The sequence below is a fragment of the Delphinus delphis genome, chromosome 10 (assembly GCF_949987515.2).
Source record: "Delphinus delphis chromosome 10, mDelDel1.2, whole genome shotgun sequence".
NCBI classification, from domain to species: Eukaryota; Metazoa; Chordata; class Mammalia; order Artiodactyla; family Delphinidae; genus Delphinus; species Delphinus delphis.
Genome location: NC_082692.2, coordinates 16,883,929 through 17,028,107, shown reverse-complemented (window position 1 = coordinate 17,028,107; position 144,179 = coordinate 16,883,929). Strand labels below are relative to the sequence as shown.

At 41.0% G+C, this 144,179-nt stretch overlaps 1 long non-coding RNA gene and 1 pseudogene across 1 annotated transcript; one reads left to right on the top strand and one right to left on the bottom strand.

Moving 5' to 3' along the window:
* The first annotated feature begins 34,154 nt into the window (after positions 1 to 34,154).
* LOC132432792 (uncharacterized) lies at positions 34,155 to 115,363 on the top strand. The gene is made up of 3 exons (XR_009520981.1): positions 34,155 to 34,938; positions 113,996 to 114,108; positions 114,857 to 115,363. It is a non-coding gene; the product is annotated as an uncharacterized lncRNA (long non-coding RNA).
* Positions 115,364 to 131,755: 16,392 nt separating this feature from the next.
* Positions 131,756 to 132,598, bottom strand: LOC132432961 (large ribosomal subunit protein uL18-like; annotated as a pseudogene).
* Between the last annotated feature and the right edge of the window lie 11,581 nt (positions 132,599 to 144,179).

Here is a 144,179-nt window from a genome sequence, read left to right as displayed (position 1 = left end):
TCCAGAGTTGGGTCAAATGGAATGATGGATGTGGTAAGCAGGTATGAGCTGAGAGTTGATGAGATAAAGGATTTCTGGAGAGACTCTTATACATGGCAGAGTATTTAACTCCTGAATGGTTTTTGGAAGAAAGTGAGCACTTAGCCTAACACTGAAATCTGAAGGGTTTTGTTTTAACGTCAAATATGGTAACCTTGGAGGACATTTTCATTTTCAAGCTCTCTTTCCATTTTAAAGTTGATAATAAAAATACATAACAGATTAATGAGTATAGAGAGTCTCCTTGGGCTGATGAAGCTATTCTGGAAATGGATGGTGGTGATGGTTGTACAAGTTTGTGGGTGTACTTCACGCCACAGAACTATACACTGAAAAATAGTTAAAATGGTAAAATTTATGTTATATATATTTTACCACATAAGAAAACAATATTTACCAAAGGTTGTGAGCTAGCATCCCATTGGCTAAATCTGCTCCCAGACATGTTTGGTTTGGCTTCAAACTGTTTTGGACATCATTGTGTGTATAAAAAAAAAAGACAAGGGGAGGGGAGGGGAGGGGAGGGAAGGTATTAAAATCTGACATTTAGAAATCTGGAGATTTTGTATTAAATCCCTTTAAAAATTGGTCTGTTGGGCTTGCCTGGTGGCGCAGTGGTTAAGAATCCACCTGTCAATGCAGGGGACATGGGTTCGAGCCCTGGTCCGGGAAGATCCCCCATGCCGCGGAGCAACTAAGCCCGTGCGCCACAACTACTGAGCCTGCATGCCAAGAGCCCATGAACCACAACTACTGAAGCCCGTGCTCCTAGAGCCCGTGCTCCACGACAAGAGAAGCCACCGCAGTGAGAAGCCCACGCACTGCAACGAAGAGTAGCCCCCGCTCACCACAACTAGAGAAAGCCCACGCGCAGCAACGAAGACCCAACGCAGCCAAAAATAAATAAATATTTATTTATTTATTAAAAAAACAAACAAACAACAAAAAAAAACTGCCCTGTCTACTAACTGGGCACACAGTCCTACTTGGGAAGGACCAGCTGGAGCCCAGGGAGACCTGCTCTCCTCACATGGAGCCTGAGCTTCCTCACTGTCTTCTTTTCACCACCGAGGCCTCAGCCCTCCAGCCAGTCAGCCTGATGCTTGCCCTGTTGCTTCTCTTTACAGAATTCATAGAATGGTGAAATAATTTTATAGCCGAGCCTCTGCAAAAATGAAAAAATGAAAGGTAGACTGAGCAGGGCCTTGTGTTTCAGGAAAAGTGGGAGAAAACACATTTGTGGGTGGAAGTAAAGCTGCGTGTTTAATGTGTAAACAGAGTATGTCCCGAGAATACAATCAGGTCAACTTCAGTTATTTTTATTACCTGCCCAACTCCTGAGGGTGGTTGTGTTTGCCTCCCTGATTTATATAAACTGTTTATAACTTGAAGTTTTAAATAATTCATGTAAAGCTGAAAACCTAGCAACATTTGAAGGCCATAGAAAATCTTGAATTTTCATCTAGTTTTTGGCTAATAAAAGTATCCTGAAATAAATTTATAAAAGAAAAACAAGGGACTTCCCTGGTGGCGCAGTGGTTAAGAATCCGCCTGCCAATGCAGGGGACGTGGGTTCGAGCCCTGGTCCGGGAAGATCCCACATGCTGCAGAGCAACTAAGTCCATGCGCCACAACTACTGAGCCTGCGTTCTAGAGCCCGCGAGCCACAACTACTGAAGCCCGTGCGCCTAGAGCCCATGTTCTGCAATAAGAGAAGCCACCGCAATGAGAAGCCCGTGCACTGCAACGAAGAGTAGCCCTTGCTCGCCACAACTAGAGTAAGCCCGCGTGCAGCAATGAAGACCCAATGCAGCCAAAAGTAAATAAATAAATATTAAAAAAAAAAAAAAGCATCCTGACTTTGAGCCTTTGGGGAACAATCCATGGGGTATTAATTAATTAATTCATGAATTAAATTATTCTCAATATTTGCTTATATGAAAAATACTGATATATTTTCTGTTTTATATGTGTCTGTGTGTGCAAGTTAGTAAGAGAGGAAAAAAAGAGAGAGAAAAGGGTCACGTAGATCTGTTCTTATTCATTGGCACAGAAATGCATTGTCTGTGCCAAATCAATCAGTAGAAATGGGAACATTAAATCGTGTGTCAATATTGCTGTGAAAAAAAAAGTTCTAGTACACAAAATGGGCATGTACTGTCACCAGAAAAAGTGCACTGACTTCCTTTTGAAAGTAAAAAATACAGTAAACACCAGATATTCTGGTACTATGACTGACTCTAGCCTAAAATATCCTAACACTTCTAAATTTACGTAGAAGTCATTTTGCCTTTCTTTTTAGTTCTCTTCCTACTGGATGAACTTAACCTTCGGACATCTTTGCTTGGGAATAACAGTACATTGAATTACTGTATCACCGGAAGAGAGTTGAAAACAACACTTAATAAGAACGAAAAGGTCCAGTTTCTACTTAGAAATGGAGAATTGCCCCAGTATCTGTTGACCACAGTCTGACTTCTGTCGGTGCCCTGTGACATTACGAAATATACCCATGACCCAGGCTAAGTCATATATAAGCATAGAGGGTGTATTAGTTTCCTAGGGCCACTGTAACAAGATATTGCAATTAACTTGTCCTTAAACAACAAAAATATATTCTCTCACAGTTCTGGATGCTAGAAGTCTGATATCTGGGTGTCAGCAGGGCCATGCTTTCTCTAAGGGCCCTAGGGAAGAATCTGTTCCATGCCCTTCTCTTAGCTTCTGGTGTTGCCACCAATACTTGTTGTCCCTTGGCTTATAAACACATCACTCCAGTCTCTGCCTCTGTTGTCACATGGTGTTCTCCCTGTGTGTCTTTATCTGTGTCTCTCTGCCTCTTCTTATAAGTCATATTGGCTTAGGGGCCACTGAATCTTGACTACATCTGCAAAGACCCTATTTCCAAAGAAGGTCACATTCACAGGAACCAGGAGTTAGGTCTTCAACGTATCTTTTTGGAGAAGACAATTCAACTCATAATAGAGAGACAGAACAATGGCCATAACACCATTGAATTAGCTCTTTAGTTAGACACTGGCCCAGCCATTTCTTTCTTTCTTTTTTTTTTTTTTTTAATAATTAATTTTCATTGGAGTACTCAGTGCTCTGTGGTGACCTGAATGGGAAGGAAATCCAGCCATTTCTCATCTCAGCCATGGCAGCCTTGTTTCCTTCCTCACTTGTTTCTGAGCCATCTCCTGCTTTATCCCTCTACCATGACAAACTAGTCAATGCTGGTCAACTTTCGTCAATTTACAACAGGTTCCTGTTTGTAACTAGTCTCCCTCCTAGTGTGCTCTCTCCTTACCCCAAACCCTGGAAATAGAATCCCTTGATCAGAACCTGGAACGCCATTCCCATGAATTGCTTCTGTCCATCCTTTCCTCCTATCTTTAATTCTTCCCTGTTTGTTTCGATTTTCTATTGTCATCACTTCAGCCACCTTGCAACTATCTTGCCCTGTCATCCCTCTCTTCCACTCACTTGTTGAAGCCCAATCTTGAAAAAGTCCAACTATTTGGTCTCTGGGCTCACACCTGAGCACTGTGAGAGGAAATCACACAGCTGTTTTCCTCATCAGCTTTCTCTCAGTTCCCTGCAGAGGCATTTCATTCTAGCCATAAGCTCCTTAATCCTGTGACATCACTGATTCCCCCTCATTCACACCTTGCTCTTCAACTCTTGGTTCATGGAGAAAATACACAGGTACCTTCTTAACTTCATGCCACCAAATCTACAAATTAGCCTTGATCTGCACCCAGCACTTTTCTTCTTGCCAGTTGCAACAAAGGAAACAAAGTCCATGTGAGGTCTTCCCCGCCCTTGTCTCTGGACTCAGTCCCCTTTCTGTCTTCTAGTGAACTCCATGGCTTTGAATCATTTCTCCTGTAGCTTCACTCTCCATCCCCTTCGTTGGCTCTTTCTCATCAAAATTTTGTCTCTTTCATTTTCTATAAACAAACAATCCTTCTGTCACCAACAACTCTTCCCCTTAACCTGATGGTCACCAGGTTAAGGGAAGAGTTGTTGGTGACAGAAGGATTGTGCTTCATTTTACAGTATTTTACAGGTACTAAACCTTCAATCTCTGTTTTCTCCAGCTCCTCGCATTCTCAGGTAAACTTCCTGAGTTATCTATCTTTGCTGTTTACAATGACTCACACACATGCATCCTTCGATGTAATAGAATCTCTTAACCAACCACTCCAAGATCGTTGAAGACTTGCTTGTTGCTGAATCTAATAACATTGTTTTGTCTTTCATTATTCTTGCTTTTTCAACAGCAGGTGACACATATTTACTTTCTACTTGTTAAATTTCTCTTCTTAGCTTCTAGATACCCAGTACTTCTGGTTTTTCTTATAACTCTCTGATGTGTCTTATTCTTTGCAGAGTTCTCCTCCTTTCACTGTCCCTTAAATATTAGTGATCTTTGGTTCCTGCCCATGCCCATCATTGTTCCTTACTCTATACAATTTCCCATGGGATTTCATGGATTTACATGCTGTTAGTTTCCAAATCTGTAACTGTAGATCATATTGCTCTCCAAAGACTCATATTCACATATCCAGCTGTCTCCTAAACACCTTCACTTAGATGTCCCATGAGCACCTCAAATGAACCATGCCAAAAATGAAACTCAGTCTCTATTCCCCACTACCCTTCTGTCTTGCTTTAAGCCCTGGGTTCCCCATCTCAGTTAATCCTTACCCTACTGACCCACACCAGAGACTGAGTGTCATCTGTAGCAAATATTCTTTGGGCCTCACCATTCCCTGTGGTCCTGCCCATTTCCGAAGGCCTGTATCTATGTCTTTTTTGCCTGAGGGCCTTTAAAGAAGCAACAGAAAGCTGCTCTGTCTGTGCAGAACAGGCTGGAAATGCTGGGGTATTAAACCTATCAGTCAGTGACTCATGGCAATTGGTTTATAAATTCCCCAGCTCCTCAACCTCTTGGGTGGGAGAACTCTGAGACATTTGTTTTATAGCATTTCCCAGGATTTCTCCGTGACATTAATAGCATAGTTGGCTTGATAAAGCACTCTTTCTTGGCTATATTTCCTCCTTGATATCAAGTCCTCATTTTCCTACCCATATTCCCTGTTCTTCTCAAATGAAGTACTTGCCCTTGAACCTTTTCCTTGAGATCTGTTTCTGGGGAAAACCAAAGTAAGATATCATCCTTCTTTCCAATCTCTTCCTTTCTTCTTCCAGTTAATTACCAAATTCTATTAATTCTACTTCATCATCATCTTGAGAATCTAGCCACTTCTCTCCAGCCAGGCTGCCATTTCCCTGGTACCCACTGCCATCCTCTCTAGCCAGGATCACTGCAGAAGTCTCCTACTGCCCTTCACTATTGTCCCCCTTCAGTCTTTTCTCTTCCCTGCAAGCAGTGATCTTTCAAGTATGCCAATTTGATAATATCACCACCACAGTAAACTTTTCAGGTCTCCATTCAGAATTGAGAAGCTTTCCTTAACCTTTCATTTATGGGGACCTATTAAAAAGAGCACCCTCTGCAGCCACTATGGAAAACAGTATGGACGTTCCTCAGAAAACTAAAAATAGAATGACAGTATGATCCAGCAATCCCACTCCTGGCATATACCCGGACAAAACTATAATTCAAAAAGATGCATGCACCCCTATGTTCATAGCAGCACTATTCACAATAGACAAAACATAGAAACAACCTAAATGTCTATCGTTGACAGATGAATGGATAGAAAAGATGTGGTACATATATACTAGTCAGCCATAAAAAAATGAAATAATGCCATTTGTAGCAACATGGATGCAACTAGACATTATCATACTAAGTGAAGTTAAGTCAGAAAGAGAAAGACAAATACCATATGATATCACTTATACGTGGAATCTAAGATATGCCACAAATGAACCTATCTACAAAACAGGAACAGACTCATAGACATAGAGATCAGACTTGTGGTTGCCAAGCGGGTGGTGGGGGAGGGAGAGGGATGGACTGGGAGTTGGAGGTTGGTAGATGCAAACTGTTACATTTAGAATGGATAAACAGCAAGGTCCTACTGTACAGCACAGGGAACTATATCCAACATCCTGGGATAAACCATAATGGAAAATAATTTTTTTAAAAAAGAATGTCTGTATGTGTATAACTGAGTCACTTTGCTGTACAGCAGAGATTGACACAACATTGTAAATCAACTCTACTTCAGTTAAAGAAAAAAAGCACCCTGTTATTTCCCTATTAAAGCACTTCTAACACTATACACGAATTGCCTATTCACTCAGCTGTATTCCTCACTATACTGTAAGCTCTAAGAATAGGAACATTGTTTTTTGTCTTTCTTTTCTTTTTCTTTCCTTTTTTTTTCTTTGTTGTTGGACTCCTAGGTTGTAGCTCAATATAGGGTATAGAGTAGAAACTCAGTGAGTATTTGCTGAATAAATGAATGCTTAATGGGTCATTCCTGTCTTGCCCATCTTAAAGCTAGGGAACACATTTGCAATTTGTACCTGTGTTTACTCTTCTGTTCTAAGAATTTTTTCTATAAATAATGACAGGTGATCTCATTAGGGGATGAATTCATCAGAGGATGGTGTCAGGCATAGGACTGATTTTGTTGAAACCTTAATAGATGATCATTCCTGTTATTTGGTATAAAAAGAGGTATGGACAAGATGGTAGCTTGGAACTTCCAAATCCTTTACATTTGGGGACTTTCCTTAATTCTTTACATTTATTCTTTCATAAGAATTTATTTCATAAGAATGTATTTCAAATTTATTCTTTCAAAGAATAAATTCTTTCATTGAGAATAAATTCATGCCAATTCATTCATGATAATTATCATTTGAATTCTGTAAATTGAATTTCCACTAAGATAGGCATGTTTGTATTTAAAAAGAAAAAAGCTACCATTATAATTCCTACCCAATTCTATAAAATTCAAACTTCAAAACTTTTGATTCTTATCCATGCCTCTTATTTAGAGTTTTCTTCTCCCATTTAAAAGTATTCTAACATTTCATTATTTATTCTAATTACATTGATAAAAACAGGTAGCCTGGATTCTAAATCATATTATTTGTAATATGGAATTTCAGCTACAGGACAAAAACCACTTTATTTTCCTCTTTCCTTTTTTTGTTAGTAGAGGGTACTTGTTAAAGGCACAAGTTTTCAAATGCAGTGGACAGGCTGGAGTCCTCATTCTGCCAATTATTAAGATGTGCGAGCAGAGGTACTTTGCTTCATCTCTCCAGGCCTCAGTTTCCTCCTCTTTTTAAAGAATAAAGTGATATCTACTTCTTAGACTTGCTATGAAACAAATGAGACAACAGATGTAAAGGGATTAGCACATAATAAGCACTCAATAAATGATGTCATCATCATTATTTATTAGCTGTTAGTTGGAGAGTATGTCCTTTTATTATCTTATTTAGTCCTCATAACAATACTATGATGTGACCAATGCTATCATCCCTATCTTACAAATACAGAAACTGAGGCCCAGAGAATTTAAGGAAACTTGCCTAATAATTATAAAATAATAATAATAGAAAAAAATTATAAAGTGTTTGCTATGTACGAGGCACCATTCTAAATTGTTTACATGTGAATTCATTTCCTCAATCCTAATAGGTATATCTTATCTTTATCCCCAATTTGCAGAACGAGACTGAGATCCAGAGCTATGAAGTAACTTGTTCAAGGTCACCCAGCTCTTAAGTGGTAAAACTAGGCTTCAAATCCGGGAAATCTGGTTTCAGAGAATGTGTGCTTAACCATATGTATACGCCTCTCTTGTGCTACTCTGGGGTGCTGTGCCTTGATAAAACAATGAATGAATACAGAATTGAAAGCTTGAGGAAAACACAAAAGCATATTTTGATTTTAAATATAGGAACAACAGGTAAATTCCTATCTATATTCTGGTACAATTCAGGGCATACAAAACAAAAGAAAACATTTAGCTGACCTACCTTCTTCTGGGTTCTCTGCAGTGCATTTTAGGATTTTTTCCCCCAGCTTTATTGAAATATAGTTGAGAAATAAAATTGCTTATATTTAAAGTATACCACCTGATGATTTGACATGCATATAGTTTGTGAAATGATTACCACAATCAGGTTAATTAACACATCCATCACCTCATCTTTGTGTGTGTGTGTGTGTGTGTGTGTGTGTGTGTGTGTGTGTGTGTGGTGAGAATGCTTAAGGTCTACTCTCTTAGCAAATTTCCAGTACACAGCACAGTATTATTAACTATTGCCATAATTCTGTACATTAGATCCCCAGAGCTGAAGGCTTGGATCCTTTGATCAGCATCTCCCCATTTTCCCTCTCCTGCTAGCCCCTAGTAACGACCACTCTACTCTCTGTTTCCACGTTTGGCTTTTTGTTGTGTGTTTTTAGATTCCACATGTAAGAAAGATCATACAGTATTTGCCTTTTCTTTTTTTTATTTTATTAAAAAATTTTTTTTGGCTGTGTTGGGTCTTTGTTGCAGCGTGTAGGCTTTTCTCTAGTTGTGGTGAGCGGGGGGCTACTCTTTGTCGCAGTGCATGGGCTTCTCATTGCGGAAGAAGTGGAGAACCGGCTCTAGGCACGCGGGCTTCAGTAGTTGTGGCACGCAGGCTCAGTAGTTGTGGCTCGCGGGCTCTAGAGCATAGGCTCAGTAGTTGTGGCACATGGGCTTAGTTGCTCTGAGGCACGTGGGATCTTCCTGGACCAGGGCTCGAACCCATGTCCCCTGTGTTGGCAGGCAGATTCTTAACCACTGCACCACCAGGGAAGTCCCTATTTGCCTTTTCTCTCTGGCTAATTTCACTTACCATAATGTCCACCAAATTCATCCATGTTGTTACAAATTACAGGATTTCTTTCTTGCTTATTTCAGCTTTGCTATTGAGTTGTATAGATTCCTTATATACTTTGGATATTAACCCCTTCTTATCAGATATATGATTTACAGATCTTTTTTTTTTACTATTCTGTAGGTTGCCTTTTCATTTTATTGATGATTTCCTTTGCACACAGAGCTTATTAGTTTGATGTAGTCCCATTTGCTTATTTTTGCTTTTGTTATACGTGCTTTTGGTGTCATATCCAAAAAATCATTGCCAAAACCGATGTCAAGAAGCTTTCCCCCTATGTTTTCTTATAGGAGTTTTATGGTTTCAGGGCTTACATTTTAGTCTTTATACCATTTCAGGTTAATTTTTGTCAGTGGTGTAGGGTAGGGGGTCCAATTTCATTCTTTTGCATGTGATTATCCAGTTTTCCCAATAGCATTTACTGAAGAGACCATCTTTTCCCCATTGTGTGTTCTTGTGCCCTTGTCAAAGATTAGTTGACCATATTTGTGTGGGTTTGTATCTGGGCTCTCTATTCTGTTGCATTGGTCTATGTGTCTGTTTTGTGCCAGTCCCATAATGTTTGATTACTATAGCTTTGTAATAGAGTTTGAAATCGGGAAGTATGATGCCTCCAGATTTGTTCTTCCTTTCCAAAATTGGTTTGGCTCTTCACGGTCTTTTGTGGATCCATATGAATTTTAGGATTGTGTTTTTCTATTCCTGTGGAAAATGCCAATGGAATTTTGATAGGGATTGCACTGAATCTGTAGATCTCTTTGGATCATCCTCAGTTTATTTCATCAATGTCTTGTAGTTTTCAGTGTATAGGTCTTTCACCTCCTTGGTTAAATTCATTCTTAAGTAATTGTTTTTAATGCTACTGTAAATAGGATTGTTTTCTTTTTTTTTTTTTTTTTTTTTTTTTGGTTTTGGGTTTTTTTGCGGTACGCGGGCCTCTCACCGCTGTGGCCTCTCCCGTTGCGGAGCACAGGCTCCGGACACGCAGGCTCTGTGGCCATGGCTCACGAGCCCAGCCGCTCCGCGGCATGTGGGATCCTCCCGGACCGGGGCACGAACCCGCGTCCCCTGCAAAGGCAGGCGGACTCTCAACCACTGCGCCACCAGGGAAGCCCAGGATTGTTTTCTTAATTTCTTTTTCCAATAATTTGTTGTTAATAGAAGTGCAACTGATTTTTCTATATTGCAACTTTACTGAATTTGTTATTTCTAACAGGTTTTTGGTGGCGTCTTTGGCTTTTCTACGTATAACGTTATGTCATCTACAAATAGAGAAAAATTTACTACTTTATTTCCAATTTGGATGACATTTATTTCTTTTCCTTGTCTAATTGCACTGGATAGGACTTCTGGTACTATGTTGAATAGAAGTGGTGAGAGTGAACACCCTTATCTTGTTCCTGATCTTAGAGGAAAAGCTTTCACTTTTTCACCATTGAGTACAATGTTAGCTTTGGGCTTGTCATATATGGCCTTTATTATGTTAAGATATATTTCTTATGTATCTAATTTGTTAAGAGTTTTTATTATGAAAGGATGGGATATTGAATTTTGTCGATTTCTTTTTTTCTACATCTATTGAAATTATTGTGTTTTTATCGTGTTTTCATTCTGTTAATGTGGTGAGTCATATTTATTGATTTTTGTATGTTGAACCATCCTTGTACCCCAAGGATAAATCCAACTTGATCATGGTATGTGATCCTTTTACAGTGCTGTTCAATTCTGCTTGCTAGTATTTTGTTGTGGATTTTTGTATCTATATTCATCAAGGATATTGGTCTGTAGTTTTCTTTTCTTGTAGTGTCCTTGTCTGACTTCAGTATCAGGGTAATACTGGCCTTGTAAAATGAATATGTAAGTACTCAAATTTTTTAGTAGAGTTTGAGAAGGATTGGTATTAATTCTTCTTTAAATGTTTGGTAGAATTCACCAGTAAAACCATCAGCTCCTGGACTTTTCTTTATTGGGAGATTTTCAATTACTGATTCAATCTCCTTACTCATTATTAGTCTGTGCAGTTTTCTGTGTCTTCATGATTCAGACTTGGTAGGCTGTGTATTTCTAGGAATTTGTCCATTTCTTCTAGATTGTCCAATTTGTTGGCATACAATTGTTCATAGTTGTGTCTTATGATCCTTTGTATTTCTGTGGTATTAGTTTTAATGTTTCCTCTTTCATTTCTGATTTTATTTATTTGAGTCTTCTCTTTTTTTATAGTTAGTCTAGTTAAAGGTTTGTCAGTTTTGTAAAAAAACAGCTCTCAGTTTCATTGATCTTTTCTATTATTTTTCTGGTCTTTATTTCATTTCTTTCTGTCTGATCTTTGTATTTCCTTCCTTCTGCTAACTTTTGGGCTTCATTTGTTTGAATTTTTCTAGTTCCTTGAGGTGTAATGTTAGGTTGTTTGAGATCTTTCTTTTTTCTTAATGTAGGCATTTATTGCTATAAACATCCCTCTTTGAACTGTGTTGCTGCATTTCATTAGTTTTGATATGTTGTGTTTCCATTTTCATTTGTTTCAGGGTATTTTTTATTTTCCTTTTGATTTCTTCTCTGATCCATTGGTTGTTTAATTTCCACATATTCGTGAATTTTCAATTTTTCCTCCTGTTACTGATTTCTATTTTCATGCCATTGTGGTCAGAAAAGATACTTGGTATGATTTCAGTCTTCTTAAGTTTGCTGAACTTGTTTTGTTGCCTAACATATTATCTATCCTAGACAATGTTCCTTGTGGGCTTGAGAAGAATGTGTATTCTGCTGCTGTTAGAATGTTCTATAAATGCCTGTTAGGTCCTTTGGTCTAAAGTATAGTTCAAGTGTAATGTTTCCTATTGATTTTCTGCATGGATGATCTATTCAGCATTGAAAATGGGGTACTGAATTCCCCTAATATTATTGTTTTGTTTATTTTTCTCTTCAAATCATTTAGCATATACTTTATATATTTAGGTGCTCTAATGTTGGGTGCATATATACTTCAATTGTTATGTCTTTTTGATGAATTGACTCCTTTATCATTGTATAATGACCTTCTTTGTCTTTTGTTAAACTTTTTGACTTAAAGTCTATCTTGTCTGATACAAATATAGCTACCCCTTTTCTCTTTAGGATTCCATTTGCATGGAATTTCTTTTTCCATTCCTTCACTTTGAACATATGTGTGTCCTTAAAACTGAATTGAGTCTCTTGTAGGCAGCAGATAGTTGGGTCTTCTTGTTTTATCCATTCAGCCACTCCTTGTCTTTTGATTGGAGAATTTAATCCATTTACATTTAAAGTAATTATCAATAGGTAAAGACTTACCATCTTGTTAATTGTTTTTTGGTTGTTCTCTAGTTTCTTTGTTCCTTTCTCTCTTGCTGATTTGCTTTGTGAATTGATGATTTTCCATAATGGTATGTTTTGATTGATTCATTCCTCTTTAATCTTTGTGTGTCTATTGTAAATTTTTGCTTTGTGGTTACTATGAAATTTACATAGAACATCTTATAGCTATAGCAGTCTATTTCAAGCTGATAACTTAACTTTGATCACATACAAAAACTCTGCCCTTCCCCCCCATTTCATGTTTTTGATGTCACAATTTGCATCTTTTTATATTGTATATCCATTAACAAATAATTGTAGCTATAGTTATTTGTAATGCTTTTGTCCTTTAGCCTTTATACTGGAGTTGATTAACACAATACCATATTACAGTATTAGAGTATTCTGCATTTGACTATACAGTTACCTTGATCAGTATATCTTATATTTTTTTATCTACTTATGTTACTAATTAGTGTCCTTTCATTTAAACTTGAAGAATTCCTTTACTATTTCTTGTAAGGCAGGTCTAGTGATGATGAACTCCATCAGCTTTTGATTGTCTGGGAAAGTCTTTATCTCTCCTTCATTTTTGAAGGATAGCCTTACTGGGTAAAGTCTTCCTGGTTGGCAGTTTTTTTTTTTCTTTCAGTGCTTTGAATATATTATCCCACTCTCTCCTGACCTGCAAGGCTTATGCTGAGAAATCTGCTAATAGCCTTATGGGGTCCTCTTGTATGCGAGGTTTTTTCTTTCTCTCTGTTGGTTTTAAAATTCTTTGTCTTTGACTTTAGCTCATTTTATTATAATCTGCTTGGAGAAGATCTTTTTGAGTTGACTCCTTTTGAGGACCCATGAGCTTCATGAACTTGGATGTCCGTATTTCTCCCCAGCTTTGCAAAGTTCTCAGCCACCATTTCTTTAATTTTTCTATCTGTTTCTCCCTCTATTCTCCTTCTGGTACTCCATTAATTCATAGATTGTTTTTCTTGATGGTATCCCATAATTCACATAGGCTTTCTTCACTCTTTTTCATTCTCTTTTCTTTGTTCTCCTCTGTCTGGATAATTTCAAATGACCTGAATTGACTTCCCAGCTTCTTTCTTCTGCTTGATCAAGTCTGCTGTTCATCCTCTATATTGCATTTTTCCTTTCATTCATTGTATTTTTCAGCTCCAGACTTTCTGTTTGGTTCTTTTTTATGATTTCTATATCTCTGTTAAAATTCTCACTTTGTTTCTGTATTGTTTTCCTGATTTCTTTGAACTGTATTTCTTTTTATCACTGAGCTTCCTGAAGACAACTATTTTCAATTCTTTTATCGGGCAAATTGCAGATTTCTTTATAGTTGGTTATTGGAAAAATATTGTGTTTATTTGGTAGTGTCATGTTTCCCTGTTTTTTCATGTTCCTTGAAGTCTTGTTTTGCTGTATTTGCATTTGAAGAAGCAGTCACTTCCTGCAGTCTCCACTGACTGTCTTCAGGAGACAAATACCTTCTGCCAGCCCTGCTAAGTATTCTGAGGTTCTCTCAGAATTTTTCTATAGATATACATGCTCCACACTTCTTGTTTCCTCTTGGGGGAGGGAAATTCTTAATGATGGTATTCTTTCTCTTGACCCTGCAAAGGCTGGCTGAATGCTGCCAGCGTCCCATTTGCCTTCCCCAGGGCAGAGCTGAATGCTCAAGTTCTTATGCTTTCTCCCAATCCCGGAGAGTTGAGCCAGCTCTCTGCACATACTCACTAACTGTCTGCAAAGACTCGCACTTGTTGCCCTTGGGGGCACGAGCAGGGAGCTGGCCACGTAGACATGGTGGTGGTGGTGTGTGTGTGTGAGCTGTGCAGAGTGTTGAGGGTGTCTGTGGGCCAGTTGGGAGGATCCTCAAAAGAGGCATCCCCAGTGACTTGTGGCTGAGCTTCCTGATGGAGTCTGCATGGCGTTTAGTAGGATCCGCATCCCTTTCTGACCTCTAAGAGCTCTGGCTACTGTTTTTTTAGCCCCTCCCCTCCTCTCAGTTGTGCAGCACATCTCAGTATTCTGGATGAGGCATGAAGAGGACCAATGAGGTGGGCCTCTTTGGCTGCATCCTGTACAGCTGGAAAAGCCAGGCACTCACTCATGTGCTCTCACTGACATAGAAGGTCTCTCTTAGCACTGAGCTGTACCGCCTTGGGGCAGGGGGTTGACTTGGGTAAAGTGAAATTCTTCGTCTTACCTTCTTCAATGTGTCCAATCTCGGATTTTTTTTTTTCTCCAACAGTGTGTTGGAACTTCTCTGTTGAGCTCCTGAAAGTCCACAAAGGCACTCTCATTTGTGGGTGATTGTCAAAATCGGTGTTCCTTGGGAGGAAGACAGTCAAATTCCTCCATTTTGTTGTCACCACTCCCTGCATTTTATGTTTTGCAATGCAAATGGCACAAATATCTAAGCTTTGGGGAAGAAAATAATTTTACTGTCAATGCAATGGACAACTATGGATTCTGTGTGGTTTTGTTCGGCATAGACTGAGGTTTAAGAACCTTTGCTCCTTGGAATTACACTTGGAACTCTGCTGGAAAATGTTACTCTTCTCTTTTCTCTATAATATTGATATACCTGTCACATTCAAGTAAGACCCGTGATTAATCTTAATGTGCAGGTGCTCCTAACTGAGGCTGGAGGTTTGAATTTGCTTCATTCTATGCAGTCTGTTTTAATTTTGATTAATTGCCATCAGGAATAATAACTCCTCAGGGCAGATCATTAGGAAGCTACAGAATCGATTATATTTAGCTACAGAATATGTAAAACTAGTCACCACCACTGAAATGATCATGGATACCCTTGATGTTGCATTCACAAGGAATACTTAGGTCATTCCAACCGGATTTCAGAAACAAATTAAAATGGAATTGGAAATGCTTTTTCATAAATAAGTTAGCTTTCAAATTTGCCTTTTTTTTCCTCAATAGGTTTCCTTAATTCTGACATGAAAATTAGTAACCTCAGCTGGTAGTCATGGTTGGTAGGAATAATATGCTCCAGCTCCTACCTTTGCACATGGCTCTCACTATCCCTGGAACACTGTTAACCCCCTTTTCCATCTACCTATCTCTATTCATACTTAGGACTTCTCTGAAATGCCACCTACTCCAGGAAGCTTTGTTTGTTGCATCACTCCCTCCAGGTGGCTCTTCTATGTGTCCCATTGCACCTTGGACCGTTTCTACATAACTGCTGTCATATCTATTGTCACTAAGTGTCCGTCTCCTCTGTCAGAGGAAAATTTGTCTTGTGTCTCTACAGCCCAGGTTCAGTGGGTCCTAACCCTTTTGGCCTCACACACACCTTTGAGAACCTGATGAAATCTATAAACTTCCTCTCTAGACAAAGTAATCTAAATTCTGCAAATAATTTCAAGGGGTTCTGGGATACTCTAAATCCATCTGTGGGCCCTAGGAGTTCATGGACTCCAGGCTAAGAATCCCTGCACTAGCTCCTGGATACATCAAAATAGTTATAACTTAACAGATGCTTGTCACTGTTCAGAGAACTTCACGTGATCTGCCCCATTTATTCCTTACAACAACCCTATGAGGTAACTACTATAATTATCCCCAATTTACAGATGAGAAAACTGAGGAACAGCACATAATTTGACCGAGGCTGTTCCTGCGTCTTCTCTTAACCAGGCTGCTCTGTTAACCATGGCACTGCACCACCTCTCTGCCTCACTATGGTCCTGTTCATAAAAGGTACTGCGTGAATGTCTATTGAGTGACATCCTTCAGAGGATAAAGGAAAGTAATAGCGTTATACACCACAAACCATGAATAAGGTTAAAATCATGCAGAAAATAAGGAGGCTTAGCAATCAAATGGTTTGTACATGCTATGATCTTTTTCAGTGGAGTAAATAGCATAGGAGATAAGCTACATCTAACCTTCAGTTAACTTTAAGGATAAGAGGTAGAAAGGCAAAGAACTTGCACTGAATACTTAATACATGCCTGACATTGAGTTTGTACTTCCTAAACAGACTACATTATATAATAGTGCTACTAGACCTGGGAATATAGTTGAATTTTGAGTACAGTATTGACTCTGGGGAAGGACTGAATGGGAAAATATAAAGTGCTGTGCTCTTTAAGGCAAGCATTTAGAAAGCACAGTTTGTAAAAGCCTAACTGTTGACTCCCTGTGGCATTAAGGAATGGAAGTTTTACTGCTAGAGTGGAGAAGGGTTAAGGAGGCAGGGGTGGGGTCAGTTTTTTCTTTCTTTTAAAAAAGATAAGCCTTGCAAGTCTTTTGCGATAAGAAGAAGTTTTACAATTACAGGTAGATGTGAACCGGACCTTCACTCAAGTGTGCACACACACACACTTCTGCTCTGGTTTCAGAAAGGCAAGGAGGGAAGGTAGGAAAGGGAGGAAGAGAGATCAATATGTCATTATCATGTGCTAGTAATTACATTAAATGATTCCAAATAGACACTCTCAGCTGATCTAGCCTCTAGCTCCTACGATGGCCAATGGTTCAGTGGTCAGATGTCAGGTACTTGGTTGCAGAGGGGGCCTGGCAGGAGAGGCAGCAGCAGGGAGACTTTTTTTTTTTTGCGGTACGCGGGCTTCTCACTGTTGTGGCCTCTCCTGTTGCGGAGCGCAGGCTCCGGACGCGCAGGCTCAGCGGCCATGGCTCACGGGCCCAGCCGCTCCGCGGCATGTGGGATCTTCCCGGACCGGGGCGCGAACCCGTGTCCCCTGCATCGGCAGGCGGACTCCCAACCACTGCGCCACCAGGGAAGCCCCAGGGAGACTTTTCATGCTCCAAGAAACTTGCAGTCTCCTCTGGAATCTTATGAGAATACTACACTAACAACTGTAATCATGGCCCGTGAATAATTTTAACCATACTCGAGAAAATGCCCTTGGTGTCATTCATTCCCCACCGTTACGGAAGTTGATCTTACTGTGTTCTGCATATCTGAGTCAGGAGATCCATCTCCAGGTATCCCTTGAACCACTTCTAGCCTGTGTGTGGAGGTGGCTCAGGTCCCCGCAGGGCCCATGTCTACCATGAAGCTCTCAGGGCTGTGAATCTACATGTCTGGTGGGGAGGCACGCCCCAGATCAACCCCAGAGATCAAGGGCGTATGACATCGGTCATTGTTCAGATTTCTGTCCTCTCTGTGGAGCGCCTCAAAAGTCAAAGTACTTACAACTCCATTTCACAAATTGTGGGTGTGGTGATACTTTTCCTATCAGTCGTTTTTATTGGCCTCACATTTATCCACATCACTGACTCGAGGTGTCTTGGTTTCTCAGTGTCGATATATTTGGGTGAAGGAGAATGATATAAAGAACAAACTAAGGCTGGACTTTTGGGAACTAAATTTGGGGAAATTTTCATTTTTTATAATACAAAAAAATACTGTCTTTAAATGTTTTAGCAAGCAATTTAAAAATATTGAGTTGGAAATGTTTTAAAATTTTTCTAATACTAGCTTGAATATTCTTTATAACTTAGCTGTCTTAAACTACAACCAATATGGAACTCTTACTTTGAAATATAGCCATTTTCTCTAACAAATCATCGGAAGAGGGCTAAATCAAGCCAGCTTTCCACTGAGTTACAATTGGAGACTCTAATTATCCAGTCTGCATCTCAAGTTGTGTCATAATTCATTAAAATACTTTTTGCCCCTTTTCACTTAGTTGCATTTCAGCATTCTAAATTCTAGTCGCTTCCTGTTTCAAGAAAATGTAGATAGTTAATAAAGTATATTTGTATTTCATTTGTTTGTTAATTTGATTTTGTAATGATCTCTTTGTCCCTTCATTTCTATAACCCATGGCTGTGCCTATATTACCAGTCAAAATGCAGATTTTCTTAGAGTCCAGCCGCAACACTCCTTAGCAAAAGAATTTTGATCTTGCAAAATGATTTGCATTTGGATGAAGGATGCCCACCACATGTATGAATTTGCACCTGGATGCAAATCCAGGGAGAGGGGGCTCAGTGGTGGCCTATGGGAGAGGGAGTTGAATTCTTTGGGGTGAAGGAAGGTATTACATTATGTGAGGGATGCAGCCTCATGCTACAGAACAGGAATGAGATTGAAGCCTTTGAGTTTTGCCCTTTGGGAAGTTCTGCAAAGGTGTGTAGCTATACGATGTTGGCAGGTTAACTGCATGTTGTCGGGGCAGTTGAGTGTATGTCAGTGTTCCACGCTTTGGCTTTCAAAGATCTTTCTGGGCAGCCCAACTAGGAGAGGTTATCTGGTCCCCTGCCTGCTTGGTGGGGACCACTATTTAACTTGTATAAACTTTGCATGGGAATGTGTATCTTTCCTCACCACGGATCATATCATTTTTGTAACTAGGCACCCAGGGAAGTCTGGAAGTATCCCTCCTAGGGGTGCATAGCCTTGGAGCTGCCCAAGTGAAGTTTATCTTTGTTTGTTCTAATGTTTGCTATCTGGAGAGGATTATCCAGGGAATAGTTTGGCTTAGGTGTGAGGCTGATCTTTTCATGTCTTCTCCCCCAGTGAAAACATCAGGGCTTTAGATTGCAAACCAAATGTAATTCCATCAGGAAGACTGGACTCTCAGGAGAAAATAAGAAGAGTCGAGGATTACTGAAAAATAGGACACAATGTGTTTTTCTCCACAATTTTTACAGAAGAAAGGCCTATGATTTATACTGGAGTTCTGCTTTGTGTTTTCAGATGTGAATCAGAGAATCTTTTAGAAACCATTGCTTGCCCCAAGTCAAGAGGGGAAAACGGGGCTTCCCTGGTGGCACAGTGGTTGAGAGTCCTCCTGCCGATGCAGGGGACACGGGTTCGTGCCCCGGTCCGGGAAGATCCCACATGCCGCGGAGCGGCTGGGCCCGCGAGCCACGGCTGCTGAGCCTGCGCGTCCGGAGCCTGTGCTCCGCGACGGGAGAGGCCACAACAGTGAGAGACCCGCGTACCGCAAAAAAAAAAAGAGGGGAAAACGAAGCTAGAAATAACTTTTAATACATATCCAATTACCTGAATATTATTTTACAGGTCTGAATAAAGAGAGAGAAGATGATTTTATATATAGTAGTTCAATATTTATTAATAATCTCATAAAAATTAAATCAGATTGTGTATCATGTACTCTATATTTTACTTAATGTAGTTTTAATAAATAGGGATTTTCAAGCACAGTTCACTATTGCTAATCACGGTGAGTATACCGGTTAAGGGTTACACAGTATAAGAAGATGAAAATATTTGAGCTGATTTAGGAATTTTGTCTAATTACACTGGTCCATTAAAAAAATATATAGTATTTGCTAGATGGCAAAATCATAACACCTAAATTTATTGCTGGAAATTCAAATGCTATCTTCTTAGCTTTCTCTTCTTTTATCCTGTGGAACATGGTGTACAAAAGATCTTATTCTGCAAGTTTTTGCAAGATGATTTTAACAGCCCTCCCTCTAAATTCCTTCTGCAAGAGTCATTCCTTTTTTCAAAGAGTAACTATATTTATAATTGGGGCCTTGAACCCCTGGGAACACTTGCAGTTACTTTAAGGAGTCCTGGAATCTATATTTATACCAAGTACTATCAAGGATGGAATAAATAATGCATTGGAATATATACACTACTATTTTTCATGTGTAAGTTGCTGTTGTAATGACTAATAATACAAAATATGCTGCTTTCATGGTAGCTTTTGGTATCCTCAATCTACAGGAACTAAAACAAAACTATCTTTAGGTCAAACATGGGCTCCCGTACTTGAAAAGATGGGAAACTACTAGAAAAAAGGAGTGGAAAGTGCCACGAATATGGCACATTTCCATTTGAATTGAAGTTCCTTGTGTGCCTCTGAACTGCACATGGTCAAAGAGTCATTCAAGTCTAAGAACGAATCATGCTTATATAACACACTGGTAACAGAAGTGTAGAGTATTAGGATTTGTGGGGGGAAAAAGGAGCACATTCAAATGATCTAATATGAAGCCTTTTTTTTTTTTTTTCCCCATAATGCTCTCAAATTACCATATTGTGGCTAAGTAGATGACAGCTGGCTGTAGAGGTCTATAAACTCATTTTAATCGTGCTTCCTGCCAGCCAGCATCCACTGAATCAAATTAAGGAGAGGACTCCACGAAATGCACCCAACTCCACCCCCTTTTCCAAGCTGAGCTCCACTTCTCCCCACTTAGGGTTGATGCTGAGTGATGGGGGCAGAGTCCAGCTGGAGGCAGATGTACCAGAAAGTACCAAGGCCAAATTGCAAAGAGAAAACGTCCTACTTGTTGAAGGATAGAATCTCGAACTAGCAGAGGGAGCACACAATCAGTGTTGAGTTCACTCCTACCCTCTGATGGAAACAAAACCTATAGTCTAATGTTTGAACGTAAAGGACTAAGCAAGGAGGAGCACAGCACCAAGGTTGTCAACTACCCGGAAAACGTCTGCTTCTCCTCTGAGCAGGCAGATAAATCCATTCACTTTATACACTCTACAGAAGTTTTTATTGTTTATAAATAACTACAGCTCTCTTTCATGTTTCCACATTCTGGGTCTGAGAAGGGAATTGGGCCTGTTAACCTTCATGTGCAACTAAGAAACAGTTTATGGCTGGCCAGGTGCAAATGCCCTATCTAATCTCTCCCTGTGTCTGTCCTGGAGCAGCTGCAGCAGTTGGAGGGAGTTAGGGAGTTATGAAATATCAAGGAAATGTTTGTGCCAACATTGTCCCAGTTAGGGAGGTAAGAGAAATTTACAAGTTGTTTTCCATTTAGAAAGAGTGACAGTCATCACTGGGGAAAAGCTATTTTTACTGAGATCTCAACAATGGGGGTGAGGACCAAGTCCAAATGGAAATTTGAGACCTTTTATCAGTCTGTTTCCTTTTAGGAACCATGGCCCCTTATAGTTGCAAAAGCCTTTACCGTGAACTTTTCTTATTGCCACAGGTTCTCTGTGATCATGGACAGGATACTCAGGTCTCAGAGCTAAAGTATATTTACCTAGAAAACAAAAATTTTCTTTAATTCCTCGTGAATGCCCAAGGGTTATTTAAAAGGTTAATAATATAATTCTGGGTTCAGTAAAATGAGATATTGAAGAGAGAGAGTATAAGACAAAAGGAAGTTTTGTATGAATTATTCAAATGGGGTGGTGCAATGCAATGAACACTGGCTGAGAATCTAGAGTGAGCACAGGCTGTAGGACTTGCCGGAAGCCTGAGTTGGGACAAGGCTTCTGAGCCCCAGTTCCCTTATCTGTACCATGAGAAGGTGATCTTTGCAAGACTCCTTTCGTTTTACAAATCTATACTGAATGCGTACCACTCATCCGGGAGAGGGCTAGGCACTGTGTCAAATGTAAAAGAAATAAGACATAATCCATATGCTCTCATAGTGCTCATAATGTAGACAGCACTAGCACAGACGAAACAGTGACCTGTTGACGTGAACTTTTTACAAAGATATTAACGTGAGAACAATCTCTCTCTCTCTCTCTCTCTGTATGTGTGTGTATATATATATGTAAAATCAAATCACCATGTTGTACACCTTAAACTTACAGTGTTATATGTCAATTATATCTCAGTAAATCTGGGAAAAAACCAATCAAGCTGGAGGATGGTTTGTAGTGATATGCCATAGGTCTATCTTTAGCTCTGTTCTGTTTCAGTATCTTTTATTTCCCCCAAATATTTCGATGAGACTACAGATGGCATCTGGAGCCCATAGAAATTGCATTTGCTAAATGCAACAGCACCCTGACGACACAGGCTTAACCAAAGAGGGGTTGTTTTTGTCACAAGACAGAGACTCTGGGGATGCCTAGTGAAGGGCCTGTGCAGCTGCTATACAATGGCATCATGCCCCAGGCTACTTTTCTTTCCTCTCCATCTTTCTTAGAATCCGGTTTTCATCCTCATGGATCTGGCCTCTTTAATAAGCTGGCCTGGAAGTCTTCCCAGTGACTTTTGCTTTTATGTCACTGGCCAGAACTGTATCACATGACCACCCCTAGCTGCAAGTGATGCTGGGACGTAGAGTTCGGTTGACTCTTGAACAGTTGAAACTCCCTGTGTATAACCTTATAGTCTGCCCTCCATATCTGGGCTTCCATATCCTCGGATTCAACCAAGCACATGTAGTACGATAGTATTTACTATGGAAAAAAATCTGCGTATAAGTTGACCCGCACAGTTCACTCCTATGTTGTTAGGGGTCAAGTGTACTTTAATTGAACACATTGCTACAATTTAATGCAATCAAGCATTTGTTAGTAAAGAAGATGAAAAATGGATATTGGGTATGTAGTAGCAGTGGGTGTCACAGGCTTCTCCTGAGATTCACAGATCACACAGTCTGGGGAGGACAATAAATACGTTGAGGAAGTCAGAACACAGAAGGATCTTAGGAGAACGGAATAAAAAAGTGAATCTAACATGCAAAACTCAGTAGAGTTAAAGTCTTACCCCTGAGTCTAAAAGAACCAACTGTATACAGATAGAATGGGAAAATGTTTCTTAACAGCACCCTATAAAAATCTCTATTAATTTAAATTTACCACAAGTAGTAACAGCAATCAAAATAATATTTTACATTTCTTGAATGTTTACTATTAGTTATCTCATTTAATTCTCATAGTAATCCTCTGAGGTAGAGTTATTATTATTACAATCCCTATTTTATTTTTGAGAGAACAGAGAATTATAAGGAACTTTACTAAAGTCCTATAGCTAGTAAGTGGCTAAGCCAGGATTTGAACCTAAGGCCAGGGCTCTTATTAATTACCTCTATAGTATACTGTTTCCTAAGGAAAAGTGATCTGTCTAAAGTTAATTCGGTTGTGGACTACATTCGTAGTTTCACAATATCTATGTCTAGGAAGATAATAGTCTGTCTTTTCTGATCAGAACGTGTTTGCAGTGTTGCTCTTAATTCTGGAAACCACAATCAGACAGACAGGAACCAGTAGCTCCCTCGTACACCCATACCATCTTTGCTTCAATTTCAGAGGATAAGAAGGACACTCAAGGCCAGCTCCTCCTCCGAGGACGTTCTTGGCCTCATCCTGTATCTCTCTGGAACTCCATCATTTAACCATTCTATCTTCCATATCTCCAACTTACCACTTTTTACTAATTATTTTTCCTCAGCCAATAACTTTATTTTTAAAGTTTCTATCCTAAATAATTACCCCCACAAATCTCATGTGTAGAAATATGTACCTTTTAAACTACTCCTTCTAATGGGTCTTTGTTAACCATAGTTCTTAAAAGAATATCTAACGTATGCTTTCTCTACCTCTTTGCCTCCCATTCACACCTTCCTCAGTTTCCAACTATATTGAACGTCACCAGCCATTGCACATACAACTGGCAGCCGTCTTTGTAAGTCAGAGGAGTTGACAAACCGGATGCTTGTTGGATGCTTGTACGTTAAGGGCTGCTCATTTATCTGATTTGCATCCAGAAAGCATTCATAAATCTGTTACGAAGTCTAGTTTTCACAAATGTGTTCTCCTACTAAATCAGGATGACTTTTAATTCGCTTTGAAACTGAACCTAAACACTGCATGATTTTATTGGCTCGCTATTGGTTTTCTTATTATATTATTCTTAACATAACAAGGCTGACTACTGCAGCTCTTTCATACTTAGGAAATAATTTTTATGGCTGTAACACTAACTTATTATGGAAATGGTGGTATGTTGAGTGATACAGTAAGTGAAAACTGGCTGGTTCCATTTTGAATGATCAATGCCATAAGCATTAGTGACGTGAAGGATCTGAGAAAAGAAAATGTATTGTCTGCATCTACCCTGGGATTGGCATTGCCCAGCACCACGTCCTCTGAGAATGGAAGAGACATGAGTCCCTTTGGCAAAATGCTTTGTAAGCAGATAATTTCACGATGGCATAGAAAACCTTAGGTTTTAATTGCAAGCATATAATATAATCATATTTCTAAACTTCCACCATCTAGAATATATCAGGAATACTGGTGGTGTTCAGAAGTTCTATTTCTTACCAATTTTAACTCTTAGACTCTGTTTTCAGTGGATTGTAGCAAGCAATATCCTTCAAGGAAAAAAATCCTAAAATTTCCTAAAGGTAGAAGGAAAAGAGTAATTAACTTAATATCCTGCTAAGATACAAAGAACAAGTTTTCTACAAGATTTGGCTTTTTGCAGCTTTTTGTTTTTGACCATTTGCAAAGCATGATTAGAGCAAGACATTGCCAAAGACAGGATGGAATGAGAGGCAGGGTCTAGGAGCAGCGCGGGGTGGGGAGAGCGAGCAGTGGTATACAACCAGATCATGTGCGATTACAGAATTTACTCAAAAATTTAAAGAATACTGTTACATTAGTGCCTGTATTTTAAAGTAGCTCTTGCAACTTTTTTTTTTTTTTTTTTTTTTGCGGTACGCGGGCTTCTCACTGTTGTGGCCCCTCCCGTTGTGGAGCACAGGCTCCGGACGCGCAGGTCCAGCGGCCATGGCCCACAGGCCCAGCCGCCCCGCGGCATGTGGGATCCTCCCGGACCGGGGCACGAACCCGCGTCCCCTGCATCGGCAGGCGGACTCTCAACCACCGTGCCACCAGGGAAACCCAGCACTTCCAACTTTTTAAAGCACATTCACATGCGTTATACATTTGTGTGCATTACTCACAAATATATTCATTCTCAGCTTAAAATTAATAAGCCTGAGATGGAGAAGGTAAGTGATTGCCCAATGTCTTCTAGCTCCTCGCTCAAAAACCTCTCCCCCCATGCCACAGGCATGCACTTATTTACTTTTATCTCATCTCTTTTAGCTTCCATTCCTGAAATGAGAAAGGAGACAGAGGGAGAGAGAAATACAGCCAGACTTGTTATTAGAATAAAATGGAATAAGAAGGTAGTGATACTTGGGGAGCATTCTGCAAGCACGTCTAGATGCTAGAAAGACTCCTACATTAATAGACAAACAAGAAGCTTGCACGGCTATGTATTTTTCCAAAACAGACTGCATTTACGATCAACTTTTAAAAGCTAATAACCTTTACTCTACATAATGTAAGAAAAAGAAATCATTTTGTATTGAGTTCTAACCTATACTTAGAGCCTACACTCTAGTATATTTTACCAGACAACATTGTTCAAAAGAGTTATGGCTTAGCATTAAACAGAACCAAGGGAAAAACAGAATAACTTTAAAGTGTTCCACAGGTACAAGAAAGAGTTTAGGGGAATCTTCTATTAAACCATGTTTTCAAATAGCAATGCAGTTATTTAGTAACTACCTGTCAGCCCCTTCCTGTAGCCCCTTGCTCATTTGGTTATATGTGCTTTACAAATTAGTGCCCCCAAAGATCTAAAAAAAATATTACACAGAACATGGTGATTATCCTTCGAGTTACTTGGTTTCTCAAAGGGTAATTGCAAGTTAATTTACTAGGTCTGAATTCGTATCCTGACCTTATGGTATTCACGTACTTACAGAGTGACTTTGCATGGCTGTTGGAGCCTCAAAGTATTGGGCACTGGCTAAAGTATGGGAACGCACTTGGGAACAGGTGCGAATCCGAAATGGTGAGTGCAGTGTGTTTGTACGTGCTCCTGGCTATACAGGGCTTGCAATAAATATTATTGAATGCATGTGTGCGAGGGAGCACATGCAAACATACACCTGCAGGCTCCTTTGTTCTCGCAAAGGCTGACCAATTCTCAGAGTGAGCAACGTTTTACCCAATCAAGGGTCACTCCCACTTAATAAACTACACACATTTGTTATGTTTATTAGATAGTCAAGGGAAGAGAAATACAAATGTCTCAACTTCCTTTAAAATCAAGAATAACAAAAGTGAAAACATCTTTCATTAAATACAAGAAGTACAGGCACACAGTTTGGGAGGGAGAACAAGAAAGATACAGGAGACTATCTAAGACCTTGAAGCAGCAGAGAGCTGGGGTTTAATCAGAGAGATGAAGACTGTCCTGAAAGTAGAGGCATTATAAAATGATATGGCTTTTGGAGGCTTCAAAGGAATCCGCTGCTTGAGCCCAAACTGTGGTGTGCTGAGGGCTACTCCTGTTAGCTTGCTAGAACCAATTGTTAAATATTCAGAAATCTTGGGAACAGGTTGTTACTGTTGAAATCTTGAAACTGGCCACAGTGGGAGTATTTACACCATGCAAATTGGCAAACACTGCAAGCCAGGGCTCCCAGCCCCGACCCAAGCCAATTTATTAGCATGCCACTGAGTTCAAATATCGTTAAAGGAACACTATAATGAGAAGCCCAGTTTTCTAATAATTTGTATGGGACAGGGTCTCCCTACTCATCAACTCTCAGACTTTAAGCCTTCCCTTGAGTGACTCCAAGTCTCGCTTCCCTTCCTTCCTTCTCTCTCTAGCTCTTCCAACCCTCAAGAGACTATCACAACTGAACACCAATTTGTAAGAAGCCTGTATTTGAATATGAATAGGTAAGAGCATAGATTTGAATTTGAACCCAGGTCAGACAACCTGGGTTGGAATCCACAAGCCTGTATTCACCGGATGTGTGATTTGAATAACACCTCGTCAAGCTTTGGGTTGTAAAAGGGACGTAATAGCTCCCCACCTAATGGAGTGGTTGTAGGAATAATAATATCTTTCTTAAAGTGCTGCTGGAGGTATTAAATGAGTTGTTATATGTAAAACATTTGGAACTCTGGCCATAGAAGGCCCCGTATGTGTCTCTGTTATTGTACTTACGATTGGGAAGATGGTCATGGGCACAGGGCACACTGTAGACACTCAGTAAATGGGAATTGCTTTTATTCTTCTTGTTGCAGTTCCATTATTAGACAGAATTGGCATTTGGGTTAAAACACCTTTTGCTTTAGCAGCTGGTAGGCTGACGTCTCTTGGGCCATAGCCTGGCTCTTTGGAGAGTGTCTGTTGTCACATCGGATGCCATTTTCTGGGAGTGGAACTTCAGCTTTAAAAATGAACAAGCACTCAGTGGGTGGGCTAGGAGACCCACAACCCGTGGAAGCAGGCAGAGCAGGGAGCACCTGGTGACCTGTCCTTTCTCTGAATTGACAGAACTTACTACCTGTAATAGTCTGTAAGAACTGCCCAAATTTGTTCTGTATTCCCTTGGGATTTTATTAGCGCTTAGGGTACCATGGTGATAACTTTATCCCCTTTTTGCTCTTTTGTGGTTGGGCTGGGATGGGTGGAAGTAAGCAGGGTTCTGCCCCCACCTCTTCTCAACTGCTTCTCCACCCTCTCCCTATAATAGTGGTCCTGTGTTCAGTGACACTGACTGCAGAGAGGCCCAAGGATGGGACAGACCTGTGACACCCATTCCAAGGACCTGCCAATGCCAACACGGGGAGAGTGGGGAGAGGAGTGTCTCCCTGGCTTGTAACACTCTGGATAGAGCTGACTTGACGTTCCAACTCCTGGGCCTCTGAGAACTAAGTCTTCCCTGGCCTCCAGGCAAAGGGTCTTCCCTCAAAGCTCAGTCTCGTTAACAGAGGAGTTCTTCATTCTGAAAAATACGGTATGTTTCAGCAGGTGTGCAAATTGGCCATTAGACTCTACAAGTGAAAATGCATTCATGAGGGTATAGGACTATAGGTGCAAGAGGCCTGATTGATTGCATGTGTTGTGTACAGTGATCCCTAATACAGCATATAGTTTTAATTTGTCTTCTCTAAAATCTCTAAATCACGCTGAAACTACATCCATCAATAATTTCTCTGTTGAATTGTCATACTTTCTTAGATTCTACAATTGATGCAAAAATAACACCAGCCCTTCAAACCTCTATTACCCACAAGAGTCAGGAACTACAGGGGAACCCTCCATTCTCCAGAATCCTAAGTTGGTTGTATATGGTTTTTTTGGTTTTGTTTTCTGCCTGTAATCCCTTAAAAATCTCATCAGTTATTTCAGGGCAAACAATGTCAATCTGCCATGATGATCAATTGAATAAGAAAAAGTAGGAGGAGGAAGAAGGGGAAAATATTCATGGCTAACAGCCACTGGGAGCTTAGCCTGTGTGAGAATCCATGCTAAGCGGCTTATATGCACCACTCTATGCATATACAAAACAACCTGTGAGGCACACAATATTATGAGCCCTGTTTTTTTTTTTTGGTTGTTGTTGTTGTTTTTTGTGGTATGCGGGCCTCTCAGTGTTGTGGCCTCTCTCGTTGCGGAGCACAGGCTCCGGACGTGCAGGCTCAGCGGCCATGGCTCATGGGCCCAGCCGCTCCGCGGCACGTGGGATCTTCCCGGACCGGGGCACAAACCCATGTCCCCTGCATCGGCAGGCGGACTCTCAACCACTGCGCCACCAGGGAAGCCCTGAGCCCTGTTTTATAGAAGAGGAAGTTGAGTTTCAGGGGAGTGAACTTGCCCAAGGTCCCACAGATAATAAGTGGTACAGGATTCAAAGGTAGGCCGTCTAACCTGAGAGCTTCATGCTTAACCATTGTGGTTTATATTCTTAAGCATTTGGATTCTGGGGTTGAAATAAAGGAACATATGATTACAAGTTGGCATTATTAAATATATTGCAGCATGTCAACCAGCTCTCCAGAAAAAAGCAACAACCCTAAATTTTTAGTATTTGTCCGTTTCCATGGTGTAAATATTCCCAGTGTGGCTAATTTCAAGTACCCAGTTTTTAAAATCCTGCACATCACTGACTAAATATCAGTATGTAATAGGAGAGCGTTTGCTGTAGGTTTAGGAGAGTTGGGGCCTGGGCTGTCTTCCCTCTTTACTTACGTGCTGCTGTAGCAAGACTCAATCTTTTCTGAACTTCAGTGCCCTCCCTCATCTATAAAACAAAACATAGAATCCACTGCCTTCACTTTTTTTTTAAGCCTCAGGAAGGGTCTCTATAATGGGACTTGACAGTTTGGAAAGTATAGTCTTTTTTTAATGTGAAAATGAGGAATATGCTAGTCACTGAAAAGGTCACTTTTGAGAAGAAATTCAGTTTCAAGTTTCATGAAATTTAATAAATACAATCATCTGTTTCCCTCCCTCCACCTTTATCTTGTCTAGGCTCTTTTTTTTTTTTTTTTGGCTGCACCGAACAGCTTGTGGGATCTTAGTTCCCCGACCAGGGATCAAACCCGTGCCCCCTGCAAAGGAAGCACAGAGTCCTAACCACTGGACCGCTAAGGAATTCCCATTGTCTAGGCTCTTCTTGATCTTTGCTTTCTTATTGGGTGATTGTTGGAGGAAAGACAATCAAAGTCACTTTGCAATTTTACCTTGGAAGTATTTTGATTTTCTAAGGCAAAAGTTCTTCAGTTAGGATACTTAGGACAATTAGTTTTCTTTGTAATCCCATTTATTATATTGTATATGCATATAAAAGCATCCTTGAGAAATGATCCATAAACTTTACAAGACTACTGGAGAGTGCATGGCAGCAAAAAAAAAAAAAAAAAAAAAGCACATATCCAAATGGAGAGTTCCAGAGGGCTTAGGAACAGAATTTTTTTCCTCGTCTGTGCTGGGAGAGGGCAGATTTCTAGCAAAGGCATGAGGAGCCACGACTTCACTGGCCTCACTCTCCAAAATGAAAAGGAAAATAAAATATGTGCCTTACTTTTCTGAATATCTAAATTGAACTGAAATTTATTAGCCATTAAATACTAAGGGGATTTTGATTGACTTTCATAAAGCGTGTCATCCATTTTTCCACACACACCGCCCCCACCCCCCCTTTTTTAATCTTTCCTCAAAGCCAACTATAAATATTGGCTTTGAGTCAATATTTATAGTTGAGAATGAACATTCTTTCAGTCATTGGGAAGCACGTTCTTTCAGGATAATCTACAGTGAAGGAAAAGCTTGATCTTCTTGTGTTGGAAACTTGGGTATCGCTGAACTATCTTCTCTAACAGGAAGACATCCTTTAGCATTCCCTCATTCCTTTCACAAATATTGAGGACATACCACTTGCCAGGCAGAGTGAAGGCACTGGGGCCATTAAGACAAATGTCCCCTGCCTCTGCCGTTGAAGAGCTAAGTCCACGGAGGAAGACACTAGGTGAGCAAAAAATCACAGTGCAAGGTGCTGAAAGAGAGGAAGGAACAAGCTGCTGTGGGAGGGTGTGACCTCCACAGGTGGCCAGACAATTACAGAGGACCTATGGGTATATCGCAGCTGCGTAGAGGTCCTCGATTAAAGTTATTTTCTATTGATTTGTACAGAATTTTAACAGTAAAGATAGACACATTTAAGGACTCATTTTTATTGGGTAATTCTCATATTCAACTAAAATATATATTGCGTATTTGAATTTCCAAACAAATTTCACATGTGCATAAAGGAATACATTGCATTATTTAATCAGTAGTTCTCCATGTTGGATACACAGTAGAATTAATGACCTGATGGCAGGGGTGGCGGGGAGCTTTTTAAAAATACAAATGCATGGGCCACTTTTCCTTGGTGGGCAAGGACCTGAGAGAGATCACAAGGAATGATGGGATGCCCTTGAGCGGGGAGAGGTGTTGCCCGCGTGTCTCCTGCCCCCATGACCCACACTGACCATACATTCAGGGCTCACGCTGGGTTTAGTGGGTTCCAGACCAAGCCTTCCCTGCTCCACTGGCACCACAGGCACAGACCTGCCATATGATGGAGATGCAGACTCCCTGGCAGGCCTCCTTGCCCCACAGAAATGATTTCCCACCTGGAGCGTTGGTGCTTGAAATCCCATTAGATAGCCATGGCTTTTCTAGAAGTCTTGCATTCTTCAAAGACATAAGTGCCTCTGAGGAATTACACGAAAACTTATTGGTTATCTGTACCATCCGGGGGCTCATTTCCTGAGAGCAGGTTTTGAAAGAAGGCAGCAAGGTGAATTTATGAGATTTGGATTCTTGACTGAGAGCTGAAAAAGCGTACAGGAAGAGAAAGCGTCTGTTTGGTTCTCTCCAGGTGGCATCCCTCAGCATGGGCCTGCACCCACCGACCGCCTCAAAGTAGAATCGCTGCTTTACTTAAATGTCACTTACGACTCTTAGTAGTTCCCTAACGACCTGAGGATCCTCTTCCATCCAGTTTTGACCTTTCTGTTGGCTATGGAAAAACTTCCTCTTTCAAGTGGGATTCATGTCAAGAGAACCAAATAAGAAGCGAATAGAAAAATAAAATTCATAAGGCGCACGTGGGGAGAAAAATCACCGAATCCTTACAAAACAACTGGCATTGGTCAAGGTGGTGCTTCTCTCTATGCCACCTGCATGATACATCGATACATGTGTCCTTCTGGCTCAGAGCAAGAAGCACCTCTGCCCAGAGAGGCTGGGCATGGCTTGCTCTGTAGAGCACTGAGCACATTGTGAGGGATGTCGCCTCAGAGGAAGGTGCCGTGCCGATACTAGTATTGTTATGCTTTTAGCACAGATTTATAATTGACTTCCTGTTCAACATTGCAACAAAAATTAATTCTGTATGATTACAGTCATTAAACAAATGCCTGGTAATGAATGCTTTCTTATTAGCATTCCTCAGATCACTGGGGTGATACCATAGAAGGCTCTTGCTCCATTGTCAGATTAATTGGGATGCACAACCTGCCTTTTGCAGTAGAGCCTGCACACAGCTTTAGAGCAGCCGGACCATGATTTAAGGCTACTGCTGGACTCATTTATCTTCGAGTTTTTTCCGATCGCTCTTGCCATTCCGTTAGGTACGATTTACAAGTTAATTACAGCATACAAGTAGCTTAAGGCAATTTCTACCTGCTAAAAGAAAGCAGTGTGTTTTTTAAAACCAAAATGCAGGCGAGAGCTCTCCCACCAGTTCTTCTTTTGATGCCGAAACTAACCCAGACAATAAGGACGGTGAAGGTTTTCACCTGTTTTTGCATGGGGACGGTCACGCCAAGAATCACCTGCCTTCTTAGCAAGCAGGACAGAAATAGTTAAGTCCCGAAGGCTGTGAGTTAACAACTCTGCCTGAGAGACACTTAATGTGAGGTGTCCCTGCCAGGTGTGGGGTAGCACTGCCAGGTGTGGACAGAGAAAGGCTGCCCTCCTGCAACTCCGCTTCACAGTCAAGGTCGTCTGGCTGGTGCCACCTTAGAAACTGGCCCGGTTCTGTAGAGGACATGGAACGATCACACCCTGCGAGTCAGCTGACTGCTGTGTCATCGCTGCTGCTTTCTGCATCATCGCACTGCCCCAGCCCTGGTTCCTGCCGTCTCCTCATCACAAAGCATACAGCTAGGCTAAAAGCGACAGTTTGAAAGTGTTCTTTTCCTGCTGCTACCTAGCATTTCTTCCGTGAGGAGTATTTCCCTCTGTGTAGCCAGGAGCAGAGAAGCAGTCTGAATGCACACAATGGCTTCACACTTGGCAGCGTGCATTTCCAGCAGAGCAGGTACTGCCTGGAGCCTGGTGGCCAGACTGCCCCTGGTGGAGCGCGGCTGGGTCCCCAGCACTTGTGGGAATAGCGTGCGGGCTTCTCGCGCCGCGCCGCTCTACCTGCAGGAGTAAAGGCTAGGACAAAGGAGATGCTGATGCCGTTTGCCTGGCTGGGGCCTGGGCAGGCAGACTCCACCGAACTGATGCTGTGTGACTCTCCCAGCTCCCAGTTCGGGCTGGTCACGGGGGCTGGCGCAGATCCCCGCTCCTCAGTTAGAACACGGTTGAAAGGAGAAACCAGGCTCACTGACCTAAATCCAGCCCGGTCCTCTCTGGATGCGGGGACAGCTGTCGACTAGCAGTGACACAGCCAGCCATCAAGTGGAGAATCGTTGCGACTGCAGTCTGGGTGCAGGTGGAGCCTGGGAGATTGACAGTTTAATTGCGGTCCTCCGATGGCTTCTTCTCATTTTCCTAAATAATCGTGCGCGCTAAGTGTACAGTTGTCTGGATTAGTCTGCTTTCCACAGTCTTCGTCTGCGCTGGTTGGAAATCAGGGTGCCAGGCAAGACTGTTTAGTGCTGGCTCCTTCCTGCGTGATGTTATTCAACTAGGATGGGTCACACTGACAACAAAGAAGGAAGCAGAAGGCATCACTTTATCTTCTCTTGTGATGTTAGCGGAACATAACCGTTCTCCTCCGCAATGATGCCCTCCTCTGTGTGTGTGCGCGCGTGTGTTTGTGTGTGTGTTTTAATTCGTCTAATCGAGGAGCCTAACAGATATCATCATGGATGTGTGCCTTTTTAAAAATGATTTGGAAAAAAAGGCAGCCTGTGGAGACAGCGATTTGAGACAGCTGCACATTTAGGGTATTGCCAATTTGAAATACTTTGGTTTGTGAAGCCGAGCCCTAAGAGACAAGCTGGGTAACTGAGAAGGAGATCGTAGATAAAGAAATAAAAATGACAAGCGTAATGGAGGCTCTGTGGAAGGACTGTCAGAGCATCAGTTCCTGGATGGCAATTTCGCCAGGCTGAGATTGAATAATTCATAGATTGAAATTACCCTGCTTTCACCTTTCCATTTAAACCGGCATGATCTGAATCTCTAATAAATTTTCAAGATAAAGTAAAATGCCAGTTTGAATCTGAAGAGCTTTTAAAACCAGATGCTGCATCCCTGAATCTTTCGGTATCTTTCACAATTATCCTGTGAGAACTGCACTTCATCACGAAGCACCATTACCAGTGAAAATTACTGTGATTACAATAGCAACAGTAGAATACCGTCAAATGATCTCTAATTTACCTAATTTGCTAAGACTGTGTGCTTTTAACGCCCATTGTATGTCACCCTGCCGGGCACCCTGGATCTCTCTTGCACCGAAACAAAAGTGAGGCAGTGTGTGTGATACCTTAACTCCCAAAGCAAAGAACATTCTCCTAGGTTACAACGTCTCTTTCGTTGGGTTTGCATTTGTGTGTGTGTGTGTGTGTGTGTGTGTGTGTGTGTGTGTGTGTGTATGTGTTTCCATTGCCTATACTCCAAATGTCCATTTGGGGAATTGGTGAGTGTGTTGTATATTTGGGGTTGATTCTTGGATACAGGAGAGCACAGACTTCTTAATTTATCCACCCTTTTAATTTTAATGTATACAAGCATGTGTTTACCAGAAGGGAGGGAAGATTCTGTTCTAGGAGGAGTTTAAAAATGCAGCCAAGATGAAGTGTTCATCTTTGTTTCTTTTTTGAAACTCCTTTCTGCTTTCAGGTTAGAGAGCCTTTCAGGGAATTATAATCCTGGTGTGATGTGTTTAAAACAAAACCAAAAACGTTTCAGATTGAGAAGAAGCTCAAGAGACATCCAGTAATAACTCTGTGCAGCCCTTAGTGAGAGCATGTGTGCCTGAGTGAGTATAGGAAGCTTTGGTCCTAGACTTTGGTTGTGTTTGTGTCTGCTCGCTCTCCAAGTAGAAGTCTCACCCAAATAAGTGCTGCAGGTTTTGTCTCGGGGGTCACTGTGCCACCTGAGAGAGTGGCATGGCTCTTCAAGCCTCCGTGGAGAACAGACTGTAATCATTTGATAGGCACAGGCACTTGTGGAATTTCACCCTCAGTAGCAGACAGTATGTGGGCTTCTGCTAGTCAAGTGATTTAAGTTTGACTCTAGGTAGGGTTTCCGAGGAATGACAATCTCTGCGGAGGAAGGTAGGGTTGAAACATACCTGTCTAATGTTGCCAGTTGTTTGCTGAAGACCCTGAGCTCTGGTATATTTCTTAATCCATTATCCCAGCTTTACCTCTTCCTGCACCCCTGCAAACACCTTTGGCAGAAGGAGGTAAGTTGTATTTCGAATCATTTCTATAGTCGACGATGTTCCTTGTTGTCTGGTTTCAGTGGGTATATGTTTTTTATGTTATACTTTTCTTTCCACTTATTGTTATTCTCACTAACCTTGAGATAATAAACAACTTTTTTTCCTGTGTTTTTTCTAAATACAAATGAAACATGGTATTTTTAAAAGGTGATTTAAATATAGTTTTTTTTTTCCCTTTGTCTGAATACATACAAAGTTTTAAGGCTTTCCAAAGGCAAGGGGGAAACAGTTTTACATTGTAAATAATTTGTTTAAAAACAGCAGCAATTCACTAGAGATCAATTCTGTTACCATGTTGTTTTGTGAGATAGCTCACATTTCTAATACTGAACCTATTCTTATCTTTCGAGGAAGAAGCTTGGCTCTTAGTGACAAAGGGCTTTTCACAAACCCACACTGCCTAGGTGCCAAAGTGTTTTCTTTTGTGGGGGGGGAGGGGGGGCGGGGGAGAAAGAAACATAGTCTTGGTATTCTGCACAAGGTTTTAAATTCCTGGCATTTTAAAGCTCTCCAATAGTCAAAATTGGAGCAGGGTAATTAATCATTGATTGAGCAAACTGGTTTACAAGTCTGATGTTTAAGTAGTAACAGGTATCCTAAAATTCTCTAAGAATAATTGGAAGTCAGATTTTTGTTACTTTTTTGGGAATGAGAAACTAATTGTATTCACTTGATAAAATAGCAAATTTGAAACTGATAGTTTTATGATTCAAGTATTTGTACTTCATATTCTTGGAAAATGAGAGGTTTGTTTTATTTTGTTAGGATGCAAGTGCCTCTAGTGCTATCATGTGTTAGTGCTTGATGACATTGATGATATTGAAATTCCCTTGTTTTGCCACAAAAAAGAAAAGATTCAGCATTTAGAGCTGCTAACTGAAAAATCTTGAACTCCAGTATTTCTCTAAAATTAAATTCTCTTTTCAAACTATATTTAAGTCATTGAATGTAAATGATCATGGTAGTATAAAATAAGTTCTTTAGATAATTTCTAATCCATTGTTGACAACTTTTTTCACTATGGATATGTCTTACTTATAATGCTCTAGATAAGCATAACAGTTGAAAAAGACTACCAGGATAACTTTACAATTGCAAGTAATTTGAAAAAATTAAAGAATCAGCTGTAAAGTAGGGATTAATTTGGGTGACTGTCAGATACTGTCATGGCTTAACACTATTTTGTACCTTTTTTTTTTTGATAAGCGTGAGAAAGACAGGTAAAAAGTTACCCCCTCCCTCCTAACTCCTAACCCCCAATCACTACAGAGCATGAGCTAACAGTTAGCAGGAGTGATTTAAAATGTAAACACCAGAACCACACTCATAGAATCCGCAAGAATGCCTCGTATTTTAAGATAGGATGTGCAAACTTTATCACTTAATAATTGCAGTCTTTTCTGCAATACAAATACTTTGGTGAACAGATGCATTTCAGATATAGTCAAATAGAATATTCCTAGTTGATATGAGATTTCTCTAATTAACATATGCTACAAGGACAATGGCAGAGTATAGTTTTTTCTAAGTTTTAGGAGCGTAGTAATGAAACATGCTTTTACCAAGTACCAATATTTGTGCTATCCTAGGCTGCCAAAGAGAAAAAGGCAGGTGAGACAAAAGAAACAGGTGAAGATCAAAGAAAAGCACTCATATTATTCAGTGAGGCTTTTTACAAAAAAATAGCATGATCAAAAAGATTGAAAATCTTTTGTCTGTGTACTGTGTCTGCGCACTGTCTTTATAAAGAGCCTCTTCTCTCTAGTAAGAGAATCTTTCCAACATTTTACTATGAAAAATTTCAAACATACAGAAAAGCTGAAAAGTTGTAAACACCCAGATACCGACCCTCCAGACTCTGTAAATACCATTTTCCTGTACTGGCTTCATCACAAGTATATCCAACTATCTACCCTTCTGTTTATCCATCAATCCATCTTATTGTTTTGATGCATTTCCAAGTAAGTTGCAGGCATCAGTATACTTTACCCCTAAGGAGATACCTGCTGAAGTGTGTAACTAGAATTCAACATTTGTTTATAGTGCTTTCCTAAGTAAAATTTATATATGATGAAGATAGAATTTTGAAAACAACGTACTGTTTTTTCTTATGTGGCATTAATTATTTCTTTAATGTGATGAGTGACTGCCTGCAAACCCTTATGATCCGATGTTTTAAAGGTACAAATCCCCCATTAATGGTGGAGCGAAAGAAGTCCTTTGCAATCTCAATCCCCATCGCCCAGGTGAGCCTTCATCCACTGAGCCTGGGGACCACTAGTAACTCAGCATCAGTATTGGGATGGAGGAGGTTTCAGGGCATACATAATTAATTCCCAGGGTCCATCCCCATTCTTGGACCAGCTTTCCCTTCTTTTACCTGCAGACCCTTAAAAAGTAACCCTTTGCCTCTTGAACAATCACCAGCTGTTCTTTTACTTGGGTTCTTCTCTGCCTCTTCCCTTTCCTCCCCTCCTCTTCCCAATTGGCTTTTTCCCTTTTCCACTTCCTTCTGACTCCTAATTTTTTTTCTCAGAACAAAAAACCAAATCTCTTCATTTTTCAAGTCATTCTTCTGCATGCAATTTCAGGGAAATGATTATGGGAAGCAAAGGTAGGGAGTTAAAGAATCACAAGAACGCTTAAAGGGATTGGTCGTTTATGTTATAAAAACATAAATGAGTTAAGGATTGCCCTCTCAAGACCCCTTCATGAATCCATCTCTTGAATACAGTCTTGTGGGTGAGTTTTATCCAATCCTCTCCTAACTGAACCTTAGACCAAGCTTCTTTATAATCTGTACTGGTGTAGTTCCTAAGAATAAGGACATTCTCTCTGCTTCCCAAATCTGCTAAGTTTCATAGACTCAGCTTCTGGTCACCAGCTCTGGTCCATAACATTTCCATCAGTAGCAGCACAAGGCCTGCCTCTTAAATTATGCTTGGCCCTGACCCCCCAGGATGAGGAAATTCTCAAATCTTTGGTCCATATACACATGGCACTTTCTAGGTGGCTTCTCCCTCGGGCCATCTTTCTTCAGTTCAGTTCAGCATATGCCTAAAGCTTTCATTAGATATTAGATAAAAAGATCATTAGATCATTGTGGCTGGGTCTATCTTGGGCTGGATTGCCGCCAATTTGCCTATTTTTATAAAGTACTAGTTGGTTATAACAGACCAGTTAAAAGTTTAGGTTTTGTAATTAGACAAACCTGGATTGTAATCTGTATTGCCACTTAACTAGCAACATTACTCTAAGCCAAGTTATTCAACCATTTTGAGCTTCACTTCTTCAAAGGGTTGCTGTGAGTATTAAATTACATTTATATATTATATAGCATATACATATTATCTATATATAAATAATATATAAATTATAATTGATTTATACATTTTATTTATATTATAATTATATATTATTTATATATAAATGAAATGTATATATTATATAATATATAATTATATGACATTTTATTAAGTATATATAATGTATTAGCACAGTGCTTGGCTCCCACTTGGTACTCAGTATATATTAATGTTCTCATCATCATCATCACCATCACACCACCATCATCACCATATCAACCGAAGGTGCCATCCTCCTAGAACTCAGCCGGCCCTCCATCAATCTGGGTTCTCCAATACAGTGGTCCCTAACATTTTCGGCACCAGGGACTGGTTTCGTGGAAGACAATTTTTCCACGGACTGGAGTGGGGTGGGGGGGGATGGTTTCTGGATGATTCAAGCACATAACATTTATTGTGCACTTTATTTCTATTATTATTACATTGTAATATATAACGAAATAATTATACAAAGCAATTGACTTATTATGGTCTCTGTGCAGTGAAACCTCTCTGCTAATGATGATCTGTATTTGCAGCCGTTCCCCAGCGCCGGCATCACCGCCTCAGCTCCACCTCAGATCACCAGGCATTAGATTCTCATGAGGAGCACGCAACGTAGATCCCTCCCATGTGCAGTTCACAGTAGGGTTTGCGCTCCTGTGAGAATCTAATGCCGCCTCTGATCTGACAGGAGGCGGAGCTCAGGTGGTCATGAGAGCGATGGGGAGTGGCTGTAAATACAGATGAAGCTTCTCACTTGCCAGCCACTCACCTCTCCTGCTGTGCGGCCCGGTTTCTAACAGGCAACAGACTGGTACTGGTCCGTGGCCTGGGGGTTGGGGACCCCTACTCTAATAGATCCTAGCAGACTGCCCTCTCTTACCATGTCCAAATTTGCTTATTTTAATGGAACTCACATTAAATTTCCCCCTTTTTTTAAGGTCTAAGAAGGGCCCCCCCCAGCTTTCAGTTTGGTGTGGAGCAGAAACAACCAATAGAACTCACTGAATGATCAAGCTGTTCAGGTGAGGGCTCCAGGTTTTCCTCAGCTGTTCCCCATGAGGCTGCCCTCATTCTTTCAGAACTCTGCATTACAAAGTCAAATTGTGGACTATGTGCAAGCATAGGTTTAATTTAATTTTAACAAAACGGGGAGACACGGGGCCTTTCTGTCTAGGAGGGTCAAAGGTAGAATTGTGGAAGATTAATTTCCTACCACATCATTGCAAAACATAGCAGATGACCGAGGACATACCAGAGAAACAGCCTTTAGGTCGGCAAGAGGGGCCTCTGCCCTGGGCACCATGCTTTTGAGAGCTGCACTTCAGAGGGCCCTGCTCTGCCCCTCCGCTGTCATGCCCTGTCACAGCACTCCCCACAGGGCACAGTCAGTGTGTCAAGGGGACTCGTCCATCCAGAGCCTGCGCTTCCCCTGGATCCTAGAGCATGCTTCCTGGAATCCTGAATTCCTGCATAAGCATCTCTGTGTAAACATCCTGGGCTGAGGATGAAGGATGCTGCCAGTGTATGTACTCCTAGGCCTGAGAGGTACTCAGGGGAGGCTGTTGGGGGGCAGCCTCAGGCTGTCATCGAGCAGGACCCTGTGGGGCCTTCCAGGGAGAGACCCCTCCCCCATATCCTCTGCTGAAGCTCCTCTCTCAAGTGCCCAGATAACAGTATCTGATGCACGTTTCCTGAGTTGTTTTACAGATGAGAAAACCCCCACCACACGGAAGAAATTAACTGCTTGATGACCCTGAGCACGTAGCCCTCACGCCTACTAGGGCCTAAGGATTGATCACGTTAACCCCTGTGACGCCTGTTACCTTACCATCGACCAATCAGAGAATTGTGCATGAGCCGATCACGTACCCTGGGACGCCCCTCCCTCACCTGGCCTTTAAAAATACTTTGCTGAAACCCACGGAGGAGTTGCGTGTTTTGAGCACTAGTTGTCCTGGGCCCCTTGCTTGGTGCCCTGCAGTAAAGGCTGCCGTAGTCCTTTACTGCAACCAGGTGTCAGTAACTTGGCTTTACTGCGCGTGGGTGAGAGGACCCAAGTTTGGTTGGGTAACAAGGTGGGCTGGAGTATCCACACGTGGGAGACGCCTTTCTTCCTACGCAAGAAAGCACTGGGGGTGAGCAGAGGAGCTGGTCAGGCCAGAGGCTGCTGCCCGTACCGCCGCCACATTCTGGCGTAGAAGCCCAGAGCAGGGAAGAACCCCGCGTTCCGTTCTGGTCCTGGGAAGGAGGATTTGTCAAGGTAAGAGAGTAGAATTTAGTTTCTTTAACAACATGCTGGCTTTATTTGTACCTTTTAAGTATTTAGAGAAGGTGTGGAGGCCTCTGTCTGTACTCTTGCCCAGACCCTGCTCGTGGCGGTCAGGCCTGAAGCTGAGCTCGCTTTTGGAGGCTCAGTCCCCCCAAAACCTGATTGGTTGGCCGTTATTGTGTTCGTGGACCAGTCAGCCTTTACTGTAAGTACAAAGGGAAAAAGGCTGTTTGCTCACTCAAATCTAGGAAGCTTATTCTCTAATTGAGATTTTTAATCCCCAACGTTTTTGAAAGTTAGTAAATTCAGAAAGTATCAAAGTTCCATTTTGTATTTATGTATAGAACATTCTATGGGTAAAAAAAAAATGTGAAAATGATTCTGTCTCTCTACTGACATATTAAAGAGGTGAACTGGTTTTTTGTACTTGACCTAGCCAGAAAGCCAGCAGCTAACTGAATTAGATAGGGGGCTGGGCAGGATTGGTATATTAGAGGCTATGGACCCAAAGTCGCCATTTTATTGAGCTACTTAAAGACATGATCTCTCTTTTACTGCACTGCCTACGATATTCGGTACTGAAGAGGTGAGTTGAAAACAGAGAAGTTAAAAAATTAACACCTGGCAGTAGGAGAGTCCCTGTTTCATAAAGTAAATCCTAGAGTATATATGATTTTTTAAAAAAATTGGATTTCCAAAAGAAAATTCAGGGGTCAAAGAGAGATTTGGGAAGCATGGAGAGGGAATACGCCCAGGGCTGTGGGTGTTTTATACACAGTAAATGATAGACGTGTTAAATGTCATTTGGTCCAGCATAAAACACAGGGGCTAACGTAGCGGGGTCTGGAGCTCGTCAGCCGGGATTTTTTTTTTTTTTTTTTTTTTTGCGGTACGCGGGCCTCTCACTGTTGTGGTCTCTCCCGTTGCGGAGCACAGGCTCCAGACGCGCAGGCTCAGCGGCCATGGCTCACGGGCCCAGCTGCTCCGCGGCATGCGAGATCCTCCCAGACCGGGGCACGAACCCGGGTTCCCTGCATCAGCAGGCAGACTCCCAACCACTGCGCCGCGAGGGGAGCCCCGTCAGAAGGGATTTGAATCCTGATTTTGTTGCTTTACCATCTGTGTGAACTTTGAGTTTTTAACCCCTCTGGTTTTCAGTTTCCTCATACGTAAAGTAGGGATAATAGTGCCCTCCTTGGGCTTCCCTGGTGGCGCGGTGGTTAAGAATCCACCTGCCAATGCAGGGGACACGGGTTCGAGCCCTGGTCCGGGAAGATCCCACATGCCGCAGAGCAACTAAGCCCATGAGCCACAACTACTGAGCCCATGCACTTAGAGCCTGTGTGCTGCCACAAGAGAAGCCACCGCAATGAGAAGCCCACACACCACAACAAAGAGTAGCCCCCGCTGACCACAACTAGAGAAAAGTCCGCACACAGCCACGAAGATGTAATGCAGCCAAACATAAATTAAATAAATTAAAAAAAAAAGTGCCCTCCTTGGAAGGTAGGAACGAGGATTAACTTAGTTAATATTCACAAAACTCTTAGGAGAGTGCTGGCACACAGTAGATGCTATAGAAGCATTTGTTAAATAACAGAGTAAAAATGGAAGATGAAGAAATTCAAGTCAAGAGAAGTTATTAACTTTTTCCCCATCACACAGTGAATTAATAAAAGATCCACCATCCAACACAGATATTCAAATATCAGGCCTGATTCTGAGAGTGGCACATTGCCCAAGATCTGATTTTGGCCAAAATAAAAATATTTATTTGTGTCACTTATTAGATGTCTAAAGGAGAAGGAAAAGGAACTTTAAAAAATACTGTAGTACATTATTTTGATATATTTTTAAAGTTTTTGTCCTACCTTTTCTGTATTTAAATGTTGTTTTTTACATTGTCATTCCCTTTTCAAGTTAACTCTTATTCCTAGCCAATAATCTACCAAGAGAGCTTACTACCTCACCCCAGTACATTACGTACTCCAGAAAAAGGGCCGTTGCCACACACACATACACATCCCATCATTGTACGGTGCAGTGAGTCTCATTATAAAAATAATGCAAATATATGAAAGAAATTGGGAAAATGCACAGAAGTGTAAGAAGCAAAATAAACCTCAACAATAATCCCACTATTCTTAAGACAAGCGTTGATTGTCTATATGATACAACTGTGTGTGTGTAAATAAATTATAAAGATTGGACTTAAATTGCATATCCTGCTTTGTAACCTGCTTTTAAAAAATGAATATATCAAGAACAGAGCCCTTTAATTGCTGTATATTGTTCCAATACACAATCCTTTTAGTGGGACGTTTAAATTTTTCCAGATTTCTACTATTATAGATGTAATTGGAAACAATAAAAGTTTAACATGGCAGAATACATTCAGAAGCAACCAAGGTCTTTCTTTCCTTCTCTTCCCAAGGACCCACATAGGCCTTTGAGTTGTGGTTATCTGTACTTTCCTTGGTCCCTAGGGGTAAGTCAATAGGCCCTTGTGTTTTCAAAAGTGTGTGTTCAGGGAGATGAGTCAACTGGGAGTCCTACGTAGGAAAGCGTTGGAGGCTTTGAACGTCTAGAGTCAAGAGGGAGAAGAGCCAGACCGGAAGCAGAAGGTGGACTGTTCCAAGATTCGGAATGAGGGGTGGGTTCCTCAGGAGGAGGCAGCAGTAGGGAGGCTGTGGTGGCATCCTGGAGGTGCAGAACTTTGAACGGGGGACTGTGGGATTGCCTGGGGACTACTCTACATTCCTGTGGCTGAGGTGGGTCCAGAGGGTTGTGGTGTCATTAGCAGAGGCTCTGGCCCTGACAAAATGCACGCAAGCCTAGAGAGTAAAACTTCTTGGAACGACCTTCCCTAGATTCTTCAACTGCTTAAGCCCAAGGATTCTCCCACAACCCCAAGGGCTGCAAGAGGAAAACTAGAACTCGGAAAATAGTTGAGTGTCCCACCAACTCTGGCTGGTGGTGACATACTAGCCTTAGTATTGTTTGGAAAGATGATATGGTACCCAAGTCTCAGGGGTACACTTCTTGTATGTATAACTTAGTATGCCTGATGATTTGCTTAGTATAAATTCCTAGAAATGAAATTACTGAAAAAAGGGTCCAGTTGAAGGCTTTTTGTATATCCTGTGTCTTATAAGTTTCTGTATTTTTCAAGTCCACTGATTCTTCTATTTATCTCTTACAAAGGATTGTTAGGGGGAAAAGCAAAATTAGCCAAGCTAATTGATCATTAAGTATAAATTTCCATTTATAATCTTCCTCATCTCAGAAGACTTCAATTACTGGATTACTTTATTGATAAGCCCAAGTGATAGTTAATCATTAAGTATTTAAGCAAACAACATAAATTCCCACATGAGCAAGTGACATGCACTTTATCAGTTATGCAGACTGTCAGGAAATTATCTAAAATAGCCAACTCCTTGGCAGCCTTGCCAGTTGTATGACCTTGAATGAGTTACTTAACTTCTCTGAGCTTCAATTTCCTCTTCTCTAAGCAATGGGTAATAAAAGGACTGACTTCTTGGGGTGATTGGGAGAATTAAAAGCGGTGATACATGAGATACACTAGAAGAGTACCTGGCACCTGGTGACCACTCTGTGAGTGTCATCATCAGATCATGCAGCATGCCCTCCAAAGCGGACCTCCTTCCTGAGTCCCCAGCGTCACCTCTCCCGCTCCCCTCACCTCAGGCGCCAGCTCTACTGAAATACTTGCTATACTCTACCCTTGCCCTACTCTCATTTTTCTTGCCTACAATCGTACATGCTGCTTTTCCGCCTGGAATGACCTTGACTCCCTTCTTTTCCTAGTGAATTCTCTTATCATCCTTCAAGATTGAGCTCCTGTGTTATCCCTCTCCCTGCAAAGCCCTTCAGGCTGAGCTGGGCACCCCTCTGCTGTCCACTTATGCGATGTGGCAGAGTGTATTTTAATTGCTTGTTTACGCTGCTGTACCCCACCCCCAGGTAAGCTCCCCAAGGTCAGGGAACATGCTCGATTTTCTGTTGTATCTCCAGGGCCCAGCCCAGTGTGCCCCGTCATAAATCCTCAGTAATCATGTGCTGAATGACTGCATTTGTCGCAAGATCACCAGGGGAAGAACGGGACCATTTATATTTGTAGTGTTTTCGAGCATTTCCACAAACATCTCCTTTGATTTCTATGGACCAGACAAGCAGGGATAATTCCCACTCTTAGAGATGTGGAAACGGAGACTCAGGGAAGTTAAAGCTCTTACCCAAGGAGCCCTAGCCTGCAAGAACCAAAGCCCAGTGCCTCTCCTCCTGGCCAGTTTTTGTTTTGTTTTTGCATTGCACAGCTCCATCTTTCTAGAGCAGTCTCTATAAGACACTGTGTATGCTTTCGACTAAGGGCTGACCTCTCCAAGTAGGAGTTAAAAAAAGGTTAGAAACAGCAACGTAAATCCTGGAGACGGGTGAGCTGGTTGGAAAACTGGAGTAGCTGATGAAGGAATGGAAGACAGAAGAGGCAGGTTTTTTTATTTCTCTCTATTGGAGTATAATTGCTTTACAATGTTGTGTTACTTTCTGCTGTATAACTAAGTGAATCAGCCATATGTGTACTTATACCCCATATCCCCTCCCTCTTGCGTCTCCCTCCCACCCTCCCTATCCCACCCCTCTAGTGGGTCACGAAGCACTGAGCTGATCTCCCTGTGCTATGTGGCTGCTTCCCACTAGCTATCTATTTTACATTTGGTAGTGTATATATGTCCATGCCACTCTCTCACTTCGTCCCAGCTTCCCCTTCCCGCTCCATGTCTTCAAGTCCCTTCTCTACATCTGTGTCTTTATTCCTGCCCTGCTACTGGGTTCATCAGTACTGTTTGTTTTTTCTTTAGATTCCATATATGTACGTTAGCACATGGTATTTGTTTTTCTCTTTCTGACTTACTTCACTCTGTATGACAGACTCTGGGTCCATCCACCTTGTTACAAATAACTCAATTTCATTTCTTTTTATGGCTGAGTAATATTCCATTGTATATATGTGCCACATCTTCTTTATCCATTCATCTGTCGACAGGAAGACCCGGGTTTTGTGGAGGTGCTTTGGGAAGGTGGGAGAATGGACCCCAGGGTGATGTGCCCACCTCTGAGTTTGAAAAGTGGATCAGAATACTTACCATCCACTTTTCCAGAGGGCTTTAGGCCAACACAAATCATTTTGATTCTCTTTCCCTCTTGAGGCCTCAGGACATTTTAAAACCTGCCTCTGTGATTCTCACCCATGGGCACATGGAGCTGATTCGGGGTCCATCAACCAAATGGAAATCGGCTGCCTGCTTTCCTCTGCTATACTCTGAACCTGCCATTCAGAAGCTGTAATTGATACCCCGCTAGTTATCTTTCTTGGTTTTTCGAAGATTGGTGAGGCAGGAAGGATCCGCTCTTGACCATGGTTGCATTTATGTTCAGGAAGAACGAATGCTTTTCAGAATTTCATGCCCCAGATACCAGTAACAAAGGAGCTGTGATGGACAACGTTTAATTTCATTATCCCTCCTTGGAGGCTGTTAATTAAATGATGCTTTATTAGAAGTGTTGTAGGGTTAAGCTGATGTGCTCTTCCATGCTGCCTTTAATTTTCAGTCCCTTCTGCTTTCTGAGTTAGGATAATGGCCGTTCTTTATATATTACTTTCCAATTTTCAAACCACTCTCATCTATGTTATCTCATTTGTTTCTTATGACCCTGAACTTGGAACATAGAGAATTGAAACAACTTAAAGTCACCCAGATGGTGAGCAAGCAGATCAGAAACTCAGCTCCTGACTGCAGACTCGGTTCTCTGCTCACCTCTCTGAGGATATTCTGACCAGGATTCACCTGCTGCCCAGTCTTAAGGCTAGCCTGCCAGGACAATTCCCGGAAGCATGAATCAGCATTCCATACAACTTCAAGGCTTCTGAAATCAAATTTTGAAGATGAGTGGTTTGGGGAGGAAAGGACTGAGTGAAAACTTTCAGACCCAATTCAAAGGCAGAGTCCCCCTTTCCATTCTCATACCATGAACGTTAACTCTTTTGGCAGAATAATTGTAAATGTCCAGGAATTGTAGTCTCAAAGAAGATTTCATGCATTTCTAATCATGGGCCTTTTATGATAAGGCCAGTTGTTAGCAGGAAGGCAGCAAGATACTGGGTGAAAAGCATGGAATAGGGAGTGAAACGGACTTGCCTTTCAAGCCAGCTTTGCCATGGACTGGCTGTGTGACCTTGAGAAGTTATTTACTCTCTCTGGGCCCTTAGTTTCTTAATTTTCACAGTGTAAATAATACCTACCTTGTAATGTTGTGAGGGTTCCCAGTAGCATGTCCCTCCAACACTTAGAACACCAGTTCATTAGTAGATGCTTGATAAAAAACCTGTTCAATTGGATGAAATGAATTTGAGATACATATGGTGCGCCTACGTGGAGTCTGAAGCCTGGTGAAAACAACAAGGGCTTTCAGTTCTCAAAGCTCTACAGAAGCACCAGAGGCGAATAAGTTACCTTCAATTAATCTAGCAATGGCATAAAAATGTGTATGAAAGAGATGATTTGTTTGGTTATTGTGAAATCAATCCCAACTCTCATTCTGGTCGTTTAAGAGACTGGAGGGGAAGAAAGTGCTTTTATTTTTTATTTTTTTAACGTCTTTATTGGAGTATAATTGCTTTACAATGTTGTGTTAGTTTCTGCTGTATAACAAAGTGAATCAGCTATATGTATACAGCTGACAAAGGATTAATCTCCAAAATGTACAAGAGCTCACTCAGCTCAATATCAGAAAGTGTCTTTTAGATCATCTTGAAACATGGTTAAGAAAAGGGACTTTGTCTCAGTCTTCCTCATGCTTTCCGGCTGACAAGTATAGACCAGCTGGAATCTTCAGTGGGTTTGTGAACCTCAGGCCACTGGTACACCAGAATTGCACCATATTTGTAAATCTTGTGTAAGTTCACAGTGGGGCATTGTCTTCTCTGCTCCAGGGTATGAGGATTGTCTGGAAAAAAAGGTTAGTTGTTGCCATGACGGAACTTGGTGTAGCCAAGACTACAGTGCAATATTGAAGCAGAAATAAACCATGGGCTCTTGACATGTTTGCCAAGTGATTTACGAATGAGTTTACTTAAAAAGTAAGCATAGGGCTTCCCTGGTGGCGCAGTGGTTGAGAGTCCGCCTGCCGATGCAGGGGACACGGGTTCGTGTCCCGGTCCGAGAAGATCCCACATGCCGCGGAGTGGCTGGGCCCGTGAGCCATGGCCGCTGAGCCTGCGCGTCTGGAGCCTGTGCTCCGCGACGGGAGAGGCCACAGCAGTGAGAGGCCCGCGTACCGCAAAAAAAAAAAAAAAAAAAAAGTAAGCATAACACATCATCTTATATAATATTATGTCGAGGGAAGTTTTGTGACTCTGAAGTGCCCACATCATATTCAAGTAATGGCTTCACATCTCCCTAATACGACCTCAGGTCAATTTTTAGTTTTATCCAAAAATCTTGATTTCCTGATCTTTTACTTATGCCTCATTTATCCAGTTCTCTCTTTTTTTTCTTAACATACCTGAAACTAGTTTTGAATAAGAGGAACGGTATTAACCTTAGAACCTCTAAAAGCAAAGTGTTGTTGGAAGTTTTCCAGTGAAGTAGATGGAGGGGGAGAAGGGTGTCCTTGTACTTTTTCTGGTATTTCACAGTGCTTTGAGAGGTAGGGAATGTACAGCTTTGAGATAGTGAATCAAATCATCATAGACCTAATGAGATCACCTGATCCAATCACCAGGCTTCAGGCAACAGAATGTCTAAATCTTCTAAGACACATAGTAATGAATATCTCTCAACTTCAAGATCTTGAAGGATAGAGACATTGCTGTCTGCCTTAATAACCTGACTGAAGGACTAAAAACTTTTTTCTGCATCCAACTGAAACTTCTTTTGTCATCTAAATGATAAAAATAACTGATCAGACTTGTGGAAGACACATAGATTGATAGACCCAACACCCATTCCTATCACTTTTTCCCTTTCTGTCTCCACTTATAAAATCTTGGAAAGTTAACCAGTCACGTTCCCAACTTCCTTTGTAGATAGAAATAATGCTGCAAAATTTCAGGCTAATATCCAGCAAATGAACATCTGCTGGGGGTGGTGATGAAGCAAGGCTCTGGATAAACTTTTGTTGTCCTGATAAAACATGACAAATACGTCTTGTGATACCCTTTTCCTTTCTTCCTGTGTTAAATGCAGATGTGATGTCTGGTGCTACAGTAGCCATCTTGAAACCATGAGGGAAAGGCCAAGAGAATCACACAGACATTGGTCCTACCTTTTTGAGCAATTGAACCACTTCCAGCTACCACTAACCTCCAAACTTCTGATGAGAAAACTCCACCCCTATTCCTTTAAGCCACTATTGTTGGGTGTTCTACTATTTGCAATTGACCTCAATGCTATCTGAAATTCATTATCTAAAAGATTTCATGTGGCCAAAGAGTCAAATCCATTCAGCTTCTCAAGGCAGGCTCTGTTCTCCCACTGCACTTTTATAAGTTCCTCCCTTCCCCAATCAAAGCACACTCATGAAGGCACTGGTTCCTTGGTTACTTTTCTGTGTTTACTCTTTTTTTAAAAATTTTTATTGGAGTGTAGTTGCTTTACAATGTTGTGTTAGTTTCTGCTGTACAGCAAAGTGAATCAGCTATATGTATACATATATCACCTCCTTTTTGGGTTTCCTTCCCATTTAGGTCACCACAGAGCACTGAGTAGAGTTTCCTGTGCTACACAGTAGGTTCTCATTAGTTACCTATTTTATACATAGTAGTGTATATATGTCAATCCCAATCTCCCAATTCATCCCCCCCCCTTTTTTCCCCTTGGTGTCCGTATGTTTGTTCTCTATGTCTGTGTCTCTATTTCTGCTTTGCAAATAGGTTCATCTGTACCATTTTTCTAGATTCCACGTGTATGTGTTAATATATGATATTTTTCTCTTTCTGACTTATTTCACTCTGTATGACCGTCTCTAGGTCCATCCATATCTCTGCAAATGGCATAATTTCGTTCCTTCTTATAGCTGCATAATATTCCATTGTATACATGTACCACATCTTCTTTATCCATTCTTCTGTTGATGGACATTTAGGTTTCTTCCATGTCCTGGCTATTATAAATAGTGCTGCAGTGAACATTGGGGTGCATGTATCTTTTGGAATGATGGTTTTCTCTGGGTATATGCCCAGGGGTGGGATTGCTGGATCATATGGTAGTTCTATCTTTAGTTTTTTTTTTTTTTTTTTTTTTGCGGTATGTGGGCCTCTCACTGCCTTGGCCTCTCCCGCTGCAGAGCACAGGCTCCGGACGCGCAGGCTCAGGGGCCCTGGCTCACGGGCCTAGCTGCTCCGCGGCACGTGGGATCCTCCTGGACCAGGGCACAGACCTGCGTCCCCTGCATCGGCAGGCGGACTCTCAACCACTGCGCCACCAGGGAAGCCCTATTTTTAGTTTTTTAAGGACCCTCCTTACTGTTCTCCATAGTGGCTGTATCCATTTACATTCCCACCAACAGTGCAAGAGGGTTCCCTTTCTCCACACCCTCTCCAGCATTTATTTTTTGCAGAGTTTTTGATGATGGCCATTCTGCCTGGTGTGAGGTGATACCTCATAGTGGTTTGGATTTGCATTTCTCTAATAATTAATGATGTTGAGCATCTTTTTATGTGCCTCTTGGCTATCTGTATGTCTTCTTTGGAAAAATGTCTATTTAGGTCTTCTGCCTATTTTTTTGTTTTTTGGCTGCATCAGGTCTTAGTTGCAGTACGCAGGATCTTTGTTGGGACATGCGGGATCTTTCGTTGTGGCGTGCAGGTTTCTCTCTAGTTGCAGCACGTGGGTTTTCTCTCTCTAGTTGTGACATGTGGACTCCAGGGCATGTGGGCTCCAGAGCATGTAGGCTCTGTAGTTTGCAGCACTTGGGCTCTCTAGTTGAGGTGCAGGAGCTCAGGAGTTGTGGCTCATGGGCGTAGTTGCCCCACAGCATGTGGGATCTTAGTTCCCCAACCAGGGATTGAACCCGCATCTCCTGCATTGGAATGCAGATTCTTTACCACTGGACCACCAGGGAAGTCCCTTCTGCCCATTTTTTGATTGGGTTGGTTGTTTTTTTGATATTGAGCTGCATGCGTTGCTTGTATATTTTGGAGATTAATCCCTTGTTAGTTGCTTCATTTGCAAATATTTTCTCCCATTCTGAGGGTTGTCTTTTCGTCTTGTTTATGGTTTCATTTGCTGTGCAAAAGCTTTTAAGTATAATTAGTTCCCATTTGTTTATTTTTGTTTTTATTTTCATTACTCTATGAGGCAGGTCAAAAAAGATCTTGCAATTTTTGTCAAAGAGTGTTCTGCCTATGTTTTCCTCCAAGAGTTTTACAGTGTCCGGTCTTACATTTAGGTCTTTAATCCATTTTGAGTTTATTTTTGTGTATGGTGTTAGGGAGTGTTCTAATTTCATTCTTTTACATGTAGCTCTCCAGTTTTCCCAGCACCATTTATTGAAGAGACTGTCTTTTCTCCACTGTATATTCTTGCCTGTTTTGTCATAGATTTATTGACCATAGGTGCATGGGTTTATCTCTGGGCTTTCTATCCTGTTCCATTGATCTATATTTCTGTTTTTGTGCCAGTACCATACTGTCTTGATTATCTCTATTTACTCTTGGTTTACTTCCCACTCTGCCCTCATCCCTAAATCAGCTCCATCTTTAAAGGCACATAATTGTCTGTAATCTCTGTTATAGACTGAGCCCTACATAATTCCCCAGTAAAACACTTAAGTGTGATCACTGTGTTACCTAGACTTTCCTTGTAAGTCTCAATTGTTCATCTGCTTCTCCAAGTCCCTCTACTGGAAATGCAAAGGAGAGGCAGGATAAATAGTTTGAATGACATGAAGAAATGACATTAATAGCCATGGATTACTTCAAAAATGTTATATAAAAAAATGTTATATAGCATTAGTTCTTCCATCATTCCAGGTAACCATGGAGCTTCTATAAATAAAAAGGAGGTTCTTTAAAGCAGTGGTTTTGACACCAGAAGCATTTTTATAACCATAGTTTCATTAATGCAAAAGTTTTCCTTTATAAGACTTAATTTCTCAGTAGAATAAGAAAAATTATCCCTAGAAATTAGTTACTAAATGAAATAAGGTGGTTGAGTTAGATTATCTTTGTTTCCTTCTAGCTTCGAATTTATGATTATAATGAACTTTTCAGACTTGTGTTTGGTAAAAAACACATCTCTCCAAATAATTGAGTGAGATCTTGGGGAACTAAACAAACTCATTTCCTTCTCTTCCTGTGTAACTCAGTCCCAAAGCCATTAGATGAAGTAGAGGAAAGTAGAAGTTCATGGAGTGGGGAGAGAGGGAGACAGGATGGCCCAAAACAGGAAATTGGAGCCCAAGTGGGGTGTCCCCATAGAGGGAAAGGGTAGCCAAGTGTCGAGGGTCGGATCCCAAATGAAGGAGATTGATCAAATAAGTATATTAAGAGTAACGGAAACCACGTGTATTAGTCTGCTCAGGCGGCCATAACAAAGAATGTTAGACTGAGTGGCTTACACAACAGAACTTTATTTTCTTATGGTTCTGGAGGCTGAACGTCTGAGGTCAGGGTGCTAGAATGGTCCAGTTCTGGTGCGGATTTCTTCCTGGCTCTCATATATAGCGGGCTTCTGTGTCCTCACATGGCACAGGGCTCTGGTATCTCTTCCTCTTCCTATAAAAGGAAGAAATCCATCACGAGGGTCCCGCCTTCATGAACTCCTCTAAGCCAATTACCTCCCAAAGGCATTATCTTCAAATACCATCACATTTGGAATTAGAGCTTCAATGTATAAATTTGGGGGGGGATATAGTTCCATCCACAGTATCATGTTCCTCACTACCAGAGAAGGGAAGTATAATGGGAGAAAACTAGAATTAACCTGTGGGGTTGGATTGGGAGTGGAGAAATTAGCATGAACTCAGGATTTCCAATATATAGATAGATATAGAAATATAGATTTAAATGTACGTGTAAACATGTACCTGTATATATATTCCCTAGCTCTGTCCACCGAGAGTGTCTGGGAAATGAACACAATTAGGGTCCAGATCTCGGCCTCTCCAATAAATGGAACCAGAGCTCCTTGGAGAAATGGTCAATTCCATGGTCAGGTCAGGTGAAGTACAACATGAGCCTGAAACACATTTTTTGTGCCAGAAACCAAGGAAGTGCTCAAAAAATGATGATGTCATGTAAAAAAAGCATAGAAGTCAGCTTAAACAGACTCCTGTTGTGGCCAAGTGTGGGATAAGTTGAGCATTAAGTTAAATAATTATATAAATAGATTTCACAGATCAAATAAAATAGGAAATGATGAATCCTTACATTATTAATAAAGTAAAACTCAAATGAGGAATGGTATATTGACATGGTTACAAAATATCACGCCACAAAATGCTTATTAATAAGGGAAAAAAGAGGAACTGCAGTGGAGAAGCTTGGCAGGCATCCCCTTAAGCAGTCAAACTGAGCAATGCCTGTAGGGGGACAGGGTGTAATCGTGCACCACCTATCAGGATGCAGAGAGAACAGAGTGCTGCCTCTGTGTTATTCCTGCCAAAGTTGCATAACCTGAATCTAACCATGAGACAGTAGCCGATAAATCCACGTGGAGGGATATTCTACAAAGTGAACTGTCCTGTACACTTCAGAAGCATGTCAGGCTCATGAAAACCAGAGAAAGATCGAGGAACTGTTTCTGACAGAAGAAAAGTGAAGATGGGTGATCACTAAAGGCACCGTGTGACTAGATCTTTTAGCTTATAAAGTTGGACATTGATAAGACGATGGGAGAACCTTGAATAGGCTCTGAGGATTAGAAGGAAGCAGTGTATCAATGTTAATTTTCTGAGTTTGATGGTTGTACTGTGTCAGGTAGGAGAATGTCCAAAATAGTATGAAAAAAGCCACACTAGAATATTCAGGGTGATGGGGCATCTGAGCAGCATTTACCCTCCAATGGTTCATAAAAGAAAAGTTCCTTGTACTGTTGCTCTAATTCTTCTGTAAATTTGTGATTATTTTGAAATTTAAAAAATTCTAATGGGGCTTTTAAAATGAGTCTAAAACCAAACTAAATTAATCTTAAATGAAAACTTTTGATTTTCCTTTTATCAAAAAGTTGACAGCCCAAACCCATAGAGTGTACAACACTGAGAGTGAACCCTAAAGTAAACTATGGACCTTGAGGGGTTATGATGTATCAATGTAGGTTCATCAGTTGGAACAAAGGAACCTCTCTGCAAGGGGATGTTGATAATGGGGGAGGCTATGCATGTGTGGAGGTATACGGAAAATGGCTGTACTTTTCTATCGGTTTTGCTGTGAACCTAACACTGCTCTAAAAAAAAATACGAAGTCTTTAATAAGAATAATAAAATGTGAACAGCAACTTATATGTTGTGGAGTTTGCACAAATATAAACTTAGCCTTATTACGGGATACAAGTACAGATGGTCCCCAATTTACAATCGTTAGACGGATGATTTTCAACTTTATGATGGTATGAATGTTACTGAGTCCAAGCCCATAATGCTTACTGTACTACAGGCCAATAAATTGAGAGACGAGTTATTGGGGCAAGGAATGGTGACTTTATTTGGAAAGCCAGCAGACTGAGAAGATAGCAGACTAGTGTGCCAAAGAACCATCTAACCAAATTAGATTTAAGGCTGCTTTTATACTAAAAGGGAAGAGGGTGTGGCTGATTGTTGCAAACTTCTGGGTATAAGAATCCTTTGTTCTTGCATCTACCCCCACTAGGTCAGATCATGAAGTTCCTGTAAACCTCCAACAAGACAAATGTTATTCTCTGTTCTGCAACTTTTTATCTTTATATGAACAGAGAAGTTTTATACCTTTAAAGGTCAGAGACTTGAGAATGAGCTCTCTTGTATATTTCAGGTTCTAGGGAACATTCTTGTAGCAAAAGCAACAGAATACAAAAGTGAAAGTAAAAGAAACAGATCAGGTGTGGAGTCAGATTTGTTCTTGCCTACTACATGAAAGTGGTATGCATTCAGTAGCACTGTACTTTGAATTTTGATCATTTCCCCAGGCTAGCAATATGTGGTACAATACCGTCATGATGCTGGGCAGCAGCAGCGAGCCACAGCTCATGGTCAGCCTCACGATCGTGAAGGTGAACAACTGATAGACATACAATTATTCTGTACCCAGACAACTGTTCTGTTTACCACTTTCAATAAATTACATGAGATATTCAACACTAGCATAAAATAGGCTTTGTGTTAGATGACTTTGTCCAGCTGTAGGCTAATGTGTTCTGAGCACATTTAAGGATAAGCTATAATGTTCTGTAGGTTAGGAGTATTAAATACATTTTTGACATATGTTTTCAACTTACAACTGATTTATCTGTATGTAACCTCATAATAATTTGAGGAAGATCTGTATATACTGGGCTTGCTTGACAGACATTTGTTAGACACGAATGTATGCAAGGCCAAGTGCTGTAAGGATATTTTAAAACTACAGTTGACCCTTGAACAACATGGGTTTGAACTGTGTTGGTCCACTTATAAGGTGATTTTTTTTCAATAAATAGAGTACCTGTATGCTCATTTTACAGATTTTTTTTTTTTGTGGTACGCGGGCCTCTCACTGTTGTGGCCTCTCCCGTTGCGGAGCACAGGGTCCGGACGCGCAGGCTCAGCGGCCATGGCTCACGGGCCCAGCCGCTCCGCGGCATGTGGGATCCTCCAGGACCGGGGCACGAACCCGTGTCCCCTGCATCGGCAGGCGGACTCTCAACCACTGCACCACCAGGGAAGCCCCATTTTACAGATTTTTAAATGAACTAAGTGTGGGGAAAAGTTTGTGTTTGATGAGAGATCCCAGTATGTGGAATCAAAAGAACTAGGGTTTGAGTCCTGATTCTATCCAAACAGTTTCAGCTTCTTGCCCTTGGGTGAATCATTTTATCAATTCCTTTGTTTCGAGGCAGAGATAGCAGTATGTGGATTTTTGACTGGTGGGTAGTGGGGTATGGGGGGTCAACACTTCTAACCCACCACATTGTTCAAGGGTCAACTGTAGTCATACGTGGACTCTGCCTGCAAGGAACTCACGAGCTGGTTACACATGCGTGTCGCTTAACCACAATCCCATTCTGTATGATTCTAGTGGACAAAGCGTTTATTTAAACCTCTCGTTAAAACTACGTGTTTATGACTAACTGCAGAGAGGAAAGGAAATTGAGCTGTGGGTTCAGAGTTGACTTAATGCAAAAGAAAGCCAGCATATTCACAGCAAGCTGTGGATTCCTAGAGCTGGATGCTCATGGCATGCATTTGTATATGTAGGCTCTATCTTGAATCTTTGTGATATCTACTACATGGGTCTATTTATACTTGATAAAAATCTCTCTGGAGACTTTTATCTTTTACCTTCACTATGGAATAATGACACCTACATTGAAATTAGACTTACCAAATAAGGAACTGTTTGTTTTTGAAAGCCATGGATACTTCTAACAGTCCAGTGGCCCAGTGGGTTATGTTGAGCCAGCAGGTGATTACACTTAAAAGAGGAATGTGCACTTCTTCAAACAGCCTCTTGCTACTTCGGCACCTTGCTTTGCAGGGTATGTCCACTAATTACTCAAATGAGCATTTGTTTCCACTTGTAAAAGCCAAGTCTAGATGCTAGCACATCCCCAATCAAACTTCTCAAAAGCCCCCACTTTTAAAAAAATTTTTTAGTTTTTATTGGAGTATAGTTGATTAACAATATTGAGTTAGTTTCAGGTGTACAGCAAAGGGATTCACTTATACACATACCTACATTCTTTTTCATATTCTTTTCCCATTTAGGTTATTACAGAATATTGAGCAGAGTTCTTTGTGCTATACAGTAGGTCCTTGTTGGTTATCTATTTTAAATATAGCATTGTGTATATGTCCCAAACTCCCAGTCTATCCCTCCCTCCCACCCTTCTCCACCTGGTAACCATAACTTCATTCACTAAGTCTGTGAGTGTGTTTCTGTTTTGTCAATAAGTCCATTTGTATGATTTTTTTAAGATTTTGCATATAAGCAAAATCACATGATATTTGTCTTCTCTGACTTATTTCACTTGGTATGATAATCTCCAGGTCCATCCATGTTGCCGGAAACGGCATTATTTCATTCTTTTTAATGGCTGAATAATATTCCATTGTATATGTACCACATCTTCTTTATCCATTCATCTGTCAATGGACATTTAGGTGGCTTCCATGTCTTGGCTATTGTAAATAGCACTGCAATGAACATTGGGGTGCATGTATCCTTTTGAACCATGTTTTTCTCCAGATATATGCCCAGGAGTAGGATTGCTGGATCATATGGTAGCTCTAGTTTTAGTTTTTTAAGGAACCTCAGTACTGTTCTCCATAGTGGCTGTACCAATTTACATTCCCACCAACAGTGCAGGAGGGTTCCCTTTCCTCCACACCCTCTCCAGAATTTATTGCTTGTAGACTTTTTGATGAGGGCCATTCTGACTGGTATGAGGTGATAATCTCCTTGTAGGTTGATTTGCATTTCTCTAATAAGCATTGGTGTTGAGCATCTTTTCATGTGCCTCTTGGCCATCGGTATGTCTTCTTTGAAGAAATGTCTATTAGATCTTTTGCCCGTTTTTTAATTGGGTTGTTTGTTTTTTTGATACTGAGCTGCATGAGCTGTTTGTAAATTTTGGAGATTAATCCCTTGCAGGTCACATCGTTTGCAAATATTTTCTCCCATTATGTGGGTTATCTTTTCATTTTATTTATGGCTACCTTTGCTATGCAAAAATTTTGAGTTTAATTAGGTTCTACTTGTTTATTTTTGTTATTTCCATTACTCTAGGAGACAGGTCAAAAAAGATATTGCTGTGACTTATGTCAAAGAGTGTTCTGCCTATGTTTTCCTCTAAGAGTTTTATAGTATCCAGTCTTACATTTAGGTCTTTAATCCATTTTGAGTTTATTTTTGTGTATGGTGTTAAAGAATGTTCTAATTTCATTTTTTTACATGTAGCTGTCCAGTTTTCCCAGCACCATTTATTGAAGAGACTGTCTTTTCTTCATTGTATATTCTTGCTTCTTTTGCAATAGATTTATTGACCATAGGTGCATGGGCTTATTCCTGGGCTTTCTATCCTGTTCCATTGATCTATGTGTCTGTTTTTGTGCCAGTACCATACTGTTTTGATGACTGTAGCTTTGTAGTATAGTCTGAAGTCAGGGAGCCTGATTCCTCCAGCTCCATTTTTCTTTCTCAATATTGCTTTGTCTATTTGGGGTCTTTTGTGTCTCCATACAAATTTTAAGATTTTAAAATTCTAGTTCTGTGAAAAATGCCATTGGTACTTTGACAGGGATTGCATTGAATCTGTAGATTGCCTTGGGTAATACAGTCATTTTAACAGTATTGATTCTTCCAATCCAAGAACGTGGTATATCTTTCCATCTGTTTGTGTCATCTTCGATTTCTTTCATCAGTGTCTTATAGTTTTTGGAGTACAGGTCTTTTGCCTCCTTAGGTAGGTTCATTCCTAGGTATTTTATTCTTTTTGATGGGATGGTAAATGGGGTTAATTTCTCTTTCTGATCTTTCATTGTTAGTGTATAGAAATGTAACAGATTTCTGTGTATTAAGTTTGTATCCTGTCACTTTACCAAATTCATCGATGAGCTCTAGTAGTTTTCTGGTCGAATCTTTAGGATTTTCTATGTATAGTATCATGTTGTCTGCAGACAATGACAGTTTTACTTCCTCTTTTCCAATTTGGATTCCTTTTATTTCTTTTTCTTCTCTGCCATGGCTAGGACTTCCAAAACTATGTTGAATAAAAATGGTGAGAGTGGACATCCTTGTTTTGTTCCTGATCTTAGAGGAAATGCTTTCAGCTTTGCATCTGTGAGTATGATGTTAGCCGTAGAGTTGTCATATATGGCCTTTATTATGTTGAGCTATGTTCTTTCTATGCCAACTTTCTGGAGAGTTTTTATCATAAATGGGTGTTGAATTTTATCAAAGACTTTTTCTGCATCTATTGAGATGATCATATGGTTTTTATTCTTCAATTTGTTGATCTGGTGTATCACACCACATCAACAAATTGATTTGTGGTTATTGAAAAATCCTTGCATCCCTGGTATAAATCCCACTTGATGCTGCCGTATGATCCTTTTAATGTATTGTTGAATTCAGATTGCTAGTATTCTGTTGAGGATTTTGGGGTCTGTGTTCATCAGTGATATTGGCCTGTAATTTTCTTTTTTTGTGCTGTTTTTTGTCTGGCTTTGGTATCAGGGTGATGGTGGCCTCATAGACTGAGTTTGGGAGTATCCCTTCCTCTGCAACTTTTCGGAATAGTTTCGGAAGGATAGGTATTAACTCTTCTCTAAATGTTTGATAGAATTCACCTATGAAGCCATCTAGTGCTGGACTTTTATTTGCTGGAAGATTTTTAATCACAGTTTCAATTTCAGTACTGTTCATATTTTCTATTTCTTCCTGGTTTGGTCCTGGGAGATTGCATCTTTGTAAGAATTTGTCCATTTCTTCCAAATTGTCCATTTTATTGGCATATAGTTGCCAGTATTAGTCTCTTATGATTCTTTGTATTTCTGTGAAGTCCACTGTAACTTCTCCTTTTTTGTTTCTAATTTTATTGATTTGAGCCCTTACCCTTTTTTTCTTGATGAGTCTGGCTGAAGGTTTATCAAATTTGTTTATCTTTTCAAAGAACCAGCTTTTAGTTTCATTGATCTTTTCTATTGTTTTCTTTGTTTATAATTCATTTATTTCTGCTCTGATCTTTATGATTTCTTTCCTTCTGCCAACTTTGGGTTTTGTTTGTTCTTCTTTCTCTAGTTGCTTTATGTGTAAGGTTAGGTTGTTTATTTGTGAGTTTTCTTGTTTCCTCATGTAAGATTGTATTGCTATAAACTTCCCTCTTAGAACTGCTTTTGCCACATCCCATATGTTTTAGACCATTGTGCTCTCGTTTTCATTTGTCTCTAGGTAATTTTTTATTTCCTCTTTGATTTCTTCAGTGATCAATTTGTTATTTAGTAGCATATTGTTTAGCCTCCACCTGTTTGTGTTTTTTTAGAGTTTTTTTTCTTGTAGTTGATTTCTAATCTCATAGCATTGTGGTTGGAAAAGATGCTTGATGTGATTTCAGTTTTCTTAAATTTACCAAGGCTTGTTTTGTGGCCCAGCATGTGGTCAATCCTGGAGAATGTTACATGTGCAATGAAAAGAATGTGTATCCTGCTGCTTTTGGATGGAATGCTTTATAAATATCAGTTAAGTTCATCTGATGTAATGTGTCATTTAAGCCCTGTGTTTCCTTACAGATTTTCCATCTGGATGATATATCCATTGATGAAAGTGGGGTGTTAAAGTCCCCCACTATTATTGTGTTACTGTTGATTTCTCCCTTTCTGGCTATTAGTGTTTGCCTTATATATTGAGGTGCTCCTATGTTGGGGGCATATATAGTTACAATGGTTATATCTTCTTCTTTGATTGATCACTTGATCATTATGTAGTGTCCTTGTCTCTTGTAACAGTCTTTATTTTATTTAATTTATTTTTTTTGCGTTACGCGGGCCTCTCACTGCTGTGGCCTCTCCCGTTGCACAGCACAGGCTCTGGACGCGCAGGCTCAGCAGCCATGGCTCACGGGCCCAGCTGCTCCGTGGCATGTGGGATCCTCCCGTACCGGGGCACGAACCCGCGTCCCCTGCATCACAGGCGGACTCTCAACCACTGCGCCACCATAGAAGCCACAGCCTTTATTTTAAAGTCTATTTTGTCTGATATGAGTATTGCTACTCCAGCTTTCTTTTGATTTCCATTTGCATGGAATGCCTTTTTCCATCCTCTCACTTTCAGTCTGTATGTGTCTCTAGGTCTGAATTGGGTCAGCATATACACGGGTCTTGTCTTTGTATCCATTCAGCGAGTCTTTGTCTTCTGGTTGGAGCATTTAATCTGTTCATGTTTAAGGTAATTATCGAAATGTATGTTCTTATTGCCATTTAAAAAAAATTGTTTTGGATTTGTTTTTGTAGGTACTTTTTCTTCCCTTCCTTTTTTGTTCTCTTTTGTGATTTGATGACTAAATTTAGTGTTGTGTTTGGATTCCTTTATTTTTTTTTTTTGCGGTACGCGGGCCCCTCACTGTTGTGGCCTCTCCCTTGCGGAGCACAGGCTCCGGACGCACAGGCTCAGCAGCCATGGCTCACGGGCCTAGCTGCTCCCTGGCATGTGGGATCCTCCTGGACCAGGGCACGAACCCGTGTCTCCTGCATCGGCAGGCAGACTCTCAACCACTGCGCCACCAGCGAAGCCCTCTGGATTCCTTTTTGTTTTTTGTGTGTATCTATTGTAGATTTTCGATTTGCGGTTAACATGAGGTTTTGGTACAGCAATCTATATATAAAAAAGTTTGTTTTAAGTTGCTGGCCTTTTAATTTCAAATGCATTTCCAATATCGTGCATTTGTGCCCTCCTCACAGTTGCTGGTTTTGATATCATATTTGGGTGAGGATGATTTCCAACCTCTACTGTATGTTTGCCTTTACCAATGAGCTTTTCCATTTGTAATTTTATTCTTTCTAGTTGTGGCCTTTTCTTTTCCATCTAGAGAATTTCCTTTAGCATTTGTTGTAACACTGGTCTGCTGGTGCTGAATTCTCTTAGCTTTTGCTTGTCTGTAAAGCTTTTGATTTCTCCATCAAATCTGAATGAGAGCCTTGCGATGTAGAGTATTCTTGGTTGCAGGTTTTTCCCTTTCATTGCTTAAATATATTGTGCCACTCCCTTCTGGCTTGCAGAGTTTCTGCTGAGAAATCAGCTGATAACCTTTTGGGAATTCCCTTATTTGTTATTTGTTGCTTTTCCCTTGTTGCTTTTAATGTTTTTTCTTTGCTTTTAATTTTTGTCAGTTTGATTACTATGTGTTTTGGCACATTCCTCCTTGGGTTTATCCTGACTGGGACTCTCTGTGCTTCCTGGACTTGGCTGACTATTTCCTTTCCCATGTTAGGGAAGTTTTCAGCTATTATCTCTTCACATATTTTCTCAGGTCCTTTCTTTCTCTCTTCTCCTCCTGGGACCTGTATAATGCGAATGTTGGTACATTTAGAGTTGTCCCAGAGGTCTCTTAGACTGTCCTCATTTCTTTTCATTCTTTATTCTGTTCCGCACCAGTAATTTCCACCATTCTGTCTTCCACCTCACTTATCCATTCTGCCTCAATCTGCTATTGATTCCTTCTAGTGTATTTTTCATTTTAGTTATTGTTCATCTCTGTTGGTTTGTTCTTTTAGGTCTTTGTTAAACATTTCTTGTATCTTCTCGATCTGTGCCTCCACTGTTTTTCTGAGATCTTGGATCATCTTTACTATCATTACTCTGAATTCTTTTTTGGGTAGATTGCCTATCTCCACTTCATTTAGTTGTTCTTCTGGGGTTTTATCTTGTTTTTTCATCTGGGAAATATTCCTCTGCCATCTCATTTTGTCTAACTTTCTATGATTGCCATTTCCGTTCCACAGGCTGCAGGGTTGTAGTTCTTCTGGCTTCTGCTGTCTGCCCCCTGGTGAATGAGGCTGACTAAGAGGCTTGTCAAGGCTTCCTGGTAGGAGGGACTAGCTCCTGCCCACTGGTGAGTGGAGCTGTGTCTTCCCCCTCTGGTGGGCAGGGCCATGTCAAGCAGTGTGTTTAGTGGGCAGCTGTGTGTTCAAAAAGACTTTAAGCATCCTGTCTGCTGATGGGTGGGGCTGTGTTCCCACCCTGTTGGTTGTTTGGCCTGACGTGTCCCAGCACTGGAACCTGCAGGCTGTAGGGTGGGGCCTTCAAGAGGGCTTATGCCAATGAGTGCTCCCCAGAGCTACCACCACCAATGACTTTGTCCCTGCAGTGGGCAAAAGCTGCCCCCACCCCCACCTCCACAGGACACACCCCAAAACTAGCAGGTAGGTCTGGCCCAGGCTCTTATGAGGTCACTGCTTTTGCCCTGGGTCCTGGTGTGCACGAGACCTTGTGTGTGCCCTCCAAGAGTGGAGTTACTGTTTCCCCCAGTCCTGTGGAATTCCTGCAATCAAACCCCATGGGCCATCAAAGCCAGACTCTCTGGGGGGCTCTTCCTCCCACTGCCACACCCCCAGGCTGGGTAGCCTGATGTGGAGCTCAGAATTTTCACTCCTGTGGGAGAACTTCTGTGATATAATTATTTTCCAGTTTGTGGGTTGACCACCCAGCAGTTATGGGATTTGAGTTTATTGCAGTTGCAGCCCTCCTGCTGTCTCATTGTGGTTTCTTTTTTGTCTTTGGATGTAGGGTATCCTTTCTGGTAGGTTTCAGCGTCTTTTTCTTGATGGTTGTTCAGCAGTTAGTTGTGATTCTTTTGTTTCTGTAAGAAGAGGTGAGTCCACGTCCTTCTACTCCACCATCTTGTCTCTGTCTCCCAAGGTTGGATTTTTCCCGGGATCTTTTATATACACTGAAAGCTCATGGAACAGTGTTCCTATGAAACAAATTATGATGGCTTTATCCCAGCTGAAGAAGAGAAAATTGTGGAATAAGCACTTGCTTTATCTGCAACCAGGCATCCACTTTGCACCACTTCTGAACAGTCCACCCCACGGCCCCTCGCAGATTCTTCTGACTCCTCCTTGTCTGTCAGACCTGCACCCTGGCCGCTCTGGGGTCACCGGAAGTGAACCCCAGGAACTCAAAAGCCCCCAGTTTAAAGTTCAGCCTTTACCAAAGGAATATGTTCAGAATAGTAATAAAATTCTTATTAATATTAAATTAATATGCATGAAACAGGAAGATCTAAGGTTTTCAGCTTAAATGTACAGGGAGGTATCATTTTCCATTTCTGAATTTAGACTTCAAATAAACCCATGCAACTTAGTTATGGTTGCACAAGCAGATCTCAGGTGACGGTCTTTCATGTCACTGGCTAAAGCAAAACTTTCTTTCATTTTGGTAAAACCACATTCTAATTTCTGTATTTATTTTGTCATCTTCGTCAGTGGTCACGGGTTGTTTAACTTCATCTATTTGTTTACCAAATGTCTCTAATGGCTTACTGCCTGCTGGGTATCAAACTAGGCACTGAGATCTATCAGTTAATGGGATCATCATGGCCCCTGCCCTCAAAGAGCCTCACTCTATCCCGGGTACAACCCGATGCTGGACTGCAAGCCATATGGAAATATGGGGAAACTGGGGAGCTTACCCACAGTCAGGAGTACTAGCAAAACAAATTACTACATGAAATTGTGAAAAGTTTATTGGAGATCACTGACAGTGGAGGAGTGTTTACACATGCCTTGGTTGGGTTACAGTCACCTTTTCTGGAAAAACAGAGCAGACAACCTTTTTAGAACTTCTAATTTTTTTTTGTTGTTTCATCTGTGTATTACATAAAAATCTTTCTTGGTTTTCAAACATAGTAATGACTTCATTGGCCAATTGTCTGGTTTGCTTTTTTCCAGAAGTTGGGATAGATTGCTCCATTCTGTCCACATTCTCCTCTCTGGTTTCTTTGACAACTGACATCATCGGACACTTGATTCGGAATTCAAGAGAGATTTAGGGTAGAGACAATTAAAAAGAGGGAAGCTGGGCTTCCCTGGTGGTGCAGTGGTTGAGAGTCCGCCTGCCGATGCAGGGGACACAGGTTCGTGCCCCGATCCGGGAAGATCCCACATGCCGCGGAGTGGCTGGGCCCCTGAGCCATGGCCGCTGAGCCTGCATGGCCGGAGCCTGTGCTCCACAATGGGAGAGGCCACAACAGTGAGAGGCCCAAGTACCGCAAAAAAAAAAAAAAAAAGGAGGGAAGCTAATTACCTGGTCCATGTGGACTTCAGATTTATGTGAATATGGATAAAATAATACAATCAGGAGGGAATGATCTAGATAAGCAACCTGAGAGGTGGCAAGGATAAAGGAAAGAACTTGGGCATCACATTGACCACTTTTATGTGATCTTGGCCAAGTTACTTGAACTCTGTGATTCTTGGTCCTCTCACCTGTGCAATGTGGGTAGTAATATCTATCACATAGTGCTTTTGTAAGGAGTAAAGTGAGATCATTTATGTGATGTGCTGCAGGTCTGTATATAAATGGTCTTAGCAGACAGAGAAATACCTTGAGGCGACTCCTGTGTGTCAATCCTACCTAGGGTGTGTGTGGACTAATCTGCTCCAATCTCTTACATGTTAACACAGTAATGGTTAATCATTGCCTCATAAGTTAGGAGAGGCGAGGTTATGCTGCAATACCAAGCCATCCCTAAGTCTCAGTGGCTTTCAAAAAGAAACTACAGGGTTTTTTTCCACTTAAGCAAAGGCCACTGAAGGTCTGTGTGACTCTTCAGGGAAGCTCCTTCGATGGCTCAGCAAGATGCCTCCTATGGAAGTAGGTTTCCATGACACTGAGGAAGGAGAAGAGGGTCCTGTAACTGAGGACCAGTGGTTAGATGATTTGACTCAGATATGAAATGCCATGTCCGCTCACTTTACATTGGTAAAACCAAGACATATGGCCATGCCTAAACTCAAGGAGCTAAAGAAATGCAACCTTCTGTGTTCCCAAAAAGAGGACCAGAAATATTGGTGAGCAGCACTGATGCCTATCAGTCTACCATGGGGAATGATCTCTAACCAAGGGTGCACCGGGGTGGTGGCTAAAAGTTACTGGAAAACTTAGTAGAATTCTGAACCTCGCAAACTGTATAAAACCTTTAGTGGCCACGACAGTGGCTTCTGAAAATGATATTTGTTTCAGAATAGCAAGGCTGTTTCTTTATTTATATTGCCATTAGCATGCTTTCTCTTCCCCATTTTTCATCTTTTCTGCACTTTTGTGACTAAGAGAAGTGGCAGTGAATAGTACGGAGCACACAGTGAGTGCTTACAACTCATTTGTTGATTAATTCCAACCATCGTAAAGAAATCACATTTGTAAGGGCAATGAATTGATATGTTTCCTGCCCGAAGTCACAAGGCAGTGAGGGAGCCAGAAAGAGACGTTCATGCTGACTGTCATTGGCCACAAGGGTACATTTATTACTTCCTCGAGAAAAGCTGGGCCCAGAAAAGTTATTCATGTTTGTTGGCAGTTTCCAAAGGTGACTGCCACTGTTAGCCTTAGACTGTAGTCATGCCCAGAATGTTAGGAGCAATGATGGTACAAAACAATGTCAGACACAATTAAAAGATCCTGACGGTAGGGCACTCCCCAGTGTCTACGCGAAGAAAGTACAAAACTACCACCCATCATTCAAAAGTCAGCTCAAATGTCACTTCCTCTGTAAAGCCATTGCCCGTCCCCAGTCAGAATTGATAGTTTCTATAGCTTCTTATACTCCTAGTGCTAGATAGTCATATTTATAGCATTTCCGTATCCTTTACTGGACTTTGACCTCCATGAGGACACAGATCTGAGATTATACAGACTTATTGCCCCCAGCACCCAAGAGACTTCTTAGACAAAAGAAAGACAAAATGACTCTTCGCTGAATTGAAGCCCTGCATTCACTTCAAAAATCCAAACTGTAGGGCTTCCCTGGTGGTGCAGTGGTTGAGAGTCCGCCTGCCGATGCAGGGGACGCGGGTTCGTACCTCGGTCTGGGAAGATCCCACATGCCGCGGAGCGGCTGGGCCCGTGAGCCATGGCCGCTGAGCCTGCGCGTCCGGAGCCTGTGCTCTGCAACGGGAGAGGCCACAACAGTGAGAGGCCCGCGTACCACAAAAAAGAAAAAAAAAAAAATCCAAACTGTAGTACTTGCCTCACCCCTTGCTGCATTTTAAAATTGCAAACCAACATCTATAGGCAAAGAAGGAAGATGGGGACAGTCTGTGTTTGTAATCCTGGTCCAAAACACACATCATGCCAAAGAGAGAATTTGATTCCATTTCTGAGCCAAGGTCTCAGGTCCAATTTAATTAGATCCCCAAATGACCAAGCTGATTAATTGTCAGCTCCAGCCTTTCTTCACTGTGAACCTTAATCCCTCCTAATATGCCATGCAATTAGTGGGAGTTGACTGTTCTAGGCATGAAAAACATAGGTCTTGTTCAAACCTCCCCAGGCCTTACTGAGGCAAGGAGGGGATGGGGCTCGAAGCCCTGGAGAGGAGCAGGTGTCCTGAGGATTAGGTCACATGGGGGAAAGGGGGCTGCAGTAGGTAGGCAGCTGGTGCGGTCCCAGGTGTGTGCGAGTTGGCAGGGATACAAAGACAGGAGAGCTGCAAACAGCTCAAAGTCCCTGGGCTGTGCAGCTGCTTGTTTGGCACTTGCACGGGACCCACCTGTAGTGTTGGTGGGCACAACCCATTCACAGGAGCGGGGAAACATGAAAGGTCCCCAGTGAGCTGTGGCGGCCCTGCCCGTGCCAGGCAGAAGGCTGGAGGAAGCAAGCCTGCCTCAGGACTTCTGGGTAAAGCATCTCTCTTGCACTTTGCAGCCTCCCCAGGCTTAAGACAAGGCAGCTCTGGCTTTCCTTTTTCAAACGATGGCCCTGAGAGGACTGAAATAAAGATAATTATTTTTTTTCCAATCAGGGGGCTTGTTCCCAAGTACACCTAGAAAGTAAGTGAAAAACTCCCCAAGCTGGAGAGTAAGTCAACAGGCAGAGATACTCAAGGGAAAAAACAGGCTCAAGGCCGAGTAGCAAAAATAAATGATCATCCCCTCTCCTGGGCTGCAGGGAGCTCATGTAAACAAACTCATCATAACAAGCCTTTCTTAATCTGTTTCTGTCCCGCTGCTAATCGCTTCCGTAGTTTTGCAGGATAGAATGCATTCTTGGTGCTGAGGTTTAGTTACTGTGAATTATGGAACGTCTCTTGATCTCTGAGGACAAGAGGGGACTACTGATGGCCACAAACCCAAATGACTGTTGTTCATTCAAGGTGAAACAGCAATCTCTCTCCAGCGTACCAGCTTGTAGAGGGTGGTGACCTCTTCCCTCCATATTAAGCCAGCCTCCAGAACAATTATGACACAGGTTAAGGCCATCTTGACCACTTACTGCTCTACTTTGGTATCTCCCATCTCTGCTTTTAAGTGCAAATAGCAGAACCTGCCCATTTCCCTGCACACAGCATCCATCCCCCTGTTCCTCTTATTAACAGAATCCCAGCTTCGGGGCAAGGGGACAACGGCAGTGTACACAGTTAACACATACTTACAGCAAGATTCGGTAGCATCCGGGCATGGCTGTGTGTCATTTATTGTCAAGGAGATACAAGCAGAGGATGTCTGGGAAAGATAAAGGCCCCACCCATTCTGGATTCACCCATTTTTCCTACCTGGCATGCAGATGTGGCATATAGAGTACATCTTGCTCCCAGGAAGATGAAAGTCACATGCTGAAGATGTCAGAGCAGGGAGAGAGAAGCAGTCGGCATCCTCAGCATTGCTGAGCCAGGGTACCAGCCCCAACTGCTCAACCCTGGGCTTCCTGTAAGAGAGGATAACCCCTGTGGTTCCCATACTCCGGTGGGCATCTTAATCATCTGGAGGGGTCATTAAAACACGGGTTTCTGGGCCCCTCCCCCAGAGTATCTGATTCAGAAGGTCTGGGGTGGGGCCTGAAACAAGTTCCCAGGTGCTGCTGATTCCGCTGGTCAGAGACCAGCCTTTAAGAACCACTTGGATAACTGAACTTCTATCTGTTGAGGCCACTGTCTTTATATATTCATAGCTGAATACAGTCCCAACTGATACACTGCCCTCTAACCCCTCAATAGCCAAACAGCTCACCTAGTCCTTTACCTCTGAAAAGGGGCTGAAAACTTAGTTAATCACAAGGCATAAATAACCAATGAGGTTTATAAGCTATTAAGATTCTCATCAGAGGGATATCATTAGGTCAAAGAAAGGAATCTCTGCGTTTAACTTTGAGGCATCATTGGAGCTAATTGGAAGAGAGACTTTGGAGCAGAAAGGCTTACCTGGAATCTCTGAAATTACACCAGACGCTTACCTTTTATACTTACAGTGGATTTTCTCTGGCACTCTTTCTAGAGACCATTAGCCTAAGGCTGTAGGGTACATTAGCTATGGGACTTGGGGCAATTATTTTTTAATTAAAATTTTTTTCATTCTTTTTCATATTCTTTTCCACTATGGTTTCTTCCAGGATGTTGAATATAGTTCCCTGTGCTCTACAGTAGGACCTTGTTGTTTATCCATCCTATATTTAATAGTTTGTATCTGCTAATCCCAACCTCCCACTCCATCCCTCCTACACCCTCCCTCCCCTTGGCAACCACAAGTCTGTTCTCTATGTCTGTGAGTCTGTTTCTGTTTTGTAGATAAGTTCATTTGTGTCATATTTTAGATTCCACATATAAGTGATATCATACAGTATTTGTCTCTTTCTGACTTACTTCACTTAGTATGATAATCTCTAGGTCCATCCATGTTGCTGCAAATAGGAAAATTTTGTTCTTTTGTATGGCTGAGTGGTGTTCCGTTATGTGTGTGTATACATACATACATACACATACAAAAACCACATCTTTATCCGTTCATCTGTGGATGGACATTTAGGTTGTTTCCATGTTTTGGCTATTGTAACTAGTGCTGCTATGAACACAGAGGTGCACGTATCCTTTCAAATTATAGTTTTGTCTGGATATAAGCCCAGGAGTGGGATTGCTGGATCATATGGCAACTCTATTTTTAGTTTTTTGAGGAGTCTACATACTGTTCTCCATAGTGGCTGCACCAGTTTACATTCCTACCAACAGTGTGGGAGGGTTCCCTTTTCTCTATACCCTCTCCAGCATTTGTTATTTGTAGACTCCTTAATGATGGCCATCCTGACCAGTGTGAGGTGATACCTCATTGTAGTTCTGATTTGCATTTCTCTATTAATTAGTGATGTTGAGCATCTTTTCATGTGCCTATTGGCCATCTGTATGCATTCTTTGGAGAAATGTCTATTTAGGTCTTCTGCCTGTTTTTTGATTGGGTTTTTTTTTTTGATATTGAGCTATATCAACTGTTTGTATATTTTGGAAATTAAGCCCTTGTTGGCTGCATCACTTGCAAATATTTTCCCCCAGTCCATAGGCTGTCTTTTCATTTTGCTTATGGTTTCCTTGGCTGTGCAAAAGCTTGTAAGTTTGATTGGGTCCCGTTTGTTTATTTTTGCTCTTATTTCTATTGCCTTGGGAGAGTTACCTAAGAAAACATTGGTACGATTTATGTCAGAGAATGTTTTGCCTATGTTCTTTTCTAGGAGTTTTATGGTGTCATGTCTTATATTTAAGTGTTTAAGCCATTTTGAGTTTATTTTTGTGTAGGGTGTGAGGGAGTGTTCTAACTTCACTGATTTACATGCGGCTGTCCAACTTTCCCCACACCACTTGCCGAAGACACTGTCTTTTCCTCATTGTATATTCTTGCCTGCTTTGTCGAAGATTAATTGACCATAGGTGTGTGGGTTTATTTCTAGGCTCTCTATTCTGTTGCATTGATCTGTATGTCAGTTTTTGTGGACTTGGGGCAAATCTTTTTTTAAACTAAGGAGAAAACTTTATTTCTTTTTTGGGTGGGGGGAGGTTAAGAAAAATTTAATTTGGAAACATTTTCTAACTTACAAAAATGTTAGGAAAATAGTAGAAAGAACTCTCATATACCCTTTACCCAGATTCTCTAACTATTAACGTTTGGCGCCATTTGCTTTATCATTCTCTCTATATAGGCATATTTTTCTGAGTCACTTCAGATTAAGCTGACATTATGCCCCCTTACACCTAAGTCTTTCAATGTATATTTCCTAAGTATACGAACATCTCTTATCCCAACACAATGATCAGCTTCAGGAAAATTAACCTAACATATAATACTTTAATCTACCACTCATAATTTTGGGGGCAAATTTTTTTAACTTCCTTGAACCTCAGTTTTCTCATCTATAAAATTGTAACGATAATACTCCTCACACAGGCTTGCTGTGAGACATGAGTGATGTTGGGGAATTTGAGACAACCTCAGTGTCCATCAGTGAGAGGATGGACAAGTAAGATGTGTGGGTGAAAATCACAGAATATCATGTAGCAGTCAGAGCAATAGAATAGCTGCACACATAGCAAGACCTTGAAAACACAGTGCTTAGTGAGAAAAGGCATATGATGCAAACATGTTATGAACTAAAGAATTAAAGGTAGACACATACCAAATACTACCCATCCTGCAGAATATAAACAGATATATATAAAATACATTAGATCGGTTGTCTGGGAGGGGGAGGGAATGGCAGTATGATATGGATATAAAAGTTTTTTTTTGAAATAAACGAGTACCTATCAGCTTAACAAAAATCAGTGTCTGACAATACCAAATTTTAATGAAAACATGTAAGAAAAGGAGCTCTCATCCCCTGATGATAGGTGTGTAAATTGATACAAGACATTGGTGTAGTCTACTAGTTATCCCAATATCCATTTCCCCTTCTTCTGTTACCAACCAGGGTTCCTGGCCTCCTTAATGAATAGAAATTGATCAGAGGCGGGACAAGAAATTCAGGCAAGGCTTTATTGGGGCCCCTGCTGCAGCAGGGGGGAGTGAGAACAAACAGGTTCCCTTGCTTGCTGAGGCGGGCAGCGGGCTGGGTCCTTGTATGGGGTGAGGGTAGGGGTGTGTCCAGGGGTCAGGCTGGAGGCGTGGCTTAGGTGGTTTGCCCAACCCTTTGGTGGTGGTGTGTGCAGGGCACATGCACAGTACCCTGCTTTTGCTCCCAACCCTCTGCTTTTGTTCCCAGCTTTTCAGAAGTGGCAGTTGGGCTTTTGGGGTTTTTTTTTATATCTTGTTGTCCAGAATTTGCCCCAACTGCACATGTACACAGTTATTTTTAGTACTCAAGGAGACATCTGTCCAGGTGCAAGCATTGCAGCACTGCAGCAAAGGGTCCCAGGTCCCAGCCTGTTTCACTTCTACAAAGTTGAACCCTTTGATGCTTTAACTTGGTCCATGGCCACTCAGACTAACTCTCCATTTCCCAGACTCCTTTGAAGCTAAGTGTGGACATTTGAATAAGTTCTGGCCAATGGTATGTGATTGGAAGCATCATTTGACATTTCTGGGAAGTGTTATTAAATGAAAGGGGGGGTCTCAATATATGACTTGGGACAAAAGAGGCGGGCAGAGAGACATGGAAATAATCTGTAATGGCTAAAGTCTCCCCCTTAGCTGACCCAGCCCCAAACTGAGCGGCAAGTAATCCATAATGCTCACTTTATTCTTAAAGGAAGAGGGAAATAGGCCTGCAATACACAAAATGATCATACAGTATGTAACTTAGCACCGGTATTGCAACGCCCTAAGAGGATGAAACTGTTAGAAAGGGGCAGCCATAAACAAATTTAGATTGAAGTGATCTGAAGCACAGTGGTAAAGGAATCTTTATAATTACTTTCTAAACCGCTGCCTCAGCCTGGAGATACGTTAACAAAAACAGTCCCCCCGTTTGTTGTGCACTGTTCAACATATGCGTAAATAAATATCTTGGAGTTTGTTTTTGATGGTTAGGTGACTCCTTGAAGAAAAAGATGATGAATTCAATTTGTTAATATTTCTCTGTCCTAAAAAAGAAGATATTATGGTTCTTAGCTGCTTGTTTCAATAACAGTTTGTCTACCACTCAAAACCACAGCCCCACATCTGTTCCTAATAAAAATCTATAATCAGCAATGCCCATTGCCTTTCAAAACTTATTTTCATCATCCCCAAACTATGCACAGACCTGGCCAAAGCTTATTTCTGTTGTCACCAAGACATAATGGCATTGCATTTATTCCAGGATAAATAAATCAACAGTGATTCCAAGTAGAATCAGTGTCAGCCACTTAGGCGATTGAAAATTTGAGCCTTAATTACAAATTGACATTTTCACTTATTAAAATGCTGGGGTAGGCAGGTTTTTTTGTTTTTAAGTTTATGACATTCAAACCTTTGTGATACTTTGTTTCAGGTCACAGGGCTAAAAGACATTTGATAATAAAAACAGTTCACATTTTCTGGAAAAACAGACTCTCAAAGCAGCAACCTTAAAACACCCTTTCCACAAGAAACACTTATTTTTAAAAATTGTGGACTTTGAGCCCGAAAGACAGCAGACCAGGCCACTATCTAGCAAAGAACTTCACCTGGAACTGGCCTGAGGCCTGCAGGTTCCTGGAGAAGAAATTTAGAAGCTGCCCACTGCCCCATTTGGGCGGACTGTCTTGTTGCTGTGTGAGAACCAGCCAGGGTGTTTAAAAACAGCCTTTAGAAAAGGATAGTATATAATTCCGGGTGAAAGTTTAGTGCTGCTTTTCCTGGCAGTGACAAACCCACCATATTTTCTTCTTCCTCTGAGAACAGTTGATCCTCGGTGTTTTTTCAGCTTTGAGGCATTTTTAAAGAGAAGCATAAGCTGGGAGCTTAAGCAAACTTCTGTTTGTCCTAAAGTGATAGCAAAGTAGGGTAAATGTGCAAAGCCATGGTGCAAAGTAACAGGAGACTCAGCAAGACCAAGGCATGGAGACAATGGCAGAGAGAGGTGGGGTCTGGGAGCGGCCTTAAGACCTCATGGTCTCGGGAGCAGGCATGTGAAGCTCACTGCTGAGGATTTCTTTCTAACTCTAGGACCATCGCCCTTCATGATGCAGAGGTGGGCACCAAGCTTTGGTTATTTCAGACAATAATATTTCCCACTGGTGACATCTAACAGGCATCTTTTAGCTACAACCAGATCATTAAAAGATGCTGAAAACAGCATATTCCCTTTTGAAGGATGTACATTAGTTTGTTAAAATCCATATTTTTCAAACCCAAGGCCTGTGGTGTCACAAATTGATCAAGGCTTTGTGTGGAGGAAGGGAGAGGTTTAAAAGCATGGAAAAGATATGAAAAGGGCGTAATTTTGAATTATGGGGATGACTTCAGAATGATATTTTTTCTCTATCAGGGAACTCTTACCTGTGATGTGCAAGAATACTAATTTCTGAATTTAGGGCAAGTGGCCCTAAATCCGTCAGGGCTGTGCTGGTTTGTGCTTCGTTCCCTGAGCAGCATGTGTAGAAAGAAAGAAGATGTGGTTTGTGCACAGAAACCTGCAGCAGGTTTTCCCAGAAATCCTCAAGATAGCTGGGATTGTGTTCCCAGCAGGGGAGAGTAAGAACTGTCTCCTGATCCACAGCATGTGAACTTGAGTCAGAAGCAGAGGGTGGACTGGCACCCTAGGGGACCCTCTACATAGAATGAGGATGAGCTACAGGGGGTCCTGTTAGGTCAGAGGCTGGAAACTTGTGGCCCATGGGTGACGACTCCAGGCGCCCAATCCCTAGAATCCGTTTGCAGAGACACCTGTGTTGGGTGTGGGAGTCGAGGGGTGTTTATGTTGCGTGAGCACCTGGAAGGAGAAGAAAAGGGAGCAGGTTCCCAACTCCCCCACCAGCCTGGAAGTTGCCCGTAAAATCCACAGACCCAGACCCCGAAGCAACTGTCGTCACTGAAGACTCAAGACAGACGCAGAGCTGCTTGCCCTCCTCCCCTCACTCCCCCCAGAGCCCACAGAGAAGCTCCAGGCCTGAGGAGAGGAGACCCCCAAGTGGTTCAGGTGGTTGGCATCCTGAGGACCTTTCTCAAGAGGGCACTGGCAGCAGAGATGGCGGGCAGGTGCCTTGGCCAAGTTGGTGTAGAACGGCAAAAATAGAGATGTGTCGAGGGCGTGCAGTTACAGGGGCTGGGAGCTGAGAGTGCTTAGACTTATATTTCCATGTAAATATAATCTCCCTTGTCTCCACAGGAGGATGAGGCTTGAGATACTCAGTTTACGCTACAGAGAGCCCCCTCACTATTCACCCTTTACCAGGTCATTGACCAGTGAAAAGGGGATCCATCAGATTTCCGGCTTTCAGGGACACAACCAGAGTCTGTGGGGCGCCTGTGATCGACTGTAGAGGAAGCATGTGGCCCCTGAGAAAGGATGAGCTGGGTTTCCTTTGCTGGGGGTAGTCAGGCTGGCAGTAAATGGCCCTGGGCCTGCCCTCAGTCTGTTCCTTCTTTACATTTATTCAACAAATGTCCACCGAGCATAGAGTATGTACCATGGACTATTCTAGGTGCCCGAGATACAGGAACGAACAAAAAGGATGGAAGATCTGACATCATGGGGTTTATGTTTTAAAAAGCAGACAGATAATAAGATACATTTTCCAACTACATAGTACATCAGGTAGTCAGTCAGGAGTGTGCTAAGGTTAAAAATAAAGCAGAGAAGGAGGATGGGAAGAGTGCAGGAAATTCCATGAAACCATGGAAAGGTAGGAAGCACAAGCCTGACAGATCTGATTTCAGGAGGCCTTTCTTCTTGGGAGCGAGAGAGCGTGCAGTTCAAGTCAGAGCTATTCTCTCCCTTGGCACGTTTGCGAGGAGAGGCTCTTTAGGGAAAAAGTCATGGGGTGACAAAAGCTTTGGAGTTTGGGGTACTTGAATTTTTAGAGCATCAGAGCACTTATCTCACCTTCACCCTCAGTAGAAAACCATCTGAAATGAAAGTTCCCCAAGATAGAGCAGTTTCCAAATTGTGTTGAAGATGGAGGCCTGGACACAGAGAGAAATTAGGCTGAGCCAGTCCAACCAAGCCCAGAGAGAAGCAGTGGGGACTTGGGGTCACCAAGCCACCCTGCGGCTCTTCTCTCCAACCCGAGGGTCCCCCAGGAGGAAAGAGGTAATGACTCCTGCTGAGAATCTGACCAATGGCTGGAGGCCAAGAGCTGCCATCTGCGGAGACTATGATGAGAACGATCATGAGGGCATTTGAGCCAGCGCTGTCCTGGCTCCGACTCTGAAGGTGGACTGAGCCTGTTTCCTTTCAAGGTGGGGTGATATCCCTGGACTTACTCTTTTTTCCCCACTTAAAAAAATTGTGGTAGGGCCTCCCTGGTGGCGCAGTGGTTGAGAGTCCGCCTGCCGATGCAGGGGACGCGGATTCGTGCCCCGGTCCGGGAAGATCCCACATGCCACGGAGCGGCTGGGCCCGTGAGCCGTGGCCGCTGAGCCTGCGCGTCCGGAGCCTGTGCTCCGCAACGGGAGAGGCCATGACAGTGAGAGGCCCGCGTACCGCAAAAAAAAAAAAAAAAAAAAATTGTGGTAAAATACACATAACATAAAATGTACCACCTTAAGTAATTTTAAGTATAAGCTCAGTGGTATTAAACATATTCATAATGTTGTGCAACCATCTTCACCATCCAGAACTCTTTTCACCTTATAACACTGAAACTCTGTACCCGTTAAACAATGACTCCCCATTCTCTCTCCCCCCACTCCCTGGCAATCACTGTTCTGCTTTCTCTCTGGACCTATTCTTAATTGCCCTATAAGGTCAGGGAAAACCTCTCATATATCTAAACGGATTCATTGGAGAATGGGCCCAAATCAGGGTTCTCATGTGGAGTTCTGCAGGGCCCACGCCTTGACCAAAGGCTGCCAGTTCCACTGCAGCAGGAAAGCAGGGAAGAGGCCGAGAGTCTTCCCACTCTGCTTTTCCTCCATGGAGACTGGCTGAGGCCCAGCAAACTACAAGGGACCCTCTGTAAAGACCTGGACTCTGGCCACAAAATAAGAGCTCATTACCATACGGGATGTTTCCTTTTTTATTTTTTTAATTGCTTTTGACTAGAAAAGCAAACAATTTGTGGAATTTGTATGGCTGATAAAAAGGCAAAAAGAGATTGGACTGTTAGAATTGAACAAATATCTACTACCAAGCAGGACGAAACTTGTCTTTATTGAAGGAGAAGTGGAAGGTTAAAAGGTACTGTTTGCTACAGGTTGAGATTTGCACACAGAATTTGCAGAGTGCTGAATTGCAGCAGGATGCCTGTGGAGAAGCTGGAACGCATCTCCTGCGAACTTCTCAGGTGAAGGGGGACTTGACAACTGAGACTTCACTAATAAGTGACAAAAATTATGTGGGTAATAATTGGACATTTTTAGTGTGAAAGTCTCTATTGAGATAGAATGCATAAATTAATACTCTTAGGAGACCTGCTTACAGGAAAAACGGAATGGAGATCATGAACCCTATTAAGTCACGTCTCAAGCCTCTAATGAAGAATTCCTGAGGGAATGGGAATGAGTAGGATGCTCTGGGTATGTAGGAACTTTAAGACACAAGCATGTGGTTTGTTTTGCTTGCTTTTTGTTTTTTTTTTCTTTTTTTGTGGTACGCGGGCCTCTCACTGCTGTGGCCTCTCCCATTGCGGAGCACAGGCTCCAGACGCGAAGGCCCAGCGGCCATGGCTCACGGGCCCAGCCGCTCCGCGGCATGTGGGATCTTCCCAGACCGGGGCACGAACCCGCGTCCCCTGCATCGGCAGGCAGACTCTCAACCACTGCGCCACCAGGGAAGCCCTGCTTTTGGTTTTTTAATTAATTTATTATTTATTTATGTATTTGGCTTTGCAGGGTCTTAGTTGTGGCACGTGGGATCTTCATTGTGGCATGCGGGACCTGTTTTAGTTGCAGCGTGCAGACTACTTAGTTGTGGCATGTGGATTCTTAGTTGCGGCATGTGGACTCTTAGTTGTGGCATGTGGATTCTTAGTTGCGGCATGTGGACTCTTAGTTGTGGCATGTATGTGGGATCTAGTTCCCCAACCAGGGATTGAACTCGGGTCCCCTGTATTGGGAGTGCAGAGTTTTACCCACTGGACTACCAGGGAAGTCCTGTCACAAGCATGTGTTTTATAAAGTTGCAGGGCAGAATCCTCAACTGATTTTATAACTAAGATTTATGTCTCTAGCAAAATAAGATACATAGCAAGAGAATCGCTCTGCTAGCCTTTTCTGGAGAGGGATTGATAAGTTCTCTAAAGATATTGTTTACTCTGCCGAGTTATCTATTTTTTTCTGTAAATTTTCTACATCGCCCCAGCTTGGAACTCCAGATCTGTTGTTCCCATCAAATCAATTTCCCCAGAGAATGAAGAGTGCAGTAAACACTGTGCTTAAAGTTCATTGTTATCTGTTAAGAACCCAACTCAAAAAGAATCGCTAAGATTAAGAGGGTCTGTGTAGTGCAGGTGGAGAGAATGTGGGAAGAAAGAGATCCACACGCTGATTATTTTCTAATAAAACTTTTCATTCTATCAGTAAGTGGAGAGAATTAAATATAAACAGATTTGTTTAAACCCAATTTCACTACTATTCTGTAGGCTGCCTTAACAGTATTCTGACATGTTATTAAATAAATGGTGATATTTTCACAGATAGGAAACAACTGAGCTGAAGCTACCCAGGATTATTCTGTATTTAAATTTAATGTACACAGGTTGAAAAAATTATATGACTGTAGAACATATTCACAGATTTCACGAGCTTGGAATTCCATCCAACAAAATGACTATTTGTCAGGAAGTATGACAGTTTTTAAAAATTGAAATAGAAAATAACAGTAATAGCAACAACTTACTCAGTGCCTACTATTTGACAGAGACTTTATATATATACATAGTTTATACCTCTCATCCTTCCAATGACCCTGCAAAACAGTATTAACATTCTGATGTCACAGAGGAGAACACTGAAATTTACAGAAATTATCTAAGGTTAAATAAAGTCTAATCCATGGTTAACTAAAGCATAGAACCAAGATTTTACCTGAATTTGTCTAACTCGTAAGTCCTGTATACTTTCCGTCATTGTGCTCTGTCCAATACTACAATTAGGTAGTTGTCAACTGGAAATTTAAAAACCCTAGTTTTCATAAGTAAAATTCCAAATCCATAGTTAAGGGACGTAAATCGATTGCAAATGTATTTGTGTGCATGCTTCCCTAATCAACTTCCTTGATTGAAATAAAATTTAATGGACTTTAAAATGAAAATAGAAAACCCGGTTTTATTTCCTTCTTATTTATTAGGTACCTGCTAGGGCCCAGGCACTATGTCCGACATTGGGGATCTAGAGGTACAGAGGTTTCAGTCTCCGTCATTCATGCTTTAATGACTGCCGTTGTGAGCGCTACAGCAAGTTTTCAAACATATTGACTTAAAAGGACTGATGCTATAAAAGGAGAAAAGGACTGTACAGTCTTATTAGGTGTTTCAACTTACCTCTACTAAACCCACATGACAACTAAGCAATAAAGCAGAAAAGCGTTTCATACTGCATTTTTCTTTTTTTAAAATTGGACTGTAGTTGATTTACAATGTTAGTTTCTGCTGTACAGCAAAGTGAGTCAGTTATACATACACATAGGTCCACGCTTTCTTAGATTCTATTCCCATATAGGTCATTACAGAGTACTGAATAGAGTTCTGTGTGCTATTCAGTAGGTTCTTAGTTATCCTATATATAGTAGTGTGTATATGTCAATCCCAATCTCTCCATTTATCCCTCCCCTCTTCTCCCTTGGTAACCACAAGTCTGTTTTCTACATCTGTGACTCAACTTCTGTTTTGTAAATAGGTTCATTTGTACCATTTCTTTAGATTCCATGTATAAGAGATATCATATGATATTTGTCTTTCTTGGTCTTAGTTCACTCAGTATGACCATCTCTAGGTCAATCCATGTCACTGCAAATGGCATTATTTTGTTCTTTTTTTATGGCTGAGTAACATTCCATTATATATATGTACCACATCTTTATCCATTCCTCTGTCGATGGACATTTAGGTTGCTTCCATGTCCTGGCTATTGTAAATAGTGCTGCAATGAACATTGGGGTGCACGTATCCTTTCAAATTACAGTTTTCTCCAGATATATGCCCAGGAGTGGGATTGCTGGATCATATGGTAGCTCTGTTTTTAGTTTTTTTAGGAATCTCCATGCTGTTCTCCATAGTGGCTGTACCAATTTACATTCCCACCAACAGTGTAGGAGGGTTCCCTTTTCTCCATACCCTCTCTAGCATTTATTGTTTGTAGATTTTTTGATGGTGGCCATTCTAACTGGTGTGAGGTGATACCTCATTGTAGTTTTGATCTGCATTTCTCTAATAATTAGTGATGTGGAGCATCTTTTCATGTGCCACTTGGTCATCTGTATGTCTTCTTTGGATAAATGTCTATTTAGATCTTCCACCCAGTTTTTGATTGGGTGGTTTGTTTTTTTGATATTGAGCTGCATAAGCTGTTTGTATATCTTGGAGATTAATCCCTCGTCGGTTGCTTTGTTTGCAAATATTTTCTCCCTTTCTGTGGGTTTTCTTTTCATTTTGTTTATGGTTTCCTTTGCTGTGTAAAAGCTTTTAAGTTTAATTAGTTCTCATTTGTTTATTTTTGTTTTTATTTTCATGAATCTAGGAGGTGGTGCATTTTTCTTTTTATATGGCTAAGAGTTATAAATGAAAAGTGAAAAGAACGTTAGCTTGGAAGCCAGTTCTGGTCTATACTTACCTTGTGGCCAGGCTTCTCTGAGTATAAAAATGGGGATGGTAATATGGTTTTACAGGGCTTTTTGCTCAGACTCAGCACAGTTTCCAAGAACTGTTAGTGGTCTCCTTTCCAGGCCAGTCTACAGCTCTTTCTATCACTCTGAGTACCCTGAGATCCTGTCTCTTCGAATGGCTGGCTTTCTGCGACAGACCAAATACTTTCTGCACGTCCACGGCTCTGCTCAATTCCTCATCCATGACTGCCTGGCACTTCCTTGCCTATGGAAATCTCTCCCACTTGGAAACCGTCTTCCCAACACCCCCAGTCTGAACTAAGAGCTCCCTCCTTACTTCTCCTTGAATGATAGATTATCATCTGGACCATGTCTTAATCCTTTCTGTTCCCTTCACTGTGCCCAGGATGGTGCTCTCCAAAGAGTGACACTCAATACATGCCGAACGAGTGAATGAATCTATTCTCCATTAGCACGGCAAAGGGGTTGGGAAAGAAGGTCCTCTTCCTTCGACTCCATTCAGTAATTAGCTCGGTTGTTAAAAAGACATACATAAAATTTTTAAACAGTGTATTTTCCATTGAGGATATATATGATTCTCCAGCACTTAAAATCTCAGACTCCAATAAAGAAGTGATTTTGAAGGATAATAAATGGTGATCTCTAAATGTTTAATTGTGTACTCCTATCATGAAAATATTTTGAATTTTATATTTTTTGTGTAAATATACACAAATTTTAGTTAACCCCAATATACATACTAATTTATAAAGTGTGCATATATCCTACTGTATTAATATATATGATATATATAGAACATATAAAGTTTTTAAATGAAGAAATAAAAATAAAGTTTTAATATTTTCTTTCCCCACCCCAGTAACTGGGTTGCACAAGCAAAGACTGATTTGGCTGGGCAGCTACATTTTCTGGTAGAAAGGAGATCATGTTTTTCTTTTCCTAGGATATTCCCTGATGTTGTCTATTTCCTCTCTCTATCCAGTTTTCCCTTATGAGACCACCAACATTCTTAAGGTGTTAGCAAAATAAAACAGGAGGGTTTAGAGCTCTGGACTCTCAGTCTGGAAGTGTCACGATTTGATCTCAGAGGTTTGCTGTGAAGTCATAAGCATGACAGTGTGAAACTCCACATATGATTCTTGAATTCCTGTTTGTTTTCATTGTGACCTGACTCTCATAAAATTTTATTTTATTTTTTTCTTCAAAACTCCCAGGATGCGTGATCATATGATTTAAATGGAGAAAAACACTGTCAAAATAGTATCAAGGAATTATCACTTTTACAACGTGTTTATTACCTGAAAAGCCCTGATATTCAGATAATCTAATACTATAGTTTTTGTCTATATCTTAAAGAAAAAGAAATCAATAAAGATTTAAACAGAGAGTTTGTTTTCAAAGTATAAAATGCCCACAGTGTTAAAACTATTTTAATTGTGTGCACACACACACACACAGACGGGAAAAAATGTCATATGGATATTCTCCAGAAGTTAACAAGGTATATATCCCAAGATGGTGAGATTGAAGTTAATTTTGTTTTCTTCTTTGTGCATTTCTGTAATTTTCCAGACATCCTGTAATGGCCAAGTACTTCTTTTAAAATTGAAGTATAGTTGATTTTACAATGTTGTGTTTCAGGTGTACAGCAAAGTGATTCACTATATATATATATATATATATATATATATAAAAATTATTTTTTAGATTATTTTCCCTTATAGGTTATTACAAAATACTGAGTATAGTTCCCTCTGCTATACAGTAGTTTCTTGTTGGTTATCTGTTACATATAGGAGTGTGTATATGTTAATCCCAAACTCCTAATTTATCCTCCCCCCTCCATTTTGATAAACATAAATTTGTTTTCTGTGTCTGTGAGTCTATTTCTGTTTTGTACATAAGTTCATTTGCATCAGTTTTTATATTCCACATATAAGTGATATATGATATTTGTCTTTCTCTGGCTTATTTCATTTAGTATGATAATCTCTAGGTCCATCCCTGTTGCTGCAAATGGCATTATTTCAGGCTTTTTTATGGCTGAGTAATATTCTATTGTGTATATATACCAGATCTTCTTTATGCATTCATCTGTTGATGGACATTTAGGTTGCTTCCATGTCTTTATTGTAAATAGTGCTGCAATGAACATTTGGGTGCATGTATCTTTTCGAATTATGGTTTTCTCCAGATATATGCCCAGGAGTGGTACTGCTGGATCATATAGTAGCTATATTTTTAGTTTTTTAAGGAATCTCCATGCTGTTCTTCTTAGTGGCTATACCAATTTACATTCCCACCAACAGTGTAGGAGTGGTCCCTTTTCTCCACACTCTCTCAAGAATTTATTTGTAGACCTTTTGATGATAGCCGTTCTGACGGGTGTGAGGTGATACCTCATTGTAGTTTTGATTTGCATTTCTCTAGTAATTGGCGGTGTTGAGCATCTTTTCATGTGCCTTTTGGCCATCTGTATGTCTTTTTTAGAGAAATGTCTTTATATCTTCTGGCCATATTTTGATTGATTTTTTTTTCTTGATATTGAGCTGTATGAGCTGTTTGGAGATTAATCTGTTGTCTGTCCTAAATTGCAAATATCTTCTCCCATTCCATAGGTTTTCTTTTCATTTTGTTTATGGCTTCCTTTGCTGTGCAAAAGTTTTTAAGTTTAATTAGATCTCATTTGTTTATTTTTGCTTTTGTTTCCATTACTCTAGGAGATGGATCCAAAGAAATATTGCTGTGACTTATGTCAAAGAGTGTTCTGCCTGTGTTTTCCTTTAGGAGGTATATAGTATCTGGTCTTACACTTAGGTCTTTAATTCATTTTGAGGGGTACTTTTGAGTATGTATGGTGTTAGAGAATGTTCTATTTTCATTCTTTTACGTGTAGCTGTCCAGTTTTCCCAGCACCACTTATTGAAGAGACTGTCTTTTCTCCGCTGTATATCCTCGCCTCCTTTGTCATAGGTTAACCATAGGTGTGTGGGTTTATGTCTGGGCTTTCTATCCTGCTCCATTGATCTATATTTCTGTTTTTGTGCCAGCACCATACTGTCTTGATTACTATAGCTTTGTAGTCTGAAGTCATGGAGCATGATCCCTCCAGCTCCGTATTTCTTTCTCAAGATTGTTTTGGCTTTTTGGGGTCTTCTGTGTTTCCATACAAATTAAAAACTTTTTTGTTCCAGTTCTGCAAAAAATACCATTGGTAATTGGATCGGGATTGCATTGAACATGTAGGTTGCCTTGGGGAGTATGGTCATATAGTTTTGACAATATTGATTCTTCCTATCCAAAAACACAGTATGTCTTTCCAACTGTTTGTGTCATCTTTGATTTCTTTCATCAGTGTCTCATAGTCTTCGGAGTACAGGTCTTTTGCCTCCTTGGGTAGGTTTATTCCTAGGTATCTTATTCTTTTTGATGTAATGGTAAATTGTTTCCTTAATTTCTCTTTCTGATCTTTTGTTAGTGTATAGAAATGTAAGAGATTTCTGTGTGTTAATTTTGTATCCTGCAACTTTACTGAATTCATTGATGAGCTCTAGTAGTTTTCTTGTAGCATCTTTAGCATTTTCTATGTATAGTATCATGTCATCTGCAAACAGTGACAGTTCTACTTCTTTTCCAATTTGGATTCTTTTTATTTCTTTCTCTTGTCTGATCGCTGGGGCTAGGACTTGCAAAACCATGTTGAATAAAAGTAGGGAGAATGGGTATCCTTGTCTTATTCCTGATCTTAAAGGAAATGCTTTCAGCTTTTCATCTGTATAACGTTAGCTGTAGGTTTGTGATTTATGGCCTTTATTACGTTGAGGTATGTCCCCTCTATGCCCAATTTCTGTAAACTTTTTATCATAATCGGTGTTGAATTTTATCAAAAGCTTTTTCTGCATCTATTGAGATGATCATATGGTTTTTATTCTTCAATTTGTTGATGTGTATTGCACCGATTTGCAGATATTGAAAAATCCTCGCATCCCTGGGATAAATCCCACTTGATCCTGGTGTATGATCCTTTTAATGTGTTGTTGAATTTGGTTTGCTAGTATTTTGTTGAGAATTTTTGTGTCTGTGTTCGTCAGTGATATCGGCCTGTAGTTTTCTTTTTTGTGACATCTTTGTCTGGTTTTGGTATCAGGGTGGTGGCGGCCTCATAGAATGAGTTTGGGAGTGTTCCTTCCTTTGTAATTTTTTGGAAGAGTTTCTCTTCTCTAAATGTTTGATAGAATTCACCTATGAAGCCATCTAGTCCTGGACTTTTGTTTGTTGGAAGTTTTTAAATCACAGTTTCAATTTCAGTACTGGTGATTGGTCTGTTCATATTTTCTATTTCTTCCTGGTTCAGTCTTGGGAGACTGTACCTTTCTAAGAATTTGTCCATTTTTTCCTAGGTTGTCCATTTTATTGGCATATAGTTGCTTGCAATAGTCTCCTATAGCCCTTTGTATTTCTGTAGTGTTAGTTGTAACTTCTCCTTTTTCATTTCTAATTTTATTGATTTCAGCACTTTTTTTTTTTGATGAGTCTGGCTAAAGGTTTATCAATTTTGTTTATCTTTTCAAAGAGCCAACTTCTATTTTCATTGATCTGTTCTATTGTTTTCCTCATCTCTATTTCATGTATTTCTGCTCTGAGCTTTATGATTTCTTTCCTTCTAGTAACTTTGGGTTTTGTTTGTTCTTCTTTCTCTAGTTGCTTTATGTGTAAGGTTAGGTTGTTTATTTGATATTCTTCTTGTTTCCTGAGGTAAGCTTGTATTGCTATAAGCTTCCCTCTTTGAACTGCTTTTGCTGCATCCCATACATTTTGGATTGTTGTGTTTTCGTTTTTATTTGTCTCTAGGTAATTTTAAAATTTCCTCTTTGATTTGTTCAGTGATCCATTGGTTGTTTACTAGCATATTTAAAAACATACTGTCCTCGATGTGTCTGGGGTTTTGCAGTTTCTTTTCTTGTAGTTGATTTCTAATCTCATAGTGTGGTCGGAAAAGATGCTTGATATGATTTCAATTTTCCTAAATTTGCTGAGGCTTGCTTTGTGTGTTAGCATGTGATCTGTCCTGGAGAATGTTCTATGTGCACTTGAAAAGAATGTGTATTCTGCTGCTTTCAGATGGAATGCTCTATAAATATCAATTAAGTCCATCTGGTGAAATGCGTCATTTAAGGTCTGTGTTTCCTTATTGATTTTCTATCTGGATGATATGTCCATTGATGTAAGTGGGGTGTTAAAGTCCCCCACTATTACTGTGTTACTGTCAATTTCTTATTTTATGTCTGTTAATATTTGCCTTATATATTGAGGTACTCCTATGTTGGGTGCATATATATTTACAATTGTTTATCTTCTTGGATTGATCCCTTGATCATTATCAAGGGATAATATGTCCTTCTTTGTTTCTTGTAACAGCCTTTATTTTAGAGTCTATTTCATCTGCTATGAGTATTGCTACTCCATTTTCTTTTGATTTCCATTTGCACGGAATACCTTTTTCCATCTTCTCACTTTCAATCTTTATGTGTCTCTAGATCTGAAGTGGGGTCTCTTGTAAACAGCATACATATGGGTCTTGTTTTTGTATCCATTCAGCCAGTCTGTGTCTTTTGGTAGGAGCATTTAATCTGTTTACATTTAAGGTGATTATTGATATGTCTGGTCTTATTGCCATTTTGTTCATTGTTTTGGATTTGTTTTTGTAGGTCTTTGTTCTTCTCTTCCTCTTTTGTTCTCTTGTGATTTGATGATATCTTTAGTGTTGTTTGATTCCTTTTTCTTTTTTTCTGTGTATATCTATTATAGATTTTTGTTTTGCGGTTCCCATGAGGTTTCGATATAGCAGCATATATACACACATATCTATATATACACACGTATATATAGATATGTGTGTGTATATATATGTGTATACATATGCATATGTATATACACATGATTGTTTTAAGTTGCTGGTCTCTTAATTTCAAATGCATTTTAAATATCCTGTATTTTTACTCTCCTCTAATGATTACTGTTTTTGATATCATATTTGTGTGTGGATGATTTCCTACCTTTACTGTATGTTTGCCATTTCTGGTGAGCTTTCCCATTTTGCAATTTTCTTGTTTCTAGTTGTGGCCTTTTCTTTCCACCTAGAAAAGTTCCTTTAGCATTTGTTGTAAAGCCAGTTTGGTGGTGCTGAATTCTTTAGCTTTTGCTTGTCTGTAAAGCTTTTGATTTCTCCATCAAATCTACCTTGCTGGGTAGAGTATTCTTGATTGTAGGTTTTTCCTTTTCATCACTTTAAATGTATCATGCCATTCCCTTCTGGCCTGCAGAGTTTCTTTTGAAAAATCAGCTGATAACCTTATTGGGATTCCCTTGTATGATATTTGTTGCTTTCCCCTTGTTGCTTTTAATATTTTCTCTTTAATTTTTGTCAGTTTGATTACTTTGTGTCTTGGCGTGTTCCTCCTTGGGTTAATCCTGTATGGGACACCCTGCACTTCTTGGACTTGGGTGGCTGTTTACTTTCTTATGTTAGGGAAGTTTTCAGCTATTATCTCTTCCAATATTATCTCAGGCCCTCTGCCTCCAACAAGAGTTCAGTAGATGAACACTCCCTGATATGTCTGCCAGCAGCTTTTATGATAGAGCCACAGCCACCCCCTGCCTCCCAGGAGGCCCTCTAAGAGCAGCAGGTAGGTGTGGCCCAGGCTCCTATGAAACCACTGCTTTTTCCTTGGGTCCTGGTACACAAGAGACCTTGTGTGCACCCTCCAAGAGTGGAGTCTCTGTTTCCCCAAGTCCTGTGGAGCTTCTGTAATGAAGCCCTGCTGGTCTTCAAAGCCAAATGCTCTGGGGGCTTCTTCTCCCAATGCCAGAACCCCCCCCAGGCTTGGGAGCCTGATGTGGGCCTCAGAAATCTCACTCCTGTGGGAGAACTTTTGCAATATAATTTTCTCCACTCTGTGCGTTGCCCATCTGGGGGGTATGGGATTATATCACAAGTGCGCCCCTCCCACTGTCTTGCTGTGGTTTCTTCTTTATGTCTTTGGATATAGGATATCTTTTTTTGGTAGGTTCCAGTCTCGTTCAGCAGTTAGTTGTGACTTTGGTGAGCTCAAGTTCCTTCTACTCCACCATCTTGTCCAGGAAACTAACTACTTTTTAAAAACAAAAGTATACATATAACCAATTGTAAATAATTTATATAGGTTTCTATAATATAAACTTCCCATAGAAATTTTTAAAATAGCTTTTGGAGTTATTGGTATTGAGGAGGAAATTATTATTTTCACGTTTTGTGATGCATTGTAACACAATTTTTAATGTCATTTTGGTTTCACGTATGAAATTTGCATTTTAAATCAAATGAGTCATAATGGAACCTCCCTTATCTAGATTTTAGCCACATTTTATATTTGGGATACAAAGAGAGGCAGAGCACCAGTCCAGAGGAGCTTGTAAACTAATGGAATCAAAGCAGAGAAGAAGCTCCTATATCAGAAGGTGGGTTGATCTGGAGAACATTAAGACTGTGGAGAGCCCCATATAATCCCAACATGTGATAGTCCTTGTAAGGAAAGCCATCATCATATAAATAGTCTGGAATCCCAGTTCCCCTCATTTTTTCTGACAGAGTCTCAATTTGGCATAGATGTCCCATGTGCCCACGTTGGTCTAAACTATATATGATAGTCTCTTCCCCTTGTCACTGACTCACTTAGGAAATCCCTGCCATTGGGACTCAAGAGGTATTCTGTTGAGGGTATTCTGGTTAGACTTTCCCCTCCTTATGAAGGCTGAACAAAATATTTAAACCACCCATTGAAAGCCATAAAAGAACAGTGAAGGCAAATAGGACTTGCTTGGCCAAATTTCTAGAGAGAGAGGGGACAAATTGAAAGAAGCCCTGCATCTTTTTTTCTCCATCAGGACGCTCTCATTCTACCCATTAATGGTGTGGGGAGTGAGGGTGGAGCAGAAAGTGACAGCCCAGCACAGAGATGACCTCTCTGGCCTGGAAAAAGTTCAGGTTTGGAGTTTCCAAAGAGGATGAGAAAACAGAGGTTGAAGTTTGAGGCCCAACATGATTGAAGGCCCCTAATATTGTTGAGACCCCAGACGACTCTACTATGAGTCTCAGAACAAACGATGAACAGATCAAGCCTAACAAAGCCTAGGACCCACCCTTAGGACATTTTCAGGTCAACTTGTGTTGGCTCTCTGCCTTCCAGAAAAGAATTAAATCCTCTGACCATTTAAGATTTATGTATGTATGTTATACTTTTTAAGAAGCTAAGTAATAAATTCTAAGAGAAAGAGAAAGAAAATGTCTAACTCATCTTCGCTGGACATCATACCTGTGATTCTTCAAATTAATGAACTCCTCTCGACCATGAAGGAAGACACTGTCAATGTGATAAAGATGGCAAAGTAGAAAGCTGGAAATTACCTAGGTCCAGGGGTGATATAGCAAATAGTTAAAACCCGTGTACACTACAGGCACCAACCAATCAGAATGTACACCAACTGTAAATCAAGTGGTATGCTTGAATTGGGGTTTTCTATCATTTATGAAATTATAGAACCAATGAATTAACTATTTGAGAAGAGTCCTATTATAATAGTTAAATGAGTAGGATCTGGAAAGCTTGGGTTTAAATTCTGGATCTTACACCTAATATTTGTGTAAACTTTAATAATAATTAAACTTTCCATGCCTCAGTTGCCCCATCTCAAGGTGGGGACACACCATGAGCTTTATATAAGGGAATAAATGAGTTAATACATGTTAAGAGCATAGCATAATACCTAGGACTTAGTCCTTCATGTTATTTCTTGAATAAATTATTATTAATATTATTCCTTATGGATTTTTGTTATGTGAAATAATAAACCCCTTCCTGTTTAGGCTTTTATTTGGATCTTCTGTTACTTGCCAAAATCATCCCAGTGCATTCATGTGGCATCCAGTAAAGACAAAAGTATGAGGAAATTGCTCATTAGCCTTAAGTGTTCATCCAGAAAGAACTCTTACCTTATGTAAGAATTCTCTCAACGTAGTTCTTTCCCTCCCATGAATCAACCTGAACACAGGTGTACTGCTGCTATGATACAGATTTCTCCACATAGCTGCCACATTTCAACAACAATTCAAGTATGCTTTTCACATTATCTTATTTAAAACATTCCAAAGCCTTTGTTACCATTGTAGAGCAGTATGTGTACTTGAGAAGTATAGCAGCAGAGCTGTGAAACACACTTCCCTAGCCTAATACCTCTCATCTCTGGGATTCATGCCACCTTGTTTGGAGTTGCTTTCAGTTGCTGTCCATGGTTACCAATACCCATCCAAAAATTTTCTTTTCTAAGACTTGGTTCTAAATTGTCATAGTCTTTTTCTAAGTAATTTTACTTCTGAGACTCCTAAGGATAAGAGACTCCTAAGGATAAAATCCCAAGTTAATCAATCAAGCAAAAGCTGTGTTCAGGAAGGTGTTTATGGCAGGGTTATTATAATAGTAAAAAATTGAAAATAAGCTAAAGTTTCAGTAATAAGAAAATATTTAAGTAAATGATTATATAGCTACTCAGTGGAATAATCCATTGTCATTAAAAGGATAACCATGAAGATATATATATAGCAACAAGGAAAATAGTTACGAGATAGTACATTTTATTTTTATTTATTTATTTATTTTTTGGTACGTGGGCCTCTCACTGTTGTGGCCTCTCCCGTTGTGGAGCACAGGCTCAGTGGCCATGGCTCATGGGCCCAGCCGCTCCATGGCATGTGGGATCTTCCCGGACCGGGGCACGAACCCGTGTCCCCTGCATCAGCAGGCGGACTCTCAACCACTGTGCCACCAGGGAAGCCCCAACATAATACATTTTAAAAACAGGATGTAGAAATACAAAGGATCATAAGAGACTACTATGATCAGCTCTATGCCAATAAAATGGATAACCTAGAAGAAATGGACAAATTTGTAGAAAGGTACAATCTCCCAAGACTGAACCAGGAAGAAATAGAAAATGTGAACAGACCAGTTACTGGTACTGAAATTTCATCAGTAATTTAGAAACTCCCAACAAACAAAAGTCTAAGACTGGATAGCTTCACAGGTGAATTCTACCAAATATTTTTAAAAGAGTTAACACCTGTTTCTGAAATTATTTTAAAAAATTGCAGGCAGAGGTATACTTCTGAACTCATTCTATGAGGCCACCATCACCCTGATACCAAAACCAGACAGAAATACCACAAAAAAAGAAAATTACAGGCCAATATATCACTGATGAACACAGACGCAAAAGTCCTCAACAAAATACTAACAAACTGAATCCAGCAAACTGAATCCAACAATCAATTAAAAGGCTCATCCAGGAAAGGGAACCCACTTACACTGCTGGGAATGTAAATTGGTGCAGCCACTATGGAAAACAGTATGGAGGTTCCTCAAAAAACTAAAAATAGAATAACCATATGATCCAGCAATCCCACTCCTGGGCATATATCCAGACAAAACCATAATTCAAAAAGATAACATGCACCCCTATATTTACAACAGCACTATTTACAGTAGCCAAGACAGAAACAAATGTCCATCAACAGATGAATGGATAAAAAAGGAGATGTGGTACATATATACAATGGAATATTACTCTTAGCATTAAAAAGAATGAAATAATGCCATTTGCAGCAACATGGACAGACCTAGAGATTATCATACTAAGAGAAATAGACAAATACCATATGAAATCACTTATATGTGGAATCTAAAATATGGCACAAATGAACCTATCTATAAAACAGAAACAGACTCACAGACATAGAGAACAGACTTGTGGCTGCCAACTGGTTGGGGGGAGGGAGAGGGATGGACTGGGAGTTTGGGGTTGGTAGATGCAAGCTATTACATTTAAAATGGATAAACAACAAGGTCCTACTGTGTAGCACAGGGAACTATATTCAATATCCTGTGATAAACCATAATGGAAAAGAATATGAAAAAGAATGTAAATATAAATGAATCACTTTGCTGTACAACAGAAATTAATACAAAATTATAAATCAACTGTATTGAATAAAATAAAAATTTTTAAAAGGCTCATACACCACAAAATTTAGATTTATCCCTGGGATGCAAGGATTTTTCAATATCTGCAAATCAAACAATGTGATATACCACATTAACAAATTGAAGAATAAAAAGCATATGATCATCTCAATTGATACAGAAAAGGCTTTTTGATAAAATTCAACACCCATTTATGATAAAAACTCTACAGAAAGTGGGTATGGACAGAACCTACCTCAACATAATAAAGACCATATATGACAAACCCACAGCTAATATCATAATGGTGAAAAGCTGAAAGTATTTCCTCTAAGAGCAGGAACAAGACAAGGATGTCTGCTCTCATCACTTTTATTCAACATAGTTTTGGAAGTCCTAGCCACAGCAATCAGAAAAAAAATAAAGGAATCCAAATTGGAAAGGAAGAAGTAAAACTTTCATTGTTTGCAGATGACATGATGCTATACATAGAAAATCCTAAAGACTCCACCAGAAAACTACTGGAGCTCATTAGTGAATTCGGTAAAGCTGCAGGATACAAAATTAATATACACAAATCTGTTGCATTTCTATACACTAACAAAAAAAGATCAGAGAAAGAAACAATCCCATTTACCATCGCATCAAAAAGAATAAAATTACCTAGGAATAAACTTACCAAAGGAGGCAAAAGACCTGTACTCCAAAAACCATAAGATGCTGATGAAAGAAATCAACAGTGACACAGATGGAAAGATATATGGTGTTCTTGCATTGGAAGAATCAGTATTGTCAGAATGACTATACTACTTAAGTCAATATACAGATTCAATGCAATCCCTATCAAATTATCAATGGAACTAGAACAAAAAATTTTAAATTTGTACGGAAACACAAAAGACCCTGAATAGCCAAAACGATCTTGCAAAAGAAGAATGGAGCTGGAGGAATCAGGCTGCCTGACCTCAGACTATACTATGAAGCTACAGTCATCAAAACAGTATGGTACTGGCACAAAAACAGACACATAGATCAATGGAACAGGATAGAAAATCCAGAAATAAACCCACGCACCTATGGTCAATTAACCTATGACAAAGGAGGCAAGAATATACAGTGGAGAAAAGACAGCCTCTTCAATAAGTGGTGCTGGGAAAACTGAACAGCTACATGTAAAAGATGAAACTAGAACATTCTTTAATACCATATACAAAAATAAACTCAAAATGGATTAAAGACCTAAATGTAAGACTGGATACTATACTCCTAGAGGAAAACACAGACAGACACTCTTTGACATAAATCACAGCAATATTTCTTTGGATCCCTCTCCTAGAGCAATGGAAACAAAAGCAAAAATAAACAAATGGGACCTAATTAAACTTAAAAGCTTTTGCACAGCAAAGGAAACCATAAACAAAACTAAAAGAAAACCTATGGAATGCAAGAAAATATTTGCAAACAATGTGACTGACAAGGGCTTCATTTCCAAAGTATACAAACAGCTTATATAGCTCAATATCAAAAAAACAAAACAACCCAATCAAAAAATGGGTAGAAAATCTAAGTAGACATTTCTCCAAGAAAGACATACAGATGGCCAACAGGCACATGAAAAGATGCTTAACATCACTAATTATCAGAGAAATACAAATCAAAACTACAATGATGTATCACCTCACACCAGTCAGAATGGCTGCCATCAAAAAGTCTACAAGCAATAAATGCTGGCGAGGGTGTGGAGAAAAGGGAGCCCTCCTGCACTGTTGGTGGGAATGTAAATTGGTGCAGCCACTATGGAGAACAGTATAGAGATTCCTTAAAAAACTAAAAGTAGAGTTTACCATACAATCCAGCAATCCCACTCCTGGGATTGGGATATATCTGGAAAAGATGAAAACTCTAATTTGAAAAGATGCACACATCTTTTGTAAATAGTTCATAGCACTATTTACAAGAGCCAAGACATGGAAGCAACCTAAATGTCCATCAACAGATGAATGGATACAAAAAGATATATATACATCTATCTATCTATCTATAGATATGCAATGGAACATTACTCAACCATAAAAAAGAATGTGGCAACATGGATGGACCTAGAGATTATCATACTAAGTGAAGTCAGAGAAAGACAAAATGTCATATGGTATCACCTATATGTGGAATCTAAAAAACAAAAATGGTACAAATAAACTTATTTACAAAACAAATACCAAAGGGAAAGGGGCGAGGGATAAATTGGGAATCCTGGATTAACAGATACAAACTACTATATATAAAATAGACAACAAGGACCTACTGTATATCAGAGGGAACTATATTCAATGTATTGTAATAACCTATAATGGAAAAGAATCTGAAGAAGAATAAGTACATATGTGCATGTATAACTGAATCACTTTGCTGTACACCTGAATCATTGTAAATCAACTATACTTCAATAAATTAAAAAAAAGATCTAGTATGTAAACGTGTACAGCAAATGTCAGTATGTTTGCAAAAGCATGCATAGGAAAAGCATGCATATGAAAAGAAGTACACCAAAGTGCAAAGCATGGTGGTGTTAGGGCGACAGGAACTACAGGTTTTGGAGTTGTTGTTTATTTTCTCTGTATAACAAATTCTCTGTAATAGAATTATATTCATCCTATTAGTGGAAATTTTACAAATTAAATTAAAAATAAATAGGATGTTAACATATCATCCTGAAAATATGAAATTAAAAGCCAGAAAATTGAACAAAAGTTATGTGTAATCTGGGTATCTCATATAAATCTCTATCAGATGCCTAAATTCTATGCTATAATTAGCACCTTTTATTAATTTCAGTGGTACCCCATTTATACAGTCAGCTCAAATCTTTGGAATGTGGTCAGGAGACAGATAAAAGTAAAAAGGATTCTAGCAAGCAGTGAATGTCACTTAACTCACAGGCTCCTACTAAAAGCCAGTTAGATTCATTCTTGCCACAATTCTAACAAGTTAGAGTTTTAGGCCATAGCATGTGAGAAGCAGGAAATTGAAAAGTGGATGGTGACATCTGCCAGCCTGACAGTAAAGTCCAGAGGTAGAGAAAACCACCCCAAAGTGGACTAAAACGTTTTGAAAATGATTTAATATTAGGTGTCAAGCATAACTATATTCCAGCATTTTCTATGGCAGTTGGCTCTAATAATGACATTGGAGCCCTCAGTTGCAAGACACTTACCCTCTTTGGGGTGCTGTCTAGTCAGAGAAGCATGTGGAATACACATTTCAGAAAGAATTCCACTGAGTATGGTTTCTTATTAAAAAATATTTTTGGTACTTGTTTTGCCTTAAAACACACACAGATACACACAACTGCAAGGAATTGCTCAGTCTTCCATTATAGGCAATAAATGAGGAGTTAAACTTGAGCTTTTCTGGAAAAAAAAAAAAAAGTGGCAACTTTTTATAGAAGCAATTCCCTCCTCAAATTTCTGTGGTTTTGCTCTGTTACTAATGAAACAGGATGAGAACATGTTTCAATTTCAAGGCTTTCAGGGTGTCCTTTGTCTCCTGTTCCATACCCTCCTCTACCCATGCCTGTTTGTTTTCCTCTATACTCCATCCCCCGACTTGCTTATCACAGGCCTGAGCTGCACTAGTCTGCAGGGAATTAAAATTGAGATATGTAAATGTCAGATTCTATTATAGCTAAAAAGAAACTCTTTCGCCAGGATCTCTGCAAGCACTGTAAGCCCTGGGAGCTGGGTTCCCCAGGATCGGGGCCACCTGCGGATTGCAGCAGTGGGGTCTGTTGGGAAAGTTTTAAGGTTGTTTGCTTTAATGGATTTGTTCCAAGTGAGGCGCATGTTTTTCAGAAACGAATGCCAAAGATAACAAGGACTGCAAAGGAGAGGGGAAAGGGAGACTTATCCAGAATATATGAGTGAACCCGGATAAGACTTTACTAAACAGCAGAATGTTCAAGGGCACTTGGCTCTCCACCTCATTTAGAATGACCCAGAAAGACTGAGGTTAAAAACAATGTACATAAGCACTTGGAAGACAGTGATTTGGGACCTGGAATGTGTTTAACATCTTCTTCATGTCAGTTGGGGCCTAGGTCACTGCAATATTCTGTTATTTAAGCTGTTTACAGCTATATTTGAGTGGTCTTTGTTGACAATTTTGTTCCCAAGTAATTTTCTAAAAACATTCTAATTACCGTTCCCTGTCATTAGCTACTGTAATTTGTTTTCAGGGCTGGTGGTCAGCACTGTAATTGCCTTTAGGAAGCTGAATGGGTTTGCATGATCATTTGGTGCACCTCCCTGTTAAACTAACTGCTGTTTCTTGAACCCACTTTAGATTTAAGAGTATGTCACTTACATCTTTAAAGAAGATAATGGAAGATGATTATTTTCTATTATCATTTAGCATTTGCACAGCACTTCCATTTCCAAAGGCATTACAGTCATTTATGAATTACCCAGCCCTATACCCTTGAGCTCTAAGTCATGTGGAGTCTCTCTGATTTCTAGATAAGCCACTGAGGCTGGCAAAGGGCAGATGCCTGGTGAGATGTTCCTCCCTTCCTGTTAGGATTCCCACCCTTTTTCCGGGCCACCCCACCCAACTGGGATCTGCACAGGCTGGCTTCATTGCTGTGTTTGAAGTTTTGTGTTTGATGTTCTCTGAATGTGTGTATAAAATACATTCCAAAGTCATATATAGATTACTTTGGGATTATTTGATGTTTGGGATTTTCCCTGTTACTATTCACTCCCATCCCTTCATTCCTCCCTCTATTAAAACCTGTATCGAGGTGCCCCTCTGTGTCAGGCAGTGAGCTAGGCTCTGGGGAGTGGGGAGCTTCAGTCTCACCATGCAAATCATTAAGACTGAAAATCCTGTTAGATGAGGTGTGGGATGGCATCTGAAGGAAATACCGTGGAAGAACCAGTGGAATTATTTCTTCTTGGGAGGGCAGGGGTGGTGTTTTTTGAGCTGGAAGTTGGGGGCTCCAGTTTTGTGTGTGTGCATTGGGTGGGAAGTGGGGAGGAAAGGGTGAAGAAGAGATGGAAAGAAATAGGATTATTCCAGGGAGAAAAAACCAACGGCATGGAAAATGGAAACTCGGGGAACAGTAAGTCACTTATTTGCCCTGATTAAAGGGTTTGATGTAAGGAATGATGGTAAATGAGGCTGGAAAAATGGTTTAGAGGAACATTCTGGGTGGTCTTGAATTGTCTGCTGATCAGGGTGAACTTCACAATTAAGCAATATCTCCCCAGTTGGACTAAAAGCGATTGAAAGCAGCCAGAAATATAGGGAAAGTAATAGGTATAGTTGCATACACTGTATGGGAGAAAGTTACACAGGGAGACTAATTATATGGATGAAAACCCAAACAACCAAGAGAACCAAAGAGAGCCAAGAGAATTGAAGGAAAATTGATAATTAAGTAAGGGGTTCATTATACTAGAGAATATTGAAAGCAACAAGATTGAGGAGAGTTTTCTCATTTTCTATCAATAGATATATCTTATCATAATCAACATGGGCTTCACTCAATCATTTATTTATTTGTAGGGGATTGAAGGGTTGACTACTCTGAATTTCAGCTCTTATTTACTCATGGATTCCTCTTTTTCTCCTCCCTTCTGACTTTTTGTCTCAACCCTGTACTCTAATACCAGATTGGTGCCAACCACCATTTCATGCTAACTTCCACAGGAAGTCCAGTCATATCAGTGATACTGTGATGTGTGCAGTTTATGGAGACGTGCAGAAGGTTGGGAGTGTGGGTCACATCACAACCTTTTATCATTTCCCTCTCCTCAGCATCACCCAGCTTATAAAGTACCCCCTCCGACTCAGGAAGCTCCCCTTCATGATAGGTGGCCCTTCCCACCTGCTCTCAGCCTGTCGACACTGAAGACCTGGCCTCTGATCCACAATCTTGGTTTATAAAGATACAAACTCTAATAAAGTTGGAGCAGCTACGATTTATTGAGCATCTACTATGTGTCAGGTCCCAAACTAAGAGCTTACCTGCCATTATCTCATCTGACTCTTCAACTCTATTACTAAGCTATGTTACAGACAAGGAAAGAGAAGCACAGAGAGGTTAAGTCACCTGTCCAAAGTAATCCCGATTTTAAGAGGCAGATATATCAGTCTTAACAAAAGTGTCATTAAAATTGTCTTCATTACTCCATGCTAAAGACACATTGTCCTAGGCATCCTCTGGAATAAAAATGAAATAGGCTACAGCAAAATTTTAAATACAGGAACCTCAGTTATTCAGAATGAAAACTCAGTGAGTGAAAAATCAGTATGAACATATAAGTTAAAGTCACTGACAATTAAAATGATGTTCCTTCAAATACCGAGTCTTTTAATACCTTGTGGTGAAAATCTTTCCAAAAGGTCCTGGGCACTTCTGTGTATTAGTTAATAGAACACAGTGAACTTAATCTGACTGCTTCTAGGAGGTTTGTTTCTGAGACACTGAAAGCATTTGTTTTTGCACTGAGCGTATCAGTGAGGCTACCAGATACCAGCAGTGGGTGCTCCTTACATGGGTTTTCACTAAATGCCACACTTCCCCCACATTATGGGCTGAATTTCATCCCCCTCCCAGCCAAATTCATATGTTGATGTTCTAACCTAATACCTTAAAATGTGAACTTATTTGGAGATAGGGTCTTTATAGAGGTAAGCAAATTCAAATGAAGTCATTAGGATGGGTCCTAATCCAATATGGCTTGTGTCTTTATAAAGGGAGAAATTTGGACACAGAGCCCTTATAGAAGGAAGACATAGGGAGAAGACGGCCATCTATGAGCCAAGGAGAGGCTGGGAATAGATCCTTCCCTCACAGCCCTCAGAAGGAACCAACCCTGCTGACACCTTGATTTTAGACTTCCCAGCTTCCAAACATGTGAGACAATACATTTCTGTTATTTAAGCCACCCTGTCCATGTACTCTGTTACAGCAGCCCTAGAAAAACTAAAATACCTACCCCACACCCCTAATACTATGATAGTTGGAATTCCCTCTCCTTTCCTCATGTTCATCCCATTGACTAAGAACCAACAGAACTGACAGCACTTTGATGAGCTATCACTTTTTGAACAAAGTACCGGACAGTGAGCTTGTCCTAAAAGAGTTTCCTTTGAATTGATCTGCTCACATGATTATGTAAGAACAAGTATTTGAATATTATTTTTCCTGAATTAAAAAGAAAAAGGAATGAGTTATCTGGGGTCCGTAACAACTTTCGAGTCTGACCCGCACTGCAGCAGGGGCTGATTCTAACACAGACAGACTCCTCTGTGAGATTACTGGAGAGTGCCAGTAGGATTCCAAACGGATCTTAAAACAAGTATATGCAGCTTCTTGCTTAAGACGTGTAAATAAAGTGACAGCCAAGTCAACAGCCCCTTGTCTATTCCTTTTTTTAAGTAATTTTCAAGACAAGCTCAAACATAACTCTCACAGTTGGTAACTAGAGGAGTTAATGACTCCAAGCTCAAAAGGAATGACTTTTTTGAATTATCCATTTGACAAAAGTCTCCCTAAGGCAACACTTTTACCCCATGCCTGAGTCCCTTGTTGAAGGTAGCAATCGTGTATTAATTACTTGAAGCCAAATCCCAGGAAGCACTAACCCTTGCCTTGTCTTTTTAAGAATACTGAGTTCACATTAGGAGACAAGTAACTCTAAATTACCTAGAAGCTTCTTGTTATGTGAACTGAAAGTTTCCTGGTAAATATTTTCTACAAACTACCAAATTAAGGACCTTTCGTCTTAGTAGGACTGACGTGCTATGAAGGTAGTTTGTGCCCTACTTGAAAGGATCAGCGAGTTAGCAAAAACGTGTTCCTCTCCAATGCATTGCCTTCACTGGCTTGTTGCAAATATCAGAATTTCACCACAAATACATCAGTGTTAGAGTTAATCACTGCCTTTGCTTCTGCATCAAAATGTACCATGCCTAGAAGAAGTAACTTCTGGTTCTTACTGGAACCCACTCACGTGGAGGGGGGCCCAGCAGAGACAGGTCAGAGGCCCCCCCCCCCACCCCAGGCCCTGCAGCATGAAGCTTAGTTTTGCAGGGATCAATTGGACAACTGGTAGCAGAAGACATGCTCCTGGCAGGGTACTGAAGGTCAAATCAGGGCTGGCGGCCTTTTTTGTAAATAAGTTGGGCTTTCAGATCTTCCTCCTATTGGGAGTCAAATAGTTCATAGTTTGGTGGTACTACCTGGGTAAGAAGTCCATTATTGGATCGACAGGTAACATTTTAAGTTGCTTGCACGTTGGTAGGAATTAGGCTTTTTCTGTGTGATCAAATTGATGCTAGCCGGATGAGAGGACTGGCCCCCCAGAGGGGGCTGTGGTGGGCAGGGCCACCAAAAAGGATAAAAGAGGAAACTGGACACAACAGCCTCCAGAACTGTGAAACAATAAATTTCTGTTGTTTAAACCGTCCATTTGTACTTGGTTACAGCAGCCCTAGCAAACTAATACATTTGCCTTGCTTTAGTCTCTTTATTTTTGTGAAGCTCTGTAAAAGATTGTAAGTGCCTTTCTCCAAATACTTTGCTTCTTTTTGTGGCGAGCTACAACTATAAATTCAGCCCACATCCAACCCTGTTGGATCATTCGAGGTCTATTAAAATCTATCTAAGTCTTGTTCTTGATGAGACACTTATCAAGTCTGCCATTGAAAACTTATACCTAGAGGAGATTCTGAGATAATCCTAAATGTAAAGAGAGTTCATGGAGCCAGAGATGATGATAACTTACTATCTGTCAGTGCTTACCATCCATCAGCACCTTCAAGGCACAGACTCAATTCTTATGACAATTCTATGATTTGAATTTTGATGCAGACTAATGAATAGTTACTACTCTATCCCTCTTTACATGAGAAAGATGAAGCATAGAGAATATAGGGTGCTTTCTTAAGATCATACAACTAGTAACTAAATAAAAGGAATTTAAGTCTCAGCAATTAAATGCAAGAGCCTGAGCTTTTAATCACTCTGCTATTCTGCCAACACATTTCATTTTAGCGATGGAAAAACAAACTGAAGTTGGAACCCTACCTCACACCACATATAAAACTAGATTAAAGACCTAAATGTAAGAGCAAACTAGAAAATTCCAAGAAGAAAACAAAGATATGTCTTTTTGATCTGTCATTAGACAAGGATTTCTTAGACATGATACCAAACGCACAAACAGAAAAAAATTTTAAACTCTTGCACTTCAAAGGACAGTATCAAGAAAGTTCAAAGACAATCCACAGAATAGGAAAAAATATTTGCAAATCGTATATCTGATAAAGGTCTAGTATCCAGAATATATAAAGAACTCTTAAAACTCAACAACAAAAAGACAAACAGCCCAATTAAAAAAATAGGCAAAGGACCTGAATAGATATTTTCCCAGAGAAGATATACAATGGTCAACAGGTAAAGATGCTCAATATCATTAGTTATTAGGGAAATGGAAATCAAAACCGTGATGAGATACCACCTCACACCTTCTAGAATAGCTATAATTAAAAAAATTTAAAAGACAATAACAAGTATTAGGTATAATGTGGGGAAATTAGAACCTCTTACCTTACTGATAGGAAAGTAAAATGGTGCAGTTGCTATAGGAAACGGTATGGCAGTTCATCAAAAAGTTAAACTTAATGACCATACAACCCAGCCGTTTTACTCTTGTATATATGCAAGAGAACTGAAAACATATTTCCACACAAAAACATTTTCATGAGTGTTCATAGAAGTATTATCATAATAGTCAAAAATTGGAAACAAACCAAATGTTTATCAACTGACGAATATATTTAAAAAATGTGGTATACCCATACAATAGAATATTATGCAGCCATAAAAAGGAATTAATTACTCATACATTATACCACAGATGAACCTTGAAAACATTACACTACATGAAAAAAGTCAAACATGAAAGATCACATATTGTATGATTCCATTTATATGAAATGTCCAGAACAGGCAAATCTATAGAGACAGAAAATAGATTTGTGGTACCCCACTGTTCATTGCAGCACTGTTTACAATAGCCAAGACATGGAAGCTACCTAAATGTCCATCGACAGGAATGGATAAAGAAGATGTGGTGTACATATATACAAGGGAATATTAGCCATAAAAAAGCATGAAATAATGCTATTTGCAGCAACGTGGATGGACCTAGGAATTATAATGCTAAGTGAAGTAAGTCAGACAGAGAAAGACAAATATCATGTGATATCACTCATATGTGGAATCTAATTTTAAAAAATGATACAAATGAACTTATTTATAAAACAGAAACAGACTCACAGATTGCAAAAACAAATTTAGTTACCAAAGAGGAAACATGGCAGGGAGGGATAAATTAGGAGTTTGGGATTAGCATACACACACTACTATATATAAAATAGATAATCAACAAGGACTGACTATAAAGCACACGGAACTCAATAATCTGTGATAAACTATATGGGTAAAGAATCTGAAAAAGAATGAATATATGTACAACTGAATTACTTTGCTGTACACCTGAAACTAACACAACATTGTAAATCAACTATACTCCAATAAAATTTAAAAAATTAAAAGTTAAAAAAAGAGAAAATAGATTAGTGGTTGCCAGAGACTGAGTGAAGGCGGAATGGGGAGTGACCATTAATAGGCTAGGGTTTCTTTCTGGAACAGTGAGAATGTGGTGGTCGCACATCTTTGTGAGTATATTCAAAACTACTGAATTGTATGCTTTAAAAGAGTGAATTTAATGGTATGTGAATTAAATGTCCCTAAAAAAATGTAGGTCCCTTAGGGGCTTCCCTGGTGGCGCAGTGGTTGAGAGTCCGCCTGCCGATGCAGGGGACACAGGTTTGTGCCCCGGTCCGGGAGGATCCCACATGCCGCGGAGCGGCTGGGCCCGTGAGCCATGGCCGCTGAGCCTGCGCGTCCGGAGCCTGTGCTCCGCAACGGGAGAGGCCTGCGTACCGCAAAAAAAAAAAAAAAAATGTAGATCCCTTAAATAAACTTTAGCCAAGATAAAAACAAAATAATTTCAGATGTGCTGTATTTGTTTATTAGGGAATGTCTTCGGGGGAACAAAAGATCTGTCCCTTTCCATTAATATGTATGTACATTAAAAATAATTTTAAAGCTCCAAAGGGGACTTTCAAAACGACTTAAATAGCTGTCGCACATACTGATAATATAGTTATGTGGAAATAGTTGGAAAACTAAGCTGTTTTGTGGAAAAAGGAAATTTCAGCTTTGCTTTGAACTAAAACTTCCTCCAGATAATCGAGAACTAAAACTAACCAGATTTAACATACATTTTTAAAAATTCAGTACATTCAAATAAGATTTATAGATATTGAAAATGTAGAATTTTGGGTTTGGACTCTGCCAATGATAAAAGACCTTGGGCAAGTTGTCTAATCTCTTTAAACAGGAGTTTTCCCATTTGTGAAATAGGCAAAATAATATCTGCTGTGCAGGGATTTGCCAACATTCAACGAAATAACAAATTCACAGTACCTGATGCGTATTTCATTTCACGGTGGCTGTGTTGATGATGGTGATGAGGAGGAGGGATGCAAGGATCCCAAATGAGCTAAGTTCCTGCAGACCCAACAATCCCCAGCACAGGGCTAGCCAAGAAGTAGGTCCTAAACAAACACATGTGAGTTGATCAGTTATTTCCTACTGGAAACCACACAAATTAAAAACATTTGTCCTCTGATTTGTCATCTCTTTTCAAGGGACCTCCTACCCCTAGGCTTTAGCATATACTCTTTAACTAGCAAATGCACCCTCCCCACTCATTAATACTGGCTCAGGGCAAGCTACGCTACGAGATTATTTTCTTTTGATTATATTTTCCCCATCTAAGAATGTTTACTCATTCTGTATTATGCCAAACCGCATCATCTGGAAGAAGGTACTACAACTCCAGTTGGAAAGACCTAATTGGGTTTCAGCCATTGCTGGGAACGTTGTAGTCCTTACTTAAAATCATTACTATTTTAACTGGCCAAGTGCCCTTTGTTCTCAGATTAATAACCTCTCTGCATCATGCCTGAAGCCTTGAAGTTATTTTCACTTTTACGCTAAATTTCACCAGATTCTTTTTGAAAGAAAAGCACACCCTCATTTTCAGAGCTCAAAACTCTTCTGAGTTTTTCTAGTCACCTTATTTCAGAGGCCTAAGCTTTTGAAAAGAAATCTCACTGCATTGGTTTGAGTTCTCTTTGGCGCATCCACTGAGCCAGCTATTTTCACTGGCAAAAGGAAACAATATTTGGTTACTGTTCATTTATTTGTTTCAGAGAAACTTTGTCATACCCCAGTTTAAACCATACATATTAACATTAGTCTAGAAACAATGCAATATTATGGGACCAAATCAGTTTCAGACCATCGCACTGGAATATTACAATAGACTGAATTATATACGACAGGTTCAAGCTAATATGGCCCCCTCCCCAAATTACTAAAAAGTCTAAAAGTAAAAACAAGCTGATGTCAAAGCGTAAAAGAGAAGTGTTGTTTCTTCAATAAGGTGTTTAATCAAATGTAAAATTTTGAAACTATTCAGCTAATTCTCAAGTGTTCCATGGTAATTAACCGGGCTACTGAAAACCTAAAGTAATCCAAAACCTTTGCTTTTGCCTCCTCCAAGATAAAATTTGAATCCATTCTTGGTAACAAGGAAAATAATGTATTGGTTTCCATGCCTTTCTTTTCCCCTGTCACCCTCTCACCTCCCAAGTTCTGAAATAGCCCAAAGTCCGAGATATGTTAATGTCCAACCCAAGGGCAAGTTAACTGATGGTTTGTGAAATTTGCCTCTGAAAATCTGAAGCCGACTGTAATTCCAGGATGATTTCCGAGGAAGAGACAGTCTACTCGATCAGTTCGGGAGGCTCCAGTTAACCCTGTCACCATGGGACCCACCCTGGGCCCATCAGCCCAGTCCTGCCCCTGGGAGGAGGCATTTGTGGGAGGGAAAGAAATTGCCCTTGGATGTTAACTCCTCTCCCCAGCTTCCTCTCAACAGCGTATTATTGATTTATTGTCTGTATATTTGTCTAAACCCTAAAGCTATTTATCTTTTCACCGGGATAACAAGTTCTGTATGTATTCAATCTACTACATAAGATAGATCTTCTTTTCTATTTTTCCCTTAAACTAGCTCCTTTAAGCTTCAAAAAGATTCTGAGATTTGGGGAACAAGTTCTTACACAGATTTTCTCTACCTCTCATGATTTTATGGATTTTCATCAGTTCCCCTCAGCTTTAGTCTTTTACTGCCAATACTTTCATCCCAGCAGGCGTCAAGAAAGAGGTGGGAGAGAAGACAGTAAACTATGGGGGTGGGGGGAGAATGGAATAAAAGACACAGGATGGGGGAGCTGGAGAAAGATGAAGGCTTGAAGGGTTGGCCATTGCACTAGAAAAGGCTTCTGGTAAAATAACAGTGATACCTTGGAAGAAAGTGTTTCACATTCATTTATTTAGCCATTTCAAGTGGTATGTACTTGACAGGAAGAAAGAGGTACAGGTTAGACCTATTGCTACACATGCCAATAGGATTAAAAACAGTCTTGCTTTACTTTCTGCATCACATATATTGAAACCTCACGGACAAAAACAAATCCCATATTGTAGGGTTCCATTTACGTGAAATATCCAGAATGGGTAGATCCATAGAGACAGAAGGAAGATGAGTAGTTGCCAGGGGCTGGGGTGAGGGAGGGAGTCGAGGGGGAGGCGGTGGTGGTGACTGCTTAATGGGGGTGGGGTTTCCTCAAAGATGAAGATGCTTAGGAACTGGATAGAGGTGATGACTGCACAACATGGCGAATGTATGAAACACCACTGAACTGTATACTTTAAAATAGTTAATTCTATATTATGTGAGTTTTCACTCAAATTATAATCCAGTCTCATTATGTATACTATATATGCATATAAATATGTATAAGTTGCATCCAGTTTAACAAATATGAGTGTCAATGATATGCTAACCACTTTGCAACTACTGGGGATTCATCAACGAAAAAGATACAGCTCTTACGGGAGTTTTTAATAAATTAACCATGAAATCACCCTGCAGTGTGAGAAGTACTGTAACAGGGAAAGCACAGACAGCTGTGGGAGGGACAGTTCACAGAGACTTAGAGGGTCATGGAAGGCTTCCTACAAAAGTAACATTTAAATGGAATTAAAAGGTGCTATTCATTCCACAAACGTGCACTAGAAGGTATTAGTCACTGATACAGGCCCTAGGGACACAGCCGTGAACAAAATGAAGTCCCACCCTCATAGACCTTACATCCTTGTAGGAGAGACAAAGGATACAAGTACGTATACAAGTATAAGTGATGAATGCCATGGAGAAAAATAATACAGGTAAGGGGGTAGAGAGGTGTATGTGGGGAGCAGAGGTCCAAGTGCAGCTTTAGACAGTTGGGTCAAGGACTCCCCCACTAGTAAGCTGATATTTGAGCAGAAACCCAAAGTTAATGAGGGTGGAAGTCGGGCTGCTGTCTAGGGAAACAGCAGTCCAGGCAAGTCACAGCAAGTGCAGAGACTCAGATGCAGAAGAATTCTAGGTGGGCTTAAGGAAAAACAAGGAGGACGGTAGGTCTGGAACACAGTGAGTAAGAGGAAGAGGGGCAGGAAATGCAACTGGGAGCATCACTGTGGCCTCTCACCCATAAGACACTGGCTTGACTCTAAGATGGGAGGACTCTGGATGATCCGAAGTAGAGCAGCAATTTAAAAAGGGCTCCTCTAGCTGCTGTGCTGAGAAAGCAGATGAAAGGGCACCAGAGGGGAAGCAGGAAGATGAGTTAGGAAGCTGTTGCGTTTAACCAGGCGAGAGACAAGGCGGGGCTTGGGCCAGATACAGACGTAGGGGCAGCAGGAAATGACTTGATCCTGGATTGATGTTCTTTGAAGGTGGAACCAACACTTTTGTGATGGATTAGATGTGGGTAATGAGGGATGGGATGATACCAAGGTTTTGGCCTGATCGTGGGGAAGAGTGGAGTTGACATTTGCTGAGATGCGGAAGCCTGCAGGAAGAACAGGTTTGCTGGATGGGAATCAGGGGTCAAGGTTCTGAACGTGTGAGGTTTGAGATGCCCAAGAGACATCCCAGTTGCGATCCTGAAATAAGAAGCAGGAGTTCAGGTAAAATTCTGGATTAGAGGACATAGCAAGTTGGGAGACATCAGCAAACAGATGGTATTTAAACCCTGAAACCGAATGAGATCACCTAGGGGTGAGTTACCCAATGTTTGAAAGTCAAGTAAGCAACAGCCAGCCCTGAGTCTTATGCTGAGCAGATCATTTATGTGGGGAGAGAAACTTGTTACAGAGCTTGGAGACTCAGCAAGCATTTACATGCCAGATCCAGCTTTCACCAGACATCTCAAAATGGTTCAGGAAAGAGTCAACACATGTGTACAGACAGGAAAGGTGGCATATCTCCAAAGACAGATAGGAGCTGATTTAAGCAGGAGAGACTGGACAGTCATGGATCACAGCTTGCTGCTGCCCTGCCTGCTCTGCTCTACAGATTTCAGGGACGTTGTGTTCTTAACAGGAACTGTATCCCAGTTCAAGAAAACTAGAAGCCCGGGATGGATTGCCTCTGAGTTTATCCCATCTTGTTTTGTTTCATTTTATTATTTTGAATGAACACTTGTGTTTCCAGTAATTGGAGAAACTTTTCAAAATATATAGCATGAGGTTTTTTAACCACCAAGATCATTTCTTTTTCACTCTATTCAGCTAGAAGAAAGGTAAGGAATAGACCAACTTTTGCTGTCAGAGGGACTGGTTGTTACTCTGGGCTCCATCTTCACACAGACCTAGGTATCAGTGGCCCCAAATGCCCACTCCGTCTTCTAGCTGGCCTAAGGGCTAGAAGACCCTTAGGACAGGAATCCCCGCCTAACACGTACCTAGTGATCAAACATCATTTGCAACACTACGCTAGTGCACGTTACCGAACCAAATTCATTTGCCCGACTTGCAGCAAGCCAGACCCTGAGCACTGAGGTTTGCAGCAGAGAAAGGGTTTACTCACGAGGCAGCTGAACTAGGAGACGGGAGAACACGTCTCAGATCCGCCTCACCAAGGCGAGGGGCTTGGGGTATTTGTGGGTGGAGAGTATAAGGTGTCTGGAGGTACAGAAAAAGGTGAGGGAATCGCTGCTCTACACAGGCCTGTCTGGATCACGCGCTTTTTTATGGGTTGCATGTTCAGGAAATGGCGGCGTTAGCATGTCTGAGGGTGGAGTCTGTGAGCCTCTGACGTCACAAGGTTACTGAGCGGACACTTGTGCATGCCCAGTTGTCGGGTTGGTGGTCCCAGCCAGTCTTAATTGGCTCAGATTCGAACTGCACAGAAGCTGACTCTAAATTCCTGAAAAACAACTTAATCAACCACTACCACAGCGGTCCATACGTCAGAAGTGTTATCTATAGGGGGCTGTTAAAGGAGTCTTGTGATGTATATTGCCTAAGCTATGTGAAGCTAGGAGGGTGTGCAATTTGCAAGAACAATTAGTCAGTGAAGGCAGGTTACAGGATATTCTTTATTAATTAATTAAGCTATAGTTTAAGGGATCTGATGATTGCCCTCAGTTTCACAGAAATTATACTACCTGTTCTCATTTAGATTTCAAGTGAAGAGTTCTTTATGGTAACCCTGCAGGTTGTCGTTGGTTGGTCTGTCATACTAATTTTTCTTTGGCTGTCACTCACCCAGAATTCCCCATTATTTTATTTATTTATTTATTTTATTTATTTATTTGCAGTACGCGGGCCTCTCACTGTTGTGGCCTCTCCCGTTGCGGAGCACAGGCTCCGGATGCGCAGGCTCAGCGGCCATGGCTCACGGGCCCAGCCGCTCCGCGGCATGTGGGATCTTCCCGGACCGGGGCACGAACCCGTGTCCCCTGCATCGGCAGGCGGACTCTCAACCACTGCGGCACCAGGGAAGCCCAGAATTTCCCATTATTGACCCAGAACTTCCACATTTACTGGTTACCTTATTAAAGTTAGACTCTGCATTTCGTAATCTACAGCGGTAACACTTCAGTTCAGCGTGCTGACACGCTGAACCTGACCAAAACTGCTTGGACCGGGATCCCTATAAGAACCGTTGATTGCATTTATTCCTTTCCTGGGGCAAAAAGCTTCCATTTCCTTTAAGACAATATCCTTCACAGCAAAACCAGATCTGTTTCCTAGCAAAGCTACCAAAACCCCTGACTACTATTGCCAGTTGTCAGTGGACACTCATAACATAATCTGCCCTGACAGAGCCAACCATACAAAGAGAGGGGTTGGGTGGCTGCTGCCTGGTAGGATTTAAGGACAGGGGAGAGGCTCCCATGCAGAACTCCCTCCCATGCCACCTGAGCCCTGCTACCTGAAACTCCACCATGAGTGAATCATTCCTTTACAGTACACATTGCCTTTTGGAAAACATTCTTCCAAGAGGTATCATACTTAAGTCAGTTGGTGGTTAAGAGGGTGGAGGGGGGGAATTACAAAGAGAGGCAAAGAGGAAGAGAGTTGAAATGAAGGTGGTAACATACAACTTTGTGTGCGGAGAGCCTTATTAAGGATTGTATTGCAACACTGGTGTAAACAGGGTAGGTAACGATTATGAGAGAATGATTCCAGTATGGCTCAAACCCACAGGCTCATGCCTAATGTGGTCTTATTATCTATTATGTATTTGTAGGAAAGCTTAATAAATAAGTGAAGATTCAACCTGATTTGTAATTGGCCTACCAATTCAATATACATTATAGGTTTTGATTAAGACAGTGATTCTCAGCTGTAGGCAGTTTTGCCCTATCCTCCCAGGGGTTACTGGCAATATCTGGAGACCTTTTTGGTTGTCACAAGTAGGGGATGGGAGCGGGTGTTACTGGCATTGAATGGGTAGAGGCCAGGGATGCTTCTAAACATCCTTCAAGGCCCATGAAAGCCTCTTCCGGAAAAGAATGATCTAACCTAAAATATCAATTGTGCTGCAGTTGAAAAACCCTGCTTTAGGCTTATAGGTGAGTAGCCAGGATTGTAGAAATGACAGAACTGTCATGTAGTAATTTCTAGTTACATCTTGCACAGGAACAGGAAAGCATGGATATAGAGTACAAAGGCAAAAAGAGGCTCTGAATGTTGTTCCTCTTCAGAAATTCATCGTTACATCCAGCCCCACAGTCTGCTATTTGGAGAGTTGGTTTTTGGCCTCTACGTTTAATCTATTCATCACCATCTCAGAAGCCAGAAGGAGAAGGTTAGGAATCTTAGCCAATTCATTTTAAGAAGCTCTGGGCCTCTGTTTCAGTGGTACCTCTAATCAGTAAGCTCTATGGGAGGAAATTTCCTATAAATAACTTAATTGACAGACCTTGATGAGGGCAAGAATGCCTTAGTTCCCAACTTCTAACTGTTCCAGCCAAATTCATGGCAGACAGATGCCATGAGAAGTCATCTTCTTCTCTAGCCCCTTCTGTATTTCCTTCCCTCTGATGAGAGTAATTCCCTCCCACCGCCCCTCCAGCACAGTGTGCACTCTTTAGCCCTCACCTATTCACCTTCTTCTCCATCCCACCCCCTCCTTTCCCAAGAGCAAGACCAGGTGACTAAGAGCTGGCACAGAAGGAGCTGCCATCACTTACTTCCCCTTCTCGATCAATGCACTTTAATAGCAACTCATCCACAGCAACCACGACTTCATAGGGTACTTGTGGAATGAAAGGATTTCTCCATTCCACCTTCCACTTTGGCAAAGCCGCTCTAGACTTTAAAAGCAGCAGAGAAATCTTGAGAGGGGGCAAACCAAATTTGAAAATTTCACTAAGCCCACTGCTTTGTCTGAAGGTAAGTCTGATTTGGTCTTGAAAACTCGTTTGGGGAAGAGGAGAGGTGTCATGATCAGTGTATGCACAGAAGGGACCAGCAGTGAACCTCTGTTACCTGACACCCCCTGACTTAGGGAAGACCTACCAACTTGGCCAACCTGGGAGTAGAAGTTTTTCTCAATCCTTCCTGAACAATCCATCCCCTTAAAAGAACAGCCTCTGCTAGCCATCTGCTCCCTGCAAGCTTTCTTCTGGTGTCGGACAATCAATCAATCAACCTTAGCGCCAAGGTTTCTGAAACACATTTTTAATATCTTCTTGCACGTATTACTGGAACCTACATTACTATCGGATGACTCTTTTTCTTTTAATGCCAGCAGTGCCCTGATGTAGCCCCATGGAGCCCTCCTTTAACCCTCCTATATTCTGACTCTGATTGTTTAGTTTCTGATAATACGTGTCCCTGGAATGCCCCTCTTGGCTAATGGAAGCATCCCTGTACTGCAGTCGCAATCCCTCTTTAGGAGACTCTGGTTTGAACCCGATTGGAACCTGACTGGTATCTGCAGGATAAAAGAGAAATGTTGCTGAGTAGTCAAGAGAATTTGTCCAGACCTCCAGCCACAGGGAAAAGGAAGGAGGGTGGGAAGGAACCAAACTAATCTTCATTCTTCCAGCAGAGATACAGAGGCTGGGAAACATTTCATCCATAACAACCAAATCACGGCTCACTCCCTCTTATGCTCCTTTCCGTAAGGCACTTAAAGAAGAAGAAAAAATTAAGTCCCTCTTTTCCCCTTGCCTTTATTCTTTTAGCCAAGTTGTGACAAGCCACTGATTTCTACCCTATAAATTATTTAAAATTCCACCTTCACATGGAGATTGGAAAATCAATCTCCCTGATTAAAAAGTGACCAGCTTCACATTTCTAAATGTCTCTTTAATCTTTTAATTATGTCTGGTTACAGACAGCATGAGTCTCAAAGAAGCAGAGAAATGCACTCTGTGCTAACTCAACTCAAAAGATCTATACGTCCATCAGCCTTTTTACTTAACCATGTGGCAGTGTTACCGTCGCATAGGACTGCTTGGAGAAACACTGCCTGAAGAGTATCTTAATATACTCTGATTTCAATGTCATGTGTGAAGTTTTGTTGTTTTTAATTTCCCCGACTAAATTAAATATTATAGCATCTAACTGGAGACTCTGTAGATGCAAACGCTAGTTTTAATACAAAGCACTGAGGCATATGAATTCATGCACAGACCTGAGAATTCACCCCAAATCCACCATCATAAATAGGGCAAGCCAAAGCAACCCAGCTAAATGTATACATTTTTAAATTGACTCCGGTGCCAAGACTGTTGGAAGAAGAATTACAATCACTTCAACCACCCAATTCTTCATGAAAAACTACTCCTCTCTAGTGAGCTAGATGAAAAACAGTCTCCAGCAGGCTTTTAAATGTAAGCAACAGATGATGGAGTGCAAAACAAGGGGAGAGGGATCCAGGTAGGCCTTACAGGGATTCTTGGAGACGTCATTTATTATGTGTGTTGTTTGAAAATGCGGTGAAGTCTGCGATAATGCGGCCCAAGAAACCAAAGCATTTCAAAGCCCCAAACACAGACATGCAGCCAGCTATTCTTAACTCGACATCCCAAGGACCATCGGCAGAAATCCCTGCTGACTAATAAGCTGACTTAGACACCATAAACCACTGTTTTAAAGTATTCTTGCCATATGAATTGCACTGTAAATTTCACAGCCCCTTCTCCAAGTGTCTAACAGAGAAAAGGCATATTTAGCGTTTTGAGGTCCAGTCTAATCAGAGAGCAGAATGGAGGCTCCAGGGAGACACTTCAGAATGGAAACGGACGATTCCAATTCCCTCAGTTGTAAGTCTGGACCTGGTTGGGATGTTTGTGCATATGAAACACAGGGGAATCTGAAGCACCACAAGAGATGGTTGCAGGCAAGAGGAGAGATTCACTGGGAAGGTTCTGTGGCCGTGAACCACTTTGATGGTCTAACCTGCCTTTGGCCTAGCAAGTTCAGTGGGCTTTCTCCATCTCATCTAGGCGGGGAAGTGACAGCATCCACTGGAGATGATGTGTTCTGTGGTCTTACCACCATGTGCTTGTGATGAGTCTGTATAACTCTTGAACTTAAAGGACAACCTCCCTATCTATCCTTGTGTTTCAAGGACCACACCTGAAATCTCTTGGAAATAATGAAAACTTGTATTCTCCCAGACTATTCTGAAAAAGATGATTTAAGTTATGTTTCCTATAATATTGCACAAAATTCTTCTAATCTCAAGTCCCAGATGCCTCAAAAACCCAACCTTGAGCTAATTTAGACACTCCTGTTGATATGGCACTGTCATGGCCTAATGGTTTCCTTTATACAATCAACTTCTTTTTTTTTTTTGCGGTACGCGGGCTTCTCACTGTTGTGGCCTCTCCCGTTGCGGAGCACAGGCTCCGGAGGTGCAGGCTTAGTGGCCATGGCTCACGGGCCCAGCCGCTCCACGGCATGTGGGATCTTCCCGGACCGGGGCACGAACCCTTGTCCCCTGCATCGGCAGGCGGACTCTCAACCACTGTGGCACCAGGGAAGCCCCTATACAATCATCTTTTTAAAAACGTTGTGTATTTATGTCTTATGACTTTAATTTTCCTGGTCTGAAGCCCTATAATCATCTCTGGAGAACACACTGGATCTGCTCCTTCCCATGGGATTGGAAGGATCTTCATCTCAAAGCACTGCCCTTCTGACCTAACCTGAGTTACATATAAAGGCCAGAACAGTGAAGCAAGACAAATCATCGAACACTCATTAGGCATCTACAGAGGCCAAGGGATAGAGATAAATGTACATAGAGATACCCACACAGACATACATTTAGATCTACAGGTATAGCTGGAGAGAGAGAGTTTAAAATCAAGTGAAACATACTAAAATCACTAAATAAATACAAAGTAGAATAAAATAAACTCCAAAAGAGAGGAATACTGATTTGTGCAAAAAGGTAATAAATTTGCTTTTAGGTGTATTGATTGTGAATTTCCTAAGAGGTGGAGATGAGTGTGTAGGTTAGCTGTCATTATCATAAAAGTCATAATTAGAGCCCTGGAAGTAAATGAGATTCCCCTGGGGAAAGAAATGAAAGAGACATGATCAGCAATAATATCGGCGAATCAAAAAGCATAAGCTCAAAGAAGTCCTTGTAAAAGAGTTTAATCTAAAAAGGTGTTTCACGGAGTCAGATGTTGCAGAGTTCAAGGAAACACTAACACCATAGGCCGCTGGCTCGTAGATCCCTTCGGAGCAAGGCGTATGCCGAGCACAGTGGGAAAGAAATGGGGAAGGCATGGTTTTGGCACACGAAGGACTTCTAACAATAACTGGGAGGACAAAGCTGACCCAAAGGGTGGTACTAAAACTCAGAGCTAAATTGCGTGATGGCAATTATAGAAGGTGGGAGGTTCTACGATGGTCCAAGATGCCGGCTGCCAAGGGGCCCTAGACCCCACAAAGAACAAAAGCAGATGCTGCCCAGATTGCTGCGGGAAGGATGACACTGAGGCTAGAACTTTTAAAAAATAAACTGCCCTAATATAATGTAATTGCCCAAGCTAGAAAATGACAAAGGCTGTTTAGCCAAACATTGATCCTGCATTCATGAATGGAAGAGTGAATGGAAGATTTGACAGGAAATGCCCCACTCCAGCTCTGTGGATGAAAGCCACCAGTGCATGAAAAGACACACGATAAAATTAAAAAAAAAAAAAAAAAGACACATGAACTCTTCATCTCACCATCTCCTCTCGCCCTTTATTCTCATTGCAGAGACTCACAGCCAAAGACTCTTATCTGCAGACCTGCCAAAGGAAGTGATTGCCAAAGGGCCTTTTAAATGAAGAATGGAGACAATCTGCTGCCTCTTTTCATTCCGAACCACGGTATTGGATTTGAAGTGCTATTTGGGCATTTAAAAATAATGTTAGTGTTCCTTAGCCCTATTTGCAGCACTTAGCACTTAGCTTTATTTGCAGCACTAGAGAACCAGTAATCCAGGAGCTCAGAAAAGAACAGTGGTTTCTTAGGATCAGCAAATAGTTAAGAAAATACATTCTAAAGGAAGAAAATAGCAAATGATGATGATTCATATGTCAGGAAAATAACCTCAACTCGTATAATCCAGACATTCTTTGATTTATTCATTCATTCATTAAATATGCAGGAAGTGCCAACTTCATGCCCAGCATTGCACCAAGGGTGGGGCTACATGTAAGAAGAGCATATGGTCTCTCCATTTGAGAGGTTCACCCCCTGATGGCGAAGGAAGAAAAAATAATATCTACCATTTATTCTGCACCTACTTCCCATCAAGAAATGCCCATAACCCTTTATCTGGCTTTGTTCATTTAATACAACCAATCTGGGAGTTAGGTATTATTATCTCAATCTGATATAGCAGTAAATTTAGATGTAGCAAGATTGAGTAATTGACCAAAGTCACACAGCCAATATGTGGAATTCAAACCCAGCTCCCCTGCAAAAGACCATATTCTTTGCACTGCACCACAGGGCCTCCTGAAATGAAGAAGAACTTCAACCTGCCCTCAAAGATTAGTCACAGACATGTTTAGAAATAATAACAATGATATGATTATTGTAATAATACCATCACTTCCAATGCCTACCTAGGATTCTTGTCAGCACTGAGGAGAATTTTTGAACCCATGCCCACCCCTGGATCAACTCTGAAGGGCGTAGCCTGGGGAGTCTCTCCATGAGGAGAAGAAGATGTATTCAGAGCTGCTATCCATCTCTGGTGATGCTCCTCTAGGGTACTGGGCCTGCTAAAATGTAGCATCTATCTATCTATTTATCTATTTATCTGATCTATCATCTATCTATCACATATAGCTATATGTCTAGGATAGAGCATATAGCTATATGGACTCATTTCCAACCTTCACACTAGCCAGAGCCTTGGATCCTACATAAAGAGTATGAAGAAAAACTGACCTAGGCATTTTTATCACCTTCAGGGGGAAATGGTACTCCCATTGCATTGGGTGCATATTTCTAGACTAAGATGAATTACATTGCCTAATATTTATCTGTTTTCTTGACAGTCTCTTTCGCTAGACTGTGAAGCTCTCCAGGCTAAGGACTCTTTTTCCTTCATCATGATATTTCCAGCTCATACAGAAGTTTATTTTACTTAGTTGATCATTAAAATGTTTACTGAAGAAAACTGCAGCTGTATTAGTTCATTATTGTTGTTGTTGTTGTTTTTAAGTTTATTCGTTAAAGGTCTGTGGGCTGGGCTTCCCTGGTGGCGCAGTGGTTAAGAATCTACCTGCCAATGCAGGGGACATGGGTTTGATCCCTGGTCTGGGAAGATCCCACGTGCTGTGGAGCAACTAAGCCCGTGTGCTGCAACTACTGAGCCTGTGCTCTAGAGCCTGGGAGCCACAACTACTGAGCCCATGTGCCACAACTACTGAAGCCTGTGCACCTAGAGCCCATGCTCCGCAAAAAGAGCAGCCACCTCAATGAGAAGCCCGTGCACCATAACGAAGAGTAGCCCCCACTCGCCACAACTGGAGAAAGCCTGAGCGCAGCAACAAAGACCCAATGCAGCCAAAAATAAATAAAATAAAAATAAATTAATTTAAAAAAAGAAGTCTGTGGGCTAACTCCTAGGAGAATGGTTGATACAAAACCGAATAAAACAAACCCTGGTCCTGGTCTAACCTAGTTAGCACATCCAACTTTCACATATTGTTTAATTTATAAGGGAAGACTGGGTCTGTATGTATTAACCTTGAAATAAATGCTATATTAATATGATATTTAAATTCCCACTCTGATTTCATTTATCAATATAAGGCCTGACATCCCTTAAAAAATAAGCTATAACTCAGAAGTAATCATCAATCAAGTTACAAAATTCATATCCAACTAAATGTGAGACATTGAATACATACATATATATTTATCTCCACTTTCTCCTGGAAACCCACTCACACATCAGTAAAAGAATACAAAAGTATAAACCCACAAGAAATACAACAGCAAAGAGGACATCAGTGGATGAGGATGGCAACGAATATCTGCTATAATGAAAAGTACTGGAGGAATGATAACAGTTTAAGCAGAACAGAAACGGCTGGATTCTATGTGCCCATAGAGGCAACCCCATAAGGAACAAGCTAGCCATCCTTCAGAACCCTGGGAAGGCTCAGGAACTGGAGGTGTGGGGCGTGCAGAAGATACAGGCATGAGGTCAAGGGTGACTGAAAGTCAACATAAGGCAGCTAGCTCCTTAGGTCTCATCATGACCTACCTCCCACCTCCAGAGACAGGTGACTTATTCTCTCAAAAAACTGAACCAAACAGGCTCAGGACCAGGGACCCAAGGCACAGAAGACAGAGAAACAGGGGCCATTAGCAAAAGTCTGATCACCAGACTCTTCTAGCCTCCTCCCACCTGCCACCCAGAAGGCCACAGCCAGGTTTATAATCCCCAGAAAGAGCTTTGGAAAGTCCTACTGTCGAGAAATTAAAGGGCTTAAGGAAGAGACCTGTAGAATTCAGGGTTACACTAATAAAAATGTTGGCTTACTGCCCCGTCATTCTATAGTGAATCCCTCAGTTGGTGAGCCTTACGTACACACAGAGCATTCAGTTCACATGTGATTCCCTTGTAGCCAAGGGTCACAAGATTTGAGGGACAACCTCCAACATGAAAGACAGAGACAAAACCAGCAAACAGAAAACAAGAAAATCAGAGGGAAGAGAGACAATGCAGGGATTAGAAGAACACTTCAAATAAAGTACGCTGAACATCCACAGAGAGGTTAAAAAAACATATTGCATCTATAAAATAGCACAGGTGCTATAAAAAAGAACAATCCTAGAACACGAAAAATTCCCTAGAAATTAAAAATGTGGGCCCTGATATTTTTAAAATATCAGTAGAAAGTTTGGGAGACAAATTAGGTGAAGTCTTCCAGAGCGTAAAACAAAAAGATAAAGCAGGCATTTGTGAGCGAAAAGATAAGAAAACGTGAGATTAATCCAGGAAGGGTCAATAACTGACCAATAAGAGTTCCACAGGAAAAATCAGGGGGGTTAGGGAACAGGGAGAAACAAACTATTGAAGAAACACTACAAGAAAATTTCACAGACCCGAAGGATATAGATCTTTAGATTAAAAGATCCAAAAGGATGTGGAACTTGAGATTAAAAGGACCACTTAATGACCAACACAGTAAGACCCAACCAAGGCATATCATTTTGAAATTTCAGAACTACAGAACTACACAACACTCACATAAAAATCACGGGGGATCAGAATGACATTAGACTTGTGAATGGAAACATTGGAAGCTAGAAGATAATGGTGCAATGCCTTTAAATTCAGAGAGAATTATTTTTAACCTAGAATTCAAATTTCAGCCAAACTATCAAACAAATGCAAGGGTAGAATAAAGATATTTTCAGGCAGGAAAGCTCTCAGTAAATTTACCTCACATGCACCCTTTCTCAGGAAGGGTGTGCCGCCAAAAGGAGGGAGTAAAGAAAGAGGAAAACCAGGAAGGAACCAAGGAGAGGCTCCAGCACAGGAAGGAGGTGAGGAGAATCAACAGGATGATAGCAGAGGGAAGTCCTGGGAGAACAGTGGAGCCCAAGAGAAAAACCAGTCCAGGTTGCAAAAAAGACATCAAGGGTCCCAGAAAGGAGGTATTTAGACTCCGATAGATTACCTGCTCTATATTACTATGTGGAAAGTTTGGGGGGCACTGTTGAAAGTTGGGGACAGTTATATACAAAGCCTGGCTGATGGAAAAAAACAAGGCAAGTATTAACTCCAAGAAAAACAAAACGTTGTACAAGAAAGGAAAGGTAATTATAGGGTAATGTTAGCTCAGTAGAGAATATTATTTATACAGTTATAATAATATAAATCCTGAATATTGATTTAACCGAAAAAGGGAACAAGAGGAAGCAGTGTTGTGGGATAGGAGACTTAAGTCCTCCCCAACTGTAATAGTCACTAAATAATGATCTAGTCAGACACATATATGACTTAGAAATATGGAAGTAAATACCAGAAGAAACTGCTAAAATTAATTTAAAGTAGCTACCCGCAGGGACTAGTGGTAAAGGGGGTGGGGCAGGAGGATAACTGTGGGTTTTGTCTTTATTTTTTAAAGTGCTTTAGTAATATTTGACTTTTAAAATATATACATTTATTTGGATACATCTGAAGTTATTTTTAAGCTGCCATAACTCTGGTCCTAAGGAGGTTTATGATCAACAAATCGGATACACTTCTGCCCTTAAGGATCGTACAATTTAAACACAAATCTGAGAAAAATCATACAGACCATTTTCTAACCTAACAAAGCCTAGGAGATTTCAGAACCAATCTGAATGCATTTGTCCCTTCTCCTCTCCAACCTGTAGATATCTTTAAAATGTGAGAAGCTCCATAAGCAGATACGCCCACATTTTCCCAAGATGTTTGAGATTACATAACTACAAAACTTGACCGCAGTCTGAGTGAATGTGTACATGGTAGCACTTGCTCACCAAAGCAGGGAAACCAGCTGATGTTAGGAGAATTGGTAGAGTCTTTATCTGAGTAGAGATTCAGAGAAGGTACCAAGGATAGGGGGGTTCGAGCCAAATCTTCAAGTACAATAGATGTGCAATTTGATGGACAGGAGGTAGTGCCATCCCTGACGGGCAGTGAACAGCTCGGAAAGTCGGTTAAATTGAGAGTCAGAATGGCCTTGGGGGTTCTCAGAAACCCACAGGGTTTTGGGAAATCAGACACTCAAGAGTCACAGAGAATGTAACCTGCTAATTCATCCCCAAACGAATTTCTCCATCACAGCAGAAATCTCTGGTAGAGCAATAAAGACTCTTCTCCTAAAGCAGCATCTCCACGACCAAGCAGTAGCTAGCCTGCTCACAACAATAATAATGTGTTAATGACTTTGATAAGGGGGATACACATCATTATCACCTCTTAATCCCCTTTTGAGCAATGGGAAAGCAGCTGTGGAATACACAAAGAAAGGAACCAGGGGAGGAACTTCCCCTTAAATTGGCCTCTGTGATTGTTAATTTTGTATTATTCTGCCTCTAGTAATTATCTTTTTTTTCCCCCTAAGGTCACCTCCATTAGTCAAGAAGCAAAGTACAGGCTTGTAGTTGATTTGGTTCCAATTACAAACATGGTGTTTATCTATGGGAAGACCATTTCCGTTGGGCATGTGGCTTAGAATTTAGGTCCCTGTTGATTTCCCTCCCCATCTTTACATTGACAGGATACACATCTACACATTTACTTGGCAAACCAAGAACCAGAAGGCACTTTGGGGTGACTATGATTCCTTAAGAAGGAAGCTCTAGTTGTTATCCACCATGGCACCTAGCACAATATAGATGTGGTGTGTGGAATCCCCAAAACTCCAGTCCCGAGGTGTCCTGTCCCCAAAAACTCTGCCCAGTGGCCGGCCAAGGAATGAGTGAACTTTGTGCAGTAAATCAATAACCTTTTCCCTTTCTCTCCACATAAAAAGCAGTCATCAGCTTCAGACTTTCCTTGCAAGCTGCTCTCTGGGATTCAGGGTTACCTGAACACAATTCCCATGATCACTTCAGGATTCCTCTGTCCTCATATTATCTAGCCCTCCATGGAATTATTCTTCAGCTGTATGAAATTCTGGGCCAACTCCCTGTTCACAGTTCACTGTTATCAGTTATAATATTTAATGCTCCTGAGACAACTCGTTTCTCTACAGGTTGGCAAAACCATTGCTGGAGAGAGATGGGGGCGAGGGGGCTAGAGAAAGAAGGAAGGAAGAAAGGGAGGGGAGGGAGGGAGGGAGGAGCAAGGGAAAGAAAGAAAGAAAATGGGCTGTGAATACATTCAGTTGAAAAAACTAAAATGCTGGTTCTGAAAGTTTGTCTTGCCGTGTTATTTTTATTTTGATAGATTTTATTCTACTTTATGTTTCTAGCCTGGACTAGGAGTAAAGGAGTTATTGAAGTCCTTTATATTCATGAACCCAGGGTGATCTAAATCTAAGATTATGGGGCTTCCCTGGTGGCGCAGTGGTTAAGAATCCTCCTGCCAATGTGGGGGACACGGGTTCGAGCCCTGGTCCGGGAAGATCCCACACGCCACGGAGCAACTAAGCCCGTGCACCACAACGACTGAGCCTGCGCTCTAGAGCCTGCGAGCGCCAACTACTGAGCTGGCGTGCCACAGTTACTGAAGCCCATGCGCCTAGAGCTCGTGCTCAGCAACGAAGAGAAGCCACCGCAATGAGAAGCCCGCGCACCGCAACGAAGAGTAGCCCCCGCTCACCGCAACTAGAGAAAGCCCGCGTGCAGCAACGAAGACCCAACGCAGCCAATGAATGAATGAATAATAAATAAATTTATTTTTAAAATAAATAAATAAATCTAAGATTATCCCTCAAATCTGAAGTTAGCATAAAACCACAAACGATGAGTGGGCAGCTGAGATGACCACAGATTCCACTATTTGGATGTAACAAAAAGAGATCAGAAAAAGTGCTGTCTAGATGAACAGTCATCCTGATTTTTCTACAGTGATTCTGCATTGTATGTCTAATTTCTAAACGTTAAAATTTGAATTTTAACGTTTAGGGGCATTTGAATTTTGTTAAAAAAAAAAATGCAGGCCAGTGCAATTCACTGGGCCAGTTAGTTTTTATCTGTCCCTTGCTCATAAGCAGACCTAGAGCAGCCGCCCGGCCCCTTGCCCTTACCACCCTCTGGCTGCTACTGTCAGGCATGACCCCTTATCTCACTCGGCTGGGCAAGGGCAGCGTCTATGACATCAGAATAGATAAAAGGGGCGAAGGGAGGAGTGTGAGAGAGAAACCAGACGCTCCTTTCTCTTCCACCCCACCTGCAATGGCCTCCTCATCTTCACCTAAGGCCCCCCCCCCCCCACAGCTCCACTTTCCAGAAGCCCCCGAAGCTTCTTCACCTCTGTTCTGGCAACCAGTCCTCAGTGGTACCCTGAAGCTGGGGTTTTACTAAAACAAAAGAGTATGGTAGCCCCTTCATATCCGTGGGTTCCACATCCCAAGATTCAACTAGACTTGGATGGAAAATACTCAAAAAATTCCAGAAAGTTCTGAAAGAGCAAAACTTGAATTTGCCATGTGCTTAAAAATTATATGCATTGTATTTACAATTATTTACATAGCATTTACATTGTATTGGGTATTATAAGTAATCTAGAGATGATTTAAAGTATAAGGGAAGATGTGTATAAGTCATATGCAAATACTACACCATTTTATACAAGGGACTTGAGTGTCCTTGGGTTTGGGTATCTGCATGGGTGCTGGAACAAGTCCCCTGTGGATACCAAGAGACAACTGTAATTTTTACTTTAAACCATGGTGTTTGGGAATAACATGCCCGTTAGCTCTTATCATCTAATGAATCTATTGCTGTTCCTGGTTGAAATTGACGATGAAAGGGTGGAGGGGGAAGACAGAATTCCCAAACTGCTGTGTGTTTGCTGTAAAGATGGCAGAATTAGGAAACAAGAAAGGAACGCTGGTTTCTAAAAACCAGGCAAGCGAAATCTGGAAGTTTAATAGCAGACCAGCAGTGTGGAAGAGAAATGGCGTTGCCTGGGAGCTCAAGTGGGCCCCAGGAGTTTGTGTGTGAGTTGGGCCGTGACAGACGGTGCTATAGCCCAATAGCTGTCCTCTTAATCCCCACTTCGCCCCTCTTACACGTTCACACGTGATCCTCTGTCCCTTCTGCTTAGCCCACCCACTGGAAACGACCAAGAGCCTGTGTACCGAATTTTCTAAGAGTTTCTCTTTTAAATGTCTGTTCTCCTGGCGCTACAGACAATAGTAGCAAAAGCCAGGTGCTGGGCTCTGGCACCAGACTGCCCAGTTTTGAATCCCAGCTTTGCCACGTAGGGAGTGACCTTCCTTAACCTTCTAAATCTCAGTTTCTCACTTATAAATCAGCCGTAATAGTAGTACATTGGGATTTTGTGAGAATTAAAAGTGCTAATATGATGAATAGCTTAAGATAGCATCTATCTCTGCTAATATCTAATAGTATCCAATAGTAATAGTGAGCTCTCAATACTAAACTTATTTTACTCATAATTGTCATTACTGCAGCAGCAGATACTTTACATACATTTCCTCTACTCTTTATGATAACCCAGGAAGGGATAAAATGTCTTAGAAATTGCAGAAGTTGGTGACAAAACAATCTCTCTCAGATTGCGGCTTCTATCAAGAAAATGATGCAAAAACAACTGGTACATAATTTGCAAACTTCCTTGTATGATTTTAAGTCAGCCTTAGTCATTTCCCTGCTAAGAATCTGTAGTAGGTCTTCACAATTGAATCAATGCTAGTTAAGCCTTAGTAATGATCTGTTTTGACCTTGCAGGACTGCAAAGCTGTGACCTCAGGGGGAGGTAGGTGCTCTCTCAGCAACTTTAAACCTCCCTCCAGCATAATTCTTTTCACATTGCCCTGTGTTCACTGGTTTGCCTTTCCCAGGAGACTGAGCCAGGTCATAGTCACCTTTATATCCCCAGATCCTGGCAAGGTCCACCTCCCAGTAGGTGCTCGAGAATCTTGGTTGAATGAATAAATTAATAAAAGTTAAAGGTGGAGAGATTTCAACTCAGCATAAATGTGGAAGCAAAGGAAGGAGGGAGGGAAGGAGGAAGGAAAAAAGAAAGACTGGAGGAGGGAGGGAAGGAAGGAAGGGAGGAAGGAAGAGGGCAGAGCATTATGGAAGTGGTTATTTCTCTAATACAGCAGAGTTTGTTTGCCCATCTATTATCTGGATTTAAAAGTCCCAACTCTAAGATGCTATGAATTATTGAACACCTATTGAGGACTTAGAACTCCGATGGTTACCAGAAGAAAGGGAAAGTGAGAGTTTAGCCCGTAGACATTAGACACAAGTTATCCCCTGGAGCTTACAATTTAATTGGGAAGTAAAATTAACACACGAAACAGTCAAAAGACAATACATCCTAGCATGTAATTAGGTTCTAAATTACTTGTTACGGACAAAATTGTAAGGTCAGAAGGGAGGAACTGCAGTGTGAGCTGGAGGAATCAGGGAAGACTTGTTGGAGATGTGAGACTTGGGCTGCCCCCTGGAAGGATAACAGGGAAGAGCAACAATCTCAGTAAGGACAGAGGCAGGGAGGAGTCTGTTCAGAGATCACTGAGACCAATTTGGCAGGGGCCAGAAGCAGGCAGAGTGGAACCAAATGACTGATGGCCTTGGAAGTCAGCCTAAGGCCTTTTTACACGGGATGTGGTAGCACATAGAAGCAGCCAGGAGGACGTTTTGGGCAGGACTCACTTCCTAGTCTTTCTTTCTCTTGCCCGTGGATGAGAGTGACTTGTATTGGCTAGAAGCACCCTATGGGTGATGAATTTCCGAGAATGTGGCAGATGAAAGCGGTGGTGGCAGCACCAGGCAGCTCATTCTAGTTCCCAGATGGTGCTAAATCTAGGCCAGGAAGCGTCACTATTTCCCCAAATTCTGTGACTTCACAAGTTGCAGGAAATGGGGTGGGGATGGGAATAAAGAGCTTTTCTCCACTGCCTCAGAGGGTGGTATTTTACAAGAGGCATATGTGCTGGCTTCGATCTGAGATGGCTTCCACGTGTGTGCCTCCTCTCGTGAGTGATAAACCAATCAGAGAAGTATCCTCTTGGCAAGACAGCCCAATGCTGGCTGATACTACCTTCCATCCTTCTAGATCATTCTGATTTTACATAGATACGTCAGTATGTGTTTTTTCTATCTATCTTCTCTGAAGATAGATCCTAAACACACTTGATGGAGTATATAATACTGGCTTTCCACGAAAATGAATTCACCACAAAATTTGAGCTATCACTATAACACCCTGTTATATCAGAACAATAACTGCTTGGAGCCACTGCGATATATAAAGTACCAGAGCTTTAACAAAATGAAAACACGACATAAAAGAAATGTCCTTCAATTTTTACGCAAATTCCTCGATTTGAATAGAAGAAACATTAAGTTTCCATATGCAAATTAATTCTAACTAGCCATGTTTTCATACTTAGTTATTAACCACAGTTTTCTTTTGTCTCATTGAAATTAGCCCTACCATTTAAACAAATTAACAAAAGAATGCTTTAAATGCCTTAAATTTTTATGCATTATTATGAAATAGTATCCAAATAAGGAAAAAACATATATTTGAAAATATACTATAAAACAATAAAGAAATAATTTTTTGGAACTAATTTTGTGTTAATTTGAGATTTTACTAGATATCAGAGAAACCATGTGTATTTGTGCCTATCTCTGTTATGTATCTGTGATCCTGCTGTGCTTATCTATGCCTCCATCCTTAGACTAAGTCTTAGGATGATTTCTCATGAGAAATAAAAAGGATCTTCCACCAATGAATAAAGTAGCAAGAAAATGTCTGGGGGGAAATATTGAGAAGCAAGTCTGATCTTTTGTTTTATATACCAATGAGTAATTATTGATATAACAGTTTTAATTAAGGTAACTTCCACAGCCTAAATACATTTCAAATCACATTTTCAACAAACATAAAGTAAGGGCCATTGCTTGCAAAATCCATTTTGCAGGTAGAAAAACTGATTGCAAGAATAAATGACTTGTTTAAAGACAGGTTGTCAGTAAAAAAAAATCAAACCTAGCTGTCTTCACTTTTAGCTCAAAGTATTTCTCATTAACCCTCATTTATGTCCAGGACCCACTACTGGACAAGACCTCGCTTTGCCCAGAGAAGGTCTCACAAGAGAAAAACAACGGATTTTAGGATATATCTCCCTATTATATACCCCCTCTTTTAATTTATATAGGAAATTAAACCACTGGTTCTTAACTATGGCTGGTCATCAAAATCACCCATGAGACTTAAAAACATGCAATGAGCAGGACCCACACCAGAGCCAATGAAATATAATGTCTGGAGGCGAAGTCCTTTAATACTTCTTTTTCAAGAAAAATAACATATGTTTACTAATCAACCGCCTGGCACACTCCATATTGCTTTTTATTTCCTGTTTGGAAATGTCCCGAATCTCATCCTCCTCTTTATTTATTATATTTTTTGTCATTTCCGTTGTCTACATTTTCTGTCCCTTTAATCTTTTTAAAAAGCTCCCCACCCGAAAGAAGTTTGATGATCTTGAAGATTTGGAAAGGAGATGGTATTAGAAAAGTTCTAAAACTCTCTGTTTTAGAGTGAAAGAATTAAAGGAAAATCATTTGCTGTGGAGGTGTCTTATCATTTCATCAGCATTTTTGGAGACGGTTGTTGGGAAAGAAGATTCACAGATGAAACAACACAAAGGAAAATACATACAAAGAAGAGATCATTCGTACCGCGGAAGAAACAGACCCAGCTATGCTAGCTCATATTCAAGTGTTACTCTGCGACCTGTTTTAATTCTCTAAATGGTACTCTTAAATGAAAAAAAAAAAGGTCTTTACAGGGAAGAATGGCCATCACTGAGGCTTCTTTTACCCTCTTTGTTGCACACAGTTCCATTAACCAGGATTAGAACAGGATTCATCCAAAAACCTAACATGATGAAACAAAACAACAAAATTACAAATTTACCATTCCTCCAGAATGCTTGGTAGAGAATCTGAATTAACCCAACATTGTGATAAATTGGCAATAACGATGTTTACTGTTTCATACAATGTATTTAAAAGTAATCATATTCTGAATGTAATTTTTAAATTTATTTTTTTATTCAGGTAACACTGGTTTATAACATTATATAAGTTTCACGTGTACAACATTATATTTCTACTTCTATATACACTACAGCTTGCTCACCACCCAGAATTTAGTTTCCATCCATCATCATACAGCTGATTCCCTTTACCTATTTCACCCTCCCCCCGAATATAATTTTTTTTGATAAATCAAAGAAGTCATATCTTTAGTTCTCATTGGGCAATTCTTTAGGTGCAAATGTACCCACACAAAACTGGCATGAAGTGACTAAGCAGAAATGCCTGTGTTCTACCTGCCCTTTCCATCACCACAGGAAGCAAGAGGACACAGCTGACAGAGAGTGCATACACGTACTCACATTCATTCAACAATAGCTGCTGATTTCGTGTCAGGCACTGTGCTAGGCAATGGACTTACGGCTGTGAGCATAAGTTTTGGTCCCTGCCTTTCTAATACTTACATTCTAACTACAGAGACAGAGAACCATGGCATTCAAACTGATAGTGGAAAAAAGCAAAGCCACTGACTTAAGTCTGCTCAGGCTGCTCTCACAGAATACCATGACTGGGGGAGCTTACACAACATTTATTTCTCTCAGTTCTGGAGGCTGAAGTCCAAGATTAAGGCTTTGGCAAAACTGGTGTCTGGCGGGGCCCTCTTCCTGGTTTGCAAACAGCTGTCTTCCCCTTGTATCCTCACATGGCCGAGAGAACAAGCTCTAGTCTCTTCCTATAAGGACGCTAACCCAGCATGGCAGGGTGAGGGCGGGGGGAACTCCATCCTCATGACCTTATCTAAACATAATTACATCCCAAATCCACCTCCTGATACCGTCCATTGGGGGTTAGGTTTCAACACATAAATTTTGGAGAGACAAACACAAAGTCCTTAACAGCCATCTAGACCTGTGTTATCCAACAAGATAGCCACTAGCCACATGTAGCTACCGAGCTCTTGAAGGGAGGTGCATCCCTGCTGAGGTGTCCTGTAGTGTAAATTATACACCAGATCTCAAAGATTTAGCAGGGAAAAAAAAGCACTATGGAAAATACCTCATGAATAATTTCCTATATTGTTACCTGTTGAAATGATAATATTTTGGATATATTGGGTTAAATAAAAAATATTACTATTTATTTTGCTAGTTTATTTTTCCATTTCTTTAATGTAGCTATTAGAAAAATTAAAATTACTTCTGAGGCTCACACGTACGTCCTGCATCATATTTCTGTAAGACAGAAGTGGTCTAGCCCCAAGGTTCTCACAGAGAGGCGATTTTAGCAGACCAGCTCAGATCACTCCTTCAGACCCCCGGTTGTCACATGTCACCAGCATGTTCGTGAGTAAGAACTAGAGGGTTCTCTCAGAACCCTGAAGAGATGGTTTAAAGTTTAAGGCACATACTTATGGGTCTGAGTATCCACAACAAATATTCACAGCAGATCTCCTTAGGCCTCATGTTAAAGAACTTACTGCTTATAATTCTGACTAGATGGAACCTTCCATAATAAAGATTTTAGAATTCAAAATGAGCCACATGTGGTCAATGGTTCATCTCAGCGAAGTTTATTTCTGCCTGAATGTGCCACATGTTTTAAAGAAGTTAAGAAATTTGGCTGCGATCAGTCCCGACCCTGTAACATTCTGATAATTGCTTTTCTCTTGAAGGTGTGCCTGATTTCAACTGATTTCCTTGCCATGTGTTATTTTCTTACTGCCAGGCAATAAAGGGTTCTGATTATTTCAGCTTCCTGGTTGTTTGGATTTTAGCAAGGAAGTGTAACCATACTTGGATGTGATGCATGACATATTCGAAGCTGTCGTATCAAAGGGTTTTGGGACTTTGGCTAAATATTTAGAACCCCTACTTCTCTATTTCCATCCTGATGCAAGAGAGAAGCCCAGTGCTTATACACTGAAGTTCTTCAAAAATAACAGTAGGAAAATAAGTTTCCTTCCTTGGTCCCCAGGGACGGAAAGCTACTCCCCACCTTCCCCACTCCAGTGTCTCATCTGAAAACTCTGCTTTGATCCTCCAGATCCACAGGCCCTGCTCACCTGAACCTCTCCTTCTCAAAGTGCAACTGTTGCTTTGAGATTTAAATAAAGTTTTCTCATGCATGCATTAGCATTTTTACATCCAGACCACCTCGGATTATTTCTTTTTTTAAAAAATAATTAATTAATTAATCATCTCGTTTGTTTGCATTGGATCTTCATTGCTGCGCGGGGGCTACTCTTTGTTGCGCGGGTTTCTCATTGCGGTGGCTTCTCTTGCTGCGCAACACAGGCTCTAGGTGCACAGCCTTCAGTAGTTGTGGCTCACGGGCTCGGTAGTTTTGGCTCGTGGGCTCTAGAGCGCAGGCTCAGTAGTTGTGGTGCACGGGCTTAGTTATTCTGTGGCACATGGGATCTTCCCAGACCAGGGCTCGAACCTGTGTCCCGTGCATTGGCAGGCAGATTCTTAACCACTGCGCCACCAGGGAAGCCCCCCGATTATTTCTTAAACAGGCAGAAAGTGGTGTGCCCTTATAGTCACAGTCTTCAAAATTTAGGCACAAATAAGGCTTTACTTGGAAGCAAAAGCAAACTGCTTAGTGATAGGATGAAAGAAAATTATCTTGTTATAGAAACCACTTGAGGAAGACCAGGATTGGTCTACAAATACTGTGCTGCATCATTAAACCGCAGGAAGAAAAAAAAAGGAAACCACATTACTTTACATAACTTTCAAACCTCATGTAACCTCCCAGGCCCTCCCCCTTAGTCAGATGCATCATCTGCTTCTAAAGCACAATAATTTTCCAGAGTAAAACTCATCGAGGAAAAGTTCCTATACTTTGGATTAAAAATACACATAACTCATTTATATTCTAGGTGACGTATGACTATGTTGAACAGCAGGGAGAATAGCATATTGAGTTGGCATATGTCACAAATATTCCAGTTCTCCTTCTGGGTACTTGGTAGAATTGCATTTTCCCACCCATTTGAATTTAGACACAGCCATGTGAAGGTGGCTAAAAAAATACGAGCAGAAGTGATGAGTGTCACTTCCGGTCAGCTTTGAGAGGAAGTGCTCATGGCAGGGTGTATCAGCTCGGATCTTGAGTGAATTAGATAACCAGAGTTCTTCTGAAGACCTAACTTTGAAGATGTAGCCTGTGATGTTAAGTCCTAGAGACTTGGGGGCTTTCATTACTACAGCATCTATCTGTTCTGACTAATAAACACATCATTTAGAATCTAGTATCTTGTTTTTACCTTCTGTGTCTTCTCAAAATATCACTTACTTTCTCCCAATGTAACAGAGGAAAGAGAATTCTATAAGCTGACTTAAAAAGAATCATTACAAAGATAAAAGTACATTTAAAGCACAGAAAGTATACTAGGAGGGAAGAAGAGGGTGACTGTCTGACAATAGATATTGTTGCTGCAGTTGTGTGTGTTTTGAGTTCATAGTGCCACTTTTCTGTGTTGAGCACGGGGATTTGCTCCATCTTTTCCCCAGGCCAATTCAACAATGTTACCACAGAATGATTTTTAGTGACCAGTTTTTCCATGCCTTGCTTTTGGTTGCAGCTAGTCTTCCATTATGTTTTGATGTTTGTGGTCCTTATTTGACTCTGTTAGGATGGAGACTACCAACGTGAAGAACACCTGCAGTGTCTGCGACTCAGCAGCTAACTTTGCATGTGCTTTTTTTTCTATTCTCCCACTGTGTACTAACCACAAGTATGCAAGCTAGAAGACTGAATACTAATCAAAAGGGAAAACTGGGTTGGTTGTGGCTTAAGGTGTTAGTAGGAAATTCCTCCAGCTGCTGGGGCGTTTGTTGAACACGTGACTACTGCTGGCAATGGCCGATGCTCTACACCAGCTGACTGCCAATAACTGGGAAATTTAGTTCTTTTTCTTTTTTATTTCCACTTAATTTGCAGTTTTATCAAAATGAAATGCGTACTTAATTTTTAAAAATCAAACAATTCTACACAGCCTGTAATGAAAACCTCTATCCGTCCCGACCCCTGATTTACATTCCTTGGATATCCATTTTAAAATCCATTCACTGCTTCTGTCGTCATGTTTCTAAACAACCTGCTTCTCTTGTGTTGCTTGCTTTTTCAGATTTAGATAGATGGAATGATTTCCCACTATAGAACACAAAACCTTCACTTTACTGCATTAACAGCCTCCTGTAGACATACTGGCGCACGTACGCATAGTATCAGTTCGTTTTTGCTGTGTAACAAATCATCCCCAAAGGTACTGGCCTAAACCAGCCATTTCTATGCACTCACGATTCTGTGGATCAGCCATTTGAACTGGACTGGGCTGGGCAATTCTGGTCTTGGCTGAGCTCATGGTCAGCTGTGGTCAGTTACTGGGGTGGCTGGGGGCTGGCTGACCAGAGTGGCCTCAGCTAGGGGGGCTCTTCCATTCTCCTCGTGGTCTTCCATCCTCTAGCAGGAGAGGCCAGGCGCGTTCACACAGAGGATGGGCAGGGTCCCGGTCCCCCCTCCATCTGTGGAAGCACACGCAGCTTCCTGAGGCCCAGGCTCAGAACTGGCTTTCTGGTACTCCCACTTCATTCTCTCACAAGGCCAGCTGGCTTTGAGTAGAAGAGGAATAGACTCCACCTCTTGATGGGAGGTGCTATAAAGTCTCATCGTGAAGGATACCGGGAGAAGAAAATTGTGGCCATTTTTGCAATCTACTACACACAAGTAGTATACGTACACATAGGTACTTTCCCTCGCCACCATCCTCTTTACATAGACATATCATATATCACCAGTCAGAGTTAAATGAGTATTTAATATTGACCCTATTATAATGATGGACGTTTACTTATAACTAGATCTCATAGTGAACTAGGATTATATTTTCTTTCTTACATGAGGATTTTTGCTCTGCTCCTCAGAGTAATTAATTGTCTTGTTTTGAGTTGTTTGCTAAAGCTTTTCTATGTGCTTGCCAGTTATTCAGCTCCAAACTCTGCAGTAAGTATACATTTCCTAAGAACAACAGATGAATGATCAACTTCTTCCCCCACCCCCTTGGAGTCATCCCTCTGGATCCCTCCATCCTTCTATTCAATCTGGACTCGGTCTTCTCTGGCCCTGTTTCATAGTAATCACCCTGAGGTTCCCTTGGCTCCTTTCTTCTGTAGAATGCCCTCTTTCTTGTCTACTGGTGTCCTCTTTCTTTCTCCTCATTTTGGAGGGTATTCTCTAGTAGGTTCCTGGAAAAGGGTGCATAGGCAGCAACTTTTTGAGACTTTGAATGTTTGAAATGCTACCCCACCTGCAGACCTGTCTAACAGCGTGGATGGAAATTCTAAGGTGGAAGTTATTTTCTTCAGAATTGTTAAGGCACTGCTTTTCTACTTCCAATATTATTTTTAAGACCTCTGAGACCTTCTGATGCCTGGTCCTTTGTCCATAATCAGGTTTTCTTCTCTAGAATTTTTTAGAATCATCTCTGTTACTGGACTTCTGGGAAAAAAAGACAATGATATATCTCAGTGGGGGTCCTTTTCCATTCATCTAATTGCATGTTGACTCAATCTAATAACTTTTCTACTTATTATGGGACTTCTATTGGATATCCTTTACAGATAATTATTTTTAATCTTATTTTATTTTAAAAACTGTTTTCACTTGTTTTACTTTTACGAAGGTTTTTGTTGGTGGTGGTGGTTTTCACTGCTTTGTCAATAAGTTTATTGTCTTTATCTGAAAAATCTTCATAGAAAGTTGTGGTTTGATTTACCTCTCAGTGGTCCACTCCTGAGCTCTGAGGCAGCTTGCCTTCTGAGCTACTTGATCTTTCTTCTGAGCAAGAGACATTCTGGAACAGCTCCAACTCTTTTTTCTTTTTTAACTTCTTTCTTAGGCTGCTTCTGATAGGCCGGATTCTCTCATACAGTAGTACAGTTTTCGTGTACATCTCCTCCATCATGTCTGCAGCTATGTTGTTCTTTATGTATTGGGAGAATCGTTTCTTGTTAGCATCTTCATCATCTTCCATAAGGTAACTCATATCACCTGCAACGTTCTGGGCCACAATGTGCTTCTGAGGTACTTCTGCTTGGAATCCCCTGCTTTCTGAATCGTAACCAGGGAACAATTTGGTACTGTGAGGCATTGATAAGCCTCCATCCACAACTCCCCTCAGAGCCCCGAAAACTTTATTTCCAGTGGTAGTTCTGGCAAAATTTTAGTTCAGATAGCAGGTGAAGGTACCAGGCTGACCATCAAAGCTTTCCTCATTGTATTTATATCTTGTCCATGTAAAACCAACTGAGAAGGCTGCGGGCCAGCAGGAGGCCAGGACAGAATGCCGCAGAATAGCTGTCAGGCCAACCATCACACCGTGCTTTGGGAGTTCGTGAGCATTATCTCCGCAGAATATCACATGCCCTTTTATTCAGGCATAAGAGATTTGACAAATGATATCTCTGTTGGTTACATGGACAATCATTCTTTATTTGGTTGTGTTGTACTTAACTTTTGCCCTGGAGTACCAAGTGTTTCTGAGCATAGCAATCAATCTTGTTTTCTTTTAAGTTTTACTTGGTATCTCTTAAAGTAAGACCTATTCTTGATATCTTTAACAGAGATCCATGTCGATGGGTTGCCACTGACCTCTTTTTTGGTTTTTAAAACTTTATTTCTCTACCATTCTATTTAATATTTATTTATTCTATTATATTTTTAAATTCTAAGACTGCTTTAAGTCTTGTGAATGCTCCTTTTCAAGAGCACTCTGTTCTTGTTTCATGGATGCAATATCTTATTTCTCTGAGAGTTTTGTTTGTTTTTTACATTTTCTTCTGCTCCCTGAATGGTCTCTTCCCTCTGTGGTGTTTATTAATTTTGAACTTTGCCTTTTATGTTAGATACTTCCTTCAAATATCTGTTACTCCTTGGCTGTCCATTTTCAAGAGAAGTCCTAAAAAGTTAGTGGCAGAAGTCCTAAAAAGTTCCTGTCTGAGGAATGAAAGTATGCGTGGGATCTGCAACAAATGAGATTCACCGTTGGGCTCCCCCAACAGTCTGTGTCTGCACTAGTTTTCTATTGCAACGGTAACAAATTACCACAAACTTGGCTGCTTAAAGCAACATAAACTTACTATCTTACAGTTCTGGAGGTCAGTTGTCTGATTCCGTCTTACTGGGCTAAAATTAGGTTGTCGGCAGGGCTGCATTCCTTTCTGGAGCCTCCAGGGAAGAGTCCATTTCCTTCCCTTTTCCAGGTTCTAGAAGCCACTTGTATTCCTTGACCTTTGGCCCTCTCCTTCCCTCTTCAAAGCCAGTAATAGTGGGTCAAGTCTTCTTCATATCACATCACTCTGACCTCTTCCGCTTCTCTCTTCCACTGCTAAAGAGCCTGGGGATGACACTGGCCCACCTGGATAACCAGGACACTCTCCCTACTGTGGCTGGCAGATGACCAACATTAATGCCATCTGCTACCTTAATTCCCCTTTGCCATGTCACCTAACACAGTCACAGGCTTCAGGGATTAGGATGTGGACATCACTCTTACCACAGTTACCCCAATGCCTGCAGACACTGTCTCCTGGGCTGATCCATTTACCCAAGGAGGAAGGCTCCTTTCTCCTGCCAGTGCACATGCAGCATTCCGGGGGTCACATGTTGCTGGCGGTGCCACTAGTTGGTCTGCAGATGCCCCTCTTAGCCTCCCTGTTTCTAGTTGTCACGAGTGCCCTCAGCTGTGTCCAGTATTCCCTCCTCCAGAGCAGTCTCACTCAACCTCTTTTGAGCATAAACCTTCAGTCTTGTACTGAGTTGAGGAGGTATAGTCACTGGCGGTGCAGGATACCATAGGGAATCTAGGTCCAAGTATTCCTTAAACAGATTCTTAATCACTCCTCCTGGTGTCAGTCTCGCCCACACCCCTTTGGAGGCAGCTGGTGCCTCTACTGCTGAGACTCTTGGCGCCTCGGTGGCTTCATCAAACCAGATTTTTGGCTTTGCTTCTTACAGGCTCTTGCCATTCAGCTTTCTCCTGTCTAGTCGGTCAGTTATTGCCCATCCATCTGCTTTCTGGCTTTCAAAATAATGCTATTTCCTCTTTTGTTCCCATGGTCCTTATTGATGTGTGCCTTTTCATTCTCTGTCATCTTAGTGGGGCTTCGAGAGGGAATGGAGATCCGGTCATGTTTTGTTTTGTTTTGTTTTATCTGCCGTGTTTAGCTAGAAGTCCCTATGGTTTGTTTTTTGGGAGCACTAAGTAATTGTGAAACCAGTTATATCCTTTGTGTTCTGTATGACAATCAGTTTCTATTAGTTTTCACTAAACACCAGTGACAAGAGTTCTGAAATGTTTGTGTTCCCTGTGAAGGAAAAAATAAGGAAGTGAAGATGGCAATTACCAAGTGGCCGTCTCAAAACAGTAACGTCAAAACAGCCTTCTTTGCCTCATCTAGAATAGGTGCTCAAGAGGGCATTTGTATGAATTACATGCTGCCTAAAATGTACTCCAAGAATCAGGCAGGTCCAAGTTTTAATCCCAATATCTCTGAGCACAGGCCTGTGCAAACTGAGTTGTTGTTGAATAAATACTGATGAATTCATTAGCTGTTTTTCTTAAGTTGAAGCTAGAAAAGCAATTCCTTCTCATTCTAAATGTCTGAAATGAAAAGTAAAAAGTACCACACCCTAATCAATTTCAATAAAGGCAAAATACTGAATTCCCTGGAATGCATCAAACAGAACTTTGATATTTTATATACTAGTGGTACTGCCGGTAGTAAATCAGATAAACCATGTATAGAAGATGTAGATTTTTATCACCTCCTAGTTATGTTATATTAATACGTCATTCTCTCTCCTCTTCCCCCAAAGCATGCTATTTCATTAATTGTTTTACTTTTTCCTGATAACTTCTGTCTGAGGACTGAAAGCTTGGCCAACTACTGTTTTGACCACGCAGGCGAATGGGATGGAAACATCACCCAGTTAGAGGCAGAGTGGTGGCTACGATCTCAGTCTCCTTCTCTTAGAACTATGGCTCTTTTCACAAGTATCTGCTGCCCCTTTGGGGGGCCTGTAGTTTGTTCCATGTAAATATAAGAGGTGTTGGGAGCTAGCAGTGGGTTACTAGGGGCCTCCGGGCATCTAGCAGTTTGCTCAGACCAACAGCCAACACAGCTACGTGGCAAGCTCCAAATGAGGACTTTGGCTGCTCTCGGAAGGCTTCTTCTAGCCCTAGGCTAACGTCTCCACTGTATTGGGCTTTCTTTGTTGACACCTAAGAGCAGCAGCTGCATCCAGCACCACCGTGACACAGAAACTCGGTTGTGTTAGCGAGGCCGACCTCTGCTCTGAAATGCTCCTAATTTGCTGTTAATACATGACATCTTCACACACACACACCTCAGTGCAAAGAAAAGCCAGTTCAACCCATGCATAGAAAGCTGACGACAAAGGTGAGAAAGAATGAATGGTTATGATACATTTTGTTCTTTCAGGGTAAAGGAAAAATATTTGAATTGTATACGGTAGTACTTTGTTGTCCCATATTTATGATTCTAAACCTGAGATCTCATCTGGACTGCTGGGTGGCTTGGAAAACAGAAGAAAAGATATTTCGTTTTTTTTTAAGTTTTTTTTTCTTTAATAAACTTTTTTCTTTGGCTGCATTGGGTCTTCGTTGCTGTGCACGGGCTTTCTATAGTTGCGGTGAGCAGGGACTACTCTTCGTTGCAGTGCACGGGCTTCTCATTGCGGTGGCTTCTCTTGTTGCGAAGCCCGGGCTCTAGGTGCGCGGGCTTCAGTAGTTGTGGCACGTGGGCTCAGTAGTTGTGGCTCCCGGGCTCTAGAGCGCAGGCTCAGTAGTTGCAGTGCATGGGCTAAGTTGCTCCACAGCATGTGGGATCTTCCCGGACCAGGGCTTGAACCTGTGTCCCCTGCATTGGCAGGTGGATTCTTAACTACTGCACCACCAAGGGAAGTCCTATATTTCTTTTTAATCTGTTCTGAAAAGATTTAAAAGCAGTTGAAGAGATACTTATTAAAACTTCAGCTAGCTCTGTGACCTAGAGCTAGGTGAGCTAGTCTGTAGCACAATCTTTCTTCTCTTAGGACCTCAATGTTTCTCATTTGTAAATGAAGGGATTAGATTCTCTATATATTGAACTAAGAGGTTTCTGTCAGTGTTAAAAACCTGAGATTCTAAGATAGGCAACTTTCCTGAAATGACGGGGAGGAAAGCCTTTGAAAAAGCATAACTCCCATTATATGAGGATTTGTTATATCCAACTCAGATTTAGCACCTTTATACACAGACAGGTGTTAGAAATTTGCAATGAATAAGAAATATGCTGAAAGATTTAGTAGAAAGAAACAGCATATTGTTTGTTTGTTTTTAAATAGCGATATTGTTTTTTGAAGAGCTCTGTGCACTGGGAAATTGTCATCTAGTACCAAAGAAAATGTTTGTCATATTTATGTTTCCATTTCATGATCTCAAGCACAACTTTGTAACTGTAACTGTGACTGGTCCACCTGTCGACTCCTGGGACCTGGAGATTTCTAACTCCACAGGAAGACAGGAGAGTACTGCCTTCCACTGCACCTCTCAGCCCCACACAAAGTGTTTTATCATGTATCATCTCATGCAGGACTCATTTCCTACAGTCAGAAAGACACAACTTGAAAGAACTTTTTTTGCAGACGTTTTGAAAGCTAAACTCCTCTCTTGTGGGTGGTAGATGAAAGCTCAGTGTTTGATTACCCACGGCCTTATAGCTAAGATGAATATTCCACTCTGCTTCCGCCCAGTTTCCCAGGGTATAACCAATTTTCCTGATGGAGAATGGATTAAATTTGCAGATAAAACGTGCTGAGGCAAGAGAACTGGCCTAGGAAACTCAAGGAAGGAGAGTTCAGAGCCTAACTAACGAGGTGGGTGGTCTAGGGAGAGTCACTTTCCTTCCTGGAGCTCAGTTTCTCTACTGTATGTAATGCCCACGTCACTGCATTCTCAACAAGAATCTTCTTGGGTAGTTTCTTTTGTGGTATCATGCCAGCCTGGAATTTTTTTGCTCCTTTCTTTCAAATTCCTGGGAATGGCTTAAATAAGGAGAGGTACTATCACTCCAAAGTGATTTTAATATGTCAATCTTGTGTGAGGCCTGTTGGTAATTCTCCAGATCTTGGTCTTTTTTATGACTATATTCAGTTAGGATTAGGTTTGGCCGTGAATAATGGAACCCTAAATAATGAAGACCTGCACAAGGCAAATGTCTTACTTCTCTTTCACGTAAAAGAAGCCTGGGGACTTCCTGGTGGTCCAGTGGCTAAGACTCCACGTTCCCAACGCAGGGGGCCTGGATTCGATCCCTGGTCAGGGAACTAGATCCCACGTGCCGCAACTAAGAGTTCGCATGCTGCAACTGAAGATCCTGCACGTGGCAACAAAGATCCCATGTGCTGCAACTAAGACCCGGTGCAGTCAAATAAATCAATCAATAATTTTAAAATAAATAAATAAAAGAAGACTGGGGGCAGGTATCTAGAAATGCATCAGCAGAAAATCATCACAGACGCGGCTCTACCTTGCTATACTGCCAGTTTTAGCATAGGGATCACACCTCATAGTCTAAGATGGTCCCTCAAGCTTCATCCATTATTTTGACATCCCTCTCCACTGGAAAGGAGAGAGGGCTTAAAAGGGAGCACCTTCTTGCTTTAAAAATCACTTCTGGAAGTTACATGTGGCACTTCTACTTACATCTCACTGACCAGAACTTAGTGACATGGCCACAGCTAGCTGCAAGGGAGGCTGGAGCAATGTAGTCTTCAATCCAGGCAGCCATGGGCACAGCTAAATGAGAGGGTTATGGAGGTGAGCACTAGGGTCTGACCCAGATCAAATATCCTGCAGAATTCTTTCACTCTCAAAGAGTCATGAACTATTCCTCTGGAAAGGCTCTAAGATTAAATTAGGAAGTACTATCTCAGGAAGGACAACGAGGCGATAAGATGGATAAAAGATAGCCTCAAGATACACTAGACTGTTTCAAGAATGTCTTAACACATCCATGCAGAATGTGTTAACCTATCAGAGAGATGCAAGGGGTGTGGTCGTTATGGGTTAACTAGAAAAGTTTCCATGGATAAATTTTATCCAAAATCAAAGAGATGGGAAAGATATAATTTGGCAGGACAAAGAGGTGGACGGTTTCAGGAAAGAGCGCAGTTGCTCCTTGGAAAAACCATAAAGTGAAGAATGTTCTCTTCAGTTCCCCTCTATTCTCACCTCTATATACTTTCCTCTCTTTCAACACTACTCCCTTTCCATAAGCATGCAATGGTGTGGGCATTTGTGTTTGCGCACACGCATAAACATACACACACATGCCCATACACAAAGGTATACACTAATATTTTACTGAACCATAATTTAAGAGGAAAAAACCACATCTGCTAAACTAATTAACTCTTACCTAACTTTCTACCATCCCAGGAGTACTGTACAAATTAAATTAAAATTAAAGTTCCTGGAAGTGAGCGTTGCTTCAATGCTAGGCAATAAATGCCCTAGAGACTATTACTTACAGACCCTATGAGGATGAAAAAATATACCCTCAAAGAGGTTATACTCCAGAGAGAGCCATGAACATTCCTTCCAAGAAAAACATGCAGTATGATCTTTTATTCAAACTGTTATGAGGGCACCGGGAAAGCAGAGTTTAATCCCAGCTTGAGAGGAGGATGATGAGAAATGGGTAATATTTTGTAGGTAGAATCAGACCTGGTTGAAAGGAGGACATGTCAGATGGAAGGACCAGCCTGAGAAGAGGATGGAGGTAGATGACAGTGAGTAGCCTATGTAATGGAAGGAAAGGGACCAGGGATGGCACAATGAGACTTGCAGCTGAAAATACAGTTTGAGATCTTATCATGAAGGGACTTGGAACTTTAACAATAAAAGAAATGGACAATACAAGAAAGTTAGAAAGTACCGTGATCAAAGCTCTTCTGTAAGAAATGTCATATGGAGGCAGCATATAGACTGAAGGGTGAAAAGAAGTGATCCAGGCAGAGCAACTTGGAGACCAGCTTGAGTCCAGATAAGAAGTAACAGAGACCTGAATAAAGTTAGTGGGAATTGAGAAGACAATGTATCACTAACGGTGAAATTTCACGTGAAAATCAGGTGGGATATATGGGGGAGGGAGCCCTTCTAGGCACTTCTCAGGTAACACCATGTGAGTTTCCACATTTCCCAATGGTATGTGTGACCGCTGAGCCCAAGTGCAGAGAGGCAAAGGGAGGGGAAGGCGGGGGCGGGGGTTGGCAGAGGAGAAGGGAAGGCAGGGGAACCTTAATAAACCAAAAGGTAAGAAGAGAAAATGAAATCATAGACTTTCAGAGGTGAAGGGGCCCTACAACAAGGTTCACATTTTTTACAGATGAAGAAACAGATTTGGGGACATAGTGGTAGCCCAAGACCTGTGGGACTTGCCCTCCCTGGTGTCTTAGCAGGAGAGAGATATTATCTACCTGAAAACACAACATGGAAAGTCATAAGACAAATGACAAACTGGGGAAAATATCTGCAACATACATCACAGGTAAATGGTTAATATCAACTAATAAAAGCACCTAGTTAACAGGAATGAAAAGATTAAGTGCCCAACAGAAAATGGGCAAAGAGACATGAACAGTCAGTTCATACACACAAAAACTGTAAATGGTCCTTAAGCACATGAAAAGATACTCAACCTCACTCAAAATAAGACAGAGGCACATTAAAACTGCCCTGAGTACAATTTCTTACCTCCCAACCAAAAGTTGAACAACACGACTGGTGAAGCTGTGGGGAATTGGACACTCATATTTTGCTGGTGAAGGTGGGAAGTGGTACAACCCACAGGAAGGGTAATACGGTGATTTCTATCAAAATTACTGATGTATGGGCTTCCCTGGTGGCGCAGTGGTTGAAAGTCCGCCTGCTGATGCAGGGGACGCGGGTTTGTGGCCCAGTCCGGGAGGATCCCGCATGCCGTGGAGCGGCTGGGCCCGTGAGCCGTGGCCGCTGAGCCTGCGCGTCCGGGGCCTGTGCTCCGCGGCGGGGCAGCGGCGGTGAGAGGCCCGCGTACCGCAAAAAAAAGAAAAAAAATTACTGATGCATTTATCCTTTGACCCAGTAATCCTATTTGTGGGTATTTACATAGAACTTGCACGTGGAAAAGACAGAGACATGCACATGTGGTTATTAATTGCAGCATTATTTGTAATAGTAAAAGACTGAAAACAAGCCAACTGCCAGCATAAGGAACTGGTTCCAGAAACAGTGCAAGAGTTTCACAGTAGAATTCTACGCAGCTCTAAAAGGAGAGAGATTCTTTATGTCTTGATATAGAATCAGCTCCAGAGTACATTGTTAGGGAAGAAAAAGTATGTTGTAGAACACGCATAAAGTATGTTATTTTTTGTGTCAAATAGGGGAGAAACAAGATACATATTTTGTACTTGTCCCTGCAAAAAAGAAATACCGGAAAGATAAATAAGGAACTAATAAAAAAAATGTTTGTCTATAAAAGGAGAGGTTGTGGGGTAAATGAGAACAGAAATCAAAGCTAGATAGCTCAGTATACATGTTTTTATTTCATTTTGATTTTTTTTACCATGTAAACATGTTTAAAGTAGAAAAAAAACACACTATAAAACTTAAAAAATGGCAATGTGACAAACATGTAATTGAGCCATTCATGGTACTATCACAGCCAGGAAAGATCTGACCTAATCACAAAGCTCAGGGGAGCCTTCCTGGAGAAAGTAGCTCTTGAGTTGAGATCTGAAGAATGAATAGAAGTTAATGGGTTCAGAGAGCAGGGAACATTATAATCAGAGAGGGAAACCTGTGCAAAGGCTCTGTGATGGGAAGGGGAAAAGTGCTTATGAAGAACTGAAAGCAAGCAGGATAGCAAAGCCAGCTTTGAGATGAGGCTAGACCAATAAGGGCAGGCTAGACTACGTGGGGTTGTGGGCCATGCTGAGAAATGTTTTTTTCTAAGAGCAATGAGATGCTGTTGAAAGGTTTTAAGCAGGTGGAGAGGAGGAGGTCCAGGGGAGTTTGTGCTTTCTTCAAGGGAATATTCATAGTCACTGAAGATTATAGAGGAAAAAGTGTGGTGTGATCACTACACTTGTTCTTAGAAAGCACTGTTGGCCCACCCATTTCCTCAATTCACCTGTACAATCACACGTAATGCTTTGCTAACAACAGTCTACGTATTTCAGTTATGATCCATCAGTTGCTATTTGCCAAAAACATTACACAAATTGCACAAAGGATAAAGTTATTATAGTCTAATTTACACTGGAACTTATCTTCGTTTCTAGGCAACATCATTGCACTGGATAATGATGGTTCCGACCCTCAGAATCTTTCACAATCTGGTAAGTGAAATGAATGAGGGAACCAATTTCTATGTGTTCAGGCCAGTATTTCACCCTATTAGATCCAGCCTGGGAATAAAACCCATTTTTAATGCACCATTTGATAAGAACGCTTAACCTCAGTATGTGTTGTAATTAGAGAGATAATTAGAACTTCACTAGAACCTCTTAAATCTAGAAATACATTTGAAATTCACCTAGAATGAAAATCGCACTACCTAAGACTAATCCAAGGCATTTTTCCTTCCAACTCTACCTTGCCTTCCCCCCCATCCCAAAGCCTTTGCAGTCTAAGAAGTGTGAAAAAAGAATTTTATAGGTAGTGCATATCACAGAAGGCTAATGGATTCAGTTGAAAATTGCTTTATATGTTTATGGCAAAGATGCTTATGGGGAAGATACTGGAGGTGGCCTCTCAGGGCAGACAGGTCCTACATGTCTGTGATCCAGATGAGTAACCACAGGGGAATGTAATCTCGGGTGTAACTTGAATTTTCAGAGTCCATATCATCCAAGGTATATCTGAAAGAGCCGTGTGGCTGACGGGTCGTGGTGCTCTGCCTGCTGTCAGACCCATGCTGCTGACGTGGGAGAGCCGAGTTCAGGACACTGGTCCACCAGAGACCTCCCGGCTCCACGTAATATCAAGTGGCAAAAGCTCTCCCAGAGATCTCCATCTCAACGCTAAGACCCAGCTCCACTCAACGACCAGCAAGCTACAGTGCTGGACACCCTATGCCAAACAACTAGCAAGACAGGAACACAACCCCACCCATTAGCAGAGAGGCTGCTTAAAATCATAATAAGGTCACAGACACCCCAAGACACACCACCAGACGCGGTCCTGCCCACCAGAAAGACAATATCCAGCCTCAGCCACAGGCACCAGTCGCCTCCACCAGGAAGCCTACACAACCCACTGAACCAACCTCAGCTACTGGGGGCAGACACCAAAAACAATGGGAGCTATGGACCTGCAGCCTGCAAAAAGGAGACCCCAAACACAGTAAGTTAAGCAAAATGAGAAGACAGAGAAACACACAGCAGATGAAGGAGCAAGGTAAAAACCCACCAGACCAAACAAATGAAGAGGAAATAGGCAGTCTACCTGAAAAAGAATTCAGAGTAATGACAGTAAAGATGATCCAAAATCTTTCAAATAGAACGGAGAAAATACAAGAAATGTTTAACAAGGACCTAGAATAACGAAAGAGCAAACAAACAATGATGAACAACACAATAAATGAAATCAAAAATTCTCTAGAAGGAATCAATAGCAGAATAACTGAGGCACAAGAACGGATAAGTGACCTGGAAGATAAAAGAGAGGAAATAACTGCTGCTGAGCAGAATAAAGAAAAAAGAATGAAAAGAATTGAGGACAATCTCAGAGACCTCTGGGACAACATTAAACACACCAACATTCGAATTATAGGGGGCCCAGAAGGAGACGAGAAAAAGAAAGGGTCTGAGAAAATATTTGAGGAGATTATAGTTGAAAACTTCCCTAAGATGGGAAAGGAAATAGTCAATCAAGTCCAGGAAGCACAGAGAGTCCCATACAGGATAAATCCAAGGAGAAACATGCCAAGACACATATTAATCAAACTATCAAAAATTCAACACAAAGAAAAAATATTAAAAGCAGCAAGGGAAAAACAACAAAAAACATACAAGGGAATCCCCATAAGGTTAACAGCTGATCTTTCAGCAGAAACTCTGCAAGTCAGAAGGGAGTGGCAGCACATATTTAAAGTGATGAAAGGGAACAGACTACAACCAAGATTACTCTACCCAGCAAGGATCTCATTCCGGTTCGATGGAGAAATTAAAACCTTTACAGACAAGCAAAAGCTAAGAGAAATAAGCACCACCAAACCAGCTGTACAACAAATGCTAAAGGAACTTCTCTAGGCAGGAACACAAGAGAAGGAAAAGACCTACAATAACAAACCCAAAACAATTAAGAAAATGGTAATAGGAACATGCGTATCGATAATCACTTTAAATGTAAATGGATTAAAGGCTCCAACCAGAAGACATAGACTGGCTGAATGGATACAAAAACAAGACCCATATATATGCTGTCTACAAGAGACCCACTTCAGACCTAGGGACACATACAGACTGAAAGTGAGGGGATGGAAAAAGATATTGCATGCAAATGGAAATGAAAAGAAAGCTGGAGTAGCAATTCTCATATCAGACAAGACAGACTTTAAAATAAACACTATTACAAGAGACAAAGAACGCCAATACATAATGATCAAGGGATCAGTCCAAGAAGAAGATATAACAATTGTAAATATTTATGCACCCAACATAGGAGCACCTCAATACATAAGGCAAATGCTAACAGCCATAAAAGGGGAAATTGATAGTAACACAATCATAGTAGGGGACTTTAACACCCCACTTTCAGCAATGGACAGATCATCCAAAATGAAAATAAATAAGGAAACACAAGCTTTAATTGATACATTAAACAAGGTGGACTTAATTGATATTTATAGGACATTCCATGCAAAAACAACAGAATACACTTTCTTCTCAAGTGCCCAGGGAACATTCTCCAGGATAGAACATATCTTAGATCAAAAATCAAGCCTTCGTAAATTTAAGAAAATTGAAATCGTCTGAAGTATATTTTTTGACCACAATGCTATATGAGAGTAGATATCAATTAGAGAAAAAAACACTGTAAAAAATACAAACACATGAAATTAAACAATACACTACCTATTATCCAAGA